The following is a 132,739-nucleotide window of genomic DNA, read 5'->3' on the forward strand; positions in this document are numbered from 1 at the left end:
GTAAAGGCTTGGAAGCACCATAGAAGACAGGAAGCACCATTAAAGATAGTTTACTCTTGTGATAACTACATTACTGCATAACCAATACATGGTCAGACAAGCCTAATATTGTATTAATTGCAATGTGTCAGAATCCTGGTCATTATCCTGGTAACAGCAGCCTGTCATTACCTGGTCAGTATCCTGCTGTCAGTATCCTGGTAACAGCGGCCTTGTCAGTACCTGGTCAGTAGCCTATCCTGGTGTCAGTATCCTGGTCAGTATGCTGGTGTTGGTATCATGGTGTCAGTATCCTGGTGTCTGTGAAGTAGCCTCCAGGCTTATAGAGCCACCTCTGTACTGTGCATTCAGTGCATGCGTGCGTGTGAACAGGTGCAAAGAAATGTGGCTATCATGAACACAACATTTTGAAAGTGGAACGTAACATTTTGGAAGTGGAACGTGACATTTTGGAAGTGGAACACACAACATTTTGGAAGTGGAACGTAGCATGAACACTATGGTGGAAAAGTAAAGTAGTAGGCTATTGTAAAATCCTTAGGTACTTTGGGTACTTAATGGGCACCTTTGCCTCAAAGTGCCCTTTTGCAAAAGAATTGCCTGCCCAACATCCATGGCCAGTGGTTGTGGTTAGTGAACCTGCCTGGGGAACCAGAACCCCTGGTTGTCGCAGGTACGATTCTCCAGGCCAGCAATGTGTAGAAGTGTCCCTGAGCAAGACACCTACTGTAACCCCTAATTGCTCCGCACTCCTCTGTGGGCAGCACTCAGCTGGGTTAAGCTGAAACTGAAGTGTATATATATTACACACACACACACACACACACACACACCCACACACACATATTTATGTTATTAGAGGTGTAATGATATAGTAACAGTATCGAATAATTATTTACAACAATCTACTATATCGATAAATACACAGCAAAATATCGTATGGTTTGACTTTGTATTGTACCGAATCGTTTTGCAAAGCAAATAATCGTATCTAATCATTTTGGAAAGCAAATAATCAAGCAATTTTTTATTTTCATTTTCCATTACATATCGCTACATTTGGTTTATTGATAAATAAACCAAACACGCACGCACGCACGCGCGCGCACACACACACACACACACACACACACACACACACACACACACACACACACACACACACACACAGATTTGTTTTCCAGGGAAACACTGCTGTGAACATAGACTTTATTCATTTCATATAAAAACAACAACGAAAATACTTTCAAAACTTGAACAGGTGCTTTGTTTAATCTTCACAGGGATTAGACCCCCACCCCACCCCACCCCGACCCCCCTTCCCACACGCTTCAACAAAAATAATCTCACTGGGAATCTAAACTGTTAGCCTACCAGGGCTGGACAACATCCACAGACAGTTCTGTACCTCATAATAACTCCATATAACTCCAGCTGACAACTGCAAAAATCGGGGGAAAGGCTTGTACAGTAAGCCACCAGCAGAGGACAGGGTGAGCCTAGGACATGTCACTATCACTGCCCTGCACTCCACTCCTCCCACCCTTCTCTAAGCCAAAACCCCCCATTCCTATATGTGCATAACCCCCCCCCCCCTTCTCTCTCTCTCTCTCTTTTCCTTTTCTCCTGACTCCTTGTAGTGTTTTCACCCCCCTTCCTAACCCCTAACGGCCCTGAGCCCTCCTTCTCTCTGATTGGTTCCAGACGTGCCACTGAGCTCTTCTTGCCGACTCAACATTCCACAGCTGGAGGCTGCACACACACACACACACAGACACACGCACACGCACACGCACACGCACACACACACACACATACACAAAAGACGTACGCGTGCGCACACGTATGTCCCCCCCCTCTCTCCTTCTTCCGTTTTTCATAGAGACTATGCCTACTGTATGTGCCATCGTACAATGGTGTTGTGCAGAGAAAGTAGCCGATCTGCAAGCATCGGCACTGTGTTGTGAGCTTGCAGATTGGATATTTTCTGTGCCAGACGCCGTCGTACGACGAAGTATTAACAAGCTTCAGTGAAAGCGTCAGACTGAAAGCATTCCTCTGAGGAGTACAGAAATTCACTCACAAGCAGGAACGCTTGGATGAGGAATGTATGAGGAAGGTACGGAGAGAAGAAAAAAGAAAACTTTTCTCCTTCTCAAAAATCCAGTTACTGTTCTGCCTGTATTCAACAAAAGTCAAAATCCTGAATGACACAGAAAGGTATATGCTATGGAGGTTTCTAATGAGAAAGAGTGAATTCACTTGATTAGGTCGATTAAAGATTCTTTCAAGATTCTCACATGTACAACTATTTCCTTCATTCACAAGAAGGACGTTTTCCTTTGCAAGGCAGTGAGTTGGCTAGTTGCTCTGTTGGCAAAATAGGTCAACTAAGAGGGTGAAGTTTCCCACTTCACCAGTCAAAACAAATCCTGCATCATAAAAAAGTATCCTTAATAATGCGTACAGACAAGTGAATGACATTATAAAGATGTTGAAACAGCTGAAAATCAAGTGCCAAAAACAAACATTCAGAGTTCAATGCATATAAACATGCAGGAAAATGGCGGCCAGTAAAAATGCAGAATCTATGCTACAGATGGTATCAAACTTTGAAATCACGAAAGCGACAAACATTGTACCTTGCTAATGATGTCTATGGACAATCTTTTACCCGAAATAATGTTGAAACAGCTCAAGATAACTGAAAGTGCAAAATACATACACAGAGCCTTTTCCAAAAGTCAATTGTATATTTAACAACCGCTCTCAACCCTTACTATTATGTGCAGAAATGTAGTGTACTGCCGTACTTTGTCACTGTAGTCTTTGGGAGATTTTCTGATTCACTGTCAGCTTCCACACATTCACGTTTGGACTTCATCCTCTTCTGGTTCTCACACAGCTGGTGCTGACGTGTCAGATCAGAGAGGGGAGAGGCAGACTCACAAAGGGCTATAGTGTATGCATCATCATCAACAGTCCTCTACAGCTGCGCAGATCATGGCGGCAAATGAATTAATATCAATAAAAAATGCACAAAATGAACAGAAGTTCATTTTGAAAGAATACTGTCACGGCGCAAAATAAAAAATAAAAATAAAGAATACATTTGGTTCTGTGTGTGGATAATTTATGACAGAAGAATGGCTTTGGTTAAAATGTGTTGTTTTGTATTATGACTTTTCTGATATCTGCTTTAGATACAAATAAGAAAAGAAATGAGATGGTGAAGATACACTATACGAAAAGTTGACTTTGGCACATCAGCAGACAGCTGGGACACCTTTCAACACGCAATCAACAATGAACTTTTCCAGCTGCACCCCACAGAGCTCCCATTACATCCATGAATAGGCGTCATGAAGCCCTTTTAGGAAAAGGATGTCTAAGGGGAATGGATCTGTTTTGTCCTCATGGAACTGTTGAGTCTTGGCGAGCACAGATTGTGACGGTGGGGACTCACCATACAGTTGGACTGACAGCCGCTGTGCTCTACACAGCTCTTCAGCATCTTACAAATATTTTTCTTTTTTCATAAAAAGGGACAAAAATAAAAGCTAAAAAGTCACAATCTGAGTCAGCAGACTGAAATCACGTCTCTTTTTGGGCCAGGACTGGTCCCAGGTCTGTCCAGGGTGGCTGTGCTACTCTTGTTGCTCATTCAGCTCCATGTCGGACACCAGGATGTTTTTCTCTGCCTGCTCAGCAGGGTTGGAGTTACTGCGGCTGTAGCGGGCCCCCTCATAAGACCCACGGGACCCCACACCTCGCCGTTTGTACAGGTAGATCACTGCCACCATCAACATCAACAGAAGCAGCGCTGTCACCGCGATGACAATCAGAGTGGGAAGGTGGTTTGGGTCTCCTGGGTAAAGACAGAATGAGGTTTAGGATTGGTATAAACGTTCCCATTCCATGATGCCAACACATTAGTAGCGAGCAGAGTATAGTAGGTAGCAGCAACTTACCAGTTACAGCTGACATATCAACACCTGACAGAAGAAAACAAATGAATGATTAGTATATCATTGACCTGTATATCATTTTAAACTTCTTCTTAAGACTGTCACGATATGCCTAATCCACGATTCGATTCAACTTTCGATTCTAAGGTCACGATTCGAACTGATTTGATTTTTTTATACAATATAGGATATACTATTTTTAAACCTCTTTTTGCACTGAGAGCTATATGACTATACATTTAGGCTATTGTCTTGAAAAACACTTTCTCAATAAGTTACTTTTATATGAGTAATAACAAATGAGATTGAGAATAACAAAAGGTTTAACATAAACAATATAAACTTTGGGTTTTATGCCCTAACAACTGACATTTTCATGCGCGGAAGTGAATCGCGAATCTGGTTGTAATTTCGGTTCGATTCACGATTCGATTCAAAATCGTGACAGCCCTACTTCTTCTGAATGCATATAAATATGCAAATAATCCTTAAAATGTTGACGGTGCTATCGAGACCCACATTTAGGATGCATTTGAACACACATATGAATATGAATGAATGCAGTATTCAGGTTTGCTTACTGCGTGGCCGTTTGCATATGACCCCGTGTGTGCGGTTCTTGCAGGAGCCCGGCTTCCACAGGCCAGTGTTGCTCTGGATCCAGAAGCAGGTGTTGGCAGAAAGCATGCTGCTCAGGATGTCGTCCTGCACCTCCCAGTTGGTGTACGACATCTCCGAGTTCTCACTCCACACCAGATTACTACCTACAGGACACAGCACACACAGGATATGCAATTTCTTGTTTTATTATTTTATCTTGTTTTGTTAGATTTGTCCATATTTGTTGGATATTAGAGAGATAGGAAGCTGAGGGCAGACAGGATTCGAACTGGGGATAATGCACTGTTCAGCTCATGGTGCACTCCAAAGTCCCAACACAGGATACCCACTAGACTCAGTAGTCTCACAGTAGCCAGACGATTAGAAAGATATGAAATGTCTGGGGCACAGTTATTGAAAAGTTGTTAAGGACTGCCACCTTAGACAAATAAATATATGCGTGACAGACAGGCCTCTTTAGGTCAACCACTGGCCAAAAAGGACTTCCATTACAGGCTAGCCAAACACAGGCTTACCTGAATTTCTCTGGCTAAAACCTGTGATTAAAATCTGGAAATTATGACGTAAGATGGTGGGTCTGACTCTGACCACATGAGACTACACAGACTCAGTGTCTTCAAGACTCCTGTTCAGTCTGAATGGTTTGTCAGGTGGAATGGTTTGAGTCGATTTGAAATGAAATGTTTTCTGAAGTGTCCTGTACCTTTTAAAGATATGCCCAGCCAAGCTCCATGTGCCTGTTCTGCATAGCTCTGAATGTGTTCCCATATAAATCCATTCTCCGTCTCGTCCAAGACAGAGAGAAGTTCTGCCCCAACTAGAAAAAAGAGAGAGAGGAAAGTGGGGAGAGACAGAGAAAGAGAAAGGGGGAACGGGGGGTCATGGCATACAAAAATGAGGCCATTGGGTGCTGAATTGAGTGTGACAAGTCAAAGTGACAAATAAAGTGAAATCCGGAGACACAGTATAAAGCAAAATCCATACTGTGTATGGAGTAATAATGACAGTGCGGCGCACTACAAAGTGAGCTTAATGAAACACTTCTAAATTTAGATCTATTGATGTCAATGTTCTCTATGGCAGAGTTGGTCAAAAAGTGCTGCACTATGTCATTGCCGTTTAGGTCATGTACTACTATAACAGCAGTGGTGTATTTAGTTATGGATCCCCATGTAAAAAGATATTTTGCCAGGGACCACATAAGTGAAGATTTGTTTTGTTAATATTGTTTACAATTATTCAAAAAATTCCACATTGTTATTTTTTAAAGAAAATAGCCATCTACAAGCTCACACACAACGCATCACATCACAACTTGTTGTGATCTTGTATTAGCTATTTTTCAAATAGCTGAAGTTAAAACGGCTCAACTGATTTTGCTGGGGACCTCCAGGAACCCCAACAAGGACCCCACTGCTGTACAGTGCAATGAGTTACTGTAGGAGAGAGACTGAATCGAGTGTGACTAAAGTGAAGTACAGTGACTAGGTTACCTTTCCGACAGGATGAGTGTGCATCCTGCTGCAGCTTGAGATTCTGTAGGTTGAAGGCATAGCAGTGGTTTCTGAAGGGCACCCAGGACCAGTCACCCAGGGAGTGGGGACACTGGCCTGGGTAACTCCACTGGTGAACCACAGGCTCTTCTGACAGGGGAGGACAGGACATCATTGTTGTAACAATTGTTTTATTTACTCTGTTAAGACAATGGTTCTCAACCTTTTCAGGCCGCGGACCCCAAAATACGGTAATCACATTTTAACTGGGGACCCCCCCACCATGACGAGCAAGATACATTTTGTACAACACGGTTCTATTGTGATAATAGCAGATCTACATGCTCACAACGCCTCCCACTGCGAGGCGTTGTGAGCATGTAGATCGGCTATTTTCAGAATTTCTGCCTCTAACATTTGACAATTTGGCCAATGTTTAATTTGTCATTTTACAGGTATTAAAAAGTCCTTAAATTGTCACTTAGGAAATGTGCAGATCCTCTCTATACACTTAAACTTTATGTTGGTTTGTTTACGGTTGAGTGAGAAAATAATGTTGCACATTAAGTTAATCATCTGGGAACCCCCCAAATAATTTGGGGAACCCCCTCGGGGTCCCGACCCACAGGTTGAGAACCACTGTGTTAAGACATGCAACCACGTTTGCACATAACACTTGCTTGCTTACGCACGCACGCATGCACGCACACACACACACACGCGCGCGCGCGCACACACACACACACACACACACACACACACACACACACACACACACACACACACACACACACACACACACACACGCACGCACACACACTCGCCCACTTACCTGAAACAATTTCACAGATAGCAGCCTCCAGTTTATCATCACAGGGTGTTGTGGTCCATTCTCCAGTAGTGGTCATGTGACCACATCCAGCCAATAGATTGTGCTCCCCGTCCCTCCAGTTAGAATACACCACTTCCTCTTCCCCCAGCCAGGTGAACGTCCGCCCCTGGAAACCACACACACATGCAGTACTGTAACACAACACAACACAACACTAACCATCTTCTTGTGCCACTTAACTCTTTTACTGCTTCGGACGTTCCCGTTCGCCCCAATTTTGACCCAAGCGCGCTGCCAATACTCTTTTTACCTTGTCTGATGACTGTAAGCTGATGAGGGGTCGCGCCGCTGTGTACAGTAAAAACATCTCCCGTAACGCTGCTCTCAAAAATCCACCGCACGTTAGCAATAATGGAGTCCCAAATCACTTCCTGGCTGTTTTCTGTGGATCTGATCTAGAAAATGCATTTCTATGCTCTGAATGGATGGCAAGCGGAGTGGCCCAATTCACATTAATTCTTTGCATAAAGCTGCCCTCTGCCGCCACTTTGGCTAAAGTACACATATGAGCGTCCATTGTAAAAAGAATTAGTTTGGAAATAATCAATAGATCATTTTCTATAACATCGCAAAGCTAAGCTGCTTTTTGCTGGCACCAGCCCCAATAAATATATAAATATAAATATAATAAATCTGGCAGTAGAACTGTTAAGCACTCAAGCCCTTTAGTCGTACAACACATATCTAAATGCTCACAATGTATCGCTTGGCGACACGTTGGGAGCTTGAAGATCAGCCATTTTTGCAGAATGTTTGCCTATTCTCACCAAATGTCCACATATTTATATTTTTGCCTATTATTTCATTTCATCTTCCTCCCGGTGGGGGCTCCTCAATGGCAGGTGAGTCAGTAGGATACAACAGCAGTGACAACAGAAATGTGTGTGGGGAGGAAATAATTGGCATAACGACTAAGATGGGAAGAAAAATCACACCCAATGTGAAGTGAGCGCTGGTCGTGCTTGCATAACGTCTTCAGACTAGGATTTGAGTCTAGGATGTACAGGGTATGCTACACACACGTTTTGCTATGGCAAAACGCTGAGGAAAAAGGCTACAGGCATACGACATATGACATCACTAGACAAACATGATGCTACGTACACACATTTTACTATGGCAAAACGCTGAGGAAAAAGGCTACAGACACACGCACAGCCACTCCACCGCTCAAAAAGGGGTCAAAAGCCTAAAATAAGTATACTGTAGTGTATATACTATATAAAAATAACAGATCTAAAAACATGATGACACATTGTGAGCTTGTAAATGTGCCATTTTTTTTTATTTTTGGAGGAGAAACCTTATTTCAAGATAGGAAATGTAGAAGTCCGCCCAAGATAGGGACGCCAGGGTAGAATGTTGGTATAATGTAAGATGAAAGAGATTTAAAATAAAAATATGCTCACCCCATAGTTGTACAGAGCGATCCAGGCGGAGCGGTGTAAGCTGTTCATCAGCAGGGTGAGGTAGCCCTGCTGGTATGGGTCTTTCACCGTGGCCAGGGTCCCGTTAAGGGACTCACACAGGTGGATGGCCCCGGTCCAGTCCAGGCGCTTCTGTACCACGCGGTACGTCACTCTCCCCAGCTCCACAGGTTTGGAGAGGGAGGAGGGAATGAGGGCCGGGGCTGGGGGGAACGCTGAGTCTGAACAAACAGGAGAATTAGACACACAGGGAGACAAGTTAATCCCCTCTACCTGGACAGGTTTGTATATGTCCTGAGCTGTTGTAGCAGGATTTTTTTGTGATAAGATTTGAAATCTTTTGTTGAGTTTATTTGCCAAATGATTGAGTCTGAAGCAAAAAATAGTTATTGAAACAGTGAGACTTTAAGCGCGATGACACTTGGGTAGAGGTTGTGTGGTTACCTTGCCATGATGTAAATCCAAATATTGGCGACATATCTTGCTCCATTGATTAGAAACTGATATTTCGAAAACATTCTCCTCATTGACTTACATTGCACAGTGAAACAGCTCTGTCATTCTTTTAGCACATGAAAGTACTGAAACAAAGCAGATTCTGTCAGTATAACTCCACAAAACCCAGTCCGTTTTTCTTTTTTTATGTCAACTTCCTGTTTATAGTTTGAAGTGCTGGATTCCACCTGGTTTTCTTCCTAATACAAATAGCAAAACCAACATGACGTTGGACATGACTGGATTTTGTGATGTTATATTGGCAGAATCTGCTTTGTTTGCACTCGTTTATGTGATAAAAGAATGTATTTGAGACCTGTTTCACCGTGCAAGTCAATGAGGACAGTATTTTGGATTGTCATTTTGTAATCAAAGGAGCAACGGCGCAAGATATCTCGACAATATTTAGAGTTATATCACGACAAGGTAACTCCACAACCGAAAAACCTCTCTGCGCGTTATGTATAGAAAACTGAGAAACAAATGAAATTACTAACTTGGAAATGGAAAAAAAGGCCTGTAAAAACCAAGGTAAAAACAACAAAATCACCTTGTTTCCTCTGACAGATAAAACCATGTTTCTCCATTTCACAGGGACGAGAAGCCCACCTGCCGGTATTCTTCTGTGGGTTCCCGTGAACCATCACCACACAGTTCCCCTACACAGTGAGAGAGAGCCATCAGATCAGGACATGGGCGACCACAAGTCGGCATTTGCGATGCGTTGGGAGCTTTCAGATCGTAGAGTTTTGCTAGAGAGGAAAGTACTAGCGGTCCTAGTATAGAGCCCTGGCCGACTCTGATCAACTGGGTTTAAAGCATGATTACACTTTAGTAGAGGTTTGGGTTACCTTGCCATAATATAACTCCAAATATTAGCATATCTTCAATAGTTGCTCTGTTTGTATAGAAATGTGTATTACAAAAATAGTCTGACTTAGCAATTGGTACATAAACAAACACAAACAAAGCTGAATCTGCCAATACATAACATCACAAAACCTTTAAAGATTTTTGGATTTGTGGACCCAGTGCGGATCTTCTTCCGAATTAAAATTGTAAAAAGAAGCTGACATTTTTATTAAACAAAAAAGAAAAAATGGCTTACTGAGTTTTGTGATGTTGCAATTGCTCTGTTTGTGTTTGTGTTAAAAGAGAGCTGTTTCACTATGTAATAGTCAATGAGGATATCAGTTTCAAATCCACAGAGCAACTATTGAAGATCTCGCCAATATTTGGAGCTCACAGCAAACCTTCACCAAAGTGTCATTGAGCTTTAAATGATTAATGTGTGTGCTGACAGATAACTAGAATATCAAGGGAAAGAGTTTGAGTGAGAGTGTGTACCGGGTTCTTGTTGTGGAGAGGTCCGCTGTTGTCCAGAGGTTCTCCTGGAGCCCAGTTGGTATAGCTGAGCAGGCCAGGCTGGGCCCACTGGAAATGGCCCTTCGAGTCGGACGTCAGACCCACCCACAGGTCAGCGCTGATGTTGTACAGCAGAGTGGTGACAAAGGCTGTGTGTGACAACATCAATAACATTATCAGTACGTGTGTGTGTGTACGCGCGTGTGTGAGTGTGCGTGCGCAATAAGAGCATGTGCCGTGAGCATGCTTACGTGTTCATCTGTGTACTGCATGTGTTTGAATGAGTGTGTACTGTATGTGTGCATGCTGACGTATTCAAATGCGTGACTGTGTGTATGCGTGGCAAGCATGATTCTGTGTGTGTGTGTGTGTGTGTGTGTGTGTGTGTGTGTGTGTGTGTGTGTGTGTGTGTGTGTGTGTGTGTGTGTTTATGCAGGCTGCAGTACCTTGCTCCAAATGATTGGGTACCACTGCCAGGACGCCTCCTTTTGTCTCACACATCAGCTTGGCTGCAGACCACGTAACCCTACTGGCTTCCTCCAGGCCATGAACTCTGAAACACTACACACAATACACACGTTTAGGACCAAACACATTGTGCTATTTATAAGATAGGCTGTGATACGTTGTACAGTTGTAGTTTGGCGGCGAGCAACTAAGCATAAAACCCCCTTAAGAGCCAAATGGTCACTGTTTGAATGATGAATGAAGAGAGTGGTGTGTTTTAACCCTTTAAGACCGAACGCATCTGTGTTGCGTTAGACTTGAACGGCTTTTACCATTATGTTATGCTTTAACCATTGAAAAATAGCAGTTCCATAAGCTCACAGCGAAAGCACTGAGTGCCACGCTGTGAGCTTGTAGATCTGCTATAAAAAAAATAATCAAGTGCAAGTATAAGAATATTTTGACCCGATTCAATAAATGTCTTCTAGATCCTTCTTCTAAATCTGTGGTTCTCTTTTATGCCAAGGACCCCCATCTCAAAATGTGTTGTTCCAGGGACCCCCAGATCAGAGATTTGAGTTACAAAAGTTTGCTCTGAAAAATATATATTCATAGATTTGCAAACTTTTTCACGATTTAAAAAAAAATTAAATAGCAGATCTACAAGCTTGCAGCGAAGGCACCAAGCGCCGCGCTGTGAGCTTGAAGATTTGCTATTTTTCAATAGCTAAAGTATAAAATAATTCCAGGTCTTGTGGGTTAAACTAGGGAGGCCTACCTTATGCTGATAGGAGGACCAGTCAGGAGGACATCCTGATGGGAGCAGGGGTGAGGACGGCGTGGGTGGAATAGTCCCTGTGACGTTCACTCTCTTACAGACGTACGGCAGGTCTGAGTGACACTTCTGATCCGCCCAGTCCCCTATTTTCGGAGTGGAGCATTGTAGTATCTTCATATCGGTTGTGGTGGTAATTGGTGTCTATCATCATACAACAATTGCTAAAGTGACAATTCCACAAATAAAAAGGCAGGCTTTGGCTTCAGGCTCGCTTCTTACCTTTGCTGGCGGACATGAAGACACATTTGCGATCCCGGCTGAGTGCGTGAGGCCTCCCCAGGGCCCAGGACACGTAGTTGAGTACGGAGTGGTCCGACCAGCGGAAGCGGCCATCGTATGCATAGGTATGAAGTCCAAGCCACCAGTTATCACCCTCTGTCTTGGACATCTGCCATGGAGAGAGAGCTATGGACAATTACTTCTGGCCCACAGCTACTAAGACATGTAAATGTTAGGAGACAGTTGGCATATGCCATGGGGGGACAGTACTCAATTATATGTATTTTATATGCAATAAACAACCATAATTGCGACCGAAGGTCGCATATACTCTGAAGAACCGTGTCGCTTGAGTGTCCTTCCTTCCTTCCGTATCCTCGTGACCGTCCGTATCCTCTGTGATGTCAGCGAGTTGTGACATCACTTCCTGTACAGGGCGGCTACACGAAATGTGGATAACACTATATATGGAGATAGTCCAGTCCATCATGTCATATGGGACTACCGTCATAGAAAGTAGCCATTGTTAGGCCGGAGTCATTGGCTGTCTAAACATGGAGATGTGGATAACACTATATATGGAGATAGTCTAGTCCAATATGTCATATGGGACTACCGTCATAGACAGTAGCCATTGTTAATCCGGAGTCAATGGCTGACTGTCTGTACAGGAAGTGATGTCACATGACATACTTTTTATGCCCATATATGAGTCCTAACATGGAGATGTGGATAACACTATATATGGAGATAGTCTAGTCCAATATGTCATATGGAACTACCGTCATAGACAGTAGCTATTGTTAGGTCGGAGTCAATGGCTGTCTGTCTGACTGTCTGTACAGGAAGTGATGTCACATGACATACTTTGTATGCCCATATATGAGTCCTTCTGTACCACATCTCCATGTTTAGGCAAACTCCACACAGAAAGGCCCTATCGCCAACCCAACCTAGGGTGTGAGCGATAGGGCCTTTCTGTGTGGAGTTTGCCTAAACATGGAGATCTGATCCTCTGATCTGATACGGGCGGCTGGACTTAGATCACCTATGAAAGGATGTCCATGAAAGAATGTCCATCCACCTGGAGAAAAGAAAATGTAACAAGGAGGTGGCAACAGGGCGGCCAAATAAAGTTATTAGGCCTGGATCCAACTTTAAGTCGACGCACATGATTCCAGAAGTGTAGTGCTTATTCGCTCTTGTATCAAACCGGTACTCGAAACGTACTTAGAATTTAACATATTTTCTAAAGTAAATATGGGGGCTGCTGTGTTAAGAACGTTTCGTTGTCAAGCTCAACGTTGGGCATTTGGACCTATACATGGAGAAATGGAGCGAATCTGTTTGGCCTAAACATGGAGATGTGGATAACACTATATATGGAGATAGTCTAGTACATCATGTCATATGGGACTACCGTCATAGACAGTAGCCATTGTTAGGTCGGAGTCAATGGCTGTCTGTCTGTCTGACTGTCTGTACTTACAGGAAGTGATGTCACATGACATACTTTTTATGCCCATATATGAGTCCTTCTGTACCACATCTCCATGTTTAGGCAAACTCCACACAGAAAGGCCCTATCGCCAACCGAACCTAGGGTGTGAGCGATAGGGCCTTTCTGTGTGGAGTTTGCGTGTTCTCCCCGTGTCTCCTAGGGTTGATACCCTCACAAAAACATGAACAAACTCCCCCCAGAATGACAACAACTAGAATCGTCAGAGAAACGCTGTGGTTGGCCAGATTGTCAAGAATTGGCGGTTGCATGTCACCCTGAGGTCGCATTCCACCCTCGGGTGTCTTACTAGTATTCCAAAGCACATTAGTCTGAATCAGAACTGTACAAGTGCTGCACGGGCAGGATCAGCAGCAAAGCCTACAGACAAAGGAGCTAAACATCACTGTATTGCCCAGCATTACTTGCAGGTATAATGAACCACTGTAGTATCGTTAGTCGTGAGTGTGTTGAGTACCTTGCGCAAGGTGTTGGTAAGGAAGGTCTCCTCTTCCACTGAGTGGACAGAGGCCAGTGAGGCTTCGAACCAGGAGCAGATCCTCTGAGCTTGGTCCCACGTGGACCGGTGGTCAAAGAATTTGTACTCTGCCTCCTCAAAGCCAATCCACTCTGGAGCGGTGGCCACTGTAAGGGGACAAAACAAAAAGACAATACATGTAGGGCAGGGTTCCCCAATAGGCGGCCCGCGGGCCATTTGCGGCCCGCGGGGGGCTACTGTCTGGCCCCCACCAACCCCAGTAATAATGGTGGTATAAGAGCAGCACACTAGTATATCGTTGTTGTCGGGTGGAAATGTTGTATCTCCAAATTTGTACATTCTTTCGCAAATCATACAAGGCCGTCGCACAAATGTAGTGAAAACAGCAGACAAGCACACAACGCCTCGCGGCGCGAGGCGTTGTGATCGCCTTGTAGATCGGCTGTTTTCACTAGTTTAAATCATTTTTTAAAATGATAAATGCAAAACGAACGGTTTTGGACATACAAGATTTTCACCCGACAACGACGAAAACTGTCGCTGGAGTAGTGGCAACGCCACCGCCGCCCCCTGCAATGTTGTGGCCCTCGGCTTGGTACCCTAGACATAATTCGGCCCTTGGGGAAAACAATTTGGGGAACCCTGATGTAGGGAGTGTTGTTTGTTTCCGTCAGTGAAGCCCCTGAAGACTGCAACAGTGATACAAGTAAAGTTGAGTTGTGTGTGCTGTGTGTGTCTGAAAGGCTTTGGTCGGCATACTGACCTTCAGTGGTCTCAGGCTCTTTGGCCACGCTACCTGGAAAACATAAACGTCATACAGTATTTGTTACATGAATAATTCAGGAGGGTTCAAACAGCACGCTTTGCATTGTTTGAGTCTATAACCAAAACGAATGCACGTTTTAGCCATTTGCACTCCATGGTCAGTTTGGTCACGGTACACTGTTTGACCCTTGTGTAATTTAGTGACATTTTACCTCTGGGGATCTTGCAGATCCAGTCCAGCTCAGCGTCACAGTGCATGGCCAACCAGGTCATCGTACCCAGATCGGCTGCAGCACACTGGCGGATGTTGTAGTTGTAGCGGCCAAAGTTCTGGTATGTGTACTACGACGACACAGAGAAAAATGAATGAAGACTCAACAAAAACAGCTGGATTTAACACATGGATCCACTTACCGGTATAAAGCACACTAGATGAAACACGTATCAAATGATGATGTAGTGGCAAACAATTCTATAATTCACTCAAGCATGCATGTGCAATACTTGAACGGGTTTGAATGTAATGTGTCGGGACTCACAGCCAGCCCATCGCTCCATTTCCAGCTGCCATTGTCCATGGGGTTCCTGCGGTTCAGACCGATCCAGAACCAGTGCTGCTCATGATCTTCCGATCTGCAGTAGGGATGCGATGATATGAACATTTCATATCACAATTATTGCGACCAAAGAAATCTACGATATTATCACGATAATCGAAATACCCCCAACATCCATTATCCTGGGGTGGAACATTTGCCAAAAAATAGCAGATGTGAGCTTGCAGATCGGCTATTTTTTGGCAAAGAGATTTGGTAGAGAGTGAAAGAAAAAGACTGTATCAAGTACGGTACTTTTACGTATAGAGGGTTTGAATGGTACTGGATACAAAGCTCGGCAAATAAAAGGTGAATTGATCCCAGTGCATGACGGAGGATGATATCATGATAAATACATCTCCACGATTATCGCGAGTGTTTTTTATCACGATAAACGATGATATCGCTTATCGTCCCATCCCTACTCTGTAGGCATCATCATCGTCTTCACCAACATCATGCTTCTCATTATTGTCATCTCTCTCCACATATTTGTATATTGTAGCTGTCGGGCGGAAACCTCATATGTCCATAACCGCTCCTTTTTTATTACTATTTAGAAAGTAATATAGAACCGTGCAATTCTGGGAAATTGCCATTGTTGTTGCACTGATCACTGAGACAGAAATGTGTACTGTTCCTGATTAATTTATATTACATTTTGTGATTGTAATTCATGGGTTATACTAGAAGTTCTGTTATTGATGAATTCTGTCTTGCCATTTATATTACGTATTGTGATTGGTCATTATATTGTCCAGTCAGACAGGCCCATATTCCAGGGTATCTGGCCTTACAACCCCGATACCATCAGTCAAAAAGTTTACAAATAGCAGGTTTACTTTGCTGGCAAAGATTTCTCGGACCGAATACATTGGTGTTTTGCCTATAGCAACCACACTAAATAGTGAAAATAGCCGATCTACAACGTAGATATCGATGTCGATCACGTTGCATATGCCGATCACGTTGCAGATGCCGATCTACAACGTGAAAATGTGTGCAAATCTTTGAATCGATATTCTTTTAAAGCAAAACATTTTAACTCAAACATTTGCTTCTGGGGCATCCCTGGAACAAAATATTTTGAGATGGAGGGTCTGCCGTCAAACACATATAATTCTAGGGGTCCTTGACATTAAAAGGTTTGAGAACCACTGATTAAGAGATGTACGTTTTTCAAGAGCTTGAGAACCACTGATAAAGAAAGTCGTTAGGATTTAGAAGACATTTTTAGGTATTTTTCAGGCCTAAATACCCACCCAAACTTCTCATGGAGGACCTTCAGGACAAACTGCTCCTCCTCAGGCCCACTGATGCTGAGCAGGTTGGCGCCGTGTCGCTGGCAGAACAGATGAGCCTGCAGCCAGCCCAGCTTCTGTTCCAGTTGAAATACCTGCACAGTAGAACACAATAAAACAGAGCTTAATTATTTAGGCCTAGAATTATTGAATGCTTTAACCAGTGAAAAATAGCAGATATACAGTGCCACGCTGCGAGCTTGTAGATCTGCTATTTTTGAAAAAGTGGTGAAAATGTGTGCAAATCTTTGAATATATGTATTTTCAAAGTGAACGTTTGTAACTCAAATTTTGCTTCTGGGTGGTCCCTGGAACAAAATATTTTGAGATGGGGGTCCGTGGCCAAATAAATATAATTTTGGGGGGCCTTCACATGAAAAGGTTTGAGAACCACTGACATAGTAGTCTCTCAAGAACAGACTAACTGAGCTCCAGTTAAGTGAAAAAGACCTTTTCTTTGACTATGGCTGGCCAGATTGCTGACATAGAAACATAGGTTTTTCCAAAAAACCTTAGAAGGATTCAAAAGACACTTATAGAATCGGGTCAAAATTCTAATTTTCACGATTTAAAAAAAATAGCAGATCTACAAGCTCGCAGCGCGGCACTCGGTGCCGCGCTGTGAGCTTGTATATCTGCTATTTTAAATCTAGTTAAATCATAAAATAATTATACACAAAATGTGTACCCGTTCTAAATGGGTTAATAAGCTAATGTAATTCAACAAACACGAAACAACTCTACCCTATAATTGGTGCTGCGGAAGCTACCACTACAGAAACTACTACTGCCTATTATTATACCTAAAACAAATAATAAATTACACTTTTTATTTCAAATTGCAAAGTGCTGCATAATAAAAGCAACGAAACACTAATATTACAAAACGTCAGCTATAATATTGGAAATACTTGCCTTGCACTGTTGACTTTGTTCAAGCTTGCTTGGCACAGCAGGAATAGCAACACAATATACAGTATACTAATATTATTATTACCATAACATTATATTATACATATTCATGAATATAAATACGTTTTCGCCTGTGTGTGTGTGTGTGTGTGTGTGTGTGTGTGTGTGTGTGTGTGTGTGTGTGTGTGTGTGTGTGTGTGTGTGTGTGTGTGATGGAAAGTGTTCTCCAAGTACCTGAGGCGAAAAACAGTCTAAGTCCATATTTTAAAATCTTTGAATATAGATATTGTTTTTGATTTACCAGACTGTAAACCACAAACTACCCCCTTGTTTAGATTGTTTTGCTTAACTCATATATACTAGCAATTATAAGACGTAATACTTATGGAAAGTGAAAAAACAGTATCTCTTATAGTTTGTGGAACAACAGTATAAGTCCGTACAAGCAATATTCAGCAGTCAAAGGGAGCAGATAACATTAAAACAGACAACTGGACAAAATGAGGGGGGGTGCATTAACAATTTAACAGATTAAAAAGTACTAATTTGTGGTTTACAGTCTGGTGAATCAAAGAAATATCTTTATCAAAAAATGTAAAAATATGGAAAAAATGTTGTCTCAGGTACTCAAGGTTGTTGAGTTTTATAAATGGACTTCTAAGGCTATTAAAGTTGCACATGGTGGACAAACTTTGAAGCCCTGGGTTCGATACATCGTCCAGTGCTGAAATGCACCTTGTAACAGTGGCGCAGGTCACTGCTGCTCTTCCAGCCAGCGGGGCAGGAGCCAGTGAGGCTCGGGGTGGGTTGCGGGACCGGAGGTTCAGGACTCAGCGACGTATCCTGGGTCTGACGGCAGATGAACTTGGCACGCGACGACTCGCAGTCCTTCACCTCCCACAGACCTGTCGCGTAGCCAGTAGCCATGGAGACACAGCCACCGTCGAGTTGGACTGAAAGAGACAGGGGGGAGGCATCCCATTAGCCAAATGGAAGGGGGGGGGCCTGGGCCGCAGACATTGGTGGAAAATAGTAGACCTCGTTGAGCCAAAGTCTGGTGGAAAAGTTCACCAGCCAAGTTGATCATTTTCCATTATAATGTTGAATGGTTAAATAACCAAATGTTTAATGAGAAAGTCCACTATAAAAAACAATAGCCATAGTTTGTGCAGGGAGCAGAGGGTTCATAAGAGGGCTCACTGGTGACATCAATGCACCTAACTGGATTTTGACTGCAGAATTTGACTTTGTCGTTCAGTCCTCGACCAAGCCTGTTTTTAACATCATGGAGCTCATGTATCCGGAAATTGCGTGATGGCCCTGATATTACACAAAGCATTTGGTCCCTTTTGCTGCCTTGTTAATGTGCTGCTGCTGAAAAACATATTCGTTAAAAGAAGACAAATTGTTTACAACTTCCTTAACATAATATTGGCCCATTTTAGTACAGAAAAAAGAAAAAGAAAAAGCAACATCAACTCATGCTTCACTGGCTGACTTTAACCCCTGTAAACATTGAGATGACGGATGAATCCTAAGAAACGCATATATCCAGCTAAGTAGGGCTGTTCCTGTGCCAAATCTGTATATAAGGACCTGCTTTTAAATTGCTATTTTTGGGTACAGATTTGCAAACCAGGTGGGACTAATCTAGGGTATAGATTTCTTTCAGCAACTGCTCTTCTTTAGAGTGGATCTCACATTCTGTACCTTGTGGGTTATACTCAGGGGGCCAGTTGTCCGGATTTAAAATGAAGCAAACACAGAACTAAAAGTTCCTATGATTGGTACCAGAAGCAACATGTTCTCCATAGGATTCCATTAATTTCCCCCGAACTTTTACATTTGATTTTCTTACCTTAATAAACATTGTTATAAACACTTTGTGGTTCCTGGCGCTAGTTTAAAGCCTTGTTTCAACCACCATGATATGCGTTTTGTGAAAATATGGTCCAATCTATGTTATAATTGATGTTAAAGCAGGGTATGCTGTAGGAGGGGCTTGTGATCATAGGCTTGTGATGATTCTTCTTTGTGTGCTTTATTTTCGGCAAGCTCAAGACAATGTCCCAAGTATCCCTGCGGTTGCACGTGACCGCTGGCAGCCAATAGCATTCAAATTGGGTACCAGTAAACAATGATGACGACACCCATATGAGGGCAAAAAAAGCTTCATTTTCGCAGCATAGAAACCAATGGGTTCCCACTGTCCATATTTTTTACAGTCTATGGTTATACTATGTCATAGCATAGCACAGTAGTTCTCAACCTTTTCAGGCCGCGACCCCCAAAATAATCATATTTTAACCGGGGACCCCCCACCCTGATGAGCACTAAGAGTTTTTAGACTTGAGGCATTCCATTTTGCTTATTGTGAAAATAGCAGATCTACATGCTCGGCGTTGTGAGCATGTAGATCGGCTATTTTCACAATTTCTGCCTCTAATATTTGACAATTTGGCCAATGTTTAAGTTGTCATTTTAGAGGTATTAAAAAGTCCTTAAATTGTCACTTTAGAAATGTGCCTATACCTTCTATACACTTAAACTGTGTTGGTTTGTTTACTGTAATCATCTGGGGACCTCCCAAAATAATTTTGGGGGTCCCGACCCACAGGTTGAGAACCACTGGCATAGCACATCATTCAAACATAATACTTGAAGAAGAAGAATCGATGCTAACCTGGCTGGTCTCGATTCCAGTTGGTGTAAGACACTTCATCCCCGCCGAGCCATTGGAAAACCCCAGGACTGCCCTGGTTATGAAGGCCGATCCAGAAAGAGTCTCCAGAGCGACCGAACACCAGGCTGTTGGCGAAGGCCTGCTCAAACCTTCAGGGTTCAAAGGATATGTTTAGGGTTAGGTCTGTACCAATGAGTTTAACTATAATAATAATATGTCTGATCACTGAGAAGTTTGTATGTGTTAATGGGTGTATCACACATGCCTATTGGTGATGGCAACAAGTGCAGCTCCGCTATCTTCACAGGCCTTCTTGGCCTCGTCAAACGTGACCTGGTCTTCTCCTACCCAGTAGCAGGCTGGACTGTGCCACTTCCAGCCCTGTTGGGAGATGGAGAGGAGAGGAGAGGAGAGGAGAGGAGAGGAGAGGAGAGGAGAGGAGAGGAGAGGAGAGGAGAGGAGAGGAGAGGAGAGACTCTTGTCAAGATTTTTGTTTTTGCATTTTATTTAGCGTTGTGGCTCTGCTTCTGTGATGCTCCAGAAATCTGTGACTCGGTAGGTTGTGTGCGTGTGCGCGCGTGTGTGTGACATGCGTGCTTGCATGTGAAACCCCCCCCATGTAGCCAAAGCCCACGGTAATTTCCAAGAAAGCTTCTGGATAAAATATGGTTTGAAAGAAGTCCAATGCAATGAATAGTCTTTCAGAAAAAAAAAAAAAAGAAAAGACAAAAGAAAACTGCAACGTAGTCAAAACTAAAATCGTCCAGCTCATTTTCAAGTACCAACTTACTGTATCACAATGAAGAGTCAAGAGAACAAGTTTAGGCGCACTCAGGCAATTTGCTTGTGTGGGCCTAAACTTGCCTGCCCTCAATCTCTTCTGCCCTTTCACGTGGAATGCAGTGAACACTCACAATGCCATGAGAGGTGAGATTGTGTGTGTGTGTGTGTGTGTGTGTGTGTGTGTGTGTGTGTGTGTGTGTGTGTGTGTGTGTGTGTGTGTGTGTGTGCGCGCGCGCGCATGTGTGTGCGTGGGAGAGAAAGAGAGACAGAGAGAGAGAGACACATAGCACACAGCTTTGGATGAATCGGCCACAACCTCAAGCTTCTTTTGCACTCTTTTTTTGGCTACTGAGTCAACTGCGTTTGGCTGCCTGATAGAAGCCTCAAAGACTTCCAGCTGCTGCTAAGGATTGCTTTGTTGAGATTCATATGACCCCCCTTAGCACTCTCTTCTGTTCCTGTCTCCTACTGCCTGTGACAATGCTGTAAGCCAAGGCCTACGACGTGTTGAGGACAGTGCGGTGACTCTAATAATCCCCTCTCTTTATCGAAGGCTTTTCACACGTTGCGTCAAGTGTTTCAGAGGGAGACTCGACCACTGCACCACATGCCCACAAAGCCATACTGTGCAATGCCGCCTGACCCCTATCACATGACCACCCAGGATGCCCATACTCTCCGGGGAGAGAGGTATAGTTACATGACACTAAACAAATGTCCTGAACCATACAGAGCCCATTGTTGAAAATAACAGCTGAGAAACGCAGTCAAATAGCAAACATATAGGATTTACAACGACCTGTGTGACCCACACACAAATCCATGCTCACGCATGCACACATGCATAAAGGGCAATGACGCTTGTTGCTTACATTGGAGAAAACATACTTTGTGACCTCTGATAACCCCTCGTGGGAGGCATAAGTGAAAGATAAACATTCAGCCTTTGATATCATTTGGAACAAACACTTAGGCTGAACATTTTCACCAGTGTATGGTAAAAAAGCAGCAAGGCTGAACGATAAATATGGAGAGTTACGTACTGTGAAATCACACAGAGAGATGGATCTACCAGATGTGATTGGATCTAGCACGCGGGTAAAACCAGGGAGCATAACAAGGACAGTGCCCAAGTAAGTGTGTGTGTGTGTGTGTGTGTGTGTGTGTGTGTGTGTGTGTGTGTGTGTGTGTGTGTGTGTGTGTGTGTGTGTGTGTGCGTGTGTCGTGTCGTGTGATTATACACAGTTTAAAATCAAACCTCGGTTCGAAGTGGAGCGGTGAATTTGAGCAGTTCCAGGTAAATATATATATTATATATATAATTGAACTCAAGTGTCCATGGCATGAGTAATCAATTTGAAAAAAGTCAACTCAATCTGAGTTCCCAGAGGTAATTTCTTCCGCCACTAGGTGGCGAAAACAGTTCAAACTCAACCAGATAGTTGTGGGACACTGGACACACATTGTTGTGGGACACTGGACACACATTGCTGCTCATAGCGGAGCTGTGCTTCACACCGCTCCAAAAATGTAATGTACAGGTAAATGTAAAGATTAAAGTGAACACAATGCATGCTGCAGTTCGTCGTTGTCGGGGTGGAAACCTTGTATGTCCAAAACGGTTTGTTTTGTATTTATCATTTTTAAATTAATTTAAACTAGTGAAAACAGACGATCTACAAGGTCAAGACGTCATCCCGCAGTAGTTCTGACAGACCTGGACTATGCGGACGACATCAGCCTGCTCTCCGACAGCATGGAACAAGCACAAGAACTCCTGAACAGGGTGGAGATAGAGTGTGCCAAAGTTGGTCTCAGGCTAAACGCTAAGAAAACTGAGGTTATCACCTATAACCTACCTGATCACTCACCTCTGACAACAACAGAAGGAGCTGTGTTGAAGGAAGTCAAGGACTTCAAGTACCTGGGCGCATGGGTCGACTCAACTGAGAAAGACCTTAAAGTAAGGAAGGCACTCGCTTGGAGGGCCCTGAACGGCATGAACAGTGTATGGAACTCTAACCTCCCCCGCCAAATCAAACTTAGCTTCTTCTTTGCAACGGTGGAGTCTGTTCTCCTCTATGGCAGTGAATGCTGGACCCTGAAGCCAACCCTGCAGAAGTCTCTAGACGGGTGCTACACTAGAATGTTGCGTGCAGTACTCAACATCAACAGGAGTGCACATGTTACAAACGAGAGCCTGTATGAGGGAATACCAAAGGTAAGCGAGAAAATTGCCACCAGAAGAATGAGACTAGCAGGACACTGCCAAAGACACCAGGAGCTTCCAGCCAGCAAATTGGTACTGTGGGAGCCAACACACGGGCACCGGCCGCGAGGACGTCCCACAAAAACATACGTGGACATACTCAAGGAAGACGTAGGGACACAGAACACCAATGAGCTGGCCAGATGTATGGAGAACCGAGATGACTGGAAACAACGATGGAGGGCTCGTCTGAGGACGACCTAGATAGATACAAGCACACAGCGCCTCACACCGCGAGGCGTTGTGTGCTTGCAGATCGGCTGCTTTCACTACTTTTTGCGATGGCCTTGTACGATGAAGCAGGGCTTTACTTTGCGAAATAATGTACAAATGTGAAACGGTGCCATGGCATTGGTCCGAAGGTTCATTAGTCCGAATTTGTTAAGAATACTATGCCTAACTCTAACCCTAACCCTAACCTTAACCTCAGTAACCCTAAATGAATTCGGACTGATGAACCTTCGGACAAATGAACCTTCGGACTTATGGGCAGTCCCCTGTGAAACTTGGGAGATAAAAGGTTTCTGCCCGACAGTGACGATTTCCTCCGGTTGTAAAAGTGTACAGGGAGTAAAGGGGGGGAGGCGGGGAGGAGTGTGTATGTTGGGGGGTTTAGGGTTGTCTGAGGCTGTGGTGTCTGCTGACCTTCCTGGCCCTGAGGGGGTGATTTATAGAAGACTTTCAGACATGGGGGTGGACGGCTGGAGGAGAGAAGACCCAGAGCATCTCAGGGGGGACAGGGGGGGGGCGGGGGGTGAAAGAACAGAGCTCAGAGTTTTACAATAACAGTTGGTTATGCCCCTTGTGCCACTGTGCGGTGCTTCTGTGCCAGGTCATTTTTCATTCCAATTTTAATTTCGTCTTTAGTTTGACACAGATTGGGTTGATGTTACCCTGTATTTCCCCCCCACAACGTTACTCCTGTTATCCTTTAGGTGTGGTTGAACTCATAATGCAATGGGATGTAAAAGGGCAGTCAAAGAGGGGTCTCAAGAACGCTACGGGGTTCAACAGATCAGGGAAATTAACCACACGAATCCTGGCATATCATGTTAGGCAAATGTTCGACGACAATAGAAGATCTACGAGCTAACAACAAGTCACGTTGTGACACGCTATGAGCTTGTAGATCGGTGAAGAGATTGGTGTAGACTGAGTCTACACCAAAGGAGGGGACCCATTACAGATCCGTCGGGGATATAAATATAGGGTTTTAGTGGTTAAAGGGAAAGAAATGTAAATTGACAGGCAAATAGAAAGACAGAAATAACAATACTTTTTTGCAGTCTTGGTGCTGTGGTTTGCCATCACTTTTTGTCCCTGGTTTCTTGCAGATGGAGGGCAGTGTCAGGTTACAAGGGCTGTCGTTCCAGCGGCCGTCCTGTGCATGCCAGCAGCACACAGACAAACAGACAGAGAGAGAGAGAGAGAGAGAGAGAGAGAACACAGCTGTTTAATCCAAACAAACAGAGCAGAAGTCACTGTGAGAGCCTGTTGCTGTGAGACGAGGAGGGTCACCGTGTGGGTTCAGAGGTCACTCACAGGTCCCCAGATGGTGACGCAGTCCTCCTGGGTGTTGCGGAAGTTGTTGGGCTCAAAGGGGTGCCACAACGTGAAGATGACGGGCGTGTGGTCGGTCCATTGGAAGTCCATTTGCATGTCGGTGTCGTGGAGCCCGATCCACAGCTCCTCCACGTCTGAAAGAAGACAATGAATGGATAAGAGGTGGGGTCGGCGAAAGGGCCTTTCTGTGTGGAGTTTGCATGTTCTCCCCGTTGTCTCTTAGGGTAGATACCCTCACAACATGCAGTAATCCTGGTCTCTATAATGCCTCCCCCTGGCCAGCCAGGGCGCCTGATGCAGGGGAAAGGAACTGGTTGGAATAACATGTTCCTTCCACGCACTACGTCCAAACCGGGGAAATCCCCCCGTCAGGTGAAAAGAAACAACTTGGACTTCTCATGCATAGAAGGAAGCATGAGGTCAGTCCGTTGTCTCCCCAGGCGCGGCAGAGGGAGAGCAGAGCCCAGGATTACAGCTTAGGTAATTGGCACTGGGTGAGAAAATGGGTTAAAAAATTGTGGGATAAAAAAAATAATAATAATAATGGATGAGAGAGAGAGAGAGAGAGAGATCTTATCATTACAGGCACATCATCAAGAATGTATCCACACACAAGAAGGACATCATCACAAGACTAACAAGTGTTGAAGACCAATAAGAGTTCCAGCAACAAATCACCTTTCTTAAGGTTCCGTATGATGAACTCTAGCTCAGGCAGGGTGTGGATGCTGACCAGGTTGGCCTCCATCTTTTGGCAGGTCTTCTGAGCTGTGTCCCAGTCTGTCTTGTCTGAGGTCAGCTTGTAGCAGCCTGCCTGGAAGGCCTGCCATCCCACGTCACATTCATACTTGTCATTGTCTGCCCACGAGTCTGTGAAGCACAAAGATAAACCAAATAAACTGTATGTAATACGCAAAATGCATGTGCAAATTTACAATGTCCTCATTCCACCTTGCATGATATAATGTTTTAATACTTTATGAAACTCTCCAAAGGTCATGTAACTGCAAATATTATACAACATTAATTGTGATAATAAATCACAGGTTAATACAGGGGTATCCAAACTTTTCTGTGCCACGCACCCCCAAATAGCTATAGTATCTCTGGCTACAGCCCTCCTGTTGTAAAAAGGGCTTAAAAAGTGAAAATAGCTCAAATAGCTGATCTACAAGATGACAACGGTCAGGGGCCATGTCCACAGAAAGTGTTTTTTTAGCTGACAGCGCCTGTATGCCATGCATTTCTAGCATTTCAGGAGCTTCAAGCAGACAATAGCTCAATATTTGGAGAGGAGCGCCGGCCATTTGACCCTCCTGATTGTGTCGGTAATTTACGACTCAGCGTTGAATCGTTAGCACAACCATGAGAAGTCCATATTTACACTGTTTCAGCTAAGCTATTTCGTGCTAATAGGCTAATGCAGATGACAGGACGAAATGAGTTTTAATTCAAATTATATGTATATGTTATATATACACACACGTGTGTGTATATATATACAGTATATATATATATATATATATATTTCCCCTTCCCTTCCCTTCCCTTCCCTTCCCTTCCCTTCCTTTCACTTGGCCCCACTTTGAAAACCTGTGAGTTAACACATCGGGTGCCCACGTGGTGTCTACAAGTAAATTTCTTTGATGTCGCTGGAGGCCCACGACGCGTTTGACGCGTTGTACAGTAAACTCAGGGTTGTTAGGGTTACTTTTAAAAAGGAATCCCCTACAGTTACAAGTTACTTGCAAAGATAATGTAGTCAGTAACGTAATCTGATTATCACAATTTAAAAAGTAACTACTAGTTACTTTCAGTTACTTTTGGATTACTGTTTAGCAAAATTCTTTAATTAAATAAAACAAGTTTTACCATTGATAACTAGACAAGAATATTGAGCCAATGAAATTAGGAAAAGGACAACATAATTTTACTTAAGCGAAGTGGCAGTACTTCAACTTGATTATTTTATTGCTTGGCGTTATAACTTATTTGTAAAATTGATGAGGGCAAGGGGAGAATGTAATCCAGCATGTAACCCCCATCATTCAGATCCGTTACTGTAATCCAGATTACACATTTTAAAATGTAACCTGAGACTTTACAAGTTACCTGTTTTTTGTAATCTGATTACGTAATCCCGTTACATGTAATCCGTTACTTAACAACCCTGAGTAAACTATACTGTACTGTAGCTACTGCACTTGCCTACCGCGGTGATGAAGCAAACTCCATTTCCCAACATGCAGCGCGCAATTACGTCATCCGGACGCGCTGTGTGTCTCGTTGACTTCCTGTTTATCGGCTGCAAAGAAATGCTGTTTTCTCCTAATCTAGCTTTTAAATCACTTTCATTTCAAAACGGCAGCCTCTTCTACCGGCCGTCACACAAACAATGTGGCTCAGAATTGATAAAAAGCGGTCCTGACTGAAAGAGAAGATTTTCGCGAAATAAACAGGACATACTCCGATTACATTTACTCGGATTACTTTTCTCGCCAGTACTCTCGCCGGTAGGTAAAATGACGCGTTGCCATGGGCACCAGCAACACACACACGTCATACATCCGGGCACTCGATGTGTTAATAGATAACAATGTGTTAAATGGATGGTTTAAATGGAGCGTGTGACAGCCTACAGACTGACCTGTGGTGAATGGGTCCAGAGTGGCATTGGGCCTCTTCTTACACACGTATGGCAATGCTACATCGCAGTCACGGTTCTGCCAGCGTCCTGATGACTCAGTTCTGATCACAGCACAGTTCTCCTCTTCTGCATGGTTCGGCTGGTCTGGGATGGAGTCAACAGTCAGACAAGATTGTTCAAAGCATTCTGACGGCCAAGGAGCTTGATACATACGGTATCATTTTCCCGGTTTTCTCAGTCAGTAGTTGAATGCTGCGGTTGTACTCTGCAGCGACAAAGTGTGAGAGGGGTGGAACTGAATGAATTTTACGGTATTTAAAGAATAAAAGAGTAAACGTGCTCTGTCAACATTCCAGGAGTTTTGAAAAGATAATATCGAATATGATAATATGCAAGGGGATAATGTTTATTGAACATACAGCAGGTTGTGTTATTGTGGGCTAATAGTCTCACCAGTCTCCCAGTTGAGGTACTTGAGTGGCGAGGAGTCAGCCCACTGCCAGCCACCATTGATGTCCAGGTCATTCAAACCAATCCACAGAGCAGCGCTGTAACCAGTCAGTAAACCTAAAACAGCAGGGAAACACCAGCCTCATATACTCCAAATTAACACAAGAGCAAAGGATCCTGACTGAGTATGGAATAAAGGTTCACTGTTCACCTTGTATTTTGGTTTTGTGTGACTTGGATATTGTGAATATCAATTACGAAGAAAGGAAAAAAAAATGTATGACTGTATGTTGAGGGGATATGGAGTGAAAAAGGTATGCCTAATTTATAAGAAACAAAGAATAAGTGGTCAAGCACGCTGTCTGTGTTGGTCTCCCACGCCAAAAACACAAGCGCGGTCTATAAGCTCTATATGTTCATCACGACACGTTGTAGAGCTTGTAGATCAGCTAAATCAGGCTTCAGGGTTTTAAGGCAAGGGTTTCCCACCATTGTCCTATACTGACTATGTGTGGTCCCGAAGAGGTCAGCAAACATCGCATACACACAGTATATCCATCAGATATATTAGTACTGTAGAATGTACACTCAGCTCCAGCTGGTTCATTTCCATGCGGCCTTATGTAAAAGAAGCTGTGTGTGTGTGTGTGTGTGTGTGTGTGTGTGTGTGTGTGTGTGGCGTGCGTGCGTGCGTGCGTGCGTGCGTGCGTGCGTGCGTGCGTGCGTGCGTGCGTGCGTGCGTGCGTGACATTAACCTTTTGAGGCACTTGTCCTTTGGACAAGTACATTTCCCATTCACTTGTCCAGGCACAAAAGTCACTGGATAAAAATTACAGTAATCACAGTAATTACTTTTTTAAATGTATGCATAGGAGTCAGACATTGAAATAGAACAAAAGGACTGCTAACGACCCCCACCCTTGCTCCCTCCACCCTCCACTCCATAGTATCGCCAGTCCATAGTCTGCATACAGCACAAAGCTGCTAGGAACGTCACAGAAAAAGTGAAACCAAGAGCCACTTGTCCAACGGACAGGTACATTTTTATTGAGCTTGTCCGGTAGGATTTATTACTTGTCCCGGACAACAGGACAAGCCTTAATGTCAAGCCTGGTGTGTTTGTGTGTGTGTGTGTGTGTGTGTGTGTGTGTGTGTGTGTGTGTGTGTGTGTGTGTGTGTGTGTGTGTGTGTGTGTGTGCGTACGTGCATGCGTATTTGTGTGCGTACCATTGATGTAGGTCTGCTCATGAAGCTTGGTGATGCTCAGCAGGTCAGAGCCCTGCTGCTGGCAGCTGAGGCGAGCCTCGCTCCATGACAGCGTGGCCTGGAAGTTGAACTGGTAACAGCTGTCTGTCAGCGGGTCAGTGTCCCAGAAGGTCTCGCAGTCATTGGCTGGAGGTCGGAGGCAGTGATCGATCATTAACAACAAAGTGAGTGAGCAGACTGGTGGCGTATTTCGTCAATCCCTGGTGGAAGCCTTGTACGTCCAAAACTGTTCGTTTTGCATTTATCGGTTTACAAATGATTTAAACGAATGAAAACAGCCGATCCACAAGCACACAACGCCTCGCGGTGCGAGGCGTTGTGTGCTTGTAGATCTGCTTTTTTCACTAGTTTTGTGCGACAGTCTTATATGATTAGTCAGGGCTTTAATTTACGAAAAAACATGCCAATTTGAAACTTGGAGTTACGAGGTGCCCGACAGTGATGATTTGTATCATGACTCTTTCAACCTGTCTCAAGTAGAGAGATGGCACTGTGCGGGCAAGTGGACAGACTAAGGGTGGAACAGTTGTTCAAATCAAATTAGTCAATTTAATTACAAAACATTTTAATGTAATATAATAATCTAGCCCTATTTTGGGCCTGGGTCTTTATAGGTGAAAATAAATGTAAAAGAAATCAAAAGCTTTCACAAATATGGAAAATATGGAATATGGAATAGCGGATCTATAAGCTCACAACGCCTTGCAATGTGACGGGTTGTGAATGTTGTAGAAAGCCAATTTTCACATTTTTGGCACGACAAAGTATAAATAAAATAGGGCAATAGTGGGTTATTGATTCATTAAAAAAAATGTGCTTCTCGATTTTTTGATTAATCGAAAAAGTAATCAATAGAATAATCGCTAAGAAAAGAATCAATGGCTAACAGCCCTATAGGACAGACAGATATTGGCATGTGAAGCGATGACTCACACTTAACAGGACAGAAGCCCCAGCGCTCGTCCTTGCCATAGTTGTAGGTGGTGGCACACCAGAGATGGCCGTCCTCTCGACCAATGCTAGTGCAGCTGTGGAACCACTGGTTATCATACAAGAAGGGCAGGTAGCAGGGCCGGCCGTGAGAGTTCCCCTGGATTGTGTAGATGTCTGAGGAGCGGGCACATAATAAGAAACTTCAATTCCCATCATGCAGCAGCAAAGAGGCCTACTAGCTTCCAGTTAACACAGTGGTTCTCAACCAGAGCCGAGGATGCCGCAAGTGGGCCCCAAAATAATTGGCAAAACATTACGATTTTGATGATAATATAACGCAGGGGTTTTCAATGTTTTCAAGCCAAGGACCCCTTAGCTGAGAAAGAGATGATTGTATAAATGTGTGATGCAGATTTTCATCTATTTCATAGATAGATTCACAGACTTGTTCGTCATCAGTCTATGTTGGATTCATGTTAATGTTTTTTCAGACATTTAGCCACTTCAATCGTCGATACTTAGTAAACTTGACCTTTCACTCTGTACTTAGTCTGCTCTTTTTCCCCGCAACACCAAAGCTCTTTGCTGAAAATAGCCAATCTACAAGCTCACAACGCCTCGCGCTGTGAGGTGTTTTGAGCTTGTAGATCTGCTATTTATGGCTAAAGTTCTCAGAATATGGACACTAGGGTTCAAGTTGTAAATATAAAAAGGATTGGAAGATTTGGAGGACCCCCTGTAGTAACTCTGAGAACCCCCTAGAGAACTCCCTGTTGAAGACCACTGATATAACATTAAAAGATTATGTAAAAACATCTCCAAACATGCTCTGGAAATGCCCACGCCCACCCATCTGGTCTGGTGGGTGGGCCGGGCGTGAACCCTTTCAAGATTTTCAAGTGGGCCCTGGTCCAGAAAAGGTTGAGAACCACTGAGTTATCAGACTGAACTTCAATGAACTGAAAGACTTCATGTTGACTTCTGTTGACTCAATGGCTTGTATAATCAAACACCGTGAAAAACAGAGGATGATGTTACGGTTAAAATAGGAAGCAAATCAATGAGTGGGCTTGTGTCGGCAGGGGATATTTTCATAAAGTAAGACATAAACAACAAGTAAAACTAAATAAGTGGTATGAAAACATACCTAAAACAAATCTCTTAAGAAAACAACTTTCATCCTAGCTATGAAACCACAGATGTGGCAGATAAAAACGTATGAAAACAAAATCCAAGACATAAAAATTGGGAACAGGCAAAAGTGAAAAGCAAAAATGAACTAATGAACTATAAATAGATTGCTATGATTTGACAAAATGCCCAGCGGTTGCCACCGCACCCTCTGCATTCCACGGGTACCCTAGGGTGTGAAGAGAGGCTTGACACAGGGGCAGGGACTGAGAGAGAGAGAGAGAGAGAGAGAGAGAGAGACAGACAGAGAGAGACTGGAAGAGGGTTTGTAATGTTACCAAAACACACAGAGTACCTCCACTACTATGGCCCTATGGAAAGTAGGGCAGATGTGTTAAATGCAGGGGAAAGGGTTATAAAATACCCTCTTTGACTTCCCTCTCTGCCTCCGCCACAGGCTGGCTGCAGTTAAGCTGCTCCACAGCCTCTAGGCTGACTAACGTCAGAGGTATTCTGCTCCAACTGTGTTTACTTCACAAAGAAAGTTGCGAGGATTGGCACTTAAAAGTTAAAAAATGTCATCATACCCATTCCCCTGCCGCAAAAAGAAGAAGTTAAAGCACCAAACTTAGGGGAGAGGATAAAGAAGAAAGTAGAGGGAGATTTTCTGGTCTTAAGTTAAAAGCAGATCTGGTTTTAATTGTAGTCATGGGGAGCCTGTGAACTAAAGACTCATGCTGCTGAGTGAGAAGGAGTAGGAGTGAAGCAGACAGTGAACACGAGGCTATATACTCTGTGTGTGTGTGTGTGTGTGTGTGTGTGTGTGTGTGTGTGTGTGTGTGTGTGTGTGTTTGTGTGTGTGTTTGTGTGTGTGTGCGTGTGTGTGCGTGCGCGTGTGTGTGTACATGTGTGTGTACCGGTATATACAAAACAGTAAACCTAAAACATCTTATCTATCTATCTATCTATCTATCTCTACTGTATAGTATAAAACAAATACACTTGAGGCATGGATACTCCGATGCTTCCTTCATGTTTCAATGTTTGCCCTTAGCTGTCTGCCTGGCAGGCAGCCAATTGTCCTCAAAAATGCCCTAGGGATGACAATTTGCTGCATTCATCTGAACGCATACTGTACCGCCGTGGCATGCGCAACGAAAACACCACCTGCCTCGCGGGAGACCTCACTCAGAGCCCCAGCAGAACACAGCTGAAAATAGATGATGGAATAAGGGGACAACAGATCCTGGAGTTTAAAACGGAAGAAGGAAGCGCTGCCTGGGTTCAGTCACAGTAGCGTCTGCAAACAGGTGCTCTTCAGTGAAACGGGAAGGTATACATAGAGGCAAAAAATCACACTTGTGTGAACTGAGCGGTGGTGTGTGTGTGTGTGTGTGTGTGTGTGTGTGTGTGTGTGTGTGCAACAGCGCCCCTCCCTTAACATGTGTGGTCAGAAAAGGTTACTGCAGGCTACAGACCCGGAGACAGACAGACATACAGACAGACAGACAGACAGACAGACAGACAGACCCACACACACGGCCACGTATAGGAGCGTTGTGACCACCGCTCAAAAAAAGAAGAAGCTCTGCTGGTGGTGAGGCACACTATAGGGAAAGGGGTACTGAGTCACTCCATTTTCAATTCAAACATTTATGATCTGTATTTGAGCAAGGCAACAGACGATGACCGAACATGGTTTCCTCATTAGCGTGGTGACATTACCTTATGTCAGAAGATAAGATCAGATGGAGAACTAGTGGCGATGTCAAGTACATACTGTAGGAGAAAAGTCTATTCTTGTTTACAAACACTGAAAGAATTCCTGAACGTTCAGCTGGATGTCAGGTCTATTGGTAAAAGTTTACCTTACTGTTTTACCGTGTATAAACTATGTGGTTCTGTAAACTATTTGGCTATTCACTCTGAGTAGTAACATACGTGCTTAGATGATTAATAAAAGCCATAAAACAGCACTAATGCTGACACTGCCTCATTATTGAGAGTATTAATCCCCTTCCCTCTGAACTCTCAGTTTGGTCTCTTGAGGTGTTTATTCTCCATGGCCTTGGTAAGGATTCACAGTTTCATCATCAGTATCAAACACCACAAAATACTGTTGAATCTTGATGATGTAGAAATACCTGAAAATGAACTTTACTATTTGACCATATTCACAGGGGAAACGGCTGTGACTATGGTCAGTAGCATACAACAGTGGTTCTCAACCTTTGGGTTGGGATGTGCAACATTGTTTTCTCACTGAACAGTAAACAAACCAAAGGTGTTTAAGTGTATAGAGGGTATCTGCACATTTTTTAAGTGACAATTTAAGGACTTTTTAATACGTCTAAAATGACAAATTAAACATTGGCCAAATCGTCAAATATTAGAGCCAGAAATTGTGAAAATAGCCGTTCTACATGCATGCTCACAACGCCTCGCATCACAATAGAACCGTGTTATACAAAATGTAATGCCTCAACTCTTAGTGCTCGTAGGGTGTGGGGGTCCCCAGTTAAAATATGATTATTTTGGGGGTCGCCGCCTGAAAAGGTTGAGAACCACTAGCATACAATAACGTACCGCGGTATGCTTCATTGCAGAGGTCCTGGTCTTCCCTGTGGAGCCGCCACTTGTGCTCCGTGACAGCGGGAGAGGCCGCAGAGGAATTTGCTGTTGGTAAAGGAACGGGCATGTAGTTGTTCAGGTTCTCAAGCACCTGGGCGCAGTACCAGGTCCAGCGCACTCCAGGGGGCTGGTGGTCACAGGTATACATGCCCAGCACGGACTTCCCCTCCCCTGGAGAGCCATCGCTCTCTGTGGTCAGGCCCAGGCACAGCGAGGAGCCCAGGTTGAAGAGGCGACCCCGGCTCACCCATTTCCAGAGCTGGCCGTCATCGCTGCAAGAGGCCATCACGTCAACGGAGTGATCCCGCACCCCCAGGCAGCCCCGGGCCCCCTCATGGAAGAAAGAAAACACATCGGAGTCCAGCGGCCCTGTGCAGGCAGAGAGAAACAATGGCATCAGTCAATAATGCTGTTCAAAGTGTTCCACATTAGCTTCTGGTGTGAGGAGAGAAAATGCCAGGAGAACAATCAATGTAATAGATTTAGCCTTGGGTTAGAGCTGGCTTTTCAGTTTGATTTTCCTGTGAGAACACGCCACAACTTATTTAGTTTCTCTGGCATAATTTATAACATGGACTGTCAAGTTACATTATAAACATTGCAGCATTTTAACCACCTGTTGACGAATAAACTCCACATTGCAGCATTTTAACCACCTGTTGACGAATTAACTCCATCGGCCCATCCACACGTGTTATAGGTGTTAATTGGAGGGATATTACGTAGTCGGATGTGTAAAGTGGTTACACATGTTTGTTTATGCGGTAATTCATCCAAGTTTAGAAATCACAATAGAATACTTTAACATGCACCAAGTCTGAGGTATTTGCACTATTCCAGACGTTTGACCTGGAATGGCCTCTTCCTCCTGTGGAGCTCGTAGTCTAAATCTGAACAGGGTTTGCCTGTGGATAGAGCCGTGGTTGGAGGTTTTGAGGGACCAATACTGTAAAAGAACTTAATTTATGAGAACCTTTTTGTGAGTCTCTGGTGAGAAAGGGCTTTGTATGATATGGCGAAATATTTTAACCCATTTAGAACGGGTACACAACATTTTGTGTATCATTATTTTATGATTTAACTATTGAAAAATAGCAGATATACAAGCTCACAGCGCGGCACCGAGTGCCGCGCTGCGAGCTTGTAGATCTGCTCTTTTTGAAAAATCGTGAACATTTGAATTTGACCCAATTCTATAAGTGTCTTTTGAATCCTTCTAAGATTTTTTTGAAAAAAAAACTATGTTTCTATGTCAGCAATCTGGCTAGCCATCGTCAAAGAAAAGGTCCTTTTCACTTAAATGGAGCTCATTTAGTCTGTTCTTGAGAGACTACTATGTCAGTGGTTCTCAAACCTTTTCATGTGAAGGACCCCCAAAACGATACTTATTTGGCCACGGACCCCTATCTCAAAATATTTAGTTCCAGGGACCACCCGAATCAAAATTTGAGTTACAAACATTCACTTTGAAAATACATAATATATTCAAAGATTTGCACACATTTTCACGACTTTTTCAAAAATAGCAGATCTACAAGCTCGCAGCGCGGCACTCGGTGCCGCGCTGTGAGCTTGTATATCTTCTATTTTTCACTGGTTAAAGCATTCAATAATTCTAGGCCCTAAATGGGTTAACAGCCCCTGATTACCCCTTTTCATTCTGCAGCTGGAGGCAGCAGAGGCCTCTTTGGCAGGCTGTTATATCAAAATGCAGTAGTCTGAACAATAGTGGCCTGGCATGGCTGCAGTCATAAAGCCATGCCACATACACAGTGCACTTGAACCAGACAGACCTTTATTATCCAAAATAAATATAACACTAACAAAATGATGAGTGAGCAAAGACGCACGTGCAGTACACACACGCGCGCGCACACACGCACGCACGCACGCACGCACGCACGCGCGCGCGCGCACACACACACACACACACACACACACACACACACACACACACACACACACACACACACACAGAAAATGTTTGAACGTAAAAACATGGGGGGAAAAATGGCTGAACTTAAGCAAGAGTGACTGGAATGTCGGGCAAAAACCAACACTTCCCAAAAACCGTGTGGTTTCTCTCATCACGCGTTTTCTTTTTCTGCTTTTTTTCTTCTTTTTTTAACCTGCTTTAATGCACTGACGGGACAACGCAAAAGTTAAAAAATCACACCCGTTGTGAACTGAGCGGTGGTCGTGGGGGGGGGGGGGGGGAGGGGTGCCTGTGGGGGGGGGGGGGGGGGGGGTGTGCCTGTGTGTGGGGGGGGGGGTGTGGGGGGGTGTGGGGGGGGAGGGGTGCCTGTGGGGGGGGGGGGGGGGTGCCTGTGTGTGTGGGGTGGGGGTGTGTGTGTGTGTGTGTGTGTGTGTGGTATTGCAGTTGATGCTCAGGGCAGGCTAGACTCAACAGCACCTCTCTGGTCACCCAGGGTACTGAGGCTACATACACCAGAGGCTACAGACAGACAGACAGACAGACAGACAGACACACAGACACGGATACACACACGGCCACGCTATGGAGACGGTGTGACCACCGCTCAAAAACAAGCACTTTGACCGAGTGAAAACGGGGTAATAAGCACTTTGGCTGCCTTTTTACAGGAAGTATAGTGGACATTTTTAAGTTCATCTCATGTGAACACAGGCAATTATCTTGTGTGGTGGAAGTTTCGGTGTTTTATGGCAAGCTTCCTAGTAATCTTTCCAGAATGTACTGCCGGATTTACATATTCCCTGTTGTGAAATCGCTAGAAATCAAATCAAAGCTGCGATAGCGTGATGACGTTGACGGAGAAAGAGAGAGCATTTTTTTTTTGCAGGAAACAGTCTGGCACTGTAGTGAAAACACAGCTTTAGAGTGTAAATGTGGTAGCGCGTGTTTGTGTGTGTGTGTGCAAATAGAAATAGAATGAGGGAGGGAGGGAGAGGTACTGGGAGTCTGGACAGAGAGAGAGAGAGAGAGAGAGAGAGAGAGAGAGAGAGAGAGAGAGAGAGAGAGAGAGAGAGAGGGAGGGAGAGAAAGCAATGAAGAAAGACAAGTATATGGAGGGAGCAGCTGTGCCTCTAAATTGTGGTGCTGTTAGAAGTGCAAAAACGAAAAGCCCCAAAACAAACAGATCTGGGATTTAGAAGAGAGAAAGTGAGACCCTCAGCATTCCAACTCCACAGGCTCCTGCAAGGGGCCAGGAAGTGGGGAAGGTGGGAAATATCACTGTGTATTTAGTTGAAAACAGGACCACTGAGTATGGGGATACTTTAGTACAGTAGTTCTCAAACCTTCTTCAAGCCAAGGAAGGACCCCCAAATTAATACACATGTATTTGGCCCACAAACCCACATCTGAAAAGATTTGTGCCAGGGACCTCCATACAAGATGTGTGTTGTTAAAATGTTATTAAAACGCTATTACACATTTTCCAAATGCTATTGTTCTAAAATAGCGGCAATTCTCTTGAATGCTGCCTTCAGGTATGGCATGGAAAGACCATAGTAAAAACATGGTCTGGAGAGGGCTTTTTACAGATGGATAAAAGGGCAGGGGCTCGAGCCCCCTTTGATGTCTATGGGTGCACGTGCACGTGCCTGGTGTGTGACCTGTCAAGTGTATTCTGCTTGAACTAACCTCGTTGTTTCTACAGACGGTGAGAAAATGTCCTCTAAGCACTATATTAAGCTGTAATTTTGAACAGACAATGGATGAAGCCCTCAACATCTGTGGTTGGTTCTCAAGTTCGATGGCCACTCGTCTGCAGATGTAGTTACAAAACACAATGGTTGTGCGGTTCAGCAAAACCGTACGCCTGATTTATACTTAGTTGTGCACTGGTGTTGCACAACGGAAATTGCTGATATACAAGCTCACAACATGTTGCAGCACGACACATTGTGAGCTTATAGACTGGTTATTTTCGGCGCACAACAACTAAGTATAAATCACTCTTGGGAGCCCCCGTTGCCAGTGGTTTGTACAGTGTAATCAAATATAATCACCGCCCTGCTGCGCTACATAGCCACCCATCTCACTGTAGGCTGTAGCACCCTGTTGTTAGTCCTGTTTACTGTCCACTAATTGTGATGCCATAAAGGTTCATGAAGAACAACTTTTTGCCTGCCAGGGATACATGTGTGTGTGTGTGTGTGTGTGTGTGTGTGTGTGTGAGTGTGTGTGTGTGTGTGTGTGTGTGTGTGTGTGTGTGTGGGAGGGGGGGGGGGGGGGGGCACACTTTAAATCCTGTCTCAAAAAGTGACTGATGCAGGGTTGCCAATCCTGAATTTTGACCCCATCTCCTGCCATGCTCCTGAATTGTCATTTCTCCTGAATTTCTCCTGGATTGGGGGATTTCCGTGGCTTTGCGTGGCAACATGTGTCTGAGTTAAACTGTGCATGTGCGACGTGATGACTGTCTCTGTTTGATGATTGTCATTATTCCTGGATTTGGTATCAAACTCCAAATATTCACCAAAACCCGCTTAGGGAGTGTGGGCAGTGCATGCAATCACACAGATAATATTCACTTACAGTAGTGAATATTAGTAGCCTACAGATGGGTCTTAATTACATTGCTTCAGTTATCAAATCAACATTTTTACACCGACTTTTTGCATTTTAATTGCTGAAATTGTACCCATCACTTTCCAATGTGAGTAAAGCAAAATTCACTAGAACACAGGAGAATACATCTACTACTCTGTTAAAGTAGTGAGGACCTCCACACCCCGGTTTGGGGAGTTCCACGCTATTATGGGGCTTTAAAGGTTTCAATCAGAAAATACATTTTCAAGTCAGGATTCCAATGTTATCCAATCAGGAGAGAAATCCCTTACAGGACACAGGATAAACAAGTGAAAATGGAAGTGATGAAACAAAAGTGGGAATAATAATACAAATATTAACATTAATATTATGCTGTATATATATCGACTTAATAATATTTTGTGAAATTTAGAGCTGGCACTGGGAACTGTCTTTGAACCAATATACATTTTTAACTCAACTTCAAGAGACAACGAAAAAGCAAATATCAACAGTACAGACATGTTAAACACTTATCCACTTAACAAGTTAACATCAACATTTTTTCTAAATATCCTTGTCAAAATGTTCGATTTTATTTTTGTCTACGCCCACAAATGGGACACCAGGGTAAAAGTTGTTAACAGTAGCCAGGAGGACTGGAGGACTGGAGGAGGTATCTGTTGATGTACTGTATAAACCAACTCTAGAATCGAGTGGAGGATTCCAGATTACATTTAAACCATTAGGCCTGTGATATTTAAGACACAACATCTCCCCTGCCGTGATCTCATCCACTCTTCTCTCTCTTGTATGCCCTGTCTGTCACCCCTTTCAGACTATAAAGGGCTGTTTCCTGCTGAAAAGAGAAGCTTGAAACCTCCAGCCAAGAACAACTAGCAAATGAGCCAAGAGAGGCTGATCTTCCCAGAACCTCCACCTCATAATCAGGTCAGCTTCTGGGCCAGGTTCCCCTGCTGGGAGTGGGTGTTGGGTGTGTACAGTGAGGGGATGGGGGAAGAACAGGGTTTGGACGACTGATAAACAGCATGGACCGTGGGACTCGACTAACTGAAACTGGGTCCAAGTTGGTGGTAGGGATGGGACGATAGTCACGATACGCGATATTATCGTTTAAGAAACACTCGTGATAATCGTATCGTGGAGATTTGATTTATCGTGATATTGTGCTCCGTCATGCACTTGGATCAATTCACCTTTTATTTGCCGAGCTGCATATGCGGTACCACTTAAAGCCTCTATAATTGGTAAAAGGTACTTATAACGTACGTACTTGATACAGTCTCATGATAATATCGTAAATCGCGATTTCTTTTGTCACAATAATCGTGATATGAAATGTTCATATCGTCCCATCCCTAGTTGGTGCGAGGATTTTTATTTTGACTGAATCAGCACCACTTGATACTTGATGACACAGTCTCACTGCTAAGTGAGATCAGGAAGATTCTTTAAGGCAGGGGTCTTCAACAGGGGGTCCGGGACCCCTAGGGGGTCCTCAGAATTACTACAGGGGGGCCACCAAATCCTTGTGTTAGGATAATTATTTTCAATTAAAAATGTTGAACCCTCACATCCCTATTCTGAGGAGAACTTTAGCCAAAATAGCATATCTACAAGCTCTCAACGCGAGACGTTGAGAGCTTGTAGATCTGCTATTTTCAGCAAAGAAGTTTGATGTAGAGGTCAAAAAGAGCAGACCAAGTACAGAGTGAAAGGTCAAGTTTACTAAGTATCGACGATTGAAGTGGCTAAATGTCTGAAAAAACATTAACAAGAATCCAACATAGACTGACAAGTGCTGTCAAACAAGTCGATGAAAATCGGCACAACGCATTTATACAATATTATGTAGATGGGGTCCGTGCTTCATCGGTCTCTCGGTTAAGGGGTCCTTGGCCTGAAAAAGTTGAAGACCCCTGCTCAGGGACGTGCTGGCCATTGGGAAAAGCGCTACAACTCCCGAACGGCCGGTTCATTCCCATTAGGAAAAAAAGAAAGATAAACTGTCGGCCTTCGTTCCATTTTTGGGGGCTGGGCGGCCAACAAAGTAAATCGTCACTGTCGGGCAGAAACCTCCTATCTCCAAGTTCCAAATTTGTACATTTTTTCGCAGAGCAAAGCCCTGCTTCATCATACAAGGCCGTCGCACAAAGGTAGTGAAAACGTGAAAAGGTAGTTTTCACTAGTTTAAATCATTTTTAAAATGATAAATACACAACAAACGGTTTTAGACATAAAAGGTTTCCACCCGACAACAACGAAATATAACTCATGTAATTGGCCCACTGGCTTGTCACTTGTCATGATCTGAAATGGCAAATCTTTGAGTAGCAGCAGAGCTATAGAGAGATCTCTCTCTCTATAGCGCGCAATGAGGGCCTCTCCAACTATTTTTCCCGGGCTGAATCAGGGGCCCAGCACGTCCCTGCCCCTGCTTTAAGGGACATTCATTCTCTTGCCCACCAAGCTCTCTCTGATATCTGAGTTATTTGGGGTTTTACAGTGCAGGTTGAAAGATATATGACAGTTGTGACTAATCATGCGTTCCTAGACGGTAGACGCTAAAGTCTAGCCTACCACCCTTCTGCCACATTTCCAGTTGGGTGTAAAGAGCAGCACAGCCTCTAGGGGCTGCTAGTGGGACTTTTAAACTCTAGTTTTGTTCTCTCCCACTACAAAAATCTAGAATGGGGTGAGCAAAATACTGTCTGGGAATAGTTTTTTTTATTTTGACATATGGTGGAGATAAAAACAACAACAACATTCCATTAACTGGAAAATGTTATAACAGCAACTAACAAATAGACAGGAAATTCCAGCCTGTGTTTGTTTCATTTCTGTTCTATGGTGGTCTAACCTCTGAGATGAAATGAACTGTTGGGTTTCAACTTCATCTGCGTTGTAGCGAATAAGAGTTCCTATAGGAATAATCTAACATTTGCATTTTGTTGCTGCCATCAGCAACAAAACTTAACTTGGATGATGTGACTGATCACTGCTGACTGCCAAACCACAGTACAGTCTAACTGCTTATCTCATTTAGAGGGGGCGAGAGAGAGAAACAGACAGACAGGCAGACAGAGAGAGAGAGAGAGAGAGAGAGAGAGAGAGAGAGAGAGAGAGAGAGAGAGAGAGAGAGAGAAACAGACAGACAGACAGACAGACAGACAGACAGACAGAGGCAGGTAGGCAGGCAGGCAGGCAGGCAGGCAGGCAGGCAGGCAGGCAGGCAGACAAGCCCTACGGGTAATGTCTAGATACGTTCATAGTTGCAGACGGTGTGAAATCAGAGTGAAAGACAACTGCATATTGTAAATAATTTCCATGTTATTCATGCATAGTTGAATAATTATATTTGTAACTAATTGCAGGCCGTCCACAACTTTATCGGTTTACTCATAGAATGATGAAATGTATTGAAATTTGTTTTCACTTCTATCCATTTAAAGGAACATCCACTCAATTTAAATTCAAGTAAGCCAAGCATTTTTGTGTGATCATGAACAGCACTCAAGGTTCGCACGCACGCACGCACGCACGCACGAACACACACACACACACACACACACACACACACACACACACACACACACACACACACACACACACACACACACACACACACACACACACACACACACACGTTAAAAGGTCAGACAGACTGTGAGGAATGAGGATACAAAGACAGTCAAAGCAGTGCCTTGTTTATGCTGATGTCAGGAGATTAGAGCTCATAGACAGAGCAGAGGTGCATGATAACGCAAAACTATAGATAATTCTATTGCCCTACTCAGAATAAAAACTCCAAAATAAATGGATTGTTTTTAACATTCATTTCAACAAATGTCATCATTCTATGGGTAAACAAAAGAGGTGTCTGTGTGTGTGTGTGTGTCATTGGAGTGTGCGGCCCCTTCCTGAGTGGGAGGTTTTCTGTTTTTAATGTACATTTTCTTGCCTACCAGCACCTCCACCCGGATGTGCACGAGAGTTACCTGATTGTGTGAGTGTGTGTGTGTGTGTGTGTGTGTGCGTGCGCGTGCATGTGCATATAATACAGTATATCTATATCTATATCTATCTATCTATATCTATATCTATATATATCTATATCTATATATCTATATCTATATATATATATATATATATATTTATATGACTGGCATGAATAAAAAAATCATATAAAAAAGTTGAAAAAACAGTTTCTCTACTACTAATTTAGAAACATGATTGTTGATAAAAGGCAAGAAAATCCTTGTCTCATTTCTCAGTCCTGAATTTGTACCAAAACAGATTGAACCCACTATAGACAAACTTTCTCAAAGTTCTCATTTTAAACCATATGTCTATTAATACATACAGTAGGTTGTCAAAAGGTGACCAATCAAAACCCCAAACTTCAGTGGCGTGTATTGTAGGTTATAGGCTAGTTTTAGTTTTTCCAAACAAAAGTAGAAAAACATTGTTTAAAAGTAGAGGTGTAACATTTTATTTTTGCAATGCTTATGGCAGTTTGTGATAGTCATCCTGACCCATGGATTCGAGCTTCACAAAAGAAGAAGAAAGCGATTACATTTCTAATTCTAAGTTTCTAACCCTAATTGCATTGCATTCCAGAACATTCACACTTAGGGGTGCCACACATATAGTTTCTCATTATGATCCCCAGTGGTGCAAGTAGATTTACTTAAGTAGGCCTACTGTACTTTTTTTTAAGTACAATTGTGAGGTATTTGTATTTTACTTAAGTATTTCCAATTTCCAATGCTTTTAATTCTACTACTCCACTCATCCAAATTGTACTTTTACTCCACTACATTTATTTGAGCACTTTAATTACTAGCTACTTTGTAGATTTTGATTATTATTACAAAACATACATTAACCACTTCAGCCCTATTTATATTACATACATTTGAAAATAGACGATCTACAAGCTCACAATGCATCCTGGTGCAAAACATTGTGAGCTTGTAGATCTGCTATTTTCAAATGATTTTTATACATTTGAAAACTTGAAATGGGACATTCTGTATAGTGAGTACTTTCTACTTTTGGTACTTTAAGTAGACCTACATTTTGAATACAGGACGTATAGGCATAGGCCTACTGTAACAATAATTCTACATTGCAGTATTGATACTTTTACTTAAAAGTAAAACATTTGAGTACTTTTCCCCACCACTGCCCAATTGCATTGCATTTCTAGAACATTCACACGTAGGGGTTTCTCATTATGATCTCATTCACTACTTGCATCAACACGGTAGGGACTGACTGAGTTAATTGCACAGGATGTTAAGGTCACATCAGCCCGCAGGGTGCCAAACGCAGCGTCAGTCCACGATGCATGGCCACTGTACTAACAATGCAAAGTAGGCTAACATCCGGCACTAAAAATAGTACAAAGAAAGAAAGCTAAAAGCGAGTTGCCGTAATCAGCCGGCTTACACTTGTTATAATGCTTGTGAAGAAGAAATACATAAAATACATAAAACACCATTGCAAAAAAAACATAAGCCCACACAGACCCATCCCCCCTCCCCTCTCCACATCTGGTTCCACTCAGAATTCGGACTTTCGTTCGTGGCATACCAAAGCATCAGATTCTGTAATGTACAGTTTACGGCGTCATTTTATCAATGCAAAACATGACAGAAAGTTGGTATAATAAACACACATGTTCCAGACAGATTTGGACTGAACTAGTTTCCGAGTTTGTATGAATGAAAAACACAAGCGGTACTTTTTGCTAAGAAGAAGAAGAGCAAGGATAACATTGTCCTACCTGAAACGGTCCTCTTAAGTTCCAGACTAAAGACGAATAAATATAAAGTGCATTTGTAAAAATGTAGGCAGTTTTTCCATGTTTTCCTTGAATCCCTGTTACGATCACGGCCGTTGTTTTGCATGCTCACAACTGCAACAAAAAAAGAAAAGAAGAGTGAGCCGGAGCGACTTGCTGTGCTTTATATTTGGGGACGGATAGATGCAGTAGTGAGCAGACTGAGAGCAGCATGAATGTCTGTCTCAGTCCTAAATGAATGGAGTAGCCGCTGCAGCGTCACCAGTGCACGTCAGTGTTTGTAGTCTACTCTTTGCAACAACAACGCTGGATATGTCTGCGTCCAGTGGTGGAAAAACCACTCACATTTTGTACTCTGTTACAAGTAGCCTACAAAATGTGAGTAGGCCTAGTTTTGAAAATAAAAAACGCAAAAATATCTGTAACAAATCGAAGTCCCGAATTCTAAATTATGAAAATGTAAAGCTACTCCTTATGAAGAATGTCCAATTTCATAAGTTTCCAAATGTCTAAAATGTATAAAGATCTTTTGAAAATAGATCTACAAGCTCACAATGCATTGCATCACGATGCATTGTGAGCTTGTAGATTGTCTATTTTCAAATGGGCTGTAGGTCTACATTTTTTATATAGGGTTAATGTATGTGGTTAATGTATGTTTTTGATTGAATAATAATCAAACCCTACAAAGTAACTATTATGTCTAACCAAGTTTTCAAATTGTATTGGAGTAAAAGTGCAATTGTCTCTGAGATGTAGTGGAGTAGAAGTAAAGGTAAAAGAAATTGGAAATTTCTTGCCCATCAAGCTCTCTCTCTGATATCTGAGTTATTTGGGGTTACTTGGAAAAGTAAAGTACAAATACCTCAAAATTGTACTTAAGTAAATATACTTAGTTACTTTCCACCACTGGATATGTCCAACATCTGCCACGATGTCGGCTACAAGCAATTTGTTTGAGAGAGAAAAAAAAAAGAGAAAAAAATATATATAAACTTGGTGAACTGCCTCAAAATAAAGAAACGAATAGTAACATTTTTATTTCCAGAACCCATGGATAGCTATGTGTAATGTCATGTGAGAGCTTCTTGGCTGCCATGTAGGCCTACATGTAGCCTACGAGACAGCACTGATCAAGTGACGAAGTATTCATGCTGCCACATTTCCATCAAATGTATTCTACATTACAGGCCTGGCTACACCACGCTTTACAGTTTCTTACTGAACCCAATATCATCCCATTCTATTGTGTTAAACAGATCATGAACAGCAGGGGAATTTAATTCTAACAGCCAGGAATATGAGACAGTGACAGTCAAGTACCCAGGATGATGTTCTGATTTGGGGTTGATGTCACAATTACATTTGCATGAATGCACACAACAAAAGAGCAGCTCCAGGATATGTGGTACTACTAATTATAGTCTTGGTACCCTGGGTCTCCAATTAGAGGGATTTGTAGCTGCAAATGACTGATGGGACCGTCTCAGACAAATATAACTTCCTATGATGACTTGATCTATGGATGGATTGGTGGAGGCTATACAGTATCTTTAGTATCATGCACTAGTTAAAAGAGCACACCGCCAATAGATTAACGTTCCAGCTGTGATTCCAGGGAGACCCGTCTTGCATGGACTTCTGTCACAGGCATGGTACTGTACTGCCATGTATAAATGAAGCAAACCTGCCTAATAAATTAAAAGATAATAATCAAAGACGGTTAATGAAATCTAATAAAACAATTAAGACCAAACACAAACTTTAACCAATAGTATTTAATGGTTTAAGCAACTTTCTACCAAGGCCCAATCTCCCCCCAACAGTACTATTAGGCAAACCAGTCCTTTGCATTTAATTGGCCAAAAAATAAATTCAAATATAACTAAATAAATATGTGTTTATGGTAAGGGGCCAATCAAAAACAATATTAACAGTCCTAATCAAAGGCAACTTTAAAAACACAAAAGAACAGAATATCCCTCCATAAAACTGGCTAAATTGAAAAGTTAAAAAAATGCAAAGGGGATCATTCATCAACAGCTTCCCCTTCATTATCAAGTAACAGGACTCTAAAACCATTCATTAGAAAAACTGAGGTGGAACACTGCCACCAACTGGAAGTTATAAGCTTTGGTCACAGGAGCTTGACAAGGAGCTATGGGGATTGGGGGGGTAGCTTCTTGCCCTCCTTGTCAACTAGTATCTGGGCCTGGAATTTGAGGGGGGCAAAGAGAAAGCAGAACTGGGTTTTTTGGATGACAAAGTGCCATACATATTTAGGTTCAGTACAATGACAGGATAGACTGGTAATCTCGGTTGGGTTGAGGGGGGCCGAGAACAAACCAAAGCTTGGAACTTGGGGAGTTCACACTACCTTAGACCAGAATGCTTCATGCGAGTGTGTGTGTGTGTGTGTCTAGTTATAGGGCCTTCACCAGTCTATTCCATCTGGCCAAGCCGAAGCAGTTCCATACTTCCTTTATTTTCACTTTTACTTTTGCAGAAGAAATGTCCCATACACTGAACCACACTTTTCAAAGCAGTGCCTCGCCTGATTCCATGATGTGTGGGTTCGTCCAGGGCTTTGACCCCCAGAACAATGCCTCCCCCACTTGGGAGAGACGGACAGGAGAGCTGGGTGGGTGGACATGGTGGGGAAACGGAGGGCTACGGGCATTCCTCCTTTCGCCCAGTCAATGACCCTTCACCCACCCCCTGCCCATGTCCCGGCTGTTTCTCTTGGGCTTTACCGTGGCACGGTGGGATACTGTGGGGGTGGGGGGCTTGACCGGGTATCTGCCCTCCCTCCCTCACCCACCCTCCCGCCCTTACAAGTACTTAGGTCAGTCAGTTAAGGGGTGTGGGTTCAGTTTGAAGCACTGCTGTTGGATGTGGAGCTGGAGGTGGAGGCCATGGCCATGCCCGAGGTGCCAGAGGATGCCACCGACTTGCGTATGTGGGGCATCAGGAAGGGGTCACTGGCCAGTTGGTGTACGTCAATGCGGTCCTCCTTGCGGTAGACCAGACAGCGCCTTATGAAGGCCTAGAGGGAGACAGAAAGGTACATTTAGGCAAGAGAAAGGGATAAATGTGCAAAAGAACAAACTTGTACCGGAAGTCAGAAGTGGAAGTAGATGGTAGTAGGCAACCTTGGAATGATGTGTAACATGCAAGCTTCAGGTAGCTACACTCGAGAGGCTTGTACTCACCTGCACCACTGTGGGTGATATACAGTACATACTATGTATCAAGCAGATTACCAATTTAACCCACCTCACTAATTGTTCCTATAATTTCCTTATGCTAGATGCCTTCATGTAGATTACGTTCCTTATGTGGACTAATTTTCCATGTGGACTACGTTCCCTAATGTCTCACCTGCATGCGAGACTCCAGACAGACTATTTGCACAAAGACCTGTGTCCTATACAGTTTACTGCTCTTGTGCTCCATCTTATGTACAAGTCTGCACCTTTTGCTTTCTAACCCCAGCTTACTACGGCACTTATATGCACACATCTGAATATTCTGTATATTTTTAACCTAATGAAAATCAATACTTAATACTATCTATGGCATGTATTTTATATGCCATTCCATATGAACTGTATATATGTGGCCCCTTCCATAATTGTGAGAATATTGCATGTCTCCATGATAAACCATTTTATTAAAGGTCAGGTAATTATATGAAACTTGACATCACTCCCACACACCCATTATTGCCCATCTTCAGCTCAGCTACACATTCATACATTCAACTTGAATTAACAAGATGTCAAATTGTGTGCTTGCATTTATTTTCTGTACTGTGTGAACTTTAACAATATAAAAAAATATATTCTGTGTTTTTTCTCCGTTATGCACAACTCTGTTACATGTTCTATAAAAACGAAACAATCTCAGTCATTCAAAGCAGTCATTTATAAAGGGCGTGACCGCCACCCAGTGATGTCACTTACTTCCTCTGGTCACAAACATTTAATGAGGCATGTAATGCTTCTTCTGCCATTATTTTATACAAAATGTTTAGGATACACAAACAGTAGATTTGATCAAATCTGTTAGTGACATTTCAAGTGAATTTGTAATAATAAAAATCCTTTATTCTGTTTTAGATGTGTCATATGGTATCTGTTTTGAGGTTAGCACATGGAGTCAAGGAATAGAATTGTGGAAAATGGCAACCCCGTTAATGGTTCAATGAGACCGGTAAACGTTACATGCATCCACAAAGTGGGGAGAAATCACTTTGTGTCATCTCTTTGATGATATCCTCAAAATTATCCCACAACCAACCTCAGTGACGAGATCTCTCACACAAAGCCTGAGACCTTGCCCAAATTTGTGGCAATACGTCATAGTTACTTTGCAAGTTTATTAAAGACAAGACTGTCCCATCTGTCTGCCTGTGTCCCTTTATGCCAATCTATGGAAATGTCTGTTTGTCTAGGTCCCTTTTATTCCCCTAGGGTGTATACTATGAGACTTGTGTTTATTAGGGGCTCAGTGTCTCAAGTACACTTCGACACAAACTCTGGGGAGCCCGGGATCGAACTGCTTGCTTCTTTACTCTGGTGTAGGAGTCTAGCCTGTTACTCCCCAACGCCTGGTCGCAGAGGGACGCGAGACTCCTCTACGGATGCGTCTTGGCGAAACGCAGGCGGACGCTGTGTTCTGCGGCCCGCTCCGGTGGTCCGCGGCGACCCCGGCCGAAAAACGGCCGAAAAAAGCAATACCGTGAGCAACTTCCAGAGTATAGCTTTAAATGGTCTTCTAATGTGCTGGGCAGAAAGTAATATAAAGCAGTTCCTGAACACCAAGATAATATTCACCCTTGTATTTACATTTTGAAAATGTTTTCAATCCATTAGTCAGTTATCTGACTGAAATTGACTTGGGTAGTTCCCTGATTAGTTCCAGTCATATAAGGACATATCTCACCCTGAGCCTAGATTTTCTCCTAGCTACACACAAAGATACAGAAAACAACCGTGCTCATTTACAGGTTTGATAATGGCTTCTAACAGACCATACAAATGCGTGCAGTGTAATGTATTATGGGAAGCAGCTCACAAAACCTTTACTTGTGTTTAATGGAGACATTTGTGCTTATGGCAACGAAGGCGGTGAGAGAGATTATAGTACCTTAGCTTCAGGTGTAATGACTGGTTTGGGGGGAAACTGAACTTCTGTGGCTTTCAGTATGGTGTTTTCCTGCAAGATGTCTTGCTGAGACTGGTTATGACCAAAGGGCTGGACAGCGAGAGAGACAAAATGGCAGTCAGTAAAAACAGACAACTTTCAGTTATGAGAAAGGTGCACTTTCTATCACAAATTTATACCAAGTCTATTTGGCAGAGCACCCATCTTACCTTGCGACCGTAGAGACATTGGTAGAAAATTACCCCCACAGACCACACATCCACCTTATTGGAGATTTTGGGAGGCTCCTTCCCAACAACAAAACACTCTGGAGGCAGGTACCTGAAAGTCACAGGAAACAAGATTAACCACTTAACATAAAATGTTCTACATTCTTTAAAAGATTGCACAGATTGTAGATCTGCTATTTTCAAGGCTGTTAATAATGGGTTCTAATTATTTTATAACTATATAACTATAAATTACACAAATATCAGTGTGTGCATGCCCTTCACATATATTGAGACTCCAAACTTGGTGTGTGTATTGTCGAGGACCTGAGGTAGTGCCGGCAGATAGTCGGTCATATAGGCTGTAACGTTGGACGTTAATGACAAATATATTGTCAATCTACGATTGGATGAGTCCAATCATTGGTGGTTTTCGATTTTTGGGGCGATATTTGTCATTTTATTTTGCAAATGTAATGGTCTGCCCTTCGAGAATTCAACACTTAAAATACAGCCCAATTAACGTTGTTTTATTTTGAAGAGCCCCGGAAGCCATGTGCGTGTGCGCGTGTGTGTAATCTGACGAATACTTTATCATATTGTTTACCAACAGTCGCAAAACTAAAATCCTAACCGGCGCCGACAATCACGATTGAGTGTAGCCGTGAAAAAGAGCGTCTCTCGACCTTTTCGGCATTATTTGCACCGTATTCAGAGATACAGCTTTTTTTATGTTACAGTATAGAATAGGAGTCAATGGAGCACAGATGCTCCGTTTTGATTCTGTGCGCATTGCGTCATGACGTATGCACCAGCGTCTTTCACAAGCTCCCGCAGCAAGCGTCTGTTTACCTTGGCAACCATGACAACGCTAACACGGTGGAAGTGTTAAAGGTATAGCACAAAACAAAGCGTTTGTGAAATATGAAATCTTCTCTTCTAATAACGATATAAGGCACGTTCTTGTTGCACTAATTTCCGACGAGTCTAACAACAGCTGTCTCTGACCTGTGTCCCGGTATTCGAATGGAGTGGAGGAGAGCGAAGAAAAGAGGGAATAGCTTTTGCTTTCCTAATCGTCTCTTTAGTAGCTACTGAATGTTTTAGCGCAAAGCCTTGCTTCTATTTACAAAGACGGGCCGTAAAAACGAAAGTAAAACCATCTACAGTACCTGGTTCCAAATACTTGCTACTGTAGTTTGACTATGTAGGAACGCAACGCATTGTAAGCTTGAAGATCGGCTATTTTCGACATGCAAGCCACTGTACGGCGAATTATAAATTGAGCTGGGCTGTTCTCACATCATTTCATTTTCTAGCGTGATTATATCAGCAGGCGCAGATTTTTTGGGCTGACGGTGGTCGACGGACAGACGGATACTCTCTGACAATGAGTACAACAAGTTCAATGGGTATTGCATAATCGGGTGGGCATGCATTCCCAACTTGCACAGTAGGCTCGTGCCCCATGGGCACAGGTTCTGCCTTCAAATCTGGGATTCCAGGGTTAAAGTGACAAACATGAAGAGAGTTGTCAACACAAAACAAGATGAGCCGGGATTATAATGAAACCCTCACCAGTAGGTCCCTGCACCTTGTGATGTAAGCTCCATACCATCCACCGAGTTGTAGCTGTCATCGTCCATTATCTTTGACAGGCCAAAGTCTGTGAGCTTTATCTCCCCACAGGCTGTGCCGTTTACCAGGAGGATGTTACCTGAAGAGGATGAGAATATACAAGAACAGACTTCAGTCAGTCAAAATAAAAACGTCAAAGTATCATTGACCCCAAATCAACTCATTGACTGCCACATGACAAGATTGACAAGTTAGTTTATCCAATGCGCCACTGACAAGATCTCTCTTTATTTCATATTTATAAACAATATATATACATTTTTTTTTAAATCACCGCAACGTAGTGCCTAAGTGCCTCAAAAAAAAATGCTTCCTGTCTGAACCGGATACAGACACCGATTCTCCATTGACTACCAAGAAACCGCCTGTTTCTTGGTTTCCACTTCCTGCGCCGCGTTGTGATGCATTTCCTTGCAAACCGATAGCTTGTAGCTTGGGCACTGTTCGTCACGCTATCATGCAGTGTTTACCGATTCGCCTCCTACCGAGACTAGCACAATGATGTACATGATGGAGACGCCGCAAACCATGTTAAAAGTAGGGATGGTCCGATCAGGTTTTTTGGAACCGATCACCGATCACAAAAGTTTGATCACCCGATACCGATCAATCACCGATCCGATCAAGTTATTATTTATATATTATTTATATTTTCTAAATGTTAATATTTTAACTTTAATTAATTAATTCACTCATGAATTCATTTATATATTTGCCTTATAGTTATTTACCAGCATTACTATGTATTTATTATCATAGCAGTAACTAATTATTCCTTCAGCACTGTGGAAATCGATACCCCAAAATGGCCTCAAGTGGGCATACTGAACGGCTGGTTGATCAGATGCACCTTTCGGATCGGATCGGTGAATTTACCTTTTGATCTAAACCACCGATCACGCTTTGATCGGCCTGATCCGATCCATTGCCGATTGATCGGTAACATCTCTAAAAGGTAAGAAAATCATAAAATGGCCTGGCAGGGAAGCCTTAAAGTCGCAGTCTATGAGTTGATAGGCTATTTAAGCTTAGTACAGCGACAGCAGATTACAACGGCAACCGGAAATGATCAGCGCTCGATATATCAACCGGCCGCCGTAGTAGCCGTCTATACTACGCCAGAAGGTCCCTTTCCACGTTGCACCTACAACGCCTGCTGTGTAGACGCATGGGAACCAAAGCGTTCAGTAAAAGAGGCGGGACCCCGCTGCTGACGGCTCTTTGCTTAACAATTTGGACCGCATCAGCGATTGCGTCAAAGCAGCCGTAGTCCCGCCTCACGTTGCCGTAGTAGAAACTGGGAACTTAAATTCCCCAATAAGGCACAGGAAGGTAGCCTCAGAAGGCACAACTCAAGACCCACCAGGTTTAAGGTCATAGTGGATAATGGGCGGTCTGATCTCGTTGAGGTACTTTAGGGCGTTCACAATCTGCATGATGATGGAGCGGCCCTCCTTCTCCGACATCAGTTTGTGCTGCTTCAGGTAGAAGTCCAGGTCGTTGCCCTCGCAGTATTCTAGAACCGTGCAGAATCTGCTCCAAAATCAGGGAGGAAAATCTCAGAGTCAGCAGTGCTCACCACAGCTAGCTTAAAACAGACAATTCACATTCTCTGTTTGTGGAATAAGATATGCAAGCTGGTGACCATCCGAAATAACTTTCACTGTAATGAGCATGTACAGAACATGTTTCAAAGGAAGAAAAAAAGGCTGCATTCACAAGGATTCAGGAATACGGTAGACAGCAGACAAGATACCACCTTCTGGACAGAACAGGAACAAACAATACAAACAGTCTTACTGCAATGGATAGAATGGCAAAAAGTCACATTTTCTCATGATATTTCAATGGCTTTTCAAGGTGGTATCATAAAAGTCCAGGTGTTTCACTAAGATTATTAGCTTTTTATTATTGTTTTCTCCAAAGCAGTTATCAGTATACTGATACTGTATTGCCACAGCACCTTTTAATGTGTATATTATTGATGCAGTATTGATACTTTTCTTGTTTCTACCCTTAGATCTCCTTTTTTCCATTCTGCATTAGCCCAGGGAAATGTTCTGCCGGCCTCTCTTACTGCTCTCATCCACTAAAATTATATCCAGTTTGCCATCTACCGCTTCCCTGAACCCGTGAATGCAGAGGAAAAAGAGGAAAGGACTTACGAGTCAGTGTCAAGTGAAAAGTAGTCATAGAGTTTGACTATCCGTGGGTGGTCCAACTCTTTATGTATTCTATATTCCCGGCATGCGTGTCTGAAACAAAGAGGAAACTTTGTTTTCAAAATAGTACACATTTTGCTCAAGCTAATGGTAAAAATAAATAAACAGAAACACTTCCTGTATCAACGTCACTTGAAGCAGAGTTTTGCATGAAAAACTCACTTGTGGTAGTTTTCCTTCTTCTCATCCCTCCAGTTCTTGTTTAATTGGTGGATTTTTACTGCAGCGTACCTTTGCTCTGTTAGGTCAAAGGCCTGGAAAGATAGCATCATTTCCAAGTTAAGACATATTTGCCATCTGTTCTAGACATGTGATTTAAAAGTTCTAGGTTCATTCATCTTATTCTTCCCATACAGAGATTAAAGTAAACTTTTGGTTTTGTACTCATCTTAAAATCTGGCACGACCATTTACTTCTAAATATTTATGTTGAAAGGAACCCATGTTTCCCATTTTGTGGAAATCATGGAATGCAGGCGCTTGGTGTGTGTGTATAAAAATAAACAGTAAGATTTTAATGTTATGATAACTTGTATGAGATAAATGGGAAAATAAAGTCTGCAAACTGATGAATGCTCCCATGAACATTTATTGCATTACCACCTAAAAATGTTTTGTTTTCTTTTTAATGTACTGTATGAGATTAACATGTAACATTCTTGGAGCAGTGGTTCTCAAACATTTTCATGGCAGGGACCCCAAAACTGACATTTGGCTACAAGAAAAAAGATTTCTCAAAAATATAGCTGATGTACTGTACAAGCTTGCAACTGGTCTTGAAGCACTGCGAGCTTGTAGATCAGCTATTTTTGACCATAAGATAGGGTTAAAGTGGTAAAACTGATTTTTATGTCATGTTAAGTTATTTTGTTGGAGATTCCCTGGAAACCAGTCCAAGAACCCCTGGGGGTCCCCGGACCCCACTTTGAGAACCTCTGCCCTCCAACACTCCTGCTCCACACACCTTGTAAACTTCACTGAAACCTCCCCGTCCAAGTAAATGGAGCAGCAGATAGCGGTCATTAAGCGTAGGGTGGTCTTTGAATCTGTGCAGAAATCAAAACAATGTAGTCATGAGAACCCATGAACCCCTCCAGCAAATGAGAGCATACAATACTGTGGGAGTGTTGTGATGGTAAGGAAGAGGGCACGCACTGGGAATTATCTTCATTGTGGATCCTCTTCAGCTCACGAATGTGGAGGTTTCGCACTCGCTCCAACCTCTCCAACTCTGCCTGGATTTCGGCCTCCTCCTGGAGAACACAGTGTTGTTAGAGGGACAAAAGAAAAGTTAAACTAATGCCAATAGTTAAGAAATCAACACTTTCATAATCAAACAAGATCTTTAAAAACAAAATATGGGCCTCCAAATTGATGGTTGGTTAGATAGATACACATACACACAGCCAACAGTCAAGAGCCAAAACAACCAACATTTGCTTGTGGGAATTCCCCACTTGGACAGAGGATAATGAAAGCATTACCTTCTTAAGATGACACAGTCTTAGCTTGAAGATCTCTTCTTGCTCGTGATACTCTGCCTGTGTCAACCTGAGGAACACAGAAAAAGTGTGTGTGAGAGAGAGAGAGCGAGAGGAAAGAAAGACACCCAACATCAAGGAAATACAATTTAACTTACGCTTCATTCTCTGCTCCATTGGTCTTGCTCTTGCGCTTGTTCTGCTCCAGGCTCGGAGGTGGCGTCTGGGCCATGGACGGTGGCTTGCGCTTGGCCAACAGCTTCCTCTGCCTCTCAATGTCCTCTCGCTGGGAGTTGATCCTTTCTTGTTGCCTGGAAACGTACAGACGGACAGGTGAGGAGGGGGTCAGGTGAGGAACTGCTAGTTCAGTTTAAGTCGCTCACAAATCACAGAGGAAATAAATTGAAGCATGGCGTTATAAAACACAGATGCTCACTTGATGAGATTCTGAAAGGCATATCCATCCGTCCACTGCTCTGTGAAAGACGCCCCATGTCTTACTGTGGTGAAGTGACCAAGTCGCAGCCGATCCTGCATGCTCTTATCCCGACACGCCATCTTCTCCTGCTTGGACTGAGAGTAGATAATAAATAAATGTGTCAAATCCCATGCATATTTGTATAAATGATTTTCTTCTCTTTAGACTGAGCTCGCTTTTAAATGGTTGTTGGATTATTATTGCAGCAACATACTTTCTCAATCAGCAGCTTCTTGGACATAGTCACACATTTGTTTAAGCGTTCCTTGTATCGCTCCAGCATCCGCTGCTGTTCATCAATCTGTCTTCGTAGATCACAATTTGCCTAGAGCAAAACATACAAGTAAAAATATGGATTATAAAACAGTATGTATGCCGATATAAAAATCAAACATGAAAACTAACATGCCTTGGCTGAAACAAAAAGACTTGCTAGTCCCATGGGGAAGATGATAATAATGATTATGGTGTCTTCATTACCCGCAGTAAATCATCTATTCTGCCCTCTTTCTTCTCCAAGTCAGAGTTTTTGTTGTTCTCCAATGCTGTTAATTTCTCCATGGTAAGGTCGGACTATAGGATACAAAAGAGAGGCAGGGAAAGGGAAGGGGTGAAATGAAAGCAGAAGAATATTGGATCAAACTCTTACACAAGGAAAAAGCTAGCTGTGCATAACTGTAGTCCCAGGTTTCCAGAAGGTGACATCCCGGTTTCCTGTTACTGTGACATCCCTGTTCCCTGTTACGGCATTATTATGCTTCATTTAGGACTGTCGTTCAACATCGAGTGTATAGAATAGGCAATAATGCAACAGTACAATTACGACAACTTGTGAGAGGGCATTAGCACTTGCCTAACTTCATCATTATCTTAACCCATTTAGGCCTAACCTATAGAATAGGGCTAAATCAGAAATTAGCCTACAAAACAAATATGTTGCTACATACTGTACATGTACTGTAAGCCCCTCCCAGACAGCAAAATGTGTTCCCGGCCTGAATGGGTTGCCCTTGTTTTGAATGGTGTTGATTGATTGGAGCCATTATTTACCAAGACAGTGATAATTGATGGCTTTTCTTACTAATCTCTTTGAAAACTTTCTTAATTTTCATTCCTCTAGTGGAGTCATGTGCTCGCCGAGTAGGCTATGTGTCAGGTTTCTATAGTTACAGCGATAGCACGCGGTCAATGAAGAATAGGAACGAGATAACACAAATGTAGTAGTAGTGTTTTGCTTTACAAATTGTCAAGTGTGACGCACTTTGCACCTATGATTGTCTAAATAAATAATGAGACTAAATAAGTCAACATGTGAATACAGCATGATCTCAATGGAAGTGTCATTTAGAAATGAGATGTATAGATGTATGGGATTTTTTACGATTAGTCGTGCAGCCCTACTATTTGAACTGGAAACATCTTCATATTCTTTCCTACATACAGTACGTGTTTCTGGTGCCACAGCCACGCCAATGAAACAAAGCCATGGGAAATGATCCCGAACAGGAAATGGGTATGCACTGGTACTAGAGTTCTCCACAGAGCCTATAACTGTTTTCAGGTTTTAAGACAGACACATAGCTAGCCGGTATAGGATGTGATGTACCTGTGTGCCTTTGTGGAGCAAATGAAGCAAGGTGGGCTTCAAAGAGCACAATGAGTGCTCCGTGTTGACCGAGCTTATAGAAGAGGGGCTTCCCTGCTGCACCTGCAGGGCAAAAAAACTAAACAACTTAATGACACTTAATGACAAGCACCTAATGTCATCAAGTCCTTCAACAACCCAAATCGTTGCTCCACATTTTTATAATAATGATAAAACGGAGTGGACGGGAGCAAAGAAATGTGTATAAACAGAAAAAACAAAAAAGCAACACAGAAAAGAAGGAAGCCAAGCATGCTCACCGTGACAGGTGGGTTGGAGAGGGAATGTTGTGGGGAAGAGCGGACCACTGGAGGGATCCCCCTGGCGGGACTGGTACCAGGACCACTACCTCCCGCAAACTGACAGACCAGACCAGTGAGACAGGAAGAGAGGGTGAAAAGCACTTTTAATGGAAAGAGTTAAAGCTAAAAGGAGGACGTACAGTACTGTTTTTGTTAGGACGAAAGAATGGAATGTTAGGTGCCCAAGTCTGAGCTTCAACGATACTGAACGGACAACTAAGCACATACAATCTACTGTCGAGTCACTCACCTCAAAATAATCGCTAATCTTGAGTCCCCTCGCTCCTGCTTTGCCTGGAATACACAGAGATAGGGAGTGAGGAAAGGTTTGGCGTTTTTTACTTAATAAAAATCTGTCTATGGAGGAATGGTCAAAATCACCTTGGCTTCCATCAAAGGGGTCACCTTTCCGTTTTCTTGCTCTCTGGTCATTCGCTTTTTTCTCTGGAGTCTATTAAGAACAGTAATGGCGCAAATGAATTAACCAACAATACCACAATAAGACGAAAGTGAAGAGATATGCATTGTGAATTTGAAACTTCCGGGACATAGCAGACCATCGACTGACCTCCATCTCTTTGTCACTCAGAGAGCCCACGCTGCATAGACTCTGATTAGATGACTCATTCTGGCCTGAACCCTGTTAAAGACCAACGAAAGAAAAAGGAAAAAAGAAACAGACAAAAACAGAGCAATTAAATAAGAATCCCTCTCACTGAATTATCCATTGTAAGTGTGTGGTTTTCTATACATTGAGCAGTAGATGTGCGTGAGTACATTGGGCAGTAAATGTGAGCATTGGTATCACTGAGCCGTGGAGGAGGGAGTCGAGTACCGGTATGCATGTTGAATTTACAAACCGCAACCAACTCTCTAAGGTACTGAACTTTCAGATTTTAACACTGATTTGTATCTCCTGGGCTTTTGAACATGCAGTGCGTGGTATGCATTTCAAGGGAACACAATTTGAGAGAGAAAGTAAAAAGTGAGAAAACTGAGTTGGAGTGGAGGAGGTTCGTTTATTTTCAACATCAGCTGCAAACTGCAACTACAGTACATCTATAAATGGGTTCTAAGGTCAGTTCCCTAGGTGATGCCTGTCAGTCAAATGAATTACATCAGAATTCAGTGGGCTCTGTCCTATCAGGGAAACGTACTTAGTCATTCCGGGCACACTAGAGCTCTCTCGTTGAACCCTCCCAAAATGGCTGAACCATCAGGCATGCTGGTGGGGGTGTATTCATCCCCCTGGCTGTCACCTTTAGATAATGTCATCCATTTTATTCCTTTTCACCATGGTCTCACTGTTCTTTTGTCTCTGGAGAGGGCTAATGAAAGATGCTCTGCCCGAGCCAAGAAAGACAGGTTGTTCTTTAACCGATCAAATTCTTGGGGTCTTTGATCAGTCGTATTCAAAAGGCAACACGTTTGCCAATCCTCTGAGCAGGACCTGCGCATTCCACCAACGTAGGTGAGCTAGTTCTTTGTCCTCACAGGATATCAATTCCCTCCTTTCTCTATACTTTTATGCCAACTGAAAAGAGAGCAGCAGAGCCTTGGGGCTGTTCAAGGTCAAGGGGAACAACAGAGTTGCTCTATGGTATCCTGGGGCTTTTAGATCACCAACCCAAACCTCTCTCTGCCTCTAAAGGCTCTAATACACACTTCTCTCTATACACTGCATCCCTTGTCATACAGGGTGGCTGTGGCACGATGCCTTAGTGAAATCCGCCATTTTCTCTGCGGCAGCAGCCATGCCATGCTCTGGGCTCAGCTCTGCCTATGGCTGGCACAGGGCCCACTCCTGGCGCTGACTCGCGCTCCCTAACTGTTCCAAGATCACCTTCCACAAAGGCAGCTCCATCCGTGTACCAGGCTAGAAATGTAAAAGACAAAAATACTACCACCACCTGCACCTGGTCAAGGACCATTTCTACATTGCTGCCCTGGCTTTCCCTCTTCCTCCCACGTCAGTCACGTCGGTGGCCTTTTTGGCAGGCATCGCCACTTGCATATGCAGCCACTACATCATGAGCCAAGAAGAGATGATGCCATGTCATACCAGCCAAAAACACAGACACAGCTCAACCTTCTCCAGAGACAGACACAGAGAGAGAATGGGAGTGGGGTATTGCTTGTTGCAGACCAAGCAGCAAAATAACACTGAGGCGAAAACAGACAAAGAGAGGAAGGCAGACACAAAGAAAATCTGTGATCGGGGGAATCAGTGGCTACGAGTTCTTTGATAGAAGGGAGGTCCTTCACTTCCACAACAACAAGCGTAACACAAACCTTGGCCACGCCGACCCCAGTGAAGCGAGCCTCCAACAGCTCCTGCCGCCGGGGGTCCAGGCTATGCAGTTCTTCCATCATGGCTAGGCTACAGATACAAAAGAGAAGAGATTACATGTTGTGGGATCTGGAATATTTAAGTGGGAGTGACAGAGATCACTGCTTCAAATGTACTGGTTGTGATGAGTCATGTTTGTGTCTTGCTATATGGATGTGGAAATTTCCTGCTCTGAGTCATCCATAAACCTGACACTAGGGCAAAATGTTTCGCCATTCTTTATTATAAATGATCAATAAGGACTAGATCCTGTAAGCGCCCAAGTGGAGTTTCACAAAAGCACACAGCTTTTTTTTCTTCTTTTTTTTGTATTTTATTTTTTTTGTCATAGATGCAGGCAGAATCTTCAATGCCTGGGAAAACTGTAACATCATCTGACATAATGCTCTTGCTCTACCATTACAGGCCTATATGGCGCTAGAGTTATTATGTCACTAATGATGTAACTGTCAAACATATTCACAGCGATGGAAAAGAAAGGCCAACTTGGTCTATTATAAACAATAGGTGAATTACGTGAAGTGCCTAGCTGTCTTTCTATGCTGCCTGATCAGAGGTTATACACCCAAACCTGACTGGTGTCATTGTCAGACATGTCTTTCAAAGCCCCAAATGTATATAGTTACCATTTAGAATTACAGAACATTTAGTGATTCGTTGAATGTGACTGTTCTCAAAGAGCATTGGGCTTGGTGGCCCCGTTATGCTGACCAGCATAACTAACTAGCCACTAGCCAGTGCCACCAGCTGGGTTAGCTAGTTAGTGGTTATCAACTAACCAGCTTGTCAATGTTAGCAAACAACAATTAGCATTTCAGTAATGTGGCTAACGACGGCTAGCAGGTTGATTTAGCGTCCTAAGTTAGGGTTTTTAACTAATTCAGTTTAAAGAATCGTGTCCAGTCCGTCAACCACACAGGGCCAGTTCACGAAGGACGTGGTCAACAAAAAAGTATGACATTTCACACTGTTCACAGAAAGAAACGATTTCGCCAGATAACAGATCCAGCTATCGTTAGCGCTAGTTAGCCAGCTGGCTAACAACGGTGTAACATCACAAGCATACGACTAGCTAACTAGTGGCCGAAGCCTATAACTAGCTAACTATACCAGGTGGCTAACTAGTAGCTGATCTACAAGCTCACAACTATGCGACGGTAGGTCGGCTACTAGTTAACCATCTGGCTAATAGTGTTAATATCAAAAGCATCCCGTCGGTCCAGTGTTGTCAAACCACAGCGCCTGGGTGATGGAGTGGCTGCTGCCAAGTTATCAACGTTGGCTTTCTGTTTGACAGCCCGTTAACTACTTACTGTAATAATAAAGTCTCTTCCACGGTCCTCCTGAGGGCTAGTATTTGCCCCTCTATGAAAAAACAGTCCCCGTTATCGGTGTCTCCCCCCCGTGCTAAGCAGACACTCCCAGTCCCAGGCAGCGAGGAGGCCGCGTCCACATCCACGCCTGTCGCCTGCTGATCGCTACCGCCTTAGAGCAGTGCAGACCCGGGCGAGCACAGACAGCGCTCCACAGTCACACGATGGAGGATTCCCTTCCGAGGCCCCAGAAAACCTGGGGTATCCCCTAACCCGCCTTTCTGCACTCCTCACGCGGGTATCCCCATGATCACGCTCCTTTTAATGGAAGACCATACCGTCCCTGTGTCGGTTGCCTTGTCCCACACAATGGCCACCCTCTAGTTTGCTGTTGTAATTTGGCATGGATTGACTTATTTTAAGCGACTCCCTGTCTTTCTTTCTCCCTGGTGTGTGAGATGGATTCGGGTCCTGGTTTTGTGCTGCTCGATCAAAAACAAAGTTCGGTTCCAGTCGCCCTCGATCCTCGCCCCAGGGAAAACAATCTGCTACGGAAGTTCTGTTGTTGTAATCGTTTCAGCTTAATCCGGATCGATTCGGTTCGGTTCTCATGTTTTTTGCAATGTAAACAATAATCAGTAAATCTCATATTTTCTCGTGAGATTGTTCAAGTATTTGGCTCCTCACCTTCATTCCGTCCACGCCTGCCCCCAAATCTCTCGTCTAGGCCAATTACAATTCAAGCATAAAATTCAAGTCAACGCCCCCCCCCTCCTTATAAAGTTTGTCCATTATATGCATCTGCAATCAATGTCAAATTGTGACATCAATTTGAAAGATTTAATCTTATTTCACCAGTTTGCTCCATGTCCAGATTACCCACAGATGCTCATATTTTAAAGCCTAAAGCAAAATATAAGAAACAAAAACATGTGCCATTATGGGTCAATATAGGATGTAATGATGTAATATTTTTAGATGCATTTTGGTCAAATATTTTGACAGGGGCAGTGATGCACAAGGCACAGTAGTGGCGTTCGGTCCTGCATGGTGCCGATACGCAGACAAGAGTGAATGTGATAGAAATGCAGACTATTAAATTAAGGCATATCAAATAAATTAAAATGTCTTTCCTCTGATCTGTGTACCTTAAAAGTATGCAAAGTTGCAAACAATAAAGTAGACTTGCAATTGCTGTTTTTTATTATTATTCATTTTGAACATAAGCAGGAATGGAGGCCTCTTAAAAAAACATTTACATTAAAGGTTTAAAACAATAGCTCATTAGAAATATCTGTTCAGTCCTTTTCCATTTTGAGTGGGCTAGGACACTGGCCATAAACCACATCCATCAACATCTGAGTGACTGCAGCAGTACCATAACAAAGTTCTTCTTAAATTCTTGGTGACAATCACTGTGGCAACTCTCTTGACTTTCATAATGGACTGCACCAGCACCACCTTGTGATTCACTCTCAGCTTTTATTGCAGTTGAGGTGTAAAACACCAAGTCCTCTTCAGGTGGCTTGGCTCTGTGTTCAAAGTTGCTCAGAGTGAGCCTTCAGGTGGAGCCTTGCGGTACTTGCATTGGATCCAAACCCTGTACATGGTTAGCTGTTTGCCTCGGTTCACCTGTAGCCTCCTGTCTACAAGATTCTGCACTTTCTCAAGCCCTGCCTCAGTGAACATGTCATGGAGCTCATCTGGAAAGAGAAAACACACATTTATAAAAATGTCCTTGCAATATGGACATGTGCACTAAGTCACTAACTTTTATTTTTACCTTGAGTAAAGAAATAGACTCGTGTTCCATCACCCCGGACATAAAAGTTTTCTGACAAACATCTCCCTAAAAGACAAAACAAGAAAACACTTACACATCAGAATAATTATATACAACAAAATGGAGACATCTAAACCAATATTTAACAATCTATCCAACACTTATTGTCCCTTCACTGATATTTACAATCTTTCTAACCTTTCTTGAAGCGCAGCTGTGCCATGTCATAGCGTCCATAGTCCCTGAGCATCAGCACTCCCCCTGGCTTCAGCAGCCGAGATAATCTGTTAATTGATGCTTGCATTCTGAGATGGAGAAGGTTTGAAAAAAATCAGTATTACATTCAATGACACAAACAGGATGAGAAACAGAGAGAGAGAGCTCTTACTTGTCAGGATGCAAGGCTGACAGCACAAAGATTAGTACTACAACATCCAAGCTTCCATCAGGGACAGGGTAATAGGCTTCCACATCACTCAAGTCATGAACAAAGGCATGACAGCGTCCAGGGTCATACTCGGTATTACTCTAGTGACAAAAAGGCTATGTTAATTTATCATTTCACCCAAGATGATTCTGATGATTTATCGCCACACCATTCCCCCACTTCCATTAACTTATACCTTGACTAGCTCCACAGCAGTGCTGGAAAAATCACAGCAGTAAACAAAGAGTCCAGGGTCACTGCAAAAGACAATCATAAGACACATGCTACTCAATCACTGAAATTCTATAGGGTATAATTATTACAAGAAAGGTGTGCTCAGTCGAGCACAAATCTCAGTCAGGAGGCATGCCCTAATAATAGCGGTGTATACAGTAAAGCCCTTTGCACACAGGACAGTTGCGTTTTTTTCATTTGCTGCATGAATAAAACGCATTGGATTTGGTGTGCAATGCTGTGCGGAATCGGCGCTGCGGATCCCAAAAGGAGTCATAAAAGGAGTGATGAGTTTTTAACCGCATGCGACAAGACGCACGAATTGAACTGGGTTCGATCGAGAAAAAAAAACGCACGGCCGCAGCCACTCGTCGCACGGCCAATTCGGATCCTGTGTGCATGAGGTCGTAGAGAATCATTGTTTTCTTTTTAAAAAAATGAAATTGTCCGTTTTATCCATGCGGATAAACGCGCCTGTGCGCAAAGGGCTTTACATTTCTACCATCAGCTGTGAAAGCATAGCATGTGATTACCAGTTTTTCTTTTTTACTGTTCTCCTCCCAGGTTGTCCAAATCACGCAAAACGTATTACTTTCAAATGCAGCATGCTCGTGCGGAAACTGATTTCAAAATTCCACTGTATTAGGGTATGTTAGTTTTGTCGCACACCTTTGCTGTTAATAGGGTTAAAAACGGACTTAATACAGCTCAAACTGAGTTGAATGTCTGTGGTCAATAATACAATAATATGGCTATATTGTCATGTTTATTTTGGTGTAAATCTAATTAATGTCTGTCGGCTTGTACTCACAAACTTGCATACTGTATCTGTGATTGGCTAGTTCTAGGACACTTATCCCATAGCCTGGAAAGAAATTGCTTTGCGATAATAGGAAGAAATTATAATATTTGTCAACCTTTTCGAAAAATATACAAGAATTGAATACAATATTGGCCTGCTGTCTGTGGTGCACAATACATACTGTTCTGTCCAGTAGTATGCACGATTAGCTGCAGGCAGACACACACAGTGTTGAAAGTTAACACTTTACAAGAGCTATTAAGCGCAATACAAACTTCTTTCCTTCCGACATCCAAAACTTTCTTCGAAAAGGGAGGTGATATAACTACAAATTGTTCAGTTCCAAAAAACGAACTAGTTCACATTGATTTATTTTTATGAACTATTCCCCTATTCCAAAATATTATTTGTCTTTAGAACCTCCTCCTACCATCCACCCACCTTCTAATTTTTGGCATTAAGAAATGGCCACATTCTAGCAGGTTTATTCAGCAACATGCAGTGTGAGCATTATTATTTTTAACACCAGTAGGAGTAGCAACGCTCACAGATTATTATAGTTTCAAACAGATACGTTCAGTCACGTTCAATGAACACTCTTTTAGCAACACACAAGACGGGGCCGAACACATGATATCCGGTTATTATTCTCTTATATATACTCACTTGTTAGTCTTCATAATTGGAAAAACTGTGTTGCCCACGCCACAGCCGACCTGCCCGATGAACATAAATTTGCAATGTATTAATGCTTATTACACCACAACTTGTAGCACTCAGTATAACCAACAATAATGTACCAATTAGCTGTCATTTTCACAAGAAGATCAGGGATCCTAACAAAGAAAACTATAATCGCACAGCTTTCCAATCAAGAGTTTTTGCTATTTGCCAACAACTAGCCCTTACCCGTTCAAAGATATGAGTTCCGAAATTATGTGCAGTGTGTTGGTTATGGGATGTGCACTGTGCACAAAGTATATGAGGGATGAAAAGTAACTTTAACTGGTGCTTGCATGATAATATATAGGCACATCAATGTAAGAAATACCCGTTTCGTTTAATGGCTACAGAGATACTGTGTATCAATCTGCATGATTTTTGGACAACATCTGTAACAGGGCCAGACAACGCCCCTCCCCGCCCGCCAGCGCACCCACCCACCCACACACACACACACACACACACACACACACACACACACACACACACACACACACACACACACACACACACACACACACACACACACACACACACACACACAGAGCTGGTTAAACATGTTGCCTCATGCTAGATGCAGAATAGATAGTAGATACACCATAAAAATGCTAATATACAGCATATGATTTGTGAAAGTGACAAACGGGCTTCACAGTTATGTCAGGTGTGTTCATATGCTAATGGTGATGCGATTTCAAAAAATTATATGTTTGATGTGTACAGTTCAACATGTTTGTCTAAATAATGATCACTGTGCCTTGTTTAAGAGATCTGCTCCAAAATATTTTCTAACCTCCAGAATGCGGTATGTTGCAGAGGAGCCTGGGAAGTCACCAGCATTTGGAGACAGAGAAGTGACCTCCTCACTTTTTCTATGGTCCTGGGGATTGTCATTGGAGACTTCAGGTTGGGCTTCATGGTTGAGACAACACTGTGGGGCCAGCTCTGGGAACTCGGTGAAGAGCCAGTGACGGTCTTTGAAAAAGCGATTTTCATGGATTGTATAAAAGTCATTCCAGTACTCATTTGCCCGTGAGTCATATTCTTCTGTAAAAGGAACAAAGTAAGACAGTTTGAATTTGAGCCAAAACTATTTACTCAATACTCATATGAACCCCATAGCAATAACATTTGTTGAGTAGCCTTGTACTATTTAAGCACATGGACAACCAGAGCACATGGACATCACATCCTATTCTGGGCATGTCATAATAGGAAATAGATGAACAGTGACAATTGACAAAAGTAGCCAATCTACAAGCTCACGATGTGGTGCGCATTGTGAACTTGTAGATAGCTATTTTGAGCAAAGATATTTGGTGTAGAGGGAAAAAAGGTGGGGATCAAGTATAGAACACTGGGGTACTCAACTCAAATTGAGTTAGTAAAACCTAGCCTAACTAAACATTTAGAGGTGAGGATGGAACCAATTAAAAAAAGGAAAGTCTAGGAGCAAACAGAAGCCACGTCTACAACATGGATAATGACACATTAACGAACATCCTAAATCCCCAGAAATGTGTAGGTGTACTTGTGTGTATTTAGTTTAACGTTCTACCTGACCCAAAGCTCAACTAAAACAGACAAATGAGGCTGAACTCAGTAGACAGTACAACTTGGTCATCTACTCCTAAATGAACAATCTCACTGAGAGATCCCAAATCATTTAATGATTAATGATTGCCATGAATGATTCTGAACTACCAAAACACAACCTTGTTTTTCTGCAGGAAGTGGGTTACTGTTCTCTAGAACCTTCTTCTTAGCAGCTGCCTCTTGTTCCTCTGTCCATTCCACATTGTCCCTGTAGAGAATTCAGAAGAAAAAATAATTAACTCAACATTATTTTGCCATAATGTATTTATTCAAAAGCCATGCCAGTCTTTTGGTTCCCAAATGTAAATAACGCCAACGTTTTATTTTACTCAAATCTGCATGTCTGTCATCACTGATGCATGTCTGTCGCCTGATAGCCATTCACATCAGCAACATCTGTCGTGCTGTGGCAGTGGAACTATTTTTTACAAACCATGCGTTGTGCTGGAAGACTTGACGTGGGTCTGTCAAGAAACGTGTGCCGAACTGAGGGCGTTTCACATCTTCACTCGAAGATTCTGGCACAATTTGCCCAGCTTCCATGCTTTCCTTCTCCACTGCTCCCACTGCACCGGGCGCTGCCATGTTGGATTGACGCAGGCGGAAGGCACCAAGACCATAGAAATTGAGCTAGAGCATAGCATAGACCTAAACGATCTAGAACGCGTTCATTCACAAATGAGCCTTTAAATTAATCAATGTATGTATGCTTCTTCTTGTGATTTACTATTGTTCAATTAGACTGTCAATACCACTCTATAATATGTGTAGGATATTTATTATTTATATGAGGCAAACAACGGGCCAACGACTCAATATTTCTTTCTGTTTGAGGATCAGTGCGCTGTTTTCACAGCAGATGGCGACATACTCCAATATTAATGTTGACAGAACGAGCCAGATGGTCAGTAATGTGAGGTCCACCTGGAGGGCAAGAAGGGGATGATACTAGAGTTGTTTATGACTTTTGAAAAATAAAAGACAGAAGAAAAATATTACGTGGTAAATGATAGATGTGTAACAACTGTAAGCTCTATGAAATGAGTAGACTGGTTTAAAATGACAGCTCATTGTCAGATCAGATGCAATGCAATGGCGGAATGAGGTGAGATTGGTCAGATTGCCAGTCCCTCAGGTGCTGCTGTATAAGAATGATCACTGAACCTTTCTCCTGCCATAATCTTTAATACCTTCAATGAATTGGCAAAACATTTCCACACAACAATATCTCAACATGTGCTCTGATTGTATAGAAAGAAACGAAACAAAAAAAAACAACAGTATAAAAAAACAAAGAAAACAGTAATAAAGCATGACAAGTTTACAAATCCCCAAATGATAGATTTTCAGGAAGCAACCATTTCCCAAACTCCACACAGCATGTTTTTAAAAATATCACAGCCAAGGTTTTGTTTAGTTTGATAACATACAGTACCTGACAAATTCAAACACATTCAAGGTGAATAGAACACACAGATTCTATAATATTAACATTAGGCTAAATTATGATGATGATGATGATGATTGTTGTTGTTGCTATTATTATTCATCATTTATTATTATTAACAACTATTAGCCATGCACAAAACATCTCGACTATCTGAGTACAGTTATCTGACTCCTGAATGTCATAATGTTCCTGAATGTCATAATAATTAGTTCATAGAATGCTATGCCTACTTTAAAATCACATTAGGCCCACTGGCTATAACTAAGCAGCCCTTTTGTGAGCTACTGCCCTATTTTTCCCCTTTTTTCTTTCCTTTATTTCTTTTTACAATATGTACAATTGCGGCATATTGTTTACGACAACATTCAGAATACATCTACAGTAGCTAGACATGACAGTGTAAAGGTTTCTTCCCACATTTTTATTTTTAACATTGCATTCGTCATAGACCCCTGAGTTTCTCTTGTTGAGTTTCTTTAGAAAATGTGTCCTCAGTTTCCTCTGTATGCTACGTTGGTGAAAGTAGATGTGGCTCCTTTGTATAATGGATTGTTTCCCTGCAAACAAGAAGAAAGAAGAAAAATAAACCAAAGTGAATGTTGTCTTGGAATCAACGTCACACTAATAAACAGCTTATTTAACCCCCCCCCCCCCCCCCCCTGGGGTATTGATGCTGTCAATATTTGTATCTCACCGTGTCCCACTTGGCATTGGCTCTCTCTTCCTCAAATTTGGCAAATTCTTTGCGGTCATGGATGGTGACCAGTAGCTTCCAGATGAGCAGGCCAGCCAGGCCCAGAAACAGAATGGCACCAGCCGTTGCCAAGAGCACTACTAGGATATCAGCACCCTTAGGACACTCTGACAAAACAGAGACAAGAAGAGAGAGAGAGACAGACAGACAGACAGACAGACAGACAGACAGACAGACAGACAGACAGACAGACAGACAGACAAAAACAGACGGTAGGAGGAAAGAAAGAGAGTCAAGTACATTATATATCTGAAGAAAATCAACACAACAGTCCCATAAGTCCACTAACATGCATCCCACAGTGTTCTCATCAAGTTGCCTGTTTTTGACAAGGTGAGGAAGAGCACAGATCCAACTGCGCAAGCAGCTGTTTGCTATTCTGTTGAAGCGAGCTAATGAACTATTATTACAGTGTCTAACAGCCAAGGACTGACTGACATGACATTCACATCACACATTGTTCTCATAAATACACGCACGCACACCTTACCTGGTTCCTCTACCACATACAGAACAGATTTCCCACTTTCGTCTTCATAATACTGAAAACGCTCTATGCAGGCATTTTCATCCTTATATGTGCAGTTTACAGCGTTCTTGTCACGGAACTCTAAGGGAAAAATTAGATACGGATCATATGGATTAGAAAAGAAAGGCAGAAATTAGGCAGCTAAAGTGATTATGCAGAGTTCCTGCTGAGGCACACAGAGTAGGAACATATAGTATATACCGTAGGTCCTTGTAAGACCCCCCCCCCAATAGGACCACACTTAAGTTCTCTGTACCATAATCACAATCAACACACTGCTATGCTACGGGTTGGCTTGCAAGTTAACATACAGTTTTTGATTGATATTTTGCATGTGCGTCTTGCTTTATCACTGATAAAGGTCTTATAAAAGCAAACATAAAGTTGAGACTGTGATATATGGTATTACATCATGGCTATTGTTTTTTTAGGGAAACCCCTGTAGCTGTGATATATTGTAATTATGACATACCACAGCCTCTCATGTATTATTTAAGCAATGACTCAGTCAGACTTTGTGTCATGCTGAACAGCACTGTGATATAATGCCATATATATTAAATACAATTATACAATTTATTGTTTTTATACAAGTAGGCTATTTCCAAATATGGCATGAAAATTGTAGACACATAACACATTTTTGAGTGTCTTGTTGGTTCAGTGCCTGGTGGTTCAGCCAATTTGTTGTGCATAGATCATATATATACTCATTGGGCACAGGTTTGAATCAGACTGTCATGAATGTCTCTCCTCTCTCTGCCCTTGGATTCCAAGCTTAAAATGTGTCTTTTTGTTGTGGATTTCACCTTGACCTGCAGCCTAGCCTAGCGTTTCTCCTCAGCCACAGAGTAATATAGAACTGCACAAACACATTTAGCTTCATTGCCAGATCGTATCTGACGTATACTACAATACAATTCAAAGTTTAACCCAGAGCTTTAGAATGTTCAAAACATTATTAATTTATCAACAAGGATGTCATGTTATAGTATAACCAGTAAGACTCCCTAATCGGGAGATAAGCGACCGTTGGTCGCTTATCTCCACAAATAGGCCAAAAGTTTGTTTTACCAATTATTACACTCTATGTGAACATTTACATCAACAAATCCCAAGTACTATGCAGAACGACCCATTTCAAGTTTTTAATGTACAACAATATTTAGAAAATAGGTCTACAAGCTGACAGTCCTCGTCCCTTATATTCCCATAGGTTATATGGAGATCTCAGTGTTTGTCAGTCCTTGTTCATTTATGCCCATATATGGACATCTCTATATCTACTGTAACAGTCCTTGTCCCTTTATGCCCATATATGGAGATCTCTTAACTGTAAGTCCTTGTCCCTTTTATGCCCATATATGGATATTCCTGATGTCATCAGTATATGAACATATATGGGCTTTCTGATATGCCCATATATGGAGATCTCTTAACTGTAAGCCCTTGTCCCTTTTATGCCCATATATGGATATCCCTGATGTCATCCGTATATGCCCATATATGGGCTTTCTAATATGCCCATATATGGAGATCTCTGTATCTCCATATATGGGTATAAAAGGATACTTCAGGTCTGACATCAGGTTTGTTTATATTGGGTTGCTAGGTTTGACATCACAAACTCTATGGGCCATCTGACCTAGAAATCTATATTTGGGCATAGATGACTCATCGTGACCTCATCACACGTCGACCGCACGTGTGACGTGCGGTCGACCGCACGTGTGACCGACGGACGGCCGGTGGAGGTTTTCATACTAAACTGCGACCTTACGGTCGCAATAAACAAAAGCATAAGAAATATATAGAAGTATAATAGAAACACAATTTCTCACCCAGATCCTTCACAAGGCTAATTTCATCTCTGCACATTCTGGTGCAAGAGTTAGCATCATGGAGCGGTCCTCTCTTGAAGTGCTTGCACTCCACACAGTCCCTGCAAACACAACACCAAACCATTATTACCCATATATCCAATTTACAGTATCCAGTGGTGGAAAAATTACTTACATGTTTTACTTAACCCATTTAGGCCTAGGATTATTGACTGCTTTAACTACTGAAAAATAGCAGATATACAAGCTCACAGCGCGGCACCGAGTGCCGCGCTGCGAGCTTGTAGATCTGCTATTTTTGAAAAATCACGATTTTTCTTTGCAAGTCTTTGAATATATCTATTTAAAAGCGAACATTTGTAAATCAAATATTTGCTTCTGGGGGGTCCCTGGAACAACATATTTTGAGATGGGGGTCCGTGGCTAAATACCTGTAATTTTGGGGGTCCTTGACATGAAAAAGTTTGAGAACCACTGATTTAGAGGAAGGGTTTAGAAGTCGGGTCAAAGATCGGGTCAAAGATATTCATAGACTTGCACACATTTTCACGATTTTTCAAAAATAGCAGATCTACAAGCTCGCAGCGCGGCACTCGGTGCCGCGCTGTGAGCTTGTATATCTGCTATTTTTCAATAGTTAAAGCATAAAACAATGGTTAAAGTGGTTAAAATCTATCTTCCAGGTATTTGAGAGTTAAGTAAAAGTTTCAATACAGGAATGTAGAAACACTCTGTTACAAGTAAAAGTCCAGATTTTAAAATGTACTGTAAAAGTAGTGGCATCGGCAACAAAATGTACTTAAAGTACCAAAAGTACATGCGATGCGATTAGTTGTGAGCGTGTAGATCAGCTATTTTCAAATATGCTATGTATAAAATAGCCTATGGCTAAGTGATTAATGTATGATTCACAACATATGCAATGCGGTGTGAGCTTGTAGATCAGCTATTTTCAAATAGCCTATGTTTAAAATACTTACTAATGTTGAGCCCCAGAATAGCTAGGGTTCATTTAGTTAAGTAATCCTGATGAATTAATCTTGAGCATTATAAGTAATGGGATTACTTCTTGATAGTGCAGGAATCAGGGCAGGTGGGGCATTTGTCACAGGTGGCTCCATATGCTCCAGGTTGGGTGCACTCACAGGTCCCACACACACACTGGCCTCGGCCGCTGCACAACATGCCCATAGTGGACTCGCATTTGTCGGTACGTGTTGTGCAGTTACAGTTCTCTCCTGTCCAGCCAGAATCGCAGCGACAGAACCCACAGTCACATTTTCCATGGCCTGCACAGGATGGAAAGGCGTTATGGTCAATATAATGTTGTCTATAATGTTTATACAAGACTTCATTACATTTCATTTTGCCCGTACAAACCTGACCAGAATATGCATTATTTATTTGGATAATTTAACTAAATCACAAACATTTCTTTCATGTTTGTTGATGTGCATAATCACACAGGTGGAGCTAGACAAACAAACCTGGAGAGACAGCCGCGGAGAGGAGAAATATTCACAGTTTTGCAACAGTGAATCATTGCTTGAGAGTTTTCCATAAGACTGCCTCAAGTTGAGTCTGGAGTTACAGTAGCCAGGCGACTAGGTACAGTAGACATCTAATGTCTTGAGCAGTGGTTCTCAAACTTGGGGTCGGGATCCCAAGTGGGGTCCCCAAATTATTTTGTGAGGTCCCCAGATGATTAGCTTAATGTAATTTTTAGCTTTAATGTAATTTTCTTTTCTCACTCAATGGTAAACAAAACAACACACAGTATAAGTGTATACAGGGTACACATTTATAAAGTGACAATTTAAGGACTTTCAAGACCAAACTGTCAAATATTAAGTAAGCAAGAGGAGAACATTGTGAAAATAGCTGATCTACATGCTCACAACGCCTTGTGTTGCGAGGCATTGTGAGCATGCTATTTTCACAATATTTATCTGTGGAACCGAGTCACATTAAAATGTAATAACTACAATTCCAAGTGCTTGTCAGGGTGGGGCCATGGGGGTCCCCAGTTCAAATACGTTTATTTTGGGGATCCCTGCCACTGCCTAAAAAGGTTTGAGAGCCCCTGGTCTAGAGCCTAACTATTGAGAAGTGGTTAAAGGACAACTTTAGTTTTTTACAACAAGGGTTCATATTTTAGATTGTAATTAAAGAATATAAAAGATGAGTGTTAAAATGATTTAATTTACTTCATTCTATTGTTTTAGAGATTCTTATTTCAGTGGTTGGGGGCATGCGTACAATACTAAATATGTAATTTTACACAGAATAAGCACATTACCAAGATACAACACAACCTTTCATGGTTGGATGTGACTTATGGGGGCTAGAAGTGTTACTGTAAATAGCAATAAAGAAACTGCTGGCTTATTGTGACTAAAAAATACATATTTAGCCACTTGTACGCATGCCCCCATGTGTACGCATGCCCCACATTTTAGCACGGTAAAAGTGATAAAATGATAGAACGAAGCAAATTAAAACATTTTAACACTCACCTTTTCTTTTCCCTAATTACAATCTAAAATATGAACCCTTGTTGTAAAAAAACAAAGTTGTCCTTTAAGAACCGCCCCTAAAACAAACAAAAAAAGCATCACAGATTGCAGAGACATCTCTGCTCTACCACAGAAAACCACAGACTTCCGTTACAGCCCAGCCAATCTTTATCTGACCTTTCGTGATTCATACCCTCTGTCACTGGAACTGATGACGTAAGAAGGTCAGTCTGACCACTTGAGCCTAGTTGAGTCAGTTGCCTATTAACACTTACACATCTATAATGTATTGTGCATGTCTAGGCAGCCGTGTTTAAGAAAGCTTGTCGTCAGCGCACATGAATCACCCATACCTTCAGACAAAGGATGTGAAAAATACACATCTGATAATCCCCAAAAAGTGAGATCCCCATCACACGCACATACACGCATACACACGCACACGCATGCACGCGCACGCACGCACACACACACACGCACACGCACACGCACACGCACACACACACACACACACACACACACACACACACACACACACACACAATACTGAACACCACTCTAATTTCCTGGAGGAAACACTGCCTTTGTAGCAGGAAAAACAGGATCACAGCACAGGGAGAAATCTCCTGTCACAGGATCTGGGTGTGCTCTTATGCCAAGGATATGTTCAAACTGCCCACGTTGGCATGTGCCAGACACAATGGCCACACAGCAGCACAGTTCTCAAGGGAAACAAAACATGGTTTGGCAATGAATGACTAAAGAGCGACATAACTGAGTCACACAACTGAGCTGGAGCAGAGTGGAGGAGTGGTGGGTTAAAGGGCCACTAATCCAGGAGCTCTGGGGAATCTTCTGGCATTGTTAATGTCACGTTAAACAAACTCCTCCATCCAATTCAGTCATCCAGTTCCACAGTTACCTTCCTCTCATACCTCACTGTCACTCTGAGCTAAAAGAGTCCTTTTCCGAGGTGTGGTAGTCTCACTGGTTAATGGTTAACAGTACTTTCACATATCACGGCATGGTTGCAAGTGGGTGAAGCATAATATAGCACAAACAGAAAAGAAAACATTTATTCACTATAGCATATATTTTGCAGTACATTAATTATTTTCATGACCCGCACAGTTATCTCAGCCATATAAAGATAAAGCTTGACATTAGCCAGTCCTGCTGTCATTGCCTAATTTGTTGTAAGGTTGAGTCACAGACATAAGAGGGAGAATTCTGGCTTACATCACCTTCCTGTCTCTGAGGCTGCATAATAATCCTGCCCATTAATTACATTCCTTGACTTCAGGGAATGTAAATGTTGGCGTCCATGAAAGAGGGAAGAGACGCATACAGAGCAGAAGAGCAAGAAAATGTTTAGATGGCAAACGATACTGTAAATAAATTAGGAGATATAAAGTTAGTAGTGACGGGGACAAATTGAAAGGAGAGAGGGAGAGAGTTTGTGTGTGTGTGTGTGTGTGTGTGTGTGTGTGTGTGTGTGTGTGTGTGTGTGTGTGTGTGTGTGTGTGTGTGTGTGTGTGTACATTATGCGTGTCAGAGAGACAGAGAGAGAGAGAGAGAGAGAGAGAGAGAGAGAGAGAGAGAGAGAGAGACAGACAGACAGACAGACAGACAGACAGACAGACAGACAGACAGACAGACAGACAGACAGACAGACAGACAGACAGACAGACAGACAGACAGACAGACAGAGGAATGCTAACTTCTGTTCTCTCTTGCGTCCTGTTTCTGGACCCTGAGGGCACGCTTGTTGAATCATGCTCCTCCCTTTCCAGTCTCCTTGTAGAGAAAGAATTAAACGCTGACTGTGAGTGTTTTTCTTTTGTTGGGCTTCAGGGTTCATGGGAGCTGGGGCCTATGGGGATAGTATTCCTGTAGTACTAGGGATAGTATCCCTATAGGCCAAAAGAAAATCACATCATGACTGTACAACTCCAGTCATACAGGAAGGAAGTCACAGTGTTCTGTGTGATCTTAATGAAAATAGTCGTCATATCTTAACATCCAGTCCTTAACAAAATAACACATATTGAGATTCTTATTTACCCCTTTACATTAATCCACCCCCCTCACCCCCAGTCACTCTACGCAACAGTTAAATGTTTGCAAGGCGTTGCCGTCTGAACTTAACTAAGATTCAAGCCAAATATGGGTTTTATTTACGTAGTGAATCATAGTGTGAAATACTCCCTTTCAACTGAACCCACTATTATTCATGTAAGATATTGTGAGTCATAACAGCCAAGGTTTTAGACTCAATCAGCTACATTTTCCAACTACTCAAAATAGGACAGAGTGTAAAAACAACTTGACCGGCTCAGGGGGATTATTTTGATCAATTGATCGATCAGCTCCTCTCCCTTAAATATACTATTAAGACACCTCAGGGTGACATGCGACCTCGCGAGGTCGCGCCAATTCTTGGTCATCTTGCCAGTGATGTATATGGGAACAGTTACTCATATATGGAGACCCCTGCATGATAGTCAACAAAGTTATGTCAAAACATGCCCATATATGGGCATTACCAAACATGGGCATTCCCAGTACCAGAATGTCCACACAAGTGCCACACTATTGCATCAAATTGCTTTAAGGCAAGAAAGAGTCAAGAACAATTAATTTTAATAGTTGTGATTGAGTAACTGTGGTGTAATGTGCAGACCTGCAACAGGGAGCGATGCCACCTCATGTCTCATCACAGTTTAAGAACATTGATTAAGATAAAGTACTAGCAGCAGGAAGCTGTTTTCTACTCCATACTCCACTGATTCTTGTTTAGCCATTTACAGAACGCACACAATGTATGAATAGGAAGCCTCATCTCTCACTGAACAGAAGGGTTAGATCTTTGTGGAGCTTGGAGCATTCGCGGTAGTAGGTACCGGTAGGTATGGAAGTCAAGCCGGTCCCATATTCATACACCCTCCTAAGGCATACATTTATTATCTACTACTATTTAAGCAGACTCATATCTTGCCGCTACCACTATCGCCAGCTCTCCAGTAACTCCATCCACCTCCCCAGTCTTCCTGTAATAGCATTTAGGTCTGCACTATGTCTTTTAATGTCTGAGTGTCTTTAGGTTCTGCCCTATGAGGAGTTCATAAAGTCTATTATTATGATGTCCATGTAAAAATCAATGTATCTTTAGGCTCTGTTTCCGAGGTATTGTGATTTCATAGTGTGTCTCACTTCCACAGATTGCATCAAAGGAGCGGAGCCACAAAATATAACGCAATCATTGCAAAATGATAAATGGTTTTCATGTTGACTGGAATTGGCTACAAACAATGATGATAATATGAATAAAGGTAGGTTTTTTTATAGACAAGACCAAGACATGTAGGCCTATGTGTAATATTGTGACATACAATAGCACTTGATGCAATCATAAACATCTACTCTCACTCACCTGAACACAGTTCCCCTTTGAAGCGCAGGCAGTTGAAATCGTCACATTCGCAGTACTTGCCCCAGACTTCTCCAAAGTCATTTCTATGGCAGGAGCACTCTCCACACACACAGTCCCCTCTCCCATTGCAGACAGGACTTTCTGGCTTTGGGCTGCAGTTAGCGTCATCGGATGGACTGTAATCCCCATGAGCGCATTCACAGCGTGGACCCAGTCGCCCCTGGTGACACTGACACACGCCACATTCATATGTTCCATTGCCGTGGTTACAGATGGGGCTATCAGCTTCAGACTGAGCCTCACAGTCACACCCGCAGGCAAATTCCACAGTGACCTCCAGTGCATCCTTGAAGCCCCGAGGTTTGATAGTAAACGTACGGCTCTTCTCCTTAGGGCAGCCACGCAGCCGAGCCTCCACGCTGAATGACACCTATGAGGAGAAAATGTGTCTGGTGATCTCTGGGTGTTTCGTGTGGATGTAATGTTGACTACTTTAACCTAGCGTCCCAAACATTTTCAAAATCTTTTCAAAAATAGCAGATCTTGAGTGTACGGAGTGTACAATGCGATGTATTGTGTGCTTGTAGATCGTCTATTTTGTGTGGTTAAGTGATTAAGAATTTCACCTTTCAACTCATTCACAACACATCACTATTACCTTATCTAACATCTCCTAAATCAGGGGTCTTCAACAGGGGGTCCGGGACCCCTAGGGGGTCCTCAGAGTTACTACAGGGGGTCCTCCAAATCTTTGTGTGATAGAAACTTTTTTTCTCTTTTTTTATATTAACCATTTGAACCCTAGCGGTCCATATTCTGAGAAGTTTACCCAAACATAGCAGATCTACAAACTCACAACGTCGTTGTGAGCTTGTAGATCGGCTATTTAAAGAGGTTTGGTGTAGAGGGGAAAAAGAGCAGACCAAGTACAGAGTGAAAGGTCAAGTTTATTAAGTATTGACGGTTCAAGTGGTTAAATATCTGAAAAGACAAATTGACATGAATCCAAAATACACTGATAATCGTACTGTCAAACAATGAAACTATATGGAATCTATGATAAGGTTGTGGGGGGTTCCTGCTTCATCTCTCTCTCAACTAAGGGGTCCTTGGCCTGAAAAGACCCCTGTTCTAAATCATTTTGATACGTACTGTGTCTCCGATCTTGAGGTCAGCGCAGGACTTGAGGCCAGGCGTGACCACTCCATCCAGGCAGGATGCGTTAAAGGACAGGGAGAGCTCGTCCGGGACATCGTGCAGCTCCAGTTCCACCTTAGAGCGGATCTTCTGTTCACACAAAAGTAAGTAAGACATGAGTGAGAGGTCACTGAAGTTGTCGACTAATAATTCACCAACGTTTTGCTCAATTTAGCAACACTGAATTGCATATTTAATTTTAATATGCACCATGCACTAGAAATAAAGGAAGACAATTTACTTTGAGTAAGATCTTACGAATAAAAAAATAACGAAATTGTTATTCGACCAAATATCTTATTAACCAAATGCAGTCTGCCCTTGACAATAGATTATTCTGAATACTGGAACAAGACTGTTGAGAATAGTGCATTATAGGTGAAATAAACTCCCTTTATAGATACAGACAAATAGTTCTTACATCATACGCTTCCTGAATGAGTTCAATGACATTCCCAGAGTCTGACTGGAGTGTCCCCACTATTGAGCCTGGAATGAGTTCACTGAAGCTCTGAACAGAGAAAGGCGCATGTCAGGAACAAAAAGATATACCGGTATATATTTTTTCTTAATGATAACACACACATGTCCATACTATGACACCTGCTGTAAATCATTTTTACCTTATAGAGGTCCATCATTATGCTGGTCACAGCAAAAACCAGGTTGATATTATTCTCCGACATTTTCTTACTCATGAGTGCCAGAGAGGGGTAGTCCTGAGAAAAAGAAGCAAGTGTTGTCATTGTTAGTCCTTAAAAAAGTAATTCAAGCCAACACCTTAAAAAAAAAGCATTGTTAATTCCTGAGGCAAACATTCCTGACCAGCACGGTAGACTTGTTAAAGTTGTTGTTGCTATCAAGATGACAAAGGCCATCGTTGGGTTGGACCAGTCCAGCGATGCGTCCATCCAGTGCAATGTGAGTATCAGCATCTGTGGTGAACACCAGCAGGTGGGATGCATCTGGACGCCAGCCAATCTGTTCCTAGAAGAGATTGAAAGACAGAACAGAGTCAACTACAGTATGTTTTCATCATCTAGACTGTTTTCATGCCATGGTTATGTCCACCGGGCCAAAGGCAATGGGGGAGATTACAGTATGTTTGTTTGTCTGTCTGTCTGTCTGTCTGTCTGTCCGGAGCTAATCCCGCAAACTGCTAGAGCAAATTGTGTCAAATTTCTTCTAGACGTTGTCAGTAGGCTGAAGAAGTACCTCCACACATTACTACGTAGAAGTTTTAAATATTTAACTTAAAATGTATTATGGAAATTAATAATCAGTGGATCAGCCTGAAATGTTGTGCAAATATGGAGTCATAACTAAGTCAAAGATATTTCAGAGATGACAGACGTCAATGCAATCCATTCAGTGCATGGCCCGCTCTAGCTGTCCTCTGCTGTGGCTTGGGCAGGTACTGTACACGCTGACTACCCTCGCCTTTTGCATTCCATGTTGACACTGAAGGAATGCAGATAATTTGCAGACGGAACGAAGACTACGTGGTCCACCTACTTACTGTAAACCTTATCCCAACCCAAACCCTTACTTTAACCATTAGCTAGTCTCATGTAGCCAGACATTCAGAGATCTCGCCTACTGATGTGTCTGGTACATCTGCATTCAGTGAATGGGATCAAAATGGATGGAAACTATACAGAGTTTTTAAAAATAACACTGCCGAACTAATGCAAAGACTTTAGGGTGGAATATTACTGTTGATGAAGGTTTGTGGTCTAACATGTGTCGTGAATTGTGATAGCCTCTCTGCCACGATTAATGCCAAATATAGACTGAGCCACTATACTTTTCTCCACCAACTTCATTATTTATTATACACGTCAAAAGTTGCATAGATACAAGTCTGAGATCCCAGACTTATGTTGTGGCACAGAAGATGGCTCCTTTGTACATTGTACTTGGCAATGTACTAAAGTTAAAACATTCTGGTATGATATCTGTGATACGCTGGCTAAGATTATAGATGCTCCCTTCCTCTCTAGGCAATTTCACCACTATCAGTGCAAATCTAAGAAGACACCAAATTAAATGTATCGAGGTGGCACTCTGAGTTGAAATGTATTGCAATAACTTGGAAGTCTGACTCCCCCGTCCTCATTGTGAGATGGTTCTCAGAAATGAACAGTTGTGTTCCCCTTTAGAAGATGACTTATCTTCTGAGAAATCAATCAGGGTTTGATACTTTCTTGAAAACTTGGCAACCCTACAGCTACCTCAGTCTAGTCTGTTTTTTTTTTTCTCTTGAAGCTATTTAATATGTTTTGTAGCTTTTTTTTTAGCTGTTTTGTATGTATATGGGGAGGGGGTTGGGAAGTGGGGATATTGATTTTCTTTTAAAATAAAAACAGAAATAAAAACAATAAAAAATTAAAATAAAACTTTCGAATATTGGGTCAGTATCTGGATTAGTTTTCAAAGCAGTAGGCTTTTAGTGTTTTTTTTTTCTTTTTTCTTTTTCTACCAGTGACTACTAGGCATAATCAGACACCAAACCCTTACCTAACCTTAGCCTTAAGAAGGTTACCTAATGGAACAGTGTACGTGTATGCATTCTTTTGGCATCAACACAGTACATACACGGACGGTTTCCTTTGGCATCAACATAGTAGGCAGAATGTTAACATGGTATGCAAAAGGTTGCCGTCTGCGGCAACATAGTACCGAAAAGGTTGGCATCTGGATGCCAAAGGTACCTGCCATATAACATGCAGAAATGAGAACACAGTGTGCCAGTGTGCACAAACCTGTTTGTTTAAATGTGCATATGAATACATGCACATTTAAGCGTGAATGTACTGTACACGTGCAACTCTGCATGCACGCATTGTCATACCTTGCACACCACTGCCTGCATGACAGCATCAAAGCCACCCTCTGGTGTGTCTCTGTTTCTGGATATCTGCTCCTTGTTCACCTCCTCAGTGAAGCGTTCCACCTTCTCTGTCAGTGACAGCACATGCTTGAATCCAAACTGAGCTCTGCATGTAGTCCCAATTCTACACAAATCCAAAGAGAGACAGGGGTATGAATGGTGGTAGGGGTAGGATACATATTATATACATAATTAATCATAATGCATACTGATCTAAAGTTGTAAAATATACTTTGAGAGACAAGAAAAGTGACATATACATCCACTTGGTTTTTAGACCCATATTTTTGTCATAGTACCCGTTGTACCCGTCTGCCTGTGGCCATATTATGGAGATCTCTATATCTGTCTGTCTACCTGTGTCCCTTATACCTGGCTGAACCTCAACATTATAACCCAGTAAGAGCTTTAAGGTCAGCTGACCTCTCAGTCATTACTGATTTCACAAAACTCACAACGTTATATCTCAAATGTTATATGAGATACTTAAAGTGTGGTTCCTGTGGAAATAAGCCTCGGCTTTCTAGGATCTCCTTTTAGTTGACCTTGTACCAGTGATTTGTACTGTCATGAAACTGTACTTTTTTCTATTGCAAACTTCTAATAAATTCTTCAATCAATCAATCAATCAATCAAAACAACTAAAAACTATTCCAGGGGCGTCCATTTCTTTTGCGGTGGCTGCCCCAAGGCTCTGGAATAACATTCCCCTTCACATTAGATCCGCCCAGTACATCGATGCGCGCGATTGAAGTCGTTGAAGTCGGTCGGTCCCATATATTATGCACATGACCAATTGACCATATATGGGCATAACGGTTAGATCTATCGATAACCGGATCTCCATTTATGACTATATATATGGGTTTGTTTATGGTTATGTTTGAGTCATATAGTGACTGACTATATGACTGACTGGCATATATATGGGCGTGTCAGGTTTGTTTATGTCTGAGTCAGAGTGATATGGCCGGCCCGCCCTCACTTTACCCAATTTTAGTGTAGGATCATTTTCAGTGGCCAGGATATTATGAAATCTATTATCCAAATCCTCCTCCTACTCCAATTAAGGCTATCTAAACAATGTGTGAAACATGATCTTCACCTACCCCCAACAAGGGTTTGTGACTGCCGCCTCAGGGGCGAGGTACATGTATGGTGACACAGGTTTGTCTACAAAGGCTCCAAAGCCCATTCGCAGGTTACTTGTCTTCTTGGCCATGGCTGCAGCCAACCCTCTGCCCAAGGTGCGAAGACTGACCAAATCGTCCCTCATGGAGAACGAAAGGTCCATCAGATAGTAGAGATCCACCGGGTAATCCTCAACCTGCTTCACTGACACAGTGAAATGCCTGGCATCATCTGAGAAAGAAATAACAATGAGGAAAATGGTCATCTTCATGGTAATTAGGGTTACAGTATGGTCAAATGTTGTCACTCTCAGGTCGTAATATGGTGACGAGTTGGGGCGAGTGGCCGTGCAGAGTTAGCCTGGAAACCAGACGAACCTTTGTATGGGGAGAGGAGACGGGGGTCATAAACGAAAACGTAATAGCTTCAGGAAGTGAACAAGTTTGTTCATGCTCATGGCAAGGAACGACCCATCACGAACGACCCATCACTAGTGTGCATGTCCGTGCGTGCTTGCGTGTGTGAGTACTTGTGTGCGCTGTGTAGGAATGGGACAATAATCGTTATTAAAAACACTCACAATAATCATATCGTGGAGATTTAATTTTATCATGAAATTATCCTCTGTCATGCACTGAGATACCATTTTAAGTTTAAATTAAATTTTAAACCCGGACCTGGAAATAACTACTTGATACAGTCTTTTTTTCACTCTCAACCAAATGTCTCACATTCTCTACCAAATGTCTCACAGCGCATTGCGACACGTTGTGAACTTGTAGATCTGTTATTTTTTGGGGGCAAATCTTCCGCCCCCGGATAATGGATGACGGGATATTTTGATTATCACGAGAATATCGTAAATCGCAAATGTCTTTGGTCACAATAATCGTGACATGCATGACATTTTCATATGGTCCCTCTGTCGACCGCTTTAAATCACTGCTCAAGACCCATTTCTTTACCCTTGCTTTTAGCTGATGTTCAATCTCATCTGTTTTTAATTCCTTTTCATGTTCTCATTCTGTTCCTAGGGTTATATTGAAGTTTTGAATGTTGAATTGCTTTTCTTTTTTTTCTTTTTACTGTTACTATGTATACATTTTCGTTCTGCACTGTAAAGCACTTTGAGCTGCATTTTGTCATGAAAGGTGCTATATAAATAAAGTTCCATTCATTCATTCATTCATTCATTCATTCATTCATCCCTAGTGGCGTGCAGTGTCTGGTACCTGGTCTCAGCACCATGTGGACCTTCTGAGGCCTGATCTGAGTGACGTGAGCCGACCCTGACGCCTTGTCACTCAGAGGTGTGTCCTTCTGGACGTTCAGGGAGCTGAGGGGAAACTCCACGGCCGCCACAGCGCACCCCCCATCCAGCAGGTTCTGTTTCAGGTCACAGCGGGACACACTGGAGCCCCCCTTTCCAAACTCCTGCATCCCAGCAAAACAACCGGGGGTCATGTTTGCACAAGCATTCTTAACAATGACACACATTTCATCTTAATTAAGTTCAAATGGAAGCGGAGAAGATAAGGCTGTGTAATAATGGATAAAGGAGAAGAAATAACAGCATGGAATGTTGCAAAGGGGTCATGTTCGAACATGCAATGCTGAGCTGAGAATGAGGTACAGCCTGGACCTGTGTGTTTTGTGTGTGTGTGCGCAGGGGCGTCGCACCAAATTCTGGGCCCTGGGTACAAGGATTCACTCACATTTAATGCTTTAACTATTGAAAGATAGCAGATAAGCTCACAGAGCTTGTACAGTAGATCTACTATTTTTGAAGAATCCTGAAAATGTGTGCAAGTCTTTGAATATTTCAAATCCTTCTAAGGTTTTTTGAAAACTTTTTCATGTGAAGGACCCACAAAATTATATGTATTTGGCCACGGACCCCCAAAATATTTAGTTCCAGGAACCCCCCTAGAAGCAAAATTTTACTTACAAATGTTTGCTTAAAAAATACATATATTCAAAGATTTGCACAAAACCTTTCAAAAATAGCAGATTTACAAGCTTGCAGCGCGGTCCTGTGAGCTGGTATATCTGCTATTTGTGTGTGTGTGTGTGTGTGTGTGTGTGTGTGTGTGTGTGTGTGTGTGTGTGTGTGTGTGTGTGTGTGTGTGTGTGTGTGTGTTTGCGTGCGTGCGCGCACGTGTAATATTCTCACCTCCTGAGAGCACCAAGCACAGCTAGGGTTAATAGCCAAACATTGACGACAATTGCTCACTCCTCTTGATGTACAGATGTTGGAGCCTGAGAGAAAAATGCAACAACACAAACATAATGCAGTGACAACCCATAATAATTACTAACTACTTCTCCTTTACTGTTTTAGCACATTTAGACAAGTAGCAATTTCAATGTCAGCACAACATTAACCACATTTTGTGTGGGAAATCCTGTTTCAAAAACATGATCAGATCAACAGATAAGCAAAAAAAGTGTTCCTTCCTTAAAACAGTTGTTCTCAAACAAACTGCGGACTCCCCATTACAGAGGGTTTGTGTTGTTAGATTCCATTTATTACAACTACATCCAACTGTAGGCCTAGTATATTGTAGGTGGGGCGAGTCAAACCTATGATCTACAGTCTGCATTCTCTAGGCTACTTCTAATGAAAATGCTCTTCATTTTGCTGGGGACCACCCACCACCATTGGTCCACTGACTCCACTTTGAGAAGACATTTAAATAATAGTCTACTTTAATGCAATTCATACAACCAATGATGACAAACATTTCCATGAAGTATGTCCAAGGGAATGTCCTACAAAGTGTAAGTGTGAATATTCATAAGCTATACTCCATAAGTGTATGGTGTGCATTGTGCATGATTTGTCTCAATGAGTTTAGTACAAAAGGACCCCAATGTAAACAAGCCATATAGTGCTTTCTTAATTGGGTTTACATCCTATTTGTAGACCTTGTATCTGAACTGTATCCTATGCTAATAAAGTATTCAATGAATCAATGAATCAATCAATCAATCAATTCCCCAGACAGAATGTATTTTCAGGGTCGGTGCAACTCACGTACAGCAGGCTAATAGGTGTGTCCCATGGACCAAACAAGTGGGATAGTCTACAAGATCCAGTGTATTTTCACTCCCTTATAAGGTAATACGACCAAAGTTCCAAGCGAGTAGCGACTTATAAACAAGAGGATAAATCTTGAACTCATGTTTTTGTAAGAGTATAGGCCTATCAACGATAAAGAAACGTTAAACATAAACTTAGCCTACATTAGACAGCAGTCTACTGCTAATACTTTAAAAAAGTACATTTTAGTACATTATGTTCGCAAAAAGAGCTTTATCTTTAACCTAAAGAATGAAATCCCACTTACCGAAAGCATTTGAAGCAACTGATAATAATATCGTCAATATAACTAGTCTGTCTAATAAAGTTCCCATGGCTGGAACACAACTCTCCTGCCTGCTGCGCGTCAGATGTTCTGCCTCTGATTCTTGCCACACCACAATTTACCTCTGCTAATTCTTGCAAAACCCATCATGTAGGCTACCGCCTGCGTGCAGTAGCCTACATGATTGGGTCATAGCCTATATCGTTTTGAAATTAACCCCTTAGCTTTATTCAGAGGATTTCATGTACGAAATCGAAATATAGGCTATTTAATTAATAAATACATTCTAATGAAATGTAATAAACGTTTATTCTGAAACAACAGCAATTTATTTTAAAATAAGCATAAGTCAATAGGAGAAATCAGACAGTGCACTAAATAGTCATGAGCTTTAGGCTACACATTTATTCAGGCTTTAGTTTTCTATAATTTATGAGATAGATATTATCTACTACCGGGTCCGCGTCTGAGCTTGCAAGTTATGTCTCAAGTTAAGGCAAGTTGTTGTAGTGGAAGTCCCCCTAGTGGACAATTGTGGACAGTGGCTGCAAAATTGTGACCAGGGACCATTTACTGGTCAGAAATTCTCAGAATCACTTTTGTTCAAAACTGACAGCCACAGACATATCCCAAGAGAACCAGTCTAGGCAATATTATGTCAATGTATAGCCACCTTTTTTCTTTTCACTTAATTTCTATTTGCAAATCATCACATGTACATTCAATGCAGAGTTTATCTTTTTACATAATTTCACTTTCAAAGTCAGTTATTGGTGGCGTCATCCTGTTGGGTCTTGTACACAGTCCATTTTTCCCATTTCTCAAGATATAATTATTCTTGTAACCTGAGTTTGTGTGTAAATCTCTCCATCACATATTTCTTCCACAATGCACAGCCACTGCTCATGGCTCACAAGTTGGAGGTTCACATTTATACCACAATCTTGTGATTGCTTTTTTGCTGGCTGCCAGCAGCACCTTGACCAGATACATGTCTTCTCCATGTTTTAGGCCAGTCAATCTAAGCTAAAAAAGGGCCTGACCCAAAAGAAATTGCAATAGTAATGGTTCAAGGTTTTTTATGATCCTTAGGGTCATCCAAATAACATATTAAAAGTTGTGAATTATATATTTAGTGGATCAAGGTAAATTCAGGAGGTTCAAGTTTGGGTCCATTCACTTACTATACAGGAAAAAAAGACTAACTAGGGGGTTTTCATGATTCTGAATCCATTGCAAGCATTTGTTTTGCACAAAAAACATTCCTTGGGCTAAAAACGGACCCATAGAACCAGGGCAGGAATTTCAGGAAGGCCATGAAGGCCATGGCCGTCGTTGCCCCTCAGTTTGGCCTTGTGCCCCTCAAACCAATGGCATGACCTGAGGCCACAGTGGCCTTACTCCAGCTACCTGTACCCCTATCCCTATAAACGTCTTTGCCTTTTTCTTTATATTTTGGAAAACATTTTAAAATACTTCAAATAGCTGATCTACATCGGCAGGGGTCATCAACATGTCCGTACACGGACAAATGTGTCTGTGGCAAGACTTGTCCATGTCCTTGGCACATTTAGTATTTTGGTTATCATGTGTACATAATCTATCCTAAATATTCAATAATAATAATAATAAGGGTAATAATAATAATAATAATAAAGCATTTGTTTTAATTATTTTGGATGATGATAAGTGTCAGGATGATTAATATGTTGTGTTGGCTACATGATTGCATCAGGTGAGGATGCAATGCAAGACAAGACAAGACAAGACAGAGAGAGAAATAATCCTAATACTTGTTCCACTGGTATACCCTACATCACACCACTTACGCACTTTCTCATCATCATATAATACTTGTTCACCGTGTAAATTAACACAGGATTGACCCTGGCAGCATATCAATTTTACTGGACTGTTACCTGTTTATTAAGCTACTACTACTACTATCTTTCAACCACAATAAGAGATCAGTAGAATGAGTTTGGCAAAAGACAAAAGAATAAAACAATATTTGTTGATGGGTCAATGAATTGCAAAAACGATGCCACGATAGTGAAGAAAGGGAACTTGGAAAGACTCTTTCTGACAAACCACAAATCATTTGACTACTAGAAGGAAGTGAAGCCTTACTTTGTGTATCATACATGGAACTGGATGGAGCTCTGTCAAGTATTTGGCTCATCAGCAAGATGGTGAAGAAAGAGAACTTGTGGACAAACCACACATCATTTGATGAGACATTTCCAGCAGACAGAGAACTGAGAAAAAGAAATAAACTAAGGAACTGAAATTTCAACCATTTTGCCAAATATGATACTGTATGTTCTTTTGTAAAATTATTGGACAGTTATTTTGTATGTCTGTGACAAAAATAAAATATTTATCAAAATGTCCATCACAAGCTGACATGGTGATGACCCCTGTACATCGGCATGTTGTGAGATCAGCTATTTAAAATATTCAAAAATGTTTTTCAAAATAGTAAAAAAAAAGGAAAGAAAGGTTTAGTGATATTGAACTAAACTAAACTGATATACATTTTTTAAGACCTCATCTTTAAACCAATGCAGTAAGTTTAACCCTTAAATTAAATTAAATTAAATTCATTATTTCAATGGACTAAAATATTTTCCCTGCATCATGTTTCCTATAGATACAGCACCACACATGTTTTCGGTATTTCGTATTTCAATATCTCCTTTATTACTGACCATACATCGTCCCAATACCTGTGTTCGTGGCATCCATGTATTCACATAATCCAGCATGACTGTTTCTCTGCTGCAAATTTTCCTCTGATCTTTGGAGTTATGACATATCTTCTTATTTGTCATCAGTCCCTGATAAAGGGCTGAGATTACTCTACACCTTTCATTCTTGTAGGTCTGAACCATTATTTTGATTAGTGGATTCATTCAAGCAGTTTTAATCTCTTTCATAAAGTAGTCCCTTATCTGTAAATACAGAGAAAAAAACTCATGTTTGTCCAGATCATATTCTGTCCGTAAATCATCAAAACTCTGCATCTGCCCATTCTCTATTAATGTACATATCGCTGTTATGCCCTTTAATGTATATAGTCACCTTTGAGTCTGAATCAGTCCAACTCTTTAATTGAGTGATAGGAGTGGTGCCTTTTAAAACAGGAAAAAATGAATAAAGAGAAGATGAGTTATGAAAGCGGATGAAAAGAAAAGAGAACAAAAGAAAAAGATCATATCAATTTCAATTCTCCACTCCCGTTTCTGTCTGGACATCTCCATGCTGAGATATAGACTCGGGTGGTTTGTGAGGGAGGGGGCAGAGGTAGGTCTGGCAGACAATGCTTTCAGTGGCGTCAGTTCAGAAAAAGGTAAGGTATGGCAACATGACTCTTCGCGCGCGTGCAAGACACCAGTGCTGTTGGCCATACCTTAGCAACAGGCATGATACATTTATTTTAAGAAGTACATTCTATTTTTTTCCCCCAAAATTTATATGGTTTCTTGGGCTGGATATGGCAGCCTGGAAACGTTCAAGTGTGGCTAAACTTGGCGTAAACGTGCCACAATTAACAATAATGAATTGCACCTGTGCAGCTGACCTGCGGAACCTGGTAATATACTATTCTGTCAAGATGGGGAGAATAAAAGTGTGGAGAATATAATTATAATACCTTGTTAAATTTTTCATTTGTAGTTATTTTACTGTAATTTAACAACATAACCAGCACAGATAGAAGTAACTTGTATTCTCCCCCCTGGACCCAGGGTATGGCAGCTGCATACACCTGCCATACCCAATTGATGCCCCTGAATGCTTTTGATCTCTGTATTTGACAATTTATTGAATCATTATCCTGCCTCTTTCCAACTCTTTCCGTCATTCTCTAGTTGGTTGCTAAGCTACTGCCTCCAGTGTTCGGGAATTGTGGCCAGTAAAATGACAAAAAATGAGAACAAAGAAGACAAGCTATGATACTGAGCTATTTCACGGGTATTAAGCACTGACTGCTCATACATGTAGGTAGAGAATGTATAGTTGTATACCCCACCCCTGACACACACACACACACACACACACACACACACACACACACACACACACACACACACACACACACACACACACACACACACACACACGCGCACGCACACACACACACACACACGCGCACACGCGCACACACACACACACACACACACAGCAGTATTGGCGTCTTTGTTAATGAATGTTACTTCTTTCTGACTCCCCTGTTGCTCCACCCCCATGAACAATGGCATTTTGGACAGGGCATGTGGCTGGATGTGCCGAGCAAAGAACCGCAGTCTGGGTCAGATGGCAGCCAATTAAGACTGTGAATAGGATGGATGGGGGAGGCTGGAGGGAGGGTGACAGGGAGGCCTTGACCCGCGTTTCCGATCTATTTGTGGTCCTTCAAGCTTCTCACTGCGTCTGACAATGCAATCATTCATGACTCGCCAACTAACCATTTGTAACCAGGCCCAGCTCAACACCATCAGCTTGGTGTGTTTGGATTAGTGAAGAACATCTGACGAGTGGCATGGAGGTGGGAGGGGTCAAGCTGGGATATGAGTATCTGTCCAGTTGGGTTAGCTCAGCGGTTCTCAACCTGTGGGTCCCCAAATTATTTTGGGGGGTCCCCAGATGATTAACTTAATGTGCAACATTGTTTTCTCACTCAACAGTAAACATAATGTTTAAGTGTATAGATGGTATCTGCACATTTCTAAAGTGACAATTTTAGGACTTTTTAATACCTCTAAAATGACAAATTTAAACACTGGACAAATTGTCAAATATTAGAGGCAGAAATTGTGAAAATGGCCGATCGACATGCTCACAACGCCCCCCAACACGAGGCGTTGTTAAAATATGATTATTTTCCTGGGGGTTGCGGCCTGAAAAGGTTGAGAACCACTGAGTTAGTTTATGATGGAGGCTTATGCCCATATTCCTAGCTCCTCTCTTGTGTGGGACATCCTGTGTACTCCATGATTTGCCATTGAAGTCATCTCTTCTCAGGCTCCTCAAGCAAAACAACAAAAAACTGATTCTGTCTCTCCAACACGTGTCCCTGCATGGCAGATGATGTGGGTGGGTTCAGTGGTGGACTCATTACTCTGGAGTTATCGACTCATAACTATGTCAATTAGAGAGACAGCGCAAGAAAAATTGTTAAATATATACACAGTGTATATTATTTTATCCCTCACCAATTGTTTTTTCAATAAAGTGCATAGGCATGTATATTTAAATCATGCTGTGCAGCCTGCTGTGACATTAAACTGAGGGCTGGCAACACAGAACAACAGAGAAGCAGCTAATGAGGCAAAATTGGCTGAATGTAGTGGGGAAAGCGATAACAAGTGAGACAGAGATCTGTGTTACTGAGATAATACTAGCTGGTTTGTGAAGCAGAGGAGGTGGACGGCAGTTGTAGTGGCATGAGACAGTAGCCTACTGGAAACAGAGTTGATGTTTCTTTAAATAGATACAGAAAATGTAACCTGAATATAAATAAGCAATCAAATGAATATGAAATGGAAATGGTACACACACACACACACACACACACACACACACACACACACACACACACACACACACACACACACACACACGCACACGCCCGCACTTGAGCTTGTGGATCTGCTATTTTCAAACATTGTGTACTTTTACTTTTGTTACTTAAATACATTTTAATGCCAAAACCTTCATACTTTTACTCAAGTACACTCTGAATTCTGGACTTTTACTTGTAACAGAGTACATCTACGTTGCAGTATCAATACTTTTAAGTAAAGAATGTGAGTACTTTTTTCACCACTGCACACACGCACGCACGCACGCACATGCACGCACGCACGCACGCACGCACGCACGCACGCACGCGTGCTTAATGACTGTGGGGTTGGTATAGGGTGGCGCTCTGCTGTGGAGGTGTGGATTCTGGCAGTGTGTAATTAAGGACTGTATTTGCCTCTCTTAGGCTCATAGGTGACAGACCACTTGAAGACAAAACGTCCATGTACTGTCTCTACAGTTTGTGCTTAGTACAGTACCTGCCGTTTAAAATCTAAAAGAACACTCTGTCCTATTTCCATTCTTTCATCTGTCACTCCCCTTGCCACTGTCACCATTCAGTTCAGCATTAGCATGTGCATGCATGCATGCATACACATGCAAAGAGAGAGAGATTGAGAGATGGACTGTCCTGCTCAGTGTCATTGAGAGAGGGACCGTCCTGCTCACTGTTCTGACACTCCATTGAGCGCTTTGATCGGCTAAAGAAAGAGATGTTATTAGGAGGAATCTGTTAGACTAATTGGAACTGGAGAAAGTTCTGAGGAGGTGCGTCCCCACCGGACAGGATGGGATGAAGGCGTTTAGTTGAAGGAGTGTCTGTGTGTCCAGGTGATGTCATGCCCTGTGAAGGCCCTGGAATCAAGTGGAGACAGATGTTAGGAGGGGCGGGGCCAAACACCACCGCCCTGTTGCTAGGGGACGTCTTCACTTAGTTAGTGTTGCTAGGCTGCCAATTCCCTCATGCTAAGTGGAAGCATTTTCCCATCTCCTCAGTCCAGGCGCCTTGTGTCTCCCTCCCTCCTTCTTCTCTAAACCAAAATAACTTCACCAACCATCTGTTACTATGCTCACAGGTCTACTGTTGCTTAGGAACAAGTCAGAGACACATATTCACGTCTATATGTATCCCCATATATGTCCTCATATAAACAAGGAAAAAGCTGAAATCCTTCTGGTCTGACCTATAAAACAAAGAGAGAAATGGGGTTTAATAATTCAAGAGTAATTGTCTTATATAATTAGATAATAAAATGTCATCTTAAATTAATATCAAGTCCCAGATCTAAAGATGCTGGAAAACTGATTCATGCCTTTATTTCAAGCCGACTTGATTACGCCAATGCACATGCAGGCCTGAAAACAACGAGAGACTAAAAACTATTAACCAGGACCAAGAGGAAAACAGTTTTAACTGCTCTGCACTGGCTTCTTGTTACGTTAAATATTTGCCTTGAATAACACTGTGATCATCTAGGTTTTCAGCAATTAGCCAAATTAAAATCAGGAACTCAGTCTTTGTCAATTAGGCCCCAAAGCTGAGAAACACACGGTATCAGGGAAATCAGCTTACTACAATAAAAATGTCTTTCTTCCTACCATTATTACTCAGACGATGCGTTCATCTAACTCTCCCCATTACTAACCCTATCTCTTACCCTAACCCTAACCTCAGGTGTAGCCGTCGGACTGACGTGTGCCCCCCCCCCCTGATTCCCCACATTCTAATCCCTTTCCACTGCAAATTCCTGCTGTTGGTCCTATAGGGAGAGCACAGACAATCATGTTGTTATTAACAAATATGGATCATAAATCCATAACCAATAATTCACACCACAGAAATAAGACAGCCCAAACGTATATTTGTAAATTGTTATATTGAGAGAGTCAGACAGTAGGTACAGTACAGTACCGGTCCAATGGTTCATGCTCTCTCTCTCAAGATGGTGGACAACAACGGTATATAAAATCAAACATTAGGGTCGTGGGGACATTTGATTGGTTCCCAAAAATGTGACAAGACAGAAAGACTAGGGATTTAAACCCAAACATGATCTCGTAGTCATGGTAACCAGAGTTGCAAGTCCAAAACTATTTCTCAAAGAATGCATGAGCCTCATACATACGTATAAAATGACGTGTCTCACCAAGTCTACAGTGTGATGTCAAAGCTGTTTCTTTCCACCTGACAGTGAGATGCATAACCAGGAGGTCATACTAAAGTACACGCTACTCTTCCTAGCACCAAACTGAACTAGCACCCTGACCAAACTGGAGGAGCTGCTAGTGCATAGAGTGACAGAGATTGCGAGTTTCCCTCCCACTTTAACATGGTCAATTGTGTTCGCATGGACACTGGGCCAAGCCAGCCAGAGGCACCATGCACAGTCATGTGTATGCACATTTTGCATACACATGACTATATACGTGTCTGTACTCTGTACATGTCGGTCAATAGGATGATCAGTAAAAGGTATAATACTTAACAGGTTAGTTGTTAGAGTTAGAGTTTAAAGTTGGTCGGTTGGACGGTTCTTGAGATATGTGATCTACAGACGGTCGTACGGAGGTACATACGTTCATACAGTGATTTTTTTGCATTTGTTGTACGATTATTATTATTATTATTATTATTAAGTGGGTTTTATTTTCTATCTTATTCTACATGGATTGTGGCATTCTATCCCTGTTGTATTATTAGTATTGTTGTTATTATTGTTATCATTATTGTTTTATTGACACCAATCACATTACAAACAAGACAAACGTCAATACATGGACATTAATAAAATAATAATAATACAGTGTGTGATATAATAAAAGAAAAGGCCAGACCCTGCACACTGGTGTAGTTCAAGCTGCAGGCAAGTTGTTCACAAAGTTTATGATCCCTGTTTTGATGTTCATTCTACAGTATATATGAGGCACTGAGGTACTGAGGTACTGTTAAAGAAAATTAAATCATGAATTGATTATTGCTCAACATTTTACTTCTATACTAAATCCAAGTATTCCTGAGGCCTGAGCTTATACTGTAGGAGTCAAATACAGCTTTCTTGGATTTTGTGTTACTGTAAAATGGATTTATGTACTTTGAGTGACAAAAGGATTGTTTCTACTTTCCATTATCACACAGAGGAATAAAAAATGGACCAATGAGTTAAGATTTCACAGCATTGATTTACACAGTGCCTATTAATTAGCTGCTTCCAAAAGCATATGAAGCACTTCTTTGTTCTCTGTTATCTGTTTATAATCCATTAATAAAGGACCGGAAAATTAACCGTATCTACGCTTAGGAGAGGTATTTGTGTATAGAGCTAATCTTTGTTTGTACACGTGTTTGTCAGTTGGTGGTTGAAAGCTGCTTACCGAGGCATCAGGAAGGAGCATTCAAATTGAATTACATGGCTGTAATTGCTTAGACTTAGTTTTTCCAAAACAGGGGTTTGTTTAATAGCTGTTGAAAATGCATTATTGCAAATGGAGCATGTTGTATAAATTGTCACTGCAATGTTCATATTTCACATCCATTTAATGCAACAAATATTTATCAACAGACAGACAGAGTGTACAGTTCATTGTATAATTCATGTTTTCATAAACATACAGTGACAGACAGACAGACACTTTATTGAGCCCAAAGGAAATTCCAGGGGAATGTTATGGACTGTTGGAAGAATGTCTAGAAATGTATACAGAATATTTGGGACGGCAACATTTGGGACTATCAAGTTGCTCTAAGAAGCTCAGAGTATTTCGGTGTTATATTAGTTGTGTTGTCCGGGACTTATTAGTCTTAATGTAAGCCATTTACCATGAGAGGGAGTGGGTTCTTGGCTGATTTACCACTGGTTCATGGTTGTGGCACGAGGCAAGGCCAAGTGCCAAACAACCCTGAAACAGTGGTAAATCAGCCAACAACCCACGACCCTCGAATGGTAAATTTATTTTCTACCACTTCTACCATATAAATGAAAGAAAACACAGTTGTAACTTGCAAGGTTATTTAGTTATACAACTGCAACACAATAGTGGGTGGGGTCCATGAGCCAGCTCAAGGTTTTTGACTGATTTACCACTGTTTTAAGCAAATCAGAATCCAGTATCTGAATATGTGACCAGAAAAAGTGGTAGAAAGGCAAGTTTATTTGTATGGCACAGTTCAACAACAAGGCAATTCAATGTGCTTTACACAAAATATCAAGCAAAGGAAACACATTATAAAATGACATTAGGATACAATAAAACAAAATACATTGATAAATAAATAAAAGTAGGCCTACATAAATTAATAGGATTTTGAAATTGTAGGGTAATTAAAATCACAGGCCATTGTCCCTTTTTTTTGAGGGGGGGGGGGGGGGGGGTATTGTACACATGTCATCGATGGTTGTAGTGTAACACTGGTAACCACTGCTCAACCTTTTCAGGCCACTACCCCCAAAATAATCATATTTTAACTGACGAGCACTAAGAGTTGAGACATTACATTTGTATAACACGGTTCTATTGTGAAAATAGCAGATCTGCTATTTTCAAGATTGTTGCCTATAATATTTGACAATTTGGCCAATGTTAAAGCCAAGGTATTGAAAAGTCCTTAAATTGTCACTTTAGAAATGTGCAGATACCCTCGATACACTTAAACCTTATGTTGGTTTGTTTACTGTTGAGTGAGAAAACAGTGTTTCACATTAAGTTAATCATCTGGGGACCGCCCAAAATAATTTGGGGACCCCTAGGGGGTCCCAACCCACATGTTGAGAACCACTGTCTTAATAGATGCCTATACGAAGAATACATTGGCGTTATCACATCATTAGGCTATAAAGACCTGCTAAAGAGCTGAGATGAAGCCACTGAGTGAGAAAGTGAAGCTGCGAAGATATGGAAGATGAATGGACACATACTACGGCAGGACCATTGTAAATACTCAAGTAAAGTAAAAAAAAATAAAAAATACCTAATCAGTACTTGAGTAAATGTACTTAGTTACTTTACACACTGCTAATGATTGGAGGTTGTGTGTATTACTTTCACAACAAATGATGACACCAATCAGCCTGATGGGGGCGATGGGGTCAAAATGTTGAAATCTGAGAAGTCATTTCCTACACAGTGAATCTGATTTACAGGATAGAATATTCGAACCCATAGGTCCACATTTTCTGCAGATCATTATTGGACGAAGTGTAACACTTGGGATTTGAACCCACTTGCAACAGAATCCCAAAACTCTACTGCAGCTGGTCAATTTGTGACTGGTTGCAAGTTGCAACTCATTTGCATTGCAAATCATTAGTAGCCTAGGTCTATATGGACTGGACTCCCCAATGGTTGGGGGAGACATTAGTATTTATCTGCCGGCAGAGCCACTCTGCTACTGTCAAGGGAATTATGAAGTATATACTGTATAGTGAAACAAAAATGTTATTGCTGGTATGGGTGTCTTGTCATACTATGTGAGTATCAGGCGTTACTGCTTACTGTGGATCCATTGATTTAAGGTTTGATCAGCTGTGTCCTGACAGCTGCTCTGAGTTCAAAGTTCCCTGAGGAGTCTCACCTCAGTCACCTGTCCCTAATTCAGCTGTTCAGATAATATACAGTAGCAGCTGCTGACAGGTTTGAGATGGATGACAACTGTCTGTCAAAGGGTGTTAAAGCTAGGCCTGGCGCAGGGTATATAGCTGACTGTATGATGTTGTTTGGAAAAACTGTGCCTCTGTCTGTACCGAGCGGAAGGCTGAGGGCAGGCACGGCTTAAGATTCGTGTTGCATATGCTGTATTATGGACTTGTTGCTATTGCCTCTAAATAAACCTGGACATCTAATACTCATCTTCTGAATGGACTCCATATTTCTCCATAACACTACACAAACTTACCAAAACGGAAAGTTTGTTAATTTAAGCTTCCCGCAAAACTTGGCCAATGTGGGATGGGGCGGGACATACAAACAGACAAAGCCATAGGAGCAGTTAGCACCGCTCAAAAGTACCAGGAAGGTTTAATTCAACTAGAGGTTTAATCTAGAGTTCAGGACACTAGGCCCTCACAGCTATATGTTGCACTGTGAACCGACTGATATGCCCATATATGGAGATCTCTGTATATGTCAGTCCTTGTCCCTTTTATGCCCATATACTGTAGGTATTGTCAGTACATGTCCATTTTTTTCAAGATTCATATAGGCCTACTTCATTTATGCAAGATCGAAATAATTTACAGCAGTGAGATTACTCACAATGACATATTGACAGTAGGGTGGCTTTGTTTAATTGTCTGGTGTTGATTTGTGACTGTTGTCGATCAAATTCTTGTCCAGGGTCTCCACATGGAACCACGGACCATCTCCCTTGGTCCTCATGTGTCGACGGACCTCCAGTTGTTGCAATCGCATCTCCCTCTTCTGCTGCTCAATGTGGATAGCAGCCATCATCTTCTCGTAGTCTTTGACAGGGGTATCGTAAATGTTTCGTGAAATCCATCTGGTGATAGGGTGCTTATAGTGCTCCCAATGTTCTGGTTCATAGCCTTCTGGGATGTCAGCCAGTTCTGCCTCGCCAATGAACACATTCACGAACGTGACAAGGGCTGCCACTGGAATCCCAGTCAAAAGAATGTAATATCTCAATAAGTGGAGAAACCGTCGGTCATAGAAGTCACTGGGTTTGATCACAAACATTTTCTTTCCATGACCCCAGCGGACAGCAACTTCGTCTGTCCGTGGAATGGTCCTGGACAGCAAATTCACAGTGTTGTTTCCATGTTTGAGAGGATTCAGTCTGGCTGCAAAGGCAGCGGCATACCGGAGAACACTCATGCCCACCATTACTACCGAGAACTGATGCTCCAACAGCAAGACTTCTGATTGGTTGACGTGTCGGTCCATGTCCCTTTTATGCCCATGGAGATCCCTGATGTCATCCGTATATGTCCATCCATATATGGGCATGCCCTCTTTTTGCCCATATGGAGCTAACTGATTTGTTTTATTGTCTCTGCCAGTGAAATGTTACACGCACATTCCCACTAGGTCGAGGAACAAATTATTTTCACATTATGGCTTATCAAAGAGTTTATTAAGTAGGCCCTAAAAGTATGTCCTTGAGCGCAGGGGAATTATTTTGGGTTAAAACTGAATCCGGGTTGATCTTTCCGGCCAAATGTAATCCTTTGAGAACTACAACATGACCCTGAAAAGTGAAGTGATCCACTACCCTTTACCCTATTCACATTGGCCTATTATAGCGCCACGCCACCAGGAGGCCACAATAACCTACCTGACCTGGCAGAGACCTGTGCTCGTTTTCTATCAATTACACACCCAAAGAAGCCTTAAATTAATTTCTTCTTTATTATTAATTAAGCTGTTATGTCCCCAACTTTTTTTTTTTTTAGTGAATTGACCAATATCTCTCAAAAAGGATGTGGCCTGGAACAAATCTTGTCAGGAAGGCTTTTTATCCATAGGTGTCTATCAAAGATCTACTTGCAGTTTTTAACTTAAGTTCATGGTGGCTTAGCAGTTGAACACCCGAATTGCCATTGTAGCTATTAGACAATTTTCATGATTAGGCCTACCTACCATACACTGACAGTTTCCAGAGCAACATGACATCATAATGGCAACTTCTTATTATTCAACATAGCCATGCGTTTTTCTTTTCTTCGTGTTAAAAACAGCCTATATAGTCTAATATAATGTTAACTGATTGTTTATAGTACTTTATAGTACTTTATTGTAGCCTACATTTTGATAGCAATACTTTTGTACTTTTAATCAAGTAAGCTACATTTAAATTAATTTGACTTGGAACAGACTTCAACAGAGTATTTCTATATTGCAGTATTGACATTTTGTTTTACTTTTTCCACCACTGATGGGATCCTATAGGCTAGAAAGTCATATGATCAATATAACTGTAGCCTGGCTACCTCCCCTTGCGCTGAGCGATGGTGTGGTCCACGGGGAACTCATCATCACTTTAAAACGCACCAGAGACTTGGCACAATAGCGCGCACAAGAGCACAGGTGCACTCCTATTATAAGGCAGGCATGGAGAGCTGCACTTTTTGCGCCGTCTAGACTGTCGGAGACCCCATTGCAGCCTAAGACAAGTGGACACCGAGCTGTAAATATTTCTTCATATTTGGTGAAAAAGCAGACTGCAAAAAACCGGGGCATTTGGTTTGTTTAGGGATTAGCCAAAGAGCATCGGCACGCATTTGTTGCTTAATTAATATTCGCTGGCCTGGTGATTCTTTTTTACTCTGCTCGTTTGTTTGGACAGTCACATGACGCAAAGTTTTGCCTGCTGCGGTCAAGGGTTCGTGGTGAGTGCTTTTTGGAACCGCGCACCTTGGCGCTGACACAACCTGCAACAAGGAAGCATGAACGTCTCCGTCTTCTTCAACTACACTCGGGGTGCGATCCTAAACGGGAGTCAAACTCTCGCCGGCACTCTGGTGACTTTTAACGGCACGGACGTGGCGACCAGCGACGGCGGCTCGCTCGTTCTTCTGCCGCCGGACGAGCGCAAGCTCTTCGTCAGTCGCGTGGTGCAGATCGCCGTGTTGTGCGTTCTCTCTCTGACGGTCATGTTCGGCATTTTCTTCCTCGGCTGCAACCTGATGATCAAATCGGAGAGTATGATCAACTTTCTGGTGACGGAACGGAGGCCATCCAAAGACGTGGAAGCGGTGATGATCGGACTCAGCTAGACCATGGCATCGGACATCATGGGTGATGGAGAGCGGCACATGTTGCACGAGTCTCCGTGCTTGATGCACGCATCAAAGACGTTGTCTGCGTCTTGGTGAGCAAAGAAGATATGCAAATTGTTACACTGACTTCCAAAAAATGACCGCAACAAAGCAGTCAAAATGACCAACGTTTGTGCGTAAAGTTTGTGCGTAAAGAACCAGCAATTGTTTACTCATGAGTCATGGCATGGGTTGATAATGTACTTTTTTTTTGAATGAATGTATTGTTGCCAACCAGAACAAAGTGACGAAGATGTTTACACGTTGTTTACCTACAAATATTTTGATACATTTTAAATAGCAATGAATGTTTTAAACACCGAACTGTCAAAACGCATGAGTGTGTGCAGTTTCGTTTCTATCAGTGGAGTTACGGAGGATATCCTCCACAAAGAGTATTTTTCTTGATCAAATATTTGGTGATGTACAGTAGGCTGCAGTAGAATAACTACATTCAAAGTTCTGGAATGTTGCACGTTTATCAACTAAACTCCATCATTGCTTCTCGCCTTGGAGTGTTTCTGTTCAGCATGCTTGCTCCAGTCCTACTTGGTATGTGAGAGGATCTTTGGAACAGTTTTGCACTTCAGAAATCACTAAATGCTGCATGATTTTGTACCAAGAAAACTTGAAGAAAATGCTATGCTATTAATAAATATTGACATTAAAACATTTTGTCATCTGTTAATTGTAACACCATAGGCTGCTAAGAAATGCATAATTCACTATATACCGGTAAGGTAAGGTCAATAAAACATATGTGCCGTTTTGGGCTTTTTTATTTATTGACACTTGAATTTTATTTCATAAACATTATAGTTTTCTAGTAGTTTTATTAATCTCAAACAATATCCTCCCAAAAACTGTCATGTAAAACCTCAGCACATTGAATGTCTGTCTGACTGACTTATTTCATTAGTTAAAATGTGCATGTAAATGCATACAAGAAACAAAGGCGATCCACACCATAGCTCCCCCCAATTTCAAGCCAATGTAAATACATGGTAATGGGGTAAAGTAATAAAATAGCCTAATAAAAGACTTGAGTATACTTCCAATTTGGTCCTCTGAATGATCTCATTCATATCAGTGTACACCTGATACATGTGGATCTATAATCAACACAAATTGTAGAATACAAATGTCTTCCATAATTAGCTACACAGTTAAATCCATGCAGTGTTAATTTCACTCTGAAAGTGTAGGAAGATGACTCATTTAGTAGAACTATAGTATACATGTTAACCAATTTGTTGTTGAGGAGCGCGATGAGAGCCTGAAATATGTTATTAATCTTTTAAGACCTGTGGCAGATTCTACAGATGTCTTGTGTCTTCTAAATCCTAACAGTTTTCTGAAAAACCTTGCTATATGGTGCTCAAAGTTTTTAATGTCAAGGACCCCCGGCCAGAATCATATGTATTTGGCTACCGTAACCCTATCTCAAAATAGATTTGTTCCATGGGGGTCCCCCAGTAGCAAAGATTTGAGTTAGTTTGCTTTAAAAATATATTTCCAAAGATGTACACACATTTTCATTATTTATCAAAAATAGCAGATCTACAAGCTCATGCTGTGGCACAAAGTGACACACTATAAGCTTGTATATCTGCTAGTTTTAAATAGTAGATATGAGCAGATAACAGATGTGAGCTTGTATATCTGCTATTTTTAAATAGCAGATATGAGCATATAATAACAGATGTGAGCTTGTATTTCGTCTATCTTTGAACAGCTAAAGTAGGCCATAAATTATGGATAAAATCTAAAATTTCACAGATGCTTTCCCGGTCATATGGGTTAAAACAATGGGCTGAACTGACATTGGATTTTAGAGCTTTTGAGCTGAACTCTCTAAGGACTGAGTGAATGTAATCAAGAAGGACCTCACTCTTCCCAGGGGGGCATATACTGTATAGGTATTACAGGTTCCACAAAAATCAATTTTTACCACTTTGCATGTGTGTGTGTGTCCCACAAAGCTGACACAAGGACATCTGTGGACATCTGTCAAGTGAAAAAGAACGTGTTCTAATACAATGTTCTGACTGTACAAAAAAAGAAAAGAAAAAAAAACACTTGGAAACTATGAGAAAAACAAACAAAGGCCTAGAGAGAGAATATGAGCACGCACAAACAAATAATAATATGAGGAAAAGGAAACCAGAGAGTATATATAGCAAACCTACGTATCTAGAGTCTGTATTGCAAAAAAACTATACAGACGATATGAGCAAAACAATGACGAGCTAAATAACTACTGACTGAACTACAGATATATGAGAAAAACAACATACAGTAATAGAGTAGCAAATAAACAACTAGATTATATGATCAAAGAAACAACTATGAAAATAAACAACTAAAGACTATATGATCAAAGAAATGAGAACAGATTACCGTATATGAGCAAAGAAACTACAGACTGTACCGGTATGTGCAAATAAACCAAGCTAGATTATGACCAAAATAATCAAACAAATAAATAACTGGATGAACACATTTTCCACAGTTTCTCACTGAAACGTTCTCTGTACAGTGTAAAGATGGACCGTTATGGGTACATTCTACACTCTCTCAGTTAAATGAACACTCTGGATTTCACGGTGTACCACTGCTCTCTGCACTCCTGCCCCGTCCCCAGGGGTGTCACACCAAATTCTGGGCCCTGGGTGAGGATTCACTGCGGGCCCCCCATGAATGTTCTTCATAGGGGGAGGGGGTTTAACCCATTTAGACTGGGAACGCATTATTGCGCATTATTTTGCGCTTTAACTATTGAAAAATAGCAGATCTACAAGCTCGCAGTGCAGCACTCGGTGCCGCGCTGTGAGCTTGTATATCTGCTATTTTTCAATAGCTAAAGTATAAAATAATGAACACTTGGGCCCTAGTAACTCAGTCCCACTTCCCCCCCTTGTGACGCCCCTGACTCCTGCCCCTGCGTCCCTCTCATTCAACCCACTCAGAAGCAACCAATGTTCTCATTATTATTTCAGTACATGTTAGGAGAGCTGGGGTAGATGTAACCATCATTGCAAACACACCCATGCGTTCACTTGTCATGTGCACAATCACATACACCAACACATACGGTTTAATTCACTGGTTCCCAAACAATGGGTTTGACCCATTTGTGGGTCGTGGACAATCTTTTTTGGGTCCCTTCATTTTTGGTTTCCTACATTTTTGTTTTTCAAAACATTTCCAAAAAAGCTCACAACGTGGCGCGAAGCGACGATGCTTGTAGATGTGCTGTTTTCACTAGTTTGGGTACCGGCCGGGCAAACGTCTCTTTTGGGTCTCGAGCTAAAAAGTTTGGGAACCACTGGTTTAATTTTAATCCATCTGAGAAAAAGAAGTACAAATTAGCTACTGTACTTAATTGTTTTTTATTTTTATTTTTATTTTTTATTTTTTCCAGAGACCCATTATTATCGTCAGACAAACTGTGGGGGTGCATATGGATGCAATGTACATAATAATAAACCCATAGTTGTCCTGGCATTGTCATCATGTGCAGGTGAATACTAGAAACGAGGAGAAGAGGACAGAACATTGTTATTCATGGTGGTGGTAGACAAAACAAGACAAGACAAGACAAGACAAGACAAGACAAGACAAGACAAGACAAGACAAGACAAGACACAATGGGTACTAATTGGACCTGTCCTACCTAATGGCACTTCCCATGAAGGATTAATAGGTATGCAAGGTTAGCAGAGATTGATTGATTGACTGCTCAACAAGAGAAGATGATGAAGTCCAACATAAATTGTGACGCAATCAATGAAAATAAGTCGGTTTAAGAGAAGTTAAGTTCATCAAGGTTTAACAAAGAAACATGCAGTGGTGTGGTGCTTGACAGATGTTGACCCTTCACCCCTGAGCAACATGTGCCATGTTATGTAACCTGGCTATGTTGAAGTATAGCCCTCCATATAGAGCTAATATTTCATTGTCAAGCAGCATCGCCACTGACCTTTTACAACAAAGACCACACCGAATATAATGAATTGTGCAGGAGCTGAGAAAACATGACAGATGTAATGGTGATGAAAAAGCGTTGGCATTTCACACTTTACAGTAAAAACAAACAAACAAACAACATTCAAGAGACAATTAACACGTGAGTAAAATTAATACATTAGTGTCAGTGAAAGGGGACGCAGACTAAATCTGTTATACTTTACAGTAAATTTAAATGAAGATAAAGGAAACATAATAAAGGGAATACCCATATAGCCTACATCCCTACATCAACAATAGCAATTCAAGAATCAGAAATATGTTATAAGAGTATACAAGTTTACCATCTAGAGAATGATAATGGAATAAAAACGTAAGAACAAAAAACAAAAAGCATTATTGTAAAAAAGTATTGTAGCAGAGTGTGATGTTATTCTGGTTGGCCTCGTTATCATTGGATAAAAACTCATACATAATGTACTTAAAAAAGAATATACAGGGAGTCAAAAAAATTGAAATAAATGTAAAATAAAACTCCAAAGACTAACAAAAGTAAATAAATGAAAAATAAAACTCCAAAGACAAACAAAAGTAAGTAGAGGAAGATTATATTTTACTGTATTTAGCCAGGATATTAGATTTGAGTAGTTTTTTAAATTGTAAAATATTTTTACTATGTTTAATCTCTTCTGTCAGTCAAACTGTCTTTACTCCACAAACTGAAATGCACATACTCTTACGGGTGGTCTGAACACAGGTGGTCTGAACACAATTATCATTGACATAACAATATAATAAAACATTTTATTTTAGGTCTCGTAAAAATTCATTTCAAATTTATGTCTTCACATCTTTTCGAGATCGCAATCCAAACACAGATCCTTAGCGCCCCTGGTTGGTTCTTCACAGCTCATAAATCATCCCAGCAATGAACTTGCAAAAAATTGTTTTTCCTCAAATGTATGACATGCAAATCGTTTCTGTACTAGTAAACTTGTAGTCTAGCAGGAGGGGCCCTCAGGTACACCTGAAGTACCCCTACAGAGTTAGAACAAAAGCAAAACAGAAATATATTATTATATCCATTCAGGAAATAGATTTTTTTTGTTGAATTTTATTTTGAGGCAAGGTATGTTGATATTTGATTTCATTTGTATGCTGCAAGCCTCTAAACAGAGCAATGGGAGTCTTAGAAAACAGACAGATCTAATGGTTGTCTAGTTTTGGGGAGTTTTACCCAGACCACTAACATGCTTCTAGTCTAGACTTCTCTACAGGATAGGACCAGATGGAAGCAGAACTTATTTTCCACAAGGAATGAAGAGGATTGAGTAAATAAGTAAGTACCTAGAGTGCAGAATAGATTCAGAGCTCCAGATGGGGGGGACCCAAAAGGGAGGGATTGTCAGAGCCATTCAACCAGTCCTTTTTAAACTCCCAGTCCAGCTCCTACACAGGTTAGACACATTATTTATTTGCATTGCAAAGATGTTAAGTGTGAAGAGAGTGGAAGCGCCAGTGGCTCTCTGTTGGCCTAACAGAGTGTTTGCACCTGCTGTGCAGAATGTCACGGAATTTGTGGTTTACTGGTGCCACTAAAACATCTCCAATTCATTTCCCCCATAGACTTTTACAAAAATATGCATATCAATTATTTTAAGCCTAGGATCGAGCCATCCGGGATCCTAGTGAATGAGAGTAAAACGTTTGATTCTTAAAGAGTAATTGTTGTATTTTTGTAAAAGTCTGAATGCCTGCCATTCCCGAAACAGAAGATTTTCAGCAGTACATTATGATTTATTTTTTATTTTTTACAAGAAACATGAAAGCAAGACCAGTATGTTCTCCCAAATCTTTATTGCGACCGTAGGTCGCATTTACTACCAAAACCTCCACAGGCTGTCTGTCAGTGAGTCAGTGAGTCACACTTTTGCCCTGCTCATATCTCCACAACCGTTGCCCCCATCCATGCCAAATTTTGCACACACACTCCTTGACTGCCAAACTACAACCTCCAAGGACCCCCGGAGCCCCAGGTCCCTGGGGGACCCCCAGATGTAAAAAATGACCAAATGTGCTCACACGTCACACGTCACACTTTTTCCCTGCTTATATCTCCGCACCCGTTGACCCGATCCATGCCAGATTTTACACACACACTCCTTGCCTGCCAAACTACAACCTCCAAGGACCCCCGGAGCCCCAGGGACCCCCAGGTCCCTGGGGGACCCCCAGATGTAAAAAATGACCAAATGTGCAAAAATGACCAAATGACCACCCCAACGGGGCTGCTCACGGGGAATTCCCGGGGACCACCGACTCCTGGTGCTCCAGAACGGATGCAAAAGTGGTGGCGCCCCCAGTGGAGGACCCCCTGCCACTGCAGCGCACATTAAATGCCGTAACTCGGGCTAGGAGCGTCCGGGAGAGCCGGGGCCGGTACCTATTCGTCCGCCAAGGCAACGCGGAGACCCCACCCCTCATTTCTCACATGGCCCTATTCTAGCGCCACCTTCAGGCCGATTTTTAAAACACATTTTTGGACACTGCTCCTACAGTTTTTGCCCTAAAATCACGAATATCACTACACAGCATGTCTACACTCATGTCATCAACATGGATCAGGAAGATTTTGGAAAAACACATTTTTGCCCTATTTGTGGAGATAAGCCACCTACGGTCGCTTATCTCCCGATTAGGGAGTCTTACTGGTGTAATAAGGTTATACTCATCAAAACTGGACAACAGTACAAAGGCAGGGCCTTTCTTGGTGACATCACCACCAACAAGTGCGACCTGATATACCGTAAATAACAACAACACCCATGTGAAATCTTTTGTAGTTTTTGAAATATTTAACTTTAAGCATCCAATGCATTTCCAACTAGAAGAAGTGCTCTTCCGAGCACAGGTCTCCACCAGCCACACGTCCTGGTGGTGCTATAATAGGCCAATGTAAAAAGGGTGGCATGTGTTCTTCACCAATCTTAGACCTTTCATGGCGCCACCATGAGGCTGATTTGAACATTTTGTAGTGTAATTTTTTCCTTGGCCTTTTGCGATTGTGCGTACACAATTTCATTACAATTGCACGCAGTGTTTGATTTGTATTTAATACGGGACAGATCCGTCTTGATCATATGACTGTAGAGATAGTGTGTACTGATTTGTGTTAATTTTGGGTAAAATCTGAAGGAGTAATATCCAAAATTGTGTCTTACATAAGTCGGCCTCCTGGTGGCGCTATAAAAGGCTGATGTGAAAAATTCAAGGAAAGGGTTTTTCCTTGGCCTATAGGGAGTGCGCTTACAAAGTTTGAAACTGATTGGTGGAGTTATAGGTAAAACCACGAATAGTTATAGCGCCACCATGAGGCTGATTTCAAAAATTTGAAGTGTCATTTCTTCCTCGGCCTAGTGGGAACGTGTGTGTGCGCGATTTCATGTTAATTGCACTCTGCATTTGTGATTTGAGGCATTTTGTCCAAAATGGACCAATCTTACAAACTTTGAAAGCCAATATCAGCCAATCAGGATGGAATATGGACAATCAGACATATCCGTGTTGATCACATGACTTTAGAGACACTGTCTACCGATTTGCGTGATTTTTGGTCAAAATCTGTAGGAGTAGTGTACAGAAATGTGTTTTGCAAACATCGGCCTCAAGGTGGCGCTAGAACAGGGACATTTCAAAAATGTGGGGCTGCGGTTCTGAATTGGCATCCAGGGAGTGCGCTTACAAAGTTTGAAAGTGATCGGTGGAGTTATCGGTAAAACCACGAATGGCCCTGTTATAGCGCCACCATGAGGCTGATTTCAAAAGTGGCATTTCTTCCTCGGCCTAGTGGGAACGTGTGTGTGAGATTTCATGTTAATTGCACTCTGCATTTGTGATTTGAGGCATTTTGTCCAAAATGGACCAATCTTCCAAACTTTAGAAGAGGGCCATTTGAAAAATGTGGGGCAGAGTTTCTGAATTGGCATCCAAGGAGTGTGTGTGCTCATTTTGGCAGCGACCGGGCCAACGGTGCCGGAGATTAGCTGGTAACAAACTTGGAGGACGGACACACGGACGCACGGACGCACGGACGCACGCACGCACGCACGGACAGGGGCGAAAACATACTCTCCCCCTGCCTTCGGCTGGTGGAGACAATGAAATGAGTCTGGAGAGAGAGGAAGGTAGACCCATTCCTCAGTATCTGAGGGGAGTGAATGTAGGAGTCTCAGAAGTAATGTTGGCTTGCCAGTTGGGCAGATCTTTATGCCATATATGGTGTTCGATGTTGGAGTGCCCGTTGGGTAGATCTTTATGCCCATACATGGTGTTCCATGCGAGCCCACACTGTTTTTGGTCAAGCTTCACATGACAATTTGGCTACAATATATAGGCAACCACACTCGCAATTTACAATTGTTCCTTTCTAGTTATTATTATTCCTGTATCATATTTGTATTATGCTGACATGCCAAGACAACCTCAAACTTGAAATCTGGTAGGAGATACTGACTTTAAATGGTTTTCAAGTATATTTCAGTAAAAACCCTACAGCTTTTACTGTGTGATGGGAGAAATAGTAGTTTTTTAGTTTCATCAATGACTTCCATAAAGTTTTCAGGAGGACACCTGCCGCCACAGTTTATGGCCTATTTAATTTTAAATGGGAAAAAGTCTCTCGTTGAGGGAAGGTGTTCCATACTTTTGAGCATAATTGAAGAAAGCGGCATCTTCAATATTCTTTTGGGACGTGTTATGCAATATCTAGCAAGCCTGCCAAGGATCTGAGATAAGGCCTTGTGAAGGAACATAAAACAACAGGGAGTCTCTGATGGCTGGCTCCAATGTGTTGAGAGACTCAGACAGACACGGGGAATCAGCATAGTCAGCCGAAGGCTGATAAATAGACAGGCAAGGAATATCTACAAGGAACAGACAACACCCGGAAGTTGGCACGCCGGGTGGCCACTTTTGGGTGGCGGAAGTGACGAAGTGCTCATAGACGCTAATGTTAATTTTGGGTGGCCAAAGTGTCATGGCGGCGTCCCATGGAGCCTGAAATGACGAAAATGACGTTGGTGTCCGTTCCTTCTTTGATCTTCCTTGTAGACAGGGAGGAAATGCAACCTTTTAATGATTGGCCCGGATTGACAGCACGTGACCTCGATTCAGCCTAGTTCAGCCTATGGGATCTGTCGCCATGTTTGCAGCCCTTCAGGCTATCGCATCTCTAGCGGCTGGCTACACTAACCACACACAAACACACACACACACGTGTGGGCATGCCTCTTTGCAAACTTTGCACAGTGTCGTATATGCCCTGACTTTCCTTCCATACATTCCAATCCGTAATGAGAGCACAAGAGGTAAGTAAGCAGTAGACAGTAAGACGTTCCTCCAGTGAAGATGGGTTGATAGGCCTCTCTTCAGTGAGGTCTTCAGTTGGTCTTTGAACTGATTCTTCTGGCCACCAAAACTGCGTTGACGAAGATGCAACTGGCCGTAGAGAACTGTGTGCGGCTGGGCATGCAAATGACAGCAGCTGCCTGAGTTGATGTTGGTTCAGGATAGACTAAACTGCAGCTGCTTGCCCGTTCCATCACATCTGTGTGTGGAAGTTGGAACATACAGATGCTGCAAACATATGAAGGACTTTCATTTAAGGCCCCTGTCCACACACACTCTACGTTTTATGAGAGGGAGAGCGATTTGTCGCGATATCATCTCCGCACTAGCACACACACTGGAAGGTGCACTGTTCTTATCCACATTGTGTAGCACACATCCTGTAACTTAGCTGAAATGGAGAATGATGCTTTTATTTATTTATCCAAGGCGCTTCAAAGTGCTCATCAGGAGCAATTAGGGGTTCAGTGTCTTGCTCAAGGACACTTCGACCCCAACTGGGGGAGTCCGGGATCGAACGGGGATCCTTCTGGTTCCCAGGCGCCCACTCCTCTGAGCCACTGCCGCCCATAAACATCAACTTCTCATGGTTGGGAATGGCAATGATTCCACGTCAGGTCGTGAATTACTTGCAAAAACACACACACACACGCACGCACGCACGCACGCACGCACGCACGCACACACACACACACACACACACACACACACACACACACACACACACACACACACACACACACACACACACACACACACACACACACGTGCGTAATTAACAGCAATACGATTAAATCACTGTCCAAAACTTAAACAATGCATACAGAGCGCATAACCTAAAAGCCTGCATATAGAGGGTAATGGTATATTGCATAAGTGAATGGCAAATCGAGTGGCAAAGTGAGTTGCAAAGTGAGTTTAACGTTGTTTAACCTTGTTTAATACAATCAGATAGGACTTTTCTGTTTGGATGTATGGGCTGTCAAGGCCAAAAAGTATGTTTTTGACACTCAGTAGACGTTCCCGCATAACTTCCGGGTATGATGATGATGTCATCATAATGCCTGTCACTTCTCAGCTATGGCTAACCATTTGGCATTGTATGTCAATATGTCACTATGTAAAGGTATTGTTATAGAGTCTTTGCTCTTTATGTAAGGCATAAATAATTTAAAGATTTAAATCTGTGTGTGAATGTGAACGCAGCTAATTTCTGTCGACATTAATTCCTCTCATCAATTCAGTCTAAAATAACATCTAGGCTTGGAGTAGGTAGCCGTTGCTTTTTTATACACATGCAAAATAACAAATGACAAAATGGCCTCACACGCACACACACGCGCGCGCACGCTCACACACACACACACACACACACACACACACACACACACACACACACACACACACACACACACACACACACACACACACACACACACAGAGAGAGAGACACACACAGACACAGCAGCAGTTAACTCAATTAACACTTTTAGTTGGCCCATAAAACGATACACCTACATCATTTCACACTCACAAATTGGTTTCTAACTGCACACATTCTCAGGGAGCATGTGAGGATAATTTGGCACAGGATTTGGCACAGGGCCTGTCGTTTATTCCATAGTAATTCTGTGTTGTCACTTGTCTGTTGTGAACTATAGGTGTTCATAGCACAGTGGTTTTCAACCAGTGGTCCGGGGACCACCAGTGGTCCTTGAGGGGGTTCCAAGTAGCCAGCTATATGAATAGAGATTTGGTAACCAAATGGACCCTTATATATCTTTAAGTATTGAGAGTGTAAAATGAAACCAAATGGACCCTTCAGGTCCATTTGGTTTCATTTATACACTCTCAAAAGTAAAATTGTTGTTTAACATCTGCAAGCATTACTTACTTTACAGGAAGTCTACACAATTAGAGAATTTAGAAGAATTGTTATTTTGATCAATGTTTGCCTGTTATATCTCCTATATGGCACCACATCAATACAGCATGGAATTGTGGACAAAATCTCATGGTCCATGGATCAAATGCAGAATAAATAATAGACCTTGATATCGTCACTGTCGGGCAGAAAGTTTCTCCAAGTTTCAAATTTGTACGTTTTTTTTCACAAAGTTAAGCCCTGCTTCATCATACAAGGCCGTCACACAAAGGTAGTGAAAACAGCAGATCTACAAGCAACGCCTCGCGGAGGCGTTGTGTGCTTGTAGATTGGCTGTTTTCACTAGTTTAAATCATTTTTAAAATGATAAATGCAAAACGAACGGTTTTGGACATACAGGGTTTCCACCCGACAACAACGATATGAAAAGCGTTGAAAACCACTGGTAGTGTGTAAAAACCTGTCAGTGGGTCCTAATTTTAGCAGGTCCAATCCCCCATTCATCTTGAGGCTTTTTTTTCTGTGTTCCCGACACTCATTAGCCAAAAGCACATTTGAACTCACAGCACAAACACACATAAAATGTTTACCGTTAAATTATTTATGAATGTGGAGTAAGTTAAAGAGCAAGACAGCCACTGTGATAAATGCCTAACATGCCTCTGGTGTTTGGTTGAAGCTGCACTGTAGACAGGGAGGTAGGAATAAATGAAATTGGACACATTGCATTCAACATACCGGTAGCCTAAATCTAATGAATGAAAGGAAATGGGAAACCATTTTCCTGTGTCTTATTCATCTCTTGGAGAATGCATAAAACACTCCTCTGCACTAGGAGTGCTTTCTGTGTTTCTGAGGGCATCACGTGTGGTACACAGACTCACCCAGTTGTAGTCTTATCTCTTCTGCAATTGTATGCCTGTGTATCAAGAGCCCAGTAAAATATTCTGAGGTTAAATTATGCCTTCAGTCCAGTGGAACATTAGAGAAAACCCCTAGAGCTGATGTTTGTAACACAGGTGGCACTTTAGCCTGATTCCAGACGGTGCCTATGGGCTAGGAAGAAAGATACACCAGAGGTAAATTAGTCCATGACTCACTATTGATATCATCTTTACCCTGGGCCCAACCTCTCATTGAGGAAATCATACACTATGCCAAATTTAATTATCAAACGACACTAACCAAATGAAAGTTTAAGATGGAGCGTGATATTGCCAAATCTCATTTTCTGTGCAGGCCTTCGGCGGTGAGGTTAAATCTAATCTAATCTATTTGTGAGGGATGGGCAGTCATACACTGCACTGAACCAACTTTCACCCATGTTTTTGTATTTAGCCAAAGATCATTTTCAGGTCAACGCCACACCTGTATGTACACACAGATTCACTCCCAGGGCGGAAGGTGATAGTGTGGTGCATGGGATGTCAGATTATAGTGGAAGAAGGGAGATTGGGTTATCTCTTATTCAGGCATCGTCGAAAAAGAGAGTAGGATAGAAACTCGAAAGTAAATCTTCGCTGACGTAGATCACCATGGGACCAATCAAGCCTATGAGCACCAGAAAGCGAGCAGGCATCAAAGAGTGGGAGTTTGGCCTGTCTGAGACGACTGGCATTAACGCTGCTTCCTCTAATGACCAGGTCCTCTCAGGAGGGCCGAGGGCATTTCATCCAATTGATTTCAAATGAAAATAACCCCGTAATGAATATCCACCAGCGCACCGGCGCTGACACCAAGTCACATTTTACACATGAGGCTATAGCTGCGTTTGATCAGTCCACACCAGGGACGTGCAGAGAATATTAGAGAGGCAGGGGCTGACATTTCTAAAAAGGCCTAGCTGTTGGTGAACATATTGAAAATAGCCTACCTCCAAGTAGGCTATTTTCGGTGCTTGATTCCACACTAAACTAAGCATAATCAAGTCGATACTGTGATGTACGGCATGGATTTCTACATAGAGTGGTCAATTCTTTCAACATAAGATGCTGCATTCAAGTTCAGGAGAGTTTGGACAAGGCAATTCTCTTGAATTCTGCCTTCCGGTGTGGCATGGAAAGAGGGCATTTGCATTTACTTCACCACAGTAAATGCTACATTCATGTCCTGGAGAGGGCACTTTTAAGGGGCAAGGGCTCAAGCCCCCTATATGTCTATGTGTGCACGTGCCAGGTCCACACTGTTGCCCGTGACAACCGTGCCCAACCCACAACCCCACCACCACCACCACCACCACCACCCACACCCCATGGTGTCCGCTTGTTCACTCTCCTCAAACAACCACATCAAATACACAATTGGCGACTAGTTAACGCAGCGTTAAGGGACTCAGTGGGCAAGGAGAGATGTGTTAATTGGCACAGGATGGTGGTGGGTGGGTTACTGCACCCAACTAAAGGCACAGTCAGGTGGAGGGATGATGAGGATTGGGGGAGGGGGGGGCATCTGTCAGTCAGCCACCATCCTCGGGGAGCGCGGGGGAGAAGAATAAGGCGATAGAGGAAACAAGCAAGGCCTTATCTGGCACTGTCTTCCTCTTACTGTCTCCCCTCGCATTTCTTTTTGCCTCAGCCTCACTATTCTGTGCTCTACCTTCATTCTTCCATTCACTCCCATTCATTCTTACACAGTCATGCCGGCATTGTCTTACCTAAAGTTGACTTTCTTTCTTTCTTTCTTTCTTTCTTTCTTTCTTTCTTTCGCTATCAATGGCCGCTGTGGAGGAGAAAAGTGATCCATTGAACAGTTCACTACTGTTCCTGTCCAGAGAATTACTACTATTCAGAGGCAGGGGTAGGGTAAATCAGGAAGAAATCAAACACACCCATTTGTTAAATTCCGTTGTGTAAGGTTGTGCCGTGCGTCTATGCTCGCTCAGGCAAAGCATGTTTTTCTTATGAGAGGCAGAGGGGAGCGAGAGGGAGGCGAGGAGGACAAAATTAAACTTTTAATAAATTGATGATACTCTTTGCTGACATTATCCAAACAAACCCCAAAGTGCAGTACACATCTTCGCAGACACGCATGCTACCCCCGCCCCCTCCCACACACACACACACACACACACACGCACGCACACACGCACGCACACACGTGTGTGCACACACACACACATTGCAACCTCCACATAAAGGCTGCAGGAGAAGGGTGGTGTTGCCATAGGAACTGGGAAAGGTAATGGCCATGTTCTTGAGCTCATGCCGCAAGGGTTGAGGGGCAAAAAAAAAGGGAGGCGTGTGTGTGTGTGTGTGTGGGGTGGGTTGGTGGGTTAGCTGGGGGTGTATGTGGGGGGGGGGGGGGGGGGGGGTAGAAGTGAGTCAGACTTATGAACTAATGATGAGAGCTTTAACTTCCAATCCCCCGTCTTAGTACCAATATCCAAGCCAGCAGCAGATTGATGGTGGCCTCAATATACCACAAAACATCAGTGTGTTTGCTTTTTAATGCATCCATCGGAGGGTTCACCTAATGTGGCTAATGGTGTTAGCTTTGATGAAGAGTGGACTGCTGGGCCTCTTTTAGCGTGGACTTCCATCAGCACTCCTGGGGCATGATGAATAAATGATCTCTAATGCAATGAAATAACCTTTCAGCCAAAGCTATCGCCACCCATCTTGTGTGTGTGTGTGTGTGTGTGTGTGTGTGTGTGTGTGTGTGTGTGTGTGTGTGTGTGTGTGTGTGTGTGTGTGTGTGTGTGCGTGCGTGCGTGCGTGCGTGCGTGCATGCGTGTGTGCGTGTGTGTGTGTGTGTGTGTGTGTGTGTGTGTGCGTGTGTGCGCGTGTGGCGGGGTTGCAAGAAGATGCTGAGAAATGCAAATAATTTAATCATAGGCTCATTCGCTGGACCCTATGGAGTTATTTGGCTCAAAAGGAAAAGTTCCGGGATCTGCCATTAAGCATATTAATATTTATGGTCAGCAATATGTGGCCACATGCATAGCCTATGCAGTCTGTCGGTAGCCTATTGGCTATATACAATCACATTAATCAGGCACATACCGATATAACGTGAGTGGGCTTGATTAGATAACTCTTTAGGTTGCTTCGCCAATTAATGCGCCGTTTATTAATTTGGCCTACACCACGTTTTGCTGTCTCCCATCGAGCTGATTATCACCCACATTTCTCCTCCTTAACCCTCTCGTCGCCGCTTCCCTTTGTCTCATTTTGCCCACACGGCGACATGGTTTTTATAAATACAGGCGATCCTCCCAGATTATAGCGCAGCGTATTTTAATTACACCATTTGAAATGCAATGGGGGCAGATGGGCCTTTGTGTGGGAGACATGACAGTGAAATAGGTGGGCTGCACGGGCATGTGTGAGTCGATGGCAGCGGTAAATGGAGTCTATGGGCTAATTGCACTAAGTGTACTTCCATTTTGAACAAGCTGACAAGAACTGTATACTGGCCACCTGGTATACTGATAGGTTCTCCCAAATATGGACATGCTACTAGGTTTGACCAGGTCTTACTCGAAAAAGAGATCATTGATCTCAAATGTCTGGTAAAATAAGAGAGAGAGAGAGAGAGAGAGAGAGAGCTTTGTCGACTTCAAAAAAGCATTCTTTTCAATTTGGCATAATGGTCTACTGTACAAACTGTTGTAAAGTGCCATTAGAGGACAACCTATGACATCATAAACTCAATGTACATTAACAACAAATCTGTTGTTAAGATTGATAGATTGATAGAAAACAAACATACATTTTTCCCCAAAGCTGGGGAGTTAGACAGGGATGAAGCCTGAGTCCAACCCTCTTCCACTTCCACAGAACAATCTACAAATGTTTACTGTTTGCAGATGATCTGGTGTCTCCAATCAAGGAACTTAGTCTGATTGATTGATTGAAGACTTTATCAGAAGAAGTTTGCATAGGAAAAAGTACAGTTTCATGACGGTACAGTTCACTGGTACAAGGTCTACTAAAAGGAGATCCTAGAAAAGACTAGGCTTATTTCCATAGGAAACCATTGAAGTATCTCATATAACATTGAATGACAGATGGATAGAACACAGTACTACGCAGTAGTCTCCTTCACAAATTCTCCCAGATGTGGACCCTAACAGTGGTAAGAAGATTGGCTAAATTTGTAAGTGTTGAATGGTGTTTGTGCAGGTGGAAGCATGTCTGGAAAGGCTACTAAAGCATAATTTTGACTCTGTCATACAACAGTGTTGTTTGCCGAGACAAACACATCTACAAGCCAGCAACTGTGACAGACTGTCACAATTAACCCTGTCACAGCCTTATCACAGGGATGTCAGGTCTGTCACTGGCTTTCCAATCTGGCTAGCCATCGTCACGAAAAGGGACCGCCCACTTGTCCCTGCCATCATTGACTCTTGTCTCGAGAGATTGCTGGCTTTCAGACAGGCCTGGAAACATGTTACCATGTTTTACTTTAGGTGACAGAAAAAGGTTAACAGAAAACAGATTTACTTTAGGTGACAACGTTCTTGGACCTACAGTAGAACCAATTATCTGGTTATAGCAACAGTCCAGTTTGGGGGAGGGAAGCCGGGTGGCAATGGTGATATTTGTCACTACACATAATACTCCTACGAGCTGGGGAACCTGTCAGCGGGCACTCAGGAGTGTTGGATGGGAGGGGTAGGAGGCAGTAGGATACAACAGTAGTGGTAACAAACAGAAATGTGTGTGGGGAGGAATCAATTGGCATAACAACAAAAATTGGGGGGAAAGGGGTAAAAAGCAAAAGAAAGGAAAACAAAGAAAGTGAAGTGCCCCACACACTCCATAAGAAAGCCCTCACCTACAGAGTAAGAGCTAGAGAGAGAGAGAGAGAGAGAGAGAGAGAGAAAGAGAGAGAGAGAGAGAGAGAGAGAGAGAGAGAGAGAGAGAGCAAGAGTGAGTGAGGTGCATCAAAGGCGTTTGTTGTTTGCACCTGCACCCCATAGCAACCTGCAAGCGTTGGATACCTGGTGCAGTATATAACACCAGCTTAGCTTTTTAGAAAGGTAGCCTACAATGGCATGGACTGAAGTTACTTACCCATCCTTACAACCACACGACCCCCACAGCATGCAAACATGTCCTGTAAGTACTACCGGTACGTGTTCATTCTTTTAGCTTGGATATATGACATGTTATTATATATATGTGAGTTCAGCAGGTAACATGCGTGTGTTAAAAGATAAATGTAGCCTGCCTGTTATTATTGACACCTTGTGTCACAGTCTGAAATACAAACAATGTTCACTATAAACCTAGACTGCGATAAAGGATTTAGTTTTAATCAACTAATAACTACTGTTAAGTTAATGATTCACTTATTTGGGGAGAGTTTAGGTTCAGTAGGACAGGTATTTTCTGGCATTGTGCCTCCAGGCAGATACACTCATTACAGTCCCTCCATGTGTCTCCCCAGGCTCTCCAACAACCCACCACTATTCTACAGCAGCTCCCAGCCGCCATGATGGCTCCTGGCTCGGCTCCCTCCATTAGGACTGGTGGTCATGTCAAGGAAGGTATGGCAGGCTGTCACTGCACACGCAGACTAAATCTCAGGATTTCACAATCCTAGTTATTCTTTCCTGTCTGTCATATAAGTATGCGTGCACAGTACATTTATTATTTATGCTCCACTCCTGGCTCCACAGAGTGTGTGTGTGTGTGTGTGTGTGTGTGTGTGTGTGTGTGTGTGTGTGTGTGTGTGTGTGTGTGTGTGTGTGTGTGTGTGTGTGTGTGTGTGTGTGTACATTTGTCAGTGTGTGCTTGTGAATGTGTGTGTGGTGTGGTGTGTGTGTGTGTGTGTGTGTGTGTGTGTGTGTGTGTGTGTGTGTGTGTGTGTGTGTGTGTGTGTGTGTGTGTGTGTGTGTGTGTGTGTGTGTGTGTGTGTGTGTGTGTGTGCATTTGTCAGCAGGCACCACTTATCCTTGCTTAGCCATCCATATTTAGATATGAACTTTTCAAGATATCATCCTGTCAAAGAAATGCTTCCTGGTATAAGTCCAATATTAGGGATTATAGTTGAAACTGGAGTCAGCAAAAATAAAAATTAGCATTCAATGACAGCAGCAAAACCATAACAATTTGAAGATGTTTTCCTGGATCACCTATACCTGCTTTCCATTTTGGGGACCACAACATTTATTTACATATTAATGATGACCTATTCTATTGTTATCATTAGCGGCCCTTCTAACAGATGTGAGCAGGGTTTTTAGCATAATATTCATTAGTTACTGGTTGAAATTACAGGGACCTTGGAGTCTGAATCAGGGGCATAGTTCCGCCGATTTAAAACGAATCCAATACGGAACTAAAACTTCCTATGTTTGGCTGCTAGTTGCGCTGTTTTCCCCCCGCAAGTTACCAAAAATAATTTGTCTACATTGGACCCCATTCGTTTTCCCCTTTGATTTTCTAACCTTAATAAACGTTGTCATAAATACTTTATGGTTCCTGTCGCTAGTGAAAAACTCCCTTTCAATCACCATGATATGCGTTTTGAGCAAATATGGTCCCATTTATGTTAAACTTGATGATAAATTTGCGGGAGGAGGGGTCAACTAAGCTGATACCAGCCGGCTGTGTTCTTCTTCGTGTGCTGTATTTCGGGAGGCTCCGACCACATTCTCCCATGTATCCCTGCGGTTCCACGTGACCGTTGGCAGCCAATAGCATTCCTTATGATTCCTGGGGTACCTTTCAAACAATGATGGCGACACCCATACAAGGGACAACAAAAAGTCATTTTCGCTGCATAGAAAGCAATGGCGTCGCACCGTCCATATTTTTCTACAGTCTATGGTCCATGTTGAAAGCCCCAGGGGCGTCACAAGGCGGGGCAAAGTGGGACTGAGTTACTAGGGCCCACGGTGGAGGGGCCTTCATTATTTTATACTTTAGCTATTGAAAAATAGCAGATATACAAGCTCACAGCGCGGCACCGAGTGCCCAGTGCCGTGCTGCAAGCTTGTAGATCTGCTATTTTTGAAAATTGATGAAAATGTGTGCAAATCTTTGAATATATGTATTTTTTAAGCGAACATTTGTAACTCAAATGAAGCTTCTGGGGGGTCCCTGGAACTAAATATTTTGAGATGGGGGTCCGTGGCCAAATACATATCATTTTGGGGGTCCTTCGATCATGTGAGCATCACTGACATAGAAACATAGGTTTTTCAAAAAACCTCAGAAGGATTTGAAATATTCAAAGACTTCAAAAATAGCAGATCTACAAGCAGCGCTGTGAGCTTGTATATCTGCTATTTTTCAATAGTTAAAGCACAAAATAATGCGTTCCCAGTCTGGGTTAAACCCCCCTACCCCTATGAAGAACATTCATGGGGGCCCTGCAGTGAATTCTTGTACCCCCGGGCCAATGCAGAATTTGGTGAGACACCCCTGGAAAGCCCAACCACTGACCACATTATTTCCCATCCGGCTGAGAAAGGCTCTGGTTATGATCCTATGGCTCTGAGTTTGTTCTCTCTGACTTTCTGACTGCCCGCGACTCACAAAAGCTAACATTAGTTTGTTTTAAACCTGATTTGTACTTTGTTGTATGACAGTGTTGTGTAACTAAAATAGACAATCTACGAGAGACAGCCGCTGACAGATGCGTCAGCGTCATGTGACGCGACCTCGGGCTTGCTCGAGGAGAGAAAGCTCAACACTGCGACATGTTGGTAGCATGTTTACTAGACTGTCTAATCTATTTTGCATAATAGTTGCATGGCTATTATTATCCATGCAGCTGACAAGATGGAGAAATACCACACCTGATTATTGCATCACTCAATCAATCATTGACAAACAGCTGAAGTCAAGAGGTATTCATATTGCGTGAAGGGAAGGCAATCAATAATTTAGAAGAGTGAGTCACTGCCCAACAGGTATTGATTGAAGGAGAGGTTATGGAATTGAGATGGCATCTCATATTCATCACCTCAGGCTGGCACCAAATAAGTTGAATCACCTTTTGAATTAAACACCAAAAGTCGCATGGGGACATGAGGAAATAAAAGAAGGGCAATGAAGTGGATGTATGACATTCCAATGATTCCCTTAGGGAAATATGATGGAAATCAAAAGAAATGGGGCTCAACCAACTACAATCACCATATATGAAGGTCCATGGCTTAAAATAATATTCCAAAGGGGAAAAACACACAGCAGTGAATACAAATCCATTTTTTTTGTGTGTGTGTGTGTGTGTGTGTGTGTGTGTGTGTGTGTGTGTGTGTGTGTGTGTGTGCGTGCGTGCGTGCGTGCGTGCGTGCGTGCGTGCGTGCGTGCGTGCGTCGTGCGTGCGTGCGTGCGTGCGTGCGTGCGTGCGTGCCATATCAACATGTAGACCTTGTAGAGTTGATGATGATCCAGAATGCCCAGATGCACCAGGTCATCATGAACAACATGACCATGTCGGCCCTCAGCTTGTTTGGGTACAACAACAACCCTCCGCCCGCTCCAGAGGTACAGTTCAGTCAACACCCCCTGACCCAGGGGTTCAGGTCAATTCAGTTTGAGCAACTAGTCAGCTCAGGATTATTCAAATGGAAGTCTGACATAGAAGTGAAATTCTGGTGCTCTGAAACCTTGAAAAAGTCAACACATCCTATGAATAGAAAGAAGATAGCAGGGGCGCTACTGGTGTCCTTCAAACCACTGGTGCTCATGAAAGGGAAAATGTGCCACAGAGGCACAAAAATCGAGGTCCAGGCAGCAGGCACTCAAGTGGATTTAGAAATAAAAGGCTTTATTTCGGCAACGGGCTAGAACTTCTTCAGGGTATGAATCTTCTCCTCCAATGTTTTCAATGTGAACTTGGACATATTTCCTTACAAATACATTTTCTACCTTCTGCGATGAAGTCTAATTAGATTCATGGCTGCTGAAAGGAGATTAATATTTGAAAGAGAAGCGAACATTTTCTTTCTCCACCTACAGTATAGTAGCCTTTTTGTGAAACACAGTGACAGGGGTGGAAAAGTACTAAAATGTTTGACTTAAGTAAAAGTATCTATACTGCAATATAGAAATAAATACCCTGTTACAAGTAAAAGTCCGGAATTCAAAATGTACTTGAGTAAAAGTACAAAAGTATTGGCATAAAAATGTACTTTACATGTACCGGTAAGTACCAAAAGTAAAAGTAGGCCTACTCATTATGCAGAACGTCCCATTTCAAATGTATAAAAATCTTTTGAAAATAAGTCCTATTCACGGCCCGCCCACTCAGCAAATTTCTCAGCAACTTCCTGGTGCTGACGTCAATTTAGAAGGGGAAACTATAACAGAAATTGCTGGACTTAAAGCCAACAAATCATTATTTCGAACGGTAAAGTAAATTATAACGCTTTGTGCCTTTTACTATCTTGTGTTCTTGATCATGCTAGCCGTATTTTATACTGTACTATTCGGAAATTGCATTAATTTAGCGATTTCTGTGTTAACTCTATAGGCTTAGCAGAGTTTTACCCCTTCAAAACGTGACTTCAGCACTGGGGGGATGCTGAGTGGGCGGGCCGTGAATAGGGCTTATAGCAGATCTACAAGAGTCACGAGGAATCCGCTGGGAAATTAATTCCATCTTACGCTTTATATTACATATTGTGATGTCATGTAAAGCATGATCCAATCCTGTCTGATTGGACATTATACTGTATTGTCCAATCAGAAAAGGTTACAGAAAACGTCCACTGAACTCACAATGGACTTTTGGGATTACAGAAAAGGTTTACAGAAAGGTTAAATGAAAACAGGTTTACTATTAGGTGACATTAAAAGTTAAAAACTTCAGGAATAGAACAATAGTCTGGTTGCCTATAGCAGTGGTTCTCAAAGTCGATTCTGCAGGGACTCTGTGGGTTCCTTTAGGGGGTCTAAATTGACCCATACAAGTCTGTAACTCTGACAGTGTACAAATGGAACCCTAGCGGGTCCATTTGGTTCCATTTGTACACTGTCAGAGTTAAGGGGAGACCTTGAAATTGAAAGTTTGAGAAACACTGGCCTATAGCAACCACACTAATTGGCCATTGGTTTGGCTGTGTTACAGCCCTCCCTAGCTCAGGTATCATCCAGGTATCCAGTGATGATTGAAGAGGAGGCAGAGGAGAATGAGGAGATCCACCACCACCACTACCAACCTGCGCCATACCTGTCCTATGCAGCCTGGTTCCCCCAAAACCTGCCACAACCCACACTAGTCTACCAAGACCTCACCCATCATGCCCCCCAGCCTGTTCCCTCACCATCACCACACACACAGAGGTGACGCACAGCCACACACATGCAAGACTGTATAGTAATATATCCTTCATACAGCACATATTTCCATACGGGAGAGTGTTTTTTTGCCGGTCTTTCAGTTCGAGTGTATCAAAAAAGCAACTGGGTTAAGCACCGTTGGTCCCACCAGTTTAACATACACCAGGTTAGCATTCACCAGCGTCGGCACCTCCGCGCAGCCAATCACAAGCTTCTGCTGCCTTAACCCAGTTGCTTTTTTTGATACACTCGGACTGAAAGACCTGCAAAAAACACTGTCCCATTTTCATACAGCATATTGTTATTTTCAGGACTTGTGACTGTGGCTAGAAATCATACATCACACCACTATGGCAACCAGGCAGACTTTATTGATTCTCATTCACTTAAATAAAATTCAAAATAGCAACCAACAACTATACAGTCACAGTTTGGGAGAGTATCCTCAGTCTCTAGTTGAGCTTAGGATCTGAATAATTAATCGTACACCTTTCGCCAAAAGAGGAGCTTCACATTTTGTACTTTCCACTCAAAAGTGCTTATTTTCCACAAACAGTCCAGACTCTGGAATCAAGATATTGTTGTTACAGCATTACAGCTCAGCACTGGAAAACATTAAAACATTAAACTCATTCATTATGCATTTGTCAAAGGGTATATGACGTTTCTTGTATTGATGCTTGTATTGTGATGTGATGAAATACAGGCGAGCCGTCCCTCCACCTCCCCCACCCAGCGCCACAGGGACAGTGGGAGCCGATGTCCCGCCTGCAACAGGTATAAAAACATTCAGCTGCCCGGAAACCAGTTAGCACCCTCATGTCTAATGATGTCAGCCAATACCATCATCCTTAAAAGACCACGGTAATGAAGTTGATAACAGCAAGTGTCACAATTATGGTGATGAGAGAGGGCGATGGGAGAGGGTGCTAATTGGGGCGCTGTTACTGTGATAATGGCACAGAGGGTCATGCATACAGTAGCCCTAGGAATGCATTCATCACATTTGTTTTATCTCTCATGTTTTCTCATTGATTCCCTCACAGAGTACTACAATTCTACAGAGAGAAGATAAGTGGCAATAGAGACGGGTGTCTGATTATTGCTTTCCTTGCTGCTATGATGATACTTCAGGAGTGCATTTGCCTTTGGGAGAGATTCATCATAGGGACATTTAATCCCATGTTTATTTAGCTGCTTCTGTTCTCTTATCTTGTCACTTCAGCCTCCATTTCAAATGATCTTTCTCTTTGCCTGCTTATCTGTTTTATGTTCATCTACAGGCAGCGAGAAGAGAAAGCTAGTAGTTGAGTATAATAATATAATATAATTACATTTTATACCAGTTTCTCTCATCTTTGCCAAGGTGCAATACCCCAATGCATCCAGTGGGGAGCAGCAAGTGATTTGCCATTTTGAAAACTGAGAAAAACAGACTCTCATGCTTATTTTGTTTCTAGTATTGATTACACAAAATGTGTTTGTATAATACACTTTTGTACAACTGTGTGGCTTGTGTATGTGTGTTGATTTTTCTACTGGGAAAAACTCCGGCCTCGGCAGGAGTGCATGCACATAGGTTATAGTATAGCCTACTGTATATAAATCTCATGTGCTTGCTTTACTGTTGATGCAGTTGTCCAAATTAGCATCATTTAGACCTGTTACAATCTATAGCATTGACTCAATAGCACAAAGATAGTAATTAAACAGGGTTCCGGTACTGACAGGTGTTTACAGCATTTTACTGTATAGTTATGTCATATGGCTTTAATACCACTGTGGATGGAACACCAAGCAGATTGACACCTACACCACATATCTTTTGTAATGTACTGTAGTGTTGTCTGACCCTTTCTTTAAATACAACACAGAGTCACAGACGGATTAGGGGGTCAGTGGTCAATGCACCACTCAAGCCGGTGATGACAGGAGAAACAGTGAAATTCAAGGTTGCTGAGGAGAAGAGGAAAGAAGTCAGTTACCAGATGGATTTTATAGCAGTTTAGGCCTATGTGTGGTATCTTATCTATCTATAAATGCGAGAAGTCTCTGCGTGTCTGTCTGTCTGTCTGTCTGTGTGTCTGTCTGTAATCCGCGTATCTCGAGAACCGTTCGTCCCACCGGCTTCAGATTCGGCACGCGCGTTCCCCGCCGCGGCACGGAGTGCAGTGCCGGGTCTCGACCCGACCCGACGCGCGGTTTTCCCGAACCGGCGCGAAACGTTCGGAATCTCCTTATGCGGGGTTGATTGTTGACATCAGGCTGTTCCGGAGGAAATCGGCGCAAGCGCTGACTCATTGTGACATCACTTCATAAAAGGCTCTGACATCACGTACGCCACATGAGTCAACAAAAAATCTCTGTGAGTGTGTATGTATGTATGTAATCCGCGTATCTCGAGAACCGTTCGTCCCACCGGCACGCGCGTTCTCCATATATGGGAATAAAATGAATGCCCGTATGCGGAGCTGATGTCTGACATCAGAGTTTTCCGCAACCGGTACTGTGTGTGCAGAGATCTTCATATATGGGCAAAAAAGCGACAGAGATCTCATATATGGGCATAAAATGGACGCAGATAAACAGATATCTCCATATATGGCATATATGGGCATACAATGGACGCAGAATCACAAAGATCTCCATATACGGGCATAAAAGGGACACAGACAGACAGATACAGAGATCTCCATATATGGGCATAAAATGGACGCAGATAGACAGATATCTCCATATATGGGCATATATGGGCATAAAATGGACCCAGAACTATAACTGCAGTGATCTCCATATATGGACATAAAATGGACAACGACAGACAGACAGACAGATACAGATATCTCCATATATGGGCATAAATGGACACAGGCAGACAGATGGTCAAAACGGGTCCTATGAAAACAGGTATAATGGGGTTTGCATTAAAGGGCGGGGCATTCATTCCCTATTTACATTGTTCCGAGTTGGCCAGGTCGCCGACTAGACGCTGGGCCGCCCGAAGGGCGGCCCTGCTTCTAGTATTTACAATTGGCTTAAAGCCGCATCCCACTTCCAAGCGGTAGGTAGGGAGAACGTCCGATGTAGGTAGAGCGTAGGGAATAAAACCGCCCATAACTCTATCATTGGCCCCCCGTTGCCATGGTGACCGCCGTCCATTGGCTCGTATTCCCAGCTATGGGACCGGCGGATCCAATTTCAACCGAGGGGGGCGTAGCCAGAACACACACACACACACACACACACACACACACACACACAAAAATAGCTAATAGTTAGTTCACAACTTTCCACTTTTCTCTTTCACCTCAATCGCAGTAACATCCGTATACACCACGTCATCGCATCACCAATACGTTTTATTTATTATTATTTTTTATTTTTTTCCAATTTTTTTTTCTCAAACATTTTTTTTTCGCAAACATTTTTTTTTCTCAAAACATTTTTTTTCTCTAAAATTTCTTTTTTTGAGAAAAACATTTTTTTCTCAAATTTTTTTTTTCTCAAAAAAATGTTTTTTCTCAAAAAAAAATTTCTCAAAAAAAATCATTTTCTCAAAAAAAGATTTTCTCAAAAAACTTTTTTTTTCTCAAATTTCTTTTTTCTCTAAAATTTTTTTTTTGAGAATTTTTTTTTTCTCAAAAACTTTTTTTTCTCAAAAATTTTTTTTTCTCAAAAATCTTTTTTCTCAAATTTTTTTTTCTCAAATTTTTTTTTTCTCAAAAATTTTTTTTTCTCAAAATTTTTTTTCTCTAAAATGTTTTCTTTCTCAAAAAATTTTTTTTTTCTCAAAAAAATGTTTTTTTCTCAAAAAACTTTTTTTCCTCAAAAAACATTTTTTTCTCAAAAAACATTTTTTTCTCAAAAAAACCATCAGATCGTGGCCACCCTGTACCTCAGGGATTTGTTTTCGACGAATATTTACTCCTATAGACGCAACGCGACGACCTAGAGGGGAGGCCGGCATAGCCGGCCGACCTTCTAGTAGTCAAAAATTGAGTAAGTTCGTGAAGAGCTGCTGTGCCTGTGAATATTGCCCAATCTGGTCAAATACACAATACATAGTTGTGACTTATTGTGAGTTTGATTTAACCCTTTGAACCCTACCATCCATATTCTGGGGGAAGACTAGCAAAAAATTGCAGATCTGCAAGCTCACAACGCGTGTAGATGGCGAAGAGATTTGGTGTATCTATAGATACACCAATGTCAGATGTCAGATGTCAGAGCCAACTCAAGTCCAGCTAAGTCTAGAGAGGGTTTAAATGGTTAAGTGCCAATTCTTGATTATATTTGTTATTTATTTATTTTATTTGTTTGTTTTTGATACATTGATGAATCATCCTCATTAAGTCCTTTGGCACCCCAAGGAGAGTACTGTAAAACAGGGTCTGAAATTCCTTGGCGTCCACCGAAGGGGATTTCGGCATTCAGTTAATTCGCCAGAAGTTTGACAACTTGTATTGCAGATTCTGCTCGTGATTGCATGGGCGTTTTGGAAGGTTGTGTGAGTGGGTTCTTTCTAAGACAGAGGGCAAAGGATGAACACCTAAATCTCTAATATAATAGCCGGATTAAGAGCTCAGGGAAGAACGTGTGGACGTGCCTGTCTCTCTACTGTCTCCAGGGCAATAATGCCAGTGTTTACCCAGCTATTAATACCAAAACCACCACGCTCTGCCTATCACAGCCCGAGGAGGGGTGGGTAGGACAGATGAACTTAAGATAGAACCATAGAACTTGCACAAAAACAGTTTTACTTCTGCAAACTTGAATCAGCTGATTCCAATTATGATGAAAATGAAATAGACAAAAACAAGAGCCCAATTACCAAAAACTGTACATAATACACTACAATTTCAGATACTTTTACTTTACTTGATTATTGCCATTTATATTTATACACTACTTCTATTCCCCTATATCTCAGAGGCAAATGTTGGCTACTCTTTCCTCTTTTACTTACTTGTAGGCCTAACAAGGCTTTTCTACGTTAAGCAGAAAGTAGAAATAGAAAGTAGAAATTAAGTAAAAACGAATATATTAGAATATGTAGGTCTACTGTATAAGGGAATATTTTGCCTTTGTGAGATTAAACTAATCTTGGACAGAATCACTGAAAGGAGGCTAGTCAGGTAAACTGTAAGCTGTTTGGAAAACAGACGACACCATGGCACTGATGAGCATCATCAGGTTAAACAGGGACGGCATGTTCTGGGCACTGCATGGGCAGAGACGTGTTGGAGAGGAACATGAAAAATAAATGAGAGACTCTTAAAGTAGTGAAGTGGGTGGGAGGGGGGCGTTGTCACAGTGTGCACCCAAATGATTGGAGACAACATATGCCACACCCGGCTACGTACCTACTCAACCCGTCTGGCAGTCTGTTCTGCTACATAGTGTGTTTATGTCTGCGCCTGTATATGAATCCTTAAGCTGCAGTGATACGTCTAGTTGTCACTTGAAAGATGAATGCTGGGTGTATATTGCGTCAGAGTTGCGTATTATCAGCAAGCTGTTTTCTTCAGGCTGGGAACAGTGGCTAGCCGGATTGTTTCTTGGTCTTCAGAACCTCTACCACAATTGAGAGAACTCCCCTCCCACCCTTGCCTAATGATCATCCATCAATAATCTGATGTTCATGACTTATGGCATCACAGAAAGAAAATGTGGAAACAGAGGAAAATGCAACTCAACATTCATTTTTTATTTATAGAAAAATACAATCTTTGAAATGACACTGCACACGTATACAATACAGTTTCTGATTCAAAAGTCGAGATTCAGTGCACTCAGGAACTACTTGTTATCTTCTATGAAATATATGGACTCTGTGACTGTCACTCAGCTACTAGGTGGATAGTTTGCAGGCATTTCTAAAGGTCACTTTATTAGATACTGCTTCTGATCAGAGGTGTCAGCCCTCTCTCGAACATGCACACGTATCAGACACACACAGCTCCCTTAGCTTGGCTTGGCTTGGTGTGGGCGTGATCATGCTGGAACATTCTGAACCCTTTAGAGGGATCAAAGATTGTCAAGCGCTTCTAGTGCTTCTGGAGGTTGACCAGCTATTGTTATGAAACTGAACAAACTAATGCCAAGGTATGTTAGTCACTCACTCACACCTCCATTCTGCTTGTCCTCTTTCATTCCATCTGCCTTGGTACTTTTTCCCCTCTCCTCTCCTCCCCAGGACTTAGTTTTCTCTTTGCGACATTCTTAACCGGTACTCGGTACATGGTCACTCCACATGGTGTAGAAGTATAAACCACAATACTACAATAATTAAAGTACACTTTCCTTCAACATACATTTCTTTCACCTTTTTTATATACAAAATACATATTGCAAATAAGCTTATGTGCACTGTTCAATGTTCCATAATACAATGCTGTTTGACAGCCATTCTACAGTAAATGCACCGTTTTTTGGCCTGTCTACAGTATGACCGGCTGGAGAAGGGGTCAAGGGGTGGCCAGTCAGTGCGCTGCAGACATGACAATGGCATACGGCCAGTCAGGCTGCTATTTTCCAGGCAGGGATTAGCCCATCGCACAGCTGAAAGAACACACCCCACAGCACGGCTGCCTTTCCATCTTAACAGAGATGCCTTCCTGTCATAATACCATTGCCCACCAAATGTCAAAGACAATGGCAAAGCATAACATTTCCCAGGTACTCTCCTTCCCATTTTGGGATGTAGATAACATTAATAGAGATTGTGGGTGAATGTCACTATGAATTAAATCATCGTTGTCGGGTGGAATCCTTGTATGTCTTGTAAATTAACTAAACTAGTGAAAACAGCCGATCTAGATCTGCTGTTTTGTGCAACGGTCTTGTATGATGAAGCAGGGCGTTGCTTTCCCAAAAAACATACACATTTGAAACATGGAGATACAAGGTTTCTGCCCGACATTGACAAAATCTATACACATCTTTTCATGCTCTTTGCTGATAAACTATGCCCCTTTACTACCCCAGCCCATGAGTTAACCTTCTCGTCGTCCCTCAAACTCCTGTCCCTCTCGTTTGCTTTGGCTTTCAGCCTCTCTGGACCTCCTGTGACATGGAGCGGCCCAGTTCTTTTGGTGCTTTTGCAAATTCCATACGAATCGGCTTGACGGGTGGAAGGTCCTTGGTGATCTCGTCCACACTTCTCTTTTGGGGGCAGGCTCCGTCCGGCTTGGGGAAGGGCCGCAGGTCCTCTTCGGTGTGCGCGGCTCCGCGGCCCAGTCTGATGCCCAGCTCTGCTGGGGTGAAGATGGGCAGAGGCAGGGTGTTCCTCGTTGGCAGCAGCTGGTGCTCTCTAACGTCCCGCTCCACAGTGCCCACTCTGTAGACACCGGAAGGACAGGTCTGGACCAGGGAGCGGGCCTGCCATTGTCGGGCCAGAGTTTCCCTACGAGAGCTGTCGTTCATGTTCATGGTCTGCCTGCAAGCATCAGAGAAAGAGAAGAAGATACGATCTCAGAATCATTCACTTGCTTGGTTAGACCTTAGATGCCTTTCAGCATGAGAATTCTACAAAGAGAGCCAAACCATTGCCGCCAAAAAAGATATCTTCAATTTGATGATGAAATGGATGATTTCATGTATTTGTTAGTCTAATTGAGGATCATGTGTACATTGAGGCTTCACGGGGTTGTTTCAGACTAGCCTACAATACATTATACAATCTCAAATTATAATTTTTATAGAGGGCTCTAAAAGGTTTTACCGCCTCTTGTAAGCAGCCAGTAGCCACCACAAAGCACATGCACTGATTTGGATACATTTTTACTCTCAGCAGGTGCTCTAAGTGATTTTTTCTTTCGTTAAATTAAGTGTTAAATAGAATCTGACAATATTATAGAGTGTTTGTTCAGTAACAGACAGAGTGTTTCCAGCTCCTCAGAAAACAGAAAATGCCTTTTCATGTCAGGAGGCGAATTAGGAGAGAGAACTCCTACAGGATACAGAATAAATAAGTGAAATTGGAAGTGAAGATGCAAATAATTGAGCAGCCAAATTGGAACTGGAACACTTTACAATTTAAGCTGATAAATGGGTACTCTATCCTGATAAGATTATTTGGTAACCCAACTCAAAATGCATTTTCTGTTCATTAAAGAGCTGGAGAGACCCCTGTTACTGAACAAACACTCAGTAGCAATGATTACTATCAGAATATAGGGCTTTAACCTTTTCACACCAGAAGAAAAATCTGTTTTGTTTTAACAAAAAAATATCTCTTTTACACTACCTTTACAGTACTTTAAATGAACTCTGAGGATTTGTGTAGCTCTGTAAGGGCTCACCTGTCCTGGGTCCGAGTCTTTAGGGTAACACTGTGCCAATCAGCAGTGTAGCTCTCCCTCTGAGCCTTGTTCTCCTCTCGTACGCTACAGGCCAGCTGGGCCTCCACCACAGCCCCATCGCACTTCTCCATGACGGTACACACTGGCATCATCTCTGCGCTGTGGGAAGATCTGTCTGTCAGGCTTATCGCTGGTGTGTCTTTTTTCCTCCGCGCTCGTCTATCTCCTCTCAGGACAGAGTCAGTATAGCTTCTCTCTGGCTTTGAGTGTGATTACGGCAGTCTGTCAGCCTGTCAGTGGTTGTCGATGTGGTGCCCAGCAAATCAGGGATGCTCTTTCTCCTCTCTTCAGTCTCTTCAGACTTTCTTTCTCTCTGCCGCTGTCTGTGTCATGGATCGAGTCCATCTGTGACTTTTATAGCCGCCCTGTTGCTATTCCCGATCAGCGATGTCACTCTACAATCAGTGCGCGCTGACATCTGACACCATGTACCCCCTCTGTTTCATTTCCCAAGATCTGGAAGTCACACTGAAGAGGGGTTACGGGTAATTAGGCCAGAAATCCCCTGACACTCATACTGTAATCCCCAATCCCCTATATGACCACTGGCCCCAGCATTTTCCACTTCAGCTGGTACTGGTGGTTCAGTTAGGGGTGAAGCTACAGTATCTGTCTCTTCACACACAAACATGGAGACAATCTATGGAAACAAGTCGACAGCCACAAGGGATTAGTTCCTGGCAGGGGAATCTTAATAGCCATTTGGTCTTGATGTGCATGGAGCTGCTGGCGGCACCTCAATAATGTGGAGAGAGAGATAAGCTCATGTTGACGTTTGTTTTTCACAAATAGCCCAATATACTCACTCACTCACTCACTCACTGAGTCACTCACTCACTCACTCATTCACTCACTCACTCACTCACTCACTCACTCTCTCCCTATCACACACGCACGCACGCACGCATGCACACACACACACACACACACACACACACACACACACACACACACACACACACACACACACACACACACACACACACACACACACACACACACACACACACACACACACACACACACACACACACACACACAAGCTCAGCACCCCAAGCCCCATACCACACAAATCCCTGTGCAGCATGTATGGAATGGCACAGTAGAGCAGGATTCCAACACCACTGCAAATTAACAACAAATGACAACACATGAACCAATATGAACTACATACTTGAAAGTGGATAAGGCATTCCAGACAGTGATGAAACATCTTTTGCACTACCAAGAATCCGATCAAATAAATTGACCAGGTACTTTTCCTATAGATCAGATCAAATAAATTGACCAGATCAGGTACCTTTCCTATAGAGCGTGTCCTACACTGCAGGCAGCATAATAACTCAAACAGTGTTTGATATGCTGGGCCGTAGGTCCCTAAAATCCTAAATGTACCAAAATGCCCCCCTCCCAATTCCCTCAAAATGAAAACATTCTGCATTATAAACATATAATACCGGATACTGCCTATACTGGTAGTTTTCTCCAGTCCTTTCCTATACCGTCATTTTGCTATTGTAATGTTCAGTATTAAATATCATTATTATCCGGGCATCCTGTCATTGTTTTCATTGTTTTGGTTCCTTTGTGCCTGGATAAACTCCTCAGCTGTGAATTTTACCAAACCATCAACAGAAACAGTGTTTATAACAGCCAGGTTTGCATCCATATTTGACCTGGGGCAGTTCAGTATGTGGTGAAAATGTTGCTGGATATTTGGTAAATCATGTTCTTATCACATACCCAGCTGCCTTTATTTGCAAGGGGGTGAGCGGTGAGGGGAATATCCCTGTTGGATAAACTGGGCAAAGACAAATGCCTGGGTGATAATACTTAAAGCTAACCCATAAGATTTATGACCGCTGTTTCCCTCTCCCGAGAGAGGTACGGTAATTGAATTACTGTTCAATAAAGATGGTGGAGCATCCAAGTTGTCCAATCTGGTGTGTCGTTTGCTTCTCAGCCAGGACGGCTGTGAAGAGATACTGTTTT

General features: G+C 42.4%; 6 protein-coding genes across 7 annotated transcripts; 1 reads left to right on the forward strand and 5 right to left on the reverse strand.

Moving 5' to 3' along the window:
- Positions 1-3,647: 3,647 nt before the first annotated feature.
- mrc2 (mannose receptor, C-type 2) lies at positions 3,648-44,144 on the reverse strand (the record flags this gene model as incomplete). Its single annotated transcript, XM_080724259.1, has 27 exons — positions 3,648-3,868; positions 4,550-4,732; positions 5,293-5,406; positions 6,083-6,232; positions 6,915-7,080; positions 8,384-8,622; positions 9,447-9,555; positions 10,244-10,410; positions 10,708-10,822; positions 11,487-11,629; positions 11,766-11,934; positions 13,742-13,908; positions 14,704-14,869; positions 15,067-15,160; positions 16,386-16,519; positions 18,072-18,289; positions 20,020-20,168; positions 20,279-20,400; positions 24,348-24,452; positions 24,614-24,768; positions 25,313-25,504; positions 27,282-27,425; positions 27,735-27,848; positions 28,959-29,123; positions 29,931-30,104; positions 33,648-34,061; positions 44,021-44,144. 27 exons carry the CDS (start codon positions 44,142-44,144, stop codon positions 3,648-3,650), a joined length of 4,413 nt encoding a protein of 1,470 aa, XP_080580385.1.
- A 2,744-nt stretch (positions 44,145-46,888) lies between these two features.
- On the reverse strand, positions 46,889-66,987 carry tlk2 (tousled-like kinase 2). 2 transcript variants are annotated; one of them, XM_080725108.1, is made up of 28 exons: positions 66,843-66,987; positions 66,529-66,617; positions 65,607-65,860; positions 64,757-64,806; positions 63,251-63,311; positions 63,016-63,155; positions 62,826-62,932; positions 62,628-62,693; positions 59,474-59,556; positions 57,750-57,821; positions 57,563-57,632; positions 57,432-57,475; positions 57,140-57,238; positions 56,841-56,942; positions 55,715-55,807; positions 55,449-55,559; positions 55,193-55,329; positions 54,915-55,067; positions 54,760-54,826; positions 54,431-54,528; positions 54,240-54,321; positions 53,439-53,530; positions 53,220-53,309; positions 52,418-52,587; positions 50,995-51,133; positions 49,417-49,528; positions 49,190-49,297; positions 46,889-47,084 (listed from the first exon to the last, which is right to left on the reverse strand). In XM_080725108.1, the coding sequence occupies exons 1-28, from the start codon at positions 66,950-66,952 to the stop codon at positions 46,908-46,910; spliced, it is 2,976 nt and encodes a 991-aa protein (XP_080581234.1). In that variant the 5' UTR covers positions 66,953-66,987; the 3' UTR covers positions 46,889-46,907. The 2 variants fall into 2 exon arrangements, with proteins under 2 accessions (XP_080581234.1, XP_080581233.1); XM_080725107.1 differs by lacking the exons at positions 62,628-62,693; positions 62,826-62,932; positions 63,016-63,155; ... (3 more) ...; positions 66,529-66,617; positions 66,843-66,987 and adding an exon at positions 60,845-61,457 and having other exon boundaries at positions 59,474-59,561.
- Positions 66,988-68,350: 1,363 nt separating this feature from the next.
- Positions 68,351-85,570, reverse strand: LOC308283148 (integrin beta-3-like; the record flags this gene model as incomplete). Its single annotated transcript, XM_080723529.1, has 15 exons — positions 68,351-68,416; positions 68,554-68,720; positions 69,104-69,223; positions 70,984-71,084; positions 72,050-72,272; positions 76,933-77,362; positions 78,085-78,219; positions 78,551-78,640; positions 78,753-78,848; positions 78,955-79,116; positions 80,984-81,146; positions 82,132-82,384; positions 83,386-83,587; positions 84,327-84,412; positions 85,504-85,570. The coding sequence occupies 15 exons, from the start codon at positions 85,568-85,570 to the stop codon at positions 68,351-68,353; spliced, it is 2,361 nt and encodes a 786-aa protein (XP_080579655.1).
- Positions 85,571-97,386: 11,816 nt separating this feature from the next.
- Positions 97,387-97,947, reverse strand: LOC308283356 (NADH dehydrogenase [ubiquinone] 1 beta subcomplex subunit 5, mitochondrial-like; the record flags this gene model as incomplete). The annotated part of the gene is made up of 1 exon (XM_080723777.1): positions 97,387-97,947. The coding sequence occupies exon 1, from the start codon at positions 97,942-97,944 to the stop codon at positions 97,387-97,389; it is 558 nt and encodes a 185-aa protein (XP_080579903.1). The 5' UTR covers positions 97,945-97,947.
- A 1,559-nt stretch (positions 97,948-99,506) lies between these two features.
- rprml (reprimo-like) lies at positions 99,507-99,836 on the forward strand (the record flags this gene model as incomplete). The annotated part of the gene is made up of 1 exon (XM_080723659.1): positions 99,507-99,836. One exon carries the CDS (start codon positions 99,507-99,509, stop codon positions 99,834-99,836), a length of 330 nt encoding a protein of 109 aa, XP_080579785.1.
- A 29,595-nt stretch (positions 99,837-129,431) lies between these two features.
- Positions 129,432-130,839, reverse strand: tcap (titin-cap (telethonin); the record flags this gene model as incomplete). The annotated part of the gene is made up of 2 exons (XM_080724349.1): positions 129,432-129,822; positions 130,688-130,839. 2 exons carry the CDS (start codon positions 130,837-130,839, stop codon positions 129,432-129,434), a joined length of 543 nt encoding a protein of 180 aa, XP_080580475.1.
- Positions 130,840-132,739: the final 1,900 nt, after the last annotated feature.

This window comes from Nannobrachium achirus (genome assembly GCF_963921795.1).
Source record: "Nannobrachium achirus genome assembly, chromosome: 4".
Taxonomy (NCBI): Eukaryota; Metazoa; Chordata; class Actinopteri; order Myctophiformes; family Myctophidae; genus Nannobrachium; species Nannobrachium achirus.

What these genes read in the sequence shown, in the direction of transcription:
- tlk2 (XM_080725108.1), bottom strand. Translation starts at nt 66,952, where the DNA reads ATGGAAGCTGGGCAAATTGTGCCAGAATCTTCGAGTGAAGATGTGAAA. An exon ending in ACAGCTGCGCTTCAAGAAAG is followed by an intron (nt 62,694 to 62,825) that starts GTTAGAAAGATT and finishes TTTGTCTTTTAG; the next exon opens with GGAGATGTTTGTCAGAAAAC. An exon ending in AATGTCTCTACGGTCGCAAG is followed by an intron (nt 49,298 to 49,416) that starts GTAAGATGGGTG and finishes CTCGCTGTCCAG; the next exon opens with CCCTTTGGTCATAACCAGTC.